Source organism: Salvelinus namaycush, chromosome 40 (assembly GCF_016432855.1).
Source record: "Salvelinus namaycush isolate Seneca chromosome 40, SaNama_1.0, whole genome shotgun sequence".
Classification (NCBI taxonomy): domain Eukaryota; kingdom Metazoa; phylum Chordata; class Actinopteri; order Salmoniformes; family Salmonidae; genus Salvelinus; species Salvelinus namaycush.
The window spans coordinates 16,923,284-17,066,370 of record NC_052346.1 but is presented as its reverse complement, the minus strand read 5'-3'; the positions used below and the strand labels follow the sequence as shown (position 1 = coordinate 17,066,370).

General features: G+C 43.1%; 8 protein-coding genes across 15 annotated transcripts in view; 4 read left to right on the top strand and 4 right to left on the bottom strand.

Annotated features, from left to right (window-relative positions):
* LOC120033611 (importin subunit alpha-4-like) overlaps positions 1-2,902 on the bottom strand; it is a 15,721-nt gene extending 12,819 nt beyond the window's left edge. For both annotated transcript variants that reach the window (XM_038980038.1, XM_038980040.1), the window contains exons 1-2: positions 2,683-2,902; positions 255-299 (exon numbers count right to left, since the gene is read on the bottom strand). In XM_038980038.1, the coding sequence (XP_038835966.1) occupies positions 255-299; positions 2,683-2,751 (114 nt within the window). In that variant the 5' untranslated portion in view covers positions 2,752-2,902. The remainder of the gene's footprint in view (positions 1-254; positions 300-2,682) is intronic.
* Positions 2,903-11,121: 8,219 nt separating this feature from the next.
* LOC120033273 (putative potassium channel regulatory protein) lies at positions 11,122-12,900 on the top strand. Its single transcript, XM_038979547.1, has 2 exons — positions 11,122-12,121; positions 12,645-12,900. Exons 1-2 carry the CDS (start codon positions 11,544-11,546, stop codon positions 12,898-12,900), a joined length of 834 nt encoding a protein of 277 aa, XP_038835475.1. The 5' UTR covers positions 11,122-11,543.
* A 26,106-nt stretch (positions 12,901-39,006) lies between these two features.
* LOC120033272 (guanylate cyclase soluble subunit beta-2-like) lies at positions 39,007-51,911 on the bottom strand. The gene is made up of 16 exons (XM_038979546.1): positions 51,750-51,911; positions 43,124-43,197; positions 42,948-43,042; positions 42,367-42,527; positions 42,158-42,257; positions 41,883-42,088; positions 41,557-41,659; positions 41,333-41,436; positions 41,013-41,229; positions 40,719-40,915; positions 40,513-40,636; positions 40,194-40,342; positions 39,903-40,049; positions 39,642-39,797; positions 39,359-39,545; positions 39,007-39,179 (listed from the first exon to the last, which is right to left on the bottom strand). The coding sequence occupies exons 1-16, from the start codon at positions 51,909-51,911 to the stop codon at positions 39,007-39,009; spliced, it is 2,355 nt and encodes a 784-aa protein (XP_038835474.1).
* An 882-nt stretch (positions 51,912-52,793) lies between these two features.
* LOC120033755 (probable ubiquitin carboxyl-terminal hydrolase FAF-X) lies at positions 52,794-75,871 on the top strand. Of its 2 annotated transcripts, none has more exons than XM_038980210.1 (42): positions 52,794-52,963; positions 56,343-56,606; positions 57,122-57,359; positions 57,475-57,587; positions 57,682-57,900; positions 58,038-58,153; positions 58,235-58,486; positions 58,873-59,011; positions 59,205-59,357; positions 59,574-59,885; positions 60,074-60,210; positions 60,340-60,564; positions 60,721-60,834; positions 61,029-61,257; positions 61,550-61,857; positions 61,985-62,225; positions 62,407-62,556; positions 62,636-62,756; positions 62,923-63,053; positions 63,163-63,441; positions 63,671-63,796; positions 63,907-64,065; positions 64,196-64,362; positions 64,642-64,750; positions 64,971-65,117; positions 65,257-65,403; positions 65,525-65,732; positions 66,132-66,352; positions 66,604-66,800; positions 66,949-67,122; positions 68,035-68,176; positions 68,282-68,485; positions 68,687-69,133; positions 69,280-69,548; positions 69,692-69,917; positions 71,629-71,758; positions 71,842-72,027; positions 72,258-72,478; positions 72,560-72,805; positions 72,986-73,198; positions 73,307-73,408; positions 73,507-75,871. In XM_038980210.1, the coding sequence occupies exons 2-42, from the start codon at positions 56,508-56,510 to the stop codon at positions 73,666-73,668; spliced, it is 7,779 nt and encodes a 2,592-aa protein (XP_038836138.1). In that variant the 5' UTR covers positions 52,794-52,963; positions 56,343-56,507; the 3' UTR covers positions 73,669-75,871. The 2 variants fall into 2 exon arrangements, with proteins under 2 accessions (XP_038836138.1, XP_038836137.1); XM_038980209.1 differs by having other exon boundaries at positions 72,986-73,207.
* Positions 75,872-78,961: 3,090 nt separating this feature from the next.
* On the top strand, positions 78,962-100,599 carry LOC120033356 (ATP-dependent RNA helicase DDX3X-like). Of its 3 annotated transcripts, XM_038979659.1 has the most exons (17): positions 78,962-79,254; positions 86,992-87,043; positions 87,748-87,798; positions 89,432-89,756; positions 89,893-90,000; positions 90,183-90,282; positions 90,517-90,652; positions 90,793-90,989; positions 91,390-91,550; positions 92,533-92,677; positions 94,335-94,479; positions 95,478-95,528; positions 96,337-96,518; positions 96,748-96,865; positions 96,981-97,134; positions 97,230-97,360; positions 97,537-100,599. In XM_038979659.1, exons 1-17 carry the CDS (start codon positions 79,210-79,212, stop codon positions 97,620-97,622), a joined length of 2,187 nt encoding a protein of 728 aa, XP_038835587.1. In that variant the 5' UTR covers positions 78,962-79,209; the 3' UTR covers positions 97,623-100,599. The 3 variants fall into 3 exon arrangements, with proteins under 3 accessions (XP_038835587.1, XP_038835589.1, XP_038835588.1); XM_038979661.1 differs by lacking the exon at positions 87,748-87,798; XM_038979660.1 differs by lacking the exon at positions 95,478-95,528.
* A 61-nt stretch (positions 100,600-100,660) lies between these two features.
* On the bottom strand, positions 100,661-109,462 carry LOC120033358 (dTDP-D-glucose 4,6-dehydratase-like). 4 transcript variants are annotated; one of them, XM_038979662.1, is made up of 12 exons: positions 109,071-109,462; positions 108,840-108,906; positions 108,115-108,183; positions 104,290-104,380; positions 104,018-104,160; positions 103,722-103,820; positions 103,555-103,614; positions 101,825-101,868; positions 101,541-101,706; positions 101,359-101,426; positions 101,110-101,207; positions 100,661-101,003 (listed from the first exon to the last, which is right to left on the bottom strand). In XM_038979662.1, exons 1-12 carry the CDS (start codon positions 109,115-109,117, stop codon positions 100,924-100,926), a joined length of 1,032 nt encoding a protein of 343 aa, XP_038835590.1. In that variant the 5' UTR covers positions 109,118-109,462; the 3' UTR covers positions 100,661-100,923. The 4 variants fall into 4 exon arrangements, with proteins under 4 accessions (XP_038835590.1, XP_038835591.1, XP_038835592.1 ...); XM_038979663.1 differs by having other exon boundaries at positions 101,359-101,414; XM_038979664.1 differs by lacking the exon at positions 108,115-108,183.
* Positions 109,463-109,636: 174 nt separating this feature from the next.
* LOC120033579 (integral membrane protein GPR180-like) lies at positions 109,637-115,369 on the top strand. Its single transcript, XM_038979988.1, has 9 exons — positions 109,637-109,865; positions 110,406-110,555; positions 110,836-111,036; positions 111,643-111,823; positions 111,991-112,040; positions 112,154-112,311; positions 113,227-113,418; positions 113,532-113,609; positions 113,705-115,369. The coding sequence occupies exons 1-9, from the start codon at positions 109,727-109,729 to the stop codon at positions 113,855-113,857; spliced, it is 1,302 nt and encodes a 433-aa protein (XP_038835916.1). The 5' UTR covers positions 109,637-109,726; the 3' UTR covers positions 113,858-115,369.
* Positions 115,370-127,324: 11,955 nt separating this feature from the next.
* On the bottom strand, positions 127,325-137,745 carry LOC120033688 (sodium/myo-inositol cotransporter-like). Its single transcript, XM_038980123.1, has 2 exons — positions 137,548-137,745; positions 127,325-130,315 (listed from the first exon to the last, which is right to left on the bottom strand). Exon 2 carries the CDS (start codon positions 130,062-130,064, stop codon positions 127,941-127,943), a length of 2,124 nt encoding a protein of 707 aa, XP_038836051.1. The 5' UTR covers positions 130,065-130,315; positions 137,548-137,745; the 3' UTR covers positions 127,325-127,940.
* Positions 137,746-143,087: the final 5,342 nt, after the last annotated feature.

Genomic DNA, 143,087 nt, shown 5'->3' with positions numbered 1-143,087 from the left:
CAGGGGGTGGACCAGGCTGCTCTGTCTCGGCCAATTGGATTAACAGAGACTGCAACATTTCCTGTCAAAATAAAGATGAATTAATTCTATAACCCTGCTTCCACCTAACATCCAAGTCCCAGAGAGACTTAACAGGCTGGAAAAAGGGCCTGCATGTATCAATTTCAGTGTGGGGAGGAGCAGAAATAGGCTAATGGGTTAGTCCATTGGATGCGACTGAACTATAAACAGTCAATTGAGATGCTGAGGCTCACCTTTCTCAGCTCCACTGTCACTTCATTGCGATGTCTTCGCATAGTCTGTAAGAGAGAGAGGAGAACAGTCAGAGAAGAGCCTAACTACTGGACCATTAAAAAGACAGCCCATACACTAAAACAAACCCCATGCAATGTTAGTCAATTGGAACTGGCTCCATTTTGTTTACAGACTGGGCTTTAGATTACAAGTGTACTGCTGCATGTTGGCAACAGGCGGCAGAGGATCATGTTAACTTGATTGCCAGTCGGGGCATCCTGGTTCATATTACTAACGCTGTGTAACCTCCCTCATGCAAGAAATGATTCTGTTTACGTTTATCCACCAACTCAAAGGTGTGACCCGCTGATGCTGGCAAAACCCTGCCCCTGATCTGACACCCGAACTCAAGGTCGCAGTAAAAACTGATGTGGTTCCGTATGCGTTTCAAATGCTCCATCTATTGAAGACAGAACACAATGTTTTGTCAACACTGCCTTTTGTGGGAACTGTGTTTAGGGAGGATAGTGAATCAGCCATGAGAGAACGCCTGAGAGTGGCTCAGCTGGCCAGCTGGGAGGAGGAAGTCAGAGACCTCTGAAACTCAACAACGATCGATCAAATCTTTGGAATTCCAGGCATTTCTCTGGGACACTCATTCCATGCTGGGACAAGAGGGCGACTTCCTGTGAGAGGGAAGAATGCCTCAGCTCCTGGACAACACACCAGAGGTCTTCAACCTTTCTATACATTTGAATACTACTTATTCTGCATAGCCAATGTTGATTGTGGAGTATCCTGTTATATGTTGGGATTATTATTGTATTGTAACAACGTCATACACGGTAGTCACTGTGGCCCTCTGTGGTGGCATAGGTCAGAACTTGTGAAAGGGATACATTTTCTGTAACCTACAGCTTTTAACATTCCTTGAAGTCTAAACACAGCCTAAATCTCACTGAAGATGCTGTGTGTATGTGTGTCCTCTCTGATGCAGTAGAATTCAGGGTGAGTGTGTGTTGCCCTGGCCTGGGGCACTTCTATAGATCTGATAGGTTACTGTGCCTAAAGGATAGGGGCTGTATCTGGACAAGGCCTTTCATTTCTGACAACAAGTGATCCATTTCGTATTCTAGGCTTAGCTGCTGCAAGCTTATCAGCGGGGCTGGTGGGTCGTCAGACATGTGCAAGTCACACTGGCACTTGGCCCCAAAACAACCATGCCGCACTTCTGTTTCCTCTCCGCTCAATATAGCACATACCAGATGGACAGTAATCCATCATGCCTTCCGTCCGAGATTACTGTTTCTAATACATAAGAATATGGGATAGTCAACATGTTATGTAGTCCCAAAAGTGGAATATTTATGTTAAGGATGTGTGGTCAATACAGATACAAGGGAAATGGCATGTCCCTTTGAATTAAATGTGTGGCCCTAATCATCGAGTATGAGGTTTTAATTTTACCTTTATTTAAGTAGGCAGTTAAATCAGTTAATAACAAATTCTTATTTACAAAGCCTGCCTACCCCGGCCAAACCCGGACGACGCTGGACCAATTGTGCACCGCCCTATGGGACTCCAAACACGGCAGGTTGTGATACAGCCTGGATTCGAAGCAGGGTATGTCGTGACGCCTCTAGCACTGAGATGCAATGCCTTAGACCGCTGCGCCACTCGGGAGGTGTATTGAATCAGCATGGTGGCAGTAGCAGCATTAGCTTTAGTTCCAGATGTGCTATGGTGTTTATGGTGCAACTGCTCTAACTCACTGTTTGTTAAACACCCACCCTGCGGTCACTGGGATATTGAATTGCAAGCTGTTCATTCACGTATGAGTTAGTTAGCTGGGTATATTATTATAAACTGATTAATAACGCCGTATCTCAACTGTTGCAGCCGTGGAAGTTGAGTTGTGCTAGTTGTTTTGTAACAGTTAATGTGCATCATCCGCCCATTTTGACATATACAACTAGCTATAGTTAGCTGGTAAGCGTATCTAGCTCAGTTAAGTTACAGTGACTGACTTGACAACTCGAAATATGAAATGTCATGCCCATGACCAACATCAAGATAGTTAGTTGTCTGGTGCCTTTTACCAATTAGAACTATTACTTTCATTTAGTTGATGCCAGAATAGTTAATTTCCAAAAATATGTTTCTCACTAGCTAGCTGCTAGCAAGCAGAGTTAGCAACTTTCCTGGCTAGTTAGCAGGCCTTGCGAAAGCCGCGCCCGCTCCGCATGATAAACTTTAGCTAGTTAGTGTACGTGGATGATATATCATAATCGGCGACACATTATAGAAAAAGACAACTTTAACAAGGACGGACAATGAATACTGCAGCAACCAAACCGAATTGAGAGCTAGGTAACCGAGTGTTCGCTAGCACTAGTTGCTAACGGCTAGTTAGCCAGCCAGCTAACGTTAGCCTAGCTAGATTCTCACCTCGACATCGCGCCCCTTGTTTTTGAAGCTCTTAATTCGGTGGTTATCCAAGTCGGCGTTTTCTGCCATGGCTGTCTGTGTTCGGGATGTTTAGCTAGTCCTACACTTGAAGCTCTGGTGGGAAAAGAGAAAACGTACTGCTGTTTTGCCGAGGGTGGCTGGCCAGACGTGATACACCGCGATGGGATAATCTCGTCAAGGAGGAGCCACGGAATCCTGTCAAATTGGGGGAGGAGGACCTATGGCTAGCTAGTATGTGTGCATCCCCTGGTGTAACCGACTTCCTTGTAACATTGTTGCGCAATGTAACTAGTTGATACCCTTAAATTGCTGCAATATATCAGTTGTTTTTTAGTCTCCAATGAAGATACTGTACATTATTACCAAACGACTTGGTAATCATCTATGCTATGACTGGCTACTTTACACTGATTGCTTGCTGTTGTCGACAGAGAGGTTTGATTTGAGCCCAAAAGGAGGACTTCATTATGAAGAATCACTAAAGATCAATGCTTCACAAATTAAACAAGAAATGAATTGACTTTACTGTTAATCCACACAAATGTAGCTACACTAATATTTGAACAGAAAAACAATCAAATCACTACTACAGTTTGTTGTTTAGCATTGCTTTAATGTATTACCTACAACTAAATAAACATTATCATATTGAATTTGGGGAAACTACAGAAACATATTCTCACATATTACCCATCCTGTTTTTTTCAGATTAGTGCAGATTAAGTGCCACTCACTGTCATTTACATACCTTAAGGGAAGTCTGAGACGGGAGCCGTATGGTTAGTGAAGAAAGTCCCATTGCAAATGTACGGTCCCTTACCTGACGTCTTACGACGTCGCAGAAAATCGCGGACGGCGTCGGGCCGTGGGCGGCGGAGAGCTCTTTCAGGAAGTCACTCAAAAAAACGTCTCGGACTTTCGGTTTCCGTTTTATAAAAATGACAAATTTTTGACTTTTTTCTGCATTCTCGAAAATTCCCACAAGAGGGAAAATAAATCATATTGCAGGCGCACGAACACGTGGCAAACGAGCGCGGCCTTTTCTCCTAAACTGAAAATATTTCGAAGACGAAACTCGGCGAGCGTAGGTTAGGAGTAATGGGCAGTTGGCCCCGAACGAGATGGCGTCGAGACCTCGGCGCTTTTTGAGTTATGGCCATTTTTCTGGGATTAAAGGGTTAAAACGCAAGTAGGGTGCTAATTTGACCGCTTCATGTCAAAGTACATAAGCATACGGTGTCAGGAAAAAAAGAACCAGCCATTTATCTATCGTAATTTAAGAGAAATCGTACATTGACCGTTTGGTGATGTTCACAAAGAGGATTTTTTTTTTCAAAAAAATCACAGATCCAGTTGCAGTGTGTTCAGACGTACATTTTTAAAGTGGGTCTCGAAGCTCTGCGAGAATCCTGTGATTTTATATGATTTTATGAAATAACACACACTCATTTAACCCTCTTTAAATAAGTCAGTTCTTAACATAAAGACTTAAAACTCAATATTATATAAGAGCCTACACCAAGGAGGGTATGTGTTCAATTTCAGCTTCCTATGTCAACTGGAAGTACCTTAAAATGGTGCCACAGGGTCAGGTTTGAAGGGTAATAAAGGTCAGATCTTTTCAAAACTTCACTTGTGTGATTAGACAACCCTCATGAACTGTAATCAGTCATTTTTCCCAACAGATGTCAAAGAAAATCTCTCTCACACAATCACACACACACAAAAAGGAAAGATGGAGTAAAAAAGTACGGTGCTTAACGACACACAAAGCCCACAATGGCATTACTATTATCTCTAGGCCGTGCCGAGTTCAACGAGATGCCCCGCTTGACCGTAGCTCGCTCGGTTTGAGCACAGCGACCGTTACAAGAGAACGGACACAAATGACCTTTTGACCTCAATGTCAATTTCATTTGCTTTTGGGACACAGAGAGAGAACCGTTAAGGTTAGAAACACAATTTCACCTCAGGAGTGTTCTTAAGGTCCTCCCGATCTGTGCAAGCCTAACCCTGACCTTGTGGCATTAACCCTTCACAGTTAAAAGAAGGTGTTTACATCAAATAGTTTACAATGAAATGTCTCCCCATTGGAATACATTGACTGCACCTCTAAATTCAACCTAAAGCCTATGTGGGTTATGATTGTCTTATGAACCTGTCTTTGATGTCAGTCCATCAAGCCACCATGAGGTCTACCTGTGTCGATTCTAAGCTTCCTGGAGCAACCGGAAGTGGTTAAATCACCCTAAAAGTGTTTGCCATAGCCAACCTGCAGTTTGAGAGAAATAGTGCATTCAGCCCTATGTAAATCAGTCAATTTTTAACATACAGACTTAAAACTCAGGATTCTGTAACAGCCTACTCCAGTGATGATATGTGTTTATTTATAGCTTCCTGTGACAACCGGAAGTGCCATAACTGGTGTCAAATGGGCTGTTTCGAAGTGTTAAAAATGTCAAATCTTTCCAAAACTTCATATATGTGAATAGACAACCCTCATGAACTGTAAATCAGTCCTTCATCCCATCAGATTAAAAAAAATAAAAATACACACCGACACAGAAATGATGGAGGGACACACTGAGGGGCTAAGAGGCAAACAGTGCCTGCAGTAGTTACTTTTGTTCCAACTTTTAAAGAACCGTCAGACCTAGAGTTCTGAAAATTTACAAACCTGTTCTAGACCTCAGGTCGATTGTGCACGGTGAATTATATGGCTCTAGAAGGTTCTCCGATCGATAAAAAGCATCGTGTATTTGCCATGTTTTCAATTCATTTTGACCTCAACGAAACGGACGACATTTAGAAAAGTCCCAGAGTCTCAAGTCTAGGTGCGTTGAAACCGGCTCGGCCCATAGAGACAGACCCCAACGAGCCTGTTTGATTGCTCATTCAAGGACCCCGTAGCAAGGCAATGAAAAAAGTGGAATTTCAGCACCAATTAGGGTTTTGCTCGGGCACCGAATGACCTATCGAGCCGAAACTTGGGATTCGAGGTCGCTTCACATAGGGCTAAACATAATGTGTGAACTGGACCCGCAGCTAGAACATAACTACGTATTATTTGTTTTATTATGGTTTAAATGGAAGGCGCTGTGAATTTTGGGCCTGCTCTGAAATATGTTATAGTTGGCATCTAAAGGAGTTGGAAAAAGTGAGTTTGGAGTCAGATGGTATCAGTTTGGTGTCTGAAAATATCTATTTGACTGATGGACACTGACTTGCTCGTTGACTTTTGTACATTTGCAATATGTTTCAACGGGGAGGTACCATGAGGAAAAAGCGACATGATGAAATTTCACGAAACGAGCGATGGAGAGGAACCACTATCACTGCCCGGCCATCCTGAGGTCATCAGACCGTTGACTTTTGCATTTCTAAAGTATTTAAGAGAATGTACGTTACATTTGCAATATGATTCAACATCACATCATATTGCAAATGCACGTTACATTTGCAATATGATGTGATGTTGAATCATATTGCAAATGTAACGTGCATTCTTTAAATACTTTAGAAATACAAAAGTCAACGTCCTGATGACCTCAGGATGGCCGGGCAGTGATAGTGGTTCCTCTCCAACGCTCGTTGCGTGAAATTTCATCATGTCGCTTTTTCCTCATGGTACCTCCCCGTTGAAACATATTGCAAATGTACAAAAGTCGACTAGCAAGTCAACTAGCAAGTGTCAACAAAAGTCAACTAGCAAGTGTCCATCAGTCAATTGGATATTTTCAGACACCAAACTGATACCATCTGACTCCAAACTCACTTTTTCCAACTCCTTTAGAAGCCAACTATCACATATTTCAGAGCAGGCCCAAAATTCACAGCGCCTTCCATGAATGCACCAAAATAGCATTCTGAAATCACCACTAAAATGACATTGCCATATTCTCCAGGCCGTGCCGAGTTCAACGGGATGCCCCGCTTGACCGTAGCTCGCTCGGTCTGAGCGCAGCGACCGTTACAAGAGAACGGACACGAATGACCTTTTGACCTCAATGTCAATTTCATTTGCTTTTGGGAGACAGAGAGAGAACCGTTAAGGTTAGAAGCACAATTTCACCTCAGGAACAATCCTAAGGTCCTCCCGATCTGTGCAAGCCTAACCTTGACCTTGTGGCATTAACCCTTCACAGTTAAAAGAAGGCGTTTACATCAAACATTTTACAATGACATTTCGCCCCATAGGAATACATTGACTGCTCCTCTAAATTCAACCTGAAGCCTATGTGGGTTATGAATGTCTTATGAACCTGTCTTTGATAACAATCCATCAGGCTACTATGAGGTCTACCTGTGTTGATTTTAAGCTACCTGGAGCAACCGGAAGTGGTTAAAATCACCCTAAAAAGTGTCCAGATATACATGACTTGCAATTTTGAAAATCACTGCATTCAACCCTATGTAGATCAGTCAATTCTTAACGTATAGACTTAAAACTCAGGATTCTGTAACAGCATACCCCAGTCAAGATATGTGTTTACCTATAGCTTCCTGTGCCAACCGGAAGTGCCTTAAAATGGTTTCATGGTGCTGTTTCGAAGGGTTAAAAAGGTCAGAACTTTTCAAAACTTCATTTGTGTGATTAGACAAGCCTCATGAACTGTAAATCAGTCATTTCTCTAAGCAGATGTCAAAGGAAAGCTCTCTCTCACACAAAAACACACACACAAAGCAATGATGGAGTGAAAAAGTACGGTGCTTAAAGACACACAAAGCCGGCAATGGCATTCCCATTATCCCTAGGCCGTGCCGAGTTCAACGAGATGCCCCGCTTGACCGTAGCTCACTCGGTCTGAGAGCAGCGACCGTTACAAGAGAACGGACACGAATGACCTTTTGACCTCAATGTCAATTTTATTTGCTTTTGGGAGACAGAGAGAGAACCGTTAAGGTTAGAAACACAATTTCACCTCAGGAATGTTCTTAAGGTCCTCCCGATCTGTGCAAGCCTAACTTTGACCTTGTGGCATTAACCCTTCACAGTTAAAAGAAGGTTTTTACATCAAACAGTTTACAATGACATTTCGCCCCATAGGAATACATTGACTGCTCCCCTAAATTCAACCTGAAGCCTATGTGGGTTATGAATGTCTTATGAACCTGTCTTTGATGACAGTCCATTAGGCCACCATGAGGTCTACCTGTGTCGATTCTAAGCTTCCTGGAGCAACCGGAAGTGGTTAAAATCACCCTAAAAGTGTTTGCAATAAGCACCCTGCAATTTGAGAGAAATAGTGCATTCAGCCCTATGTAAATCAGTCAATTTTTAACATATAGACTTAAAACTCAGGATTCTGTAACAGCATACTCCAGTGAGTATATGTCTTTACTTTCAGCTTCCTGTGCCAACCGGAAGTGCCATAATTGGTGTCAAATGGGCTGTTTTGAAGGGTTAAAAATGTCAAATCTTTCCAAAACTTCATAATTGTGATTAGGCTACCCTCCTGAACTGTAAATCAGTCATTAGTCCCATCAGATTTCAAAGAAAAATTTACACACCCAAACAGAAATGATGGAGGGACACACTGAGGGGCTAAGAGGCAGACAGTGCCTGTGGTAGTTACTTTTGTTCCAACTTTTAAAGAACCGTCAGACCTAGAGTTCTGAAAATTTACAAACCTGTTCTAGACCTCAGGTTGATTGTGCACGGTGAGTTATGTGGCTCTAGAAGGTTCTCAGACCGATAAACAGCCTCGTGTATTTGCTATGTTTTCAATTCATTTTCAGCTCAACGAAACGGACGACATTTAGAAAAGTCCCAGAGTCTCAAGACTAGGTGCATTGAAACCGGCTCGGTCCATAGAGACAGACCCCAACGAGCCTGTTTGATTGCTCATTCAAGCACCCCGTAGCAAGGCAATGAAAAAAGTGGATTTTCAGCACCAATTAAGGTATTGCTCGGGCACCGAATGACCTATCGAGCCGAAACTTGGGATTCGAGGTCGCCTCACATAGGGCTAAACATAATGTGAGAACTGGACCCGCAGCTAGAACATAACTACGTATTATTTGTTTTATTATGGTTTAAATGGAAGGCGCTGTGAATTTTGGGCCTGCTCTGAAATATGTTATAGTTGGCTTCTAAAGGAGTTGGAAAAAGTGAGTTTGGTGTCAGATGGTATCAGTTTGGTGTCTGACAATATCCAATTGACTGATGGACACTGACTTGCTAGTTGACTTTTGTGCATTTGCAATATGTTTCAACGGGGGGGTACCATCACCAAAATCGACATGATGAAATTTCCACGCAACGAGCGATGGAGAGGAACCACTAACACTGCCCGGCCATCCTGAGGTCATCAGGACGTTCAATTTTGTATTTCTAAAGTATTTAAAGAATGCACGTTACATTTGCAATATGATTCAACACATCATATTGCAAATGTAACACTGTGTGTTATGTTTGCAATATGATTCAACACATCATATTACAAATGTAACACTGTGTGTTATGTTTGCAATATGATTCAACACATCATATTACAAATGTAACACTGTGTGTTATGTTTGCAATATGATTCAACACATCATATTGCAAATGTAACACTGTGTGTTATGTTTGCAATATGATTCAACACATCATATTGCAAATATAACAGTGTGTGTTTGCAATATGATTCAACAGTGTGTTATGTTTGCAATATGATGTGATGTTTTTCACTGTTGAATCATATGCAAATGTAACGTGCATTCTTTAAATAAACCCTATGTGGGTTATGAATGTCTTATGAACCTGTCTTCAATGACAATCCATCAAGCCACTATGAGGTCTACCTGTGTTGATTCTAAGCTTCCTGGAGCAACCGGAAGTGATAAAATCACCCTAAAAGTGTTTTACCCAACCAGCAGTTTGTGATATATAGTGCATTCAACCCTGTGTAAATCAGTCAGTTCTTAACGTATAGACTTAAAACTCAGGATTCTGTAAAAGCATACCCCGATCAGGATAGGTGTTTACTTATAGCTTCCTGTGCCAACCGGAAGTGCCTTAAAATGGGGTCATAGGTGCTGTTTCAAAGGGTTAAAAAAGTCAGATCTTTCCAAAACTTTAAGTGTGTGATTAGGCAACCCTCATGAAGTGTAAATCAGTCATTTCTCTAATCAGATGTCAAAGAAAAGCTCACACACACACACACAGACACACACAGCAAGGATGGAATGAAAAAGTATGGTGCTTAAAGACACACAGAGCCTTAAATGCTTTTAGGGGGGATCCAGACTTCCATACCCGCTCTGGGAGCACTATACTACGGGCAAAAATCAATGGGTGCTGGCCTGAGTGATTTATGGAGGTTTTCAAAAAAAGTCAAAAAATATTCTGTTTCATGTTTTGGGTTACCACACACGATTTTCAATACAGTTTTAAATGCTTCATTTTGGCCTTTAAAAAAAAAAAGTTATTTTCGACTATGAAGGGGGTGATACGTTTTTTCCAAATTTTTGACATTTTTTACTTCCTATGAAATCACATTCCAAATGCACAAAACATATTCCTTAAGTACAAGTAAACATTTATAAAAAATTATGATAATAAAATGTGACTAAAGTACTTTCATACAGTTCTTACACATGTGTAATTGACATAAAACTCGAAAGAATTTCAAAAAACGGTCCAGAAAGCACTTTTTTAAAGGGGGTGATATGTTTTTTCCAAATTTTTGACATTTTTGACTTATGACTTTTGACTTCCTATGAAATCACATTCCAAATGCACAAAACAAATTCCTTAAGTCCAAATAAAAATGTCCTAAAAATTATGTTAATAAAATTTGACAAAAGTATTTTCATACAGTTCTTACACATGTGTAATTGACATAAAAATTGAAAGAATTTCGAAAAACGGTCCAGAAAGCACTTTTTTAAAGGGGGTGATACGTTTTTTCCAAAATTTTGACATTTTTGACTTTTGACTTTTGACTTCCTATGAAATCACATTCCAAATGCACAAAACAAATTCCTTAAGTCCAAATAAAAATGTCCAAAAAATTATGTTAATAAAATTTGACAAAAGTATTTTCATACAGTTCTTACACATGTGTAATTGACATAAAACTCGAAAGAATTTCGAAAAAAGGTCCAGAAAGCACTTTTTTAAGGGGGTTATAAATTTTTGCCAAAACTTTCAAAATCTCAAAATTTTACTCTTGGGTCTTGACTTGCGTTACAAAAGGCCTATGAAAAATTTAGATAGAAAACACTCGCCCACTATAGGATTTTTGGGGTGTTACACAGCTCATTTACAATATGGCATTTGCCATCAACTTTGGACGAAACAGCGCCGGATGTAATATGAAATCCCACACAATCCCATCGTGTATATGGTCCGCTCGGTGCCAATAAGTTGCCATGTTATTTTGTACAATTGGGGGGGGACTTCCCTTACTGAAATAAACGGACAGGAGGGTAGTCTGAATAAAAGAGACACAAAGCTAAAACATAAAAAACAATGCAACAAAACAAAAGGATAATGCTAATCTCATGTTGAATGAATGTAGATGTAACTTTAGACCAATGTCTACTGTCAGGAGCCAAACCAACCATCCGGGGGGCCAACCTCACTTAAGGTGCCTCCAATCTCCTGTGTTTTATTACTCGATTTACTCCATTGGGGCTCAATGATCAATCTCAATTTGTGGCTCATATTAGCCCCTAGTGGTAACATTCTGTACTGTCACCAGCCTCTCCAACTGAAGTTATGTGACTGCACTAACCTAGCATGAGATTTGTTTTGTTTACGGTTGGTGTTGCCAGGATATGTTCACTGAATACCACTCCTCTCCTTAGACCCATTCTTGTCTGCAATGATTTAAACTGTCAGTCATCTAAACATGAGTGCCCAGGACTTAATAACATTCAATATTGGAGGTAAAAAATTCACCACTACTCTGTCAACTCTCAGAAGACACCAAGACTCAAGAATAGCTAGGATCCTGGATGGCAAAGACACAGATTTTAAAGTTATCAGTGGACAAGTTTTTGTAGATAGAGATTGGACTTTCTTTAAATACATCCTGGATTATATGAGGACAGGTCAAATCACCTTGCCAGCAGAATTCTCTGACTACAATGGCTTGGCTCAAGAAGCACAGTTCTACGGTTTGCATCCATTGGCACTTTGGGTTGAGAGGAACATCCATCGATCCAGAGTTGAGGTTCTAGAGTTGCGCTTCTCTGTCCAGGATACTCACGGATTCTTCCAAATATTCTGCTCCAACAACAAAACTCTGGAGGCTTTGGCGACAAGGATATCCATTTTCGTGGAACATCCAAATCTGAATGGAAATTTCCCACACCTGCCTCAGAACTCCAGCACACCTCATCCTGTACCGGTCCAGAGACCCTCTCACCACGACATGGTGTTCCAATGTGGGACTGACCAACTAGCCACGGACGACTTCTCTGCCAGGTGAGGGGAAGTTACACTCACCTGTAGGCTATTATACCCATATCAGTGTCTCCCATTGGCCAATTCCTCAAGGGCTCCATACTGTATGATGAGTTTATTAGTCACATGCACAGAGTTGCAGATGTAATTGCAGGGTACAGTGAAATTCTTAAGCTCCGAGCTCCAACAGTGCAGGTCAAAAAGAGAAGTGAATGAAACAATACAAATAATAATTAAAATATATACATATTTACAACTGTAACACTAATACATTTCCATTGGGGGGTGGGGGCAGGGTAAATGTCCATTGGGGCAGGTAGAATGTCCCTGAGGGATTGTCCATTGGGGGAGCAGCAGAGGGGAAGTGAGAAGTCCGGGGGGCAGGAGGGGGATAGGGGGAGCAGGTAGCTGCCTAGTGTATAGGCACTCGACTGTGTAATGTTAGGGGAAACACTGGATCTGTAATAACTCTTGTATGTTTATTCAAAGCACTATATTATGCACAGTTTTTAAAGACCAAACTTGCATTGTTTTACTCTTACAGGTTTGTAACTATTGAGCCAGATGACAGAAAGCTTCTCAACAGCACCAACGTCCTGGGCCTGCTGGTAGACACCCTTCTGAAGGATGGGTTTCGCCTGATCGACACAAGGACAGTTTCCCAAGAGGAGAAGATTGAATGCTACATGTTTGAAAGGAGCAGGAATACCCAGATCGTTGTACTGAGTGAAACCCCCAGGGCAGAACATCTCAGAAGAGAGGACACACAGAGCCAGCTTGGTGAAGGAAAGAAAAAGTGAACTCAGTGTCAGGGTGCATCTCAAAAGTCTGAAGTGGTTCCCTTTCCATGTCCAGTTCTGTAATATCAGTGGACTTCAGACTATTGAGATGGATCCATTCTCTGCGAGTCAGACTGGATTGACCAGCAGATGGCGACAAAGGATAATAATGTTGAGGGCCATAATGTCAATATGCTTCACCTCACCATTAGTCTCAATTTATACAGTATATTTTATTTGACATCAATTTCCTGTGTCCTAAAGTATATTTCCAAGAGTACAATTCTCTAAATTGAAATAGAATTGAGAATATATTTGATCAAGAACACAAATAAAACATTTAAAAATATATATATTTTTTTTGTTTAATTCAACCAGGTAGCCCATAGACTGATGTCGAACGGCAATGCTTTGCTTCAACAGCACCGTTAATACTGGAGGCTTCAGCAGTGGTGAACTCCAATATTTACGTGCTGCTACAGCAAGGCAGCCAGTCACAGAATGGCCGTCACAAGCCTCGGATGTCCAGGCTTCGCTCACGTTGTCACAGACATGCACATAACACCACAGCCATCCTCTCTTGTACCCAGTCTGAACTCTCAAGCCCTTGCCTTAGACACTTATCATAGGTCTGAGAGGATAGGATGGGTGTAAGCACAGGTTGGGCAACTCTGGTCCTGGAGGGCCACGGTGTATGCAGGCTTTTGCTCCGGCACACCTGATTTAATTGATTGTGGTCTTAAACCACAATTAGTTGAATCAGATGTGTTAGAGCTGGGTTGTAACAAAGGCCTGCATACACCGTGGCCCTCCAGGACTTAGCCTAGCAGGTGGAACTATTTGTGTATTGCTTTCACTCTTCCAAACCTTTTTTCCATGTTTCTCCAGGCGTTACTGCAACAGCACAGTACAGCCTGTATCCCTGTATTACCCACAAACCATTCTGTGCTGCTTCAGCACTGCAAGGCCTGACACATCTGCACTAACACATTCACACATACCCATCAGCTGGGTATGAAAGATGGCTAGAGTTCTCCTCTATCTGAAACAAGACAAGAAAAGCCAATGAGGTTGGGATAGTATGGTCATGGAACAATAACAGCATGCTGCGTCCTCTGCCATGAGGTATGGGCCTTTATGGCACAAGTGGTAGTATGCACAGGGTCAGTTGTAACAGCTACAAATTAGAAACCACTTAGAAAGCTGTTATTCAATGTGCTAATACTTGGTTAATGTCTCTACATACCTGAGACGTTTTAGGAGTACCAGTCAATCATTTTTTATTTTATTGACCAAAAAGTGTTTTGAGGCCTAACGTGAATAGTCTTGATGCCTCCATTTTTTTTATGACCAGTGGAACATTCCCCATGTATCTAATCATATATAATTTATCCGTAAGAATAGATCTTTTGATTAGTTGATGACAATAATTATTCAAGTATTTTTTTCAAAAGACTCAGATTAGATTAAAATTAGTAATTGGGGGTCAAATGAAACACATTTTATAATTTGGTATTTTAAATAGTATTTAGACACATTCACATAATGATATAACATTTCACTTCTTTACATCAAGTTTCCCAGTACAACTAAGATAATACCTTTTTGAATGCTCATATTAATTTTGGATAATTTGTTTTTGGCCAATATGACCAACATGCCCAAAACATTTACCGGTAATCAAAATATTTTTTGTCAGCTTAGTGTATTTAGTGTAAATGATATAACATTTCACTTCTTTACATCAAGTTTCCCAGTACAACTAAGATAATACCTTTTTGAATGCTCATATTAATTTTGGATAATTTGTTTTTGGCCAATATGGCCAACATGCCCAAAACATTTACCGGTAATCAAAATATTTTTTGTCAGCTTAGTGTATTTCCATCTAAATATCAGTTTCAAATCATAAAATTTTTCAATTATCACTTATTTTTACAATTGAAGAGTGTTACATTGAACCCTGCATGCAGCCTGTTACATTTAACCCTGCTGACGGGGTCAATTGTAACATTTCACTTCCGCCACTCTCGTTGAACTGTAAACGTCTGTATGTCATAGAAACTGAGTTACAGTGTGTAATGGTAGCTGAGACATGTGTGTTGTTTGTATAAAAATATTATTCATCTAGCTCAAACAATCTTTTCAGAAATAAGTAAAAGGCAAAAAGTGTTAATTTAGCCTCGGTCTACCCTAAGCACCACTATTGATAATACAGAAATGAACAGTTGAGATTGACAAGCCCATGCATTGTTGCATTATATAATGTATATTTTTTTTAATCATTTATATTTATTTCTATCACTTATTACATATTTTCTTAGGCTCTGGCAGTGATAAAACAGCAGTTGATGTGGAGAACTCCACCGCAACTGAAACGGAAGTCCCGCCTCATATTGGTTACAGTTGATGATGTAACCCGTTTTTAAATTGATCTAGTTGTTGATGCCTCAAAAGTTGTTTTTCTCCAGTGGCTGAGTCTACTGTCTGTTACACGAGGTCATTGTTATTGTAAACAGTCGACCCTCCACATCAAGCATTAGTATGTATCTGTTAATCAAATACAAATAAGGAAGTGTACAGGCTATAGTATAATTGTAATTTATGAAATGTAATAATATTTTAAGGTAGGCTATTTCAAGCAATGTATTTATTGAGGAACACACACGGCGATCATAACAACAACTGCACACACCGACTTGATGAAAAAAATGTTACAGACCGACTGAATGAGAATAACGGTCACAACAACTGTCACACACCGACTTGATTAAAAAAATGTTACAGACCGACTGAGTGAGAATAACGGTCACAACAACTGTCACACAACGACTTGACGAAAAAAATGTTACAGACCGACTGAGTGACAATAAATGAGTAGACATCGTTCTACTTACCTGCGCGTATGACACCTGGAGACGGTAGCCTATAGCCAATGATCCCGTTTAGACTCTTCCCAATGTGCACAGGAAGCTGCGGAATGAAACAACATAATATTCCAGTGAGTTTAACCAGCCGGTCATCACGCTTCAAGGAAGTTCTATTCTTTTGTTACTACTGTAGTAGCCTATTTATAAGCTACCCCATAGCGCTAGTTTTGCGAGGGAGGCGGGGCGAAGGCATTTGAAGAAAAAAGGGAGATCACTTGACCTCAGCCGACACAAGAGATAATACACACGAACCAATACATCAACGCATCCTCCATCGACTTTATATATAGACAAAGCGCGACCACCACCCTCCATCTCTATAAAACCATAATCGGCGAGCCCTCTTCCAAAGACGTGCGCTTCGGGGAGAGAAGAAGTCGCCTTTCGAAGTTCGGTTAAGTGATGACTATAGTCTTCAGCAGTGGTTTAAAGTACTTAAGTAAAAATACTTGAAAGTACTACTTAAGCCGTTTTTTTCGGTATCTGTACTTTACTATTTATATTTATGGAAACGTTTACTTTTACTTCACTACATTCCTTAAGATAATAATGTACTTTTAACTCCATACATTTTCCCTGACACCCAAAAGTATTCGTTACATTTTGACAAGAATGGTCAAATTCACATAATTACCAAGAGAACATCCCTGGTCATCCCTACAAATGCGTTGCTTGTAAATTATGTCTGAGTGTTGGAGTGTGCCCCTGGCTATCCAATAAAAAAGGAAGATTGTGCCGTCTGGTTTGCTTAATATAAGGAAGTCGAAATTATTTATACTGGTACTTTTACTTTTGATACTTAAGTACATTTGAGCAATTCCATTTACTTTTGATACCTAAGTATATTTAACACCAAATACTTTTAGACTTTTACTCAAGTAGTATTTTACTGGGTGACATTCACTTTTACTTGAGTCATTTTCTATTAAGGCATCTAATTGAGTACTTTTTCCACCGCTGGTCGTCAGGAGCTGTCAGGCCTTTTCTTTAACTCTGTATTATGCACTATTTGGGGCGTAATTTTGCGTGGTTGGATAGGCCGAGGCCCTACAGTGGGGAATTGTATCTCGCGCGTCAACGCCAACGAACGCTGGCTGCACTGCATTGCAATGATGATGAAAATATTCCATTCGTTGATAATGTCGTTTTAAAGTTGCTTCATACAATGAAATAGCAGTTGAAAGTGTTGTTGGTGAAATTGTCTTAATCTTTTCAATTTTTCCATTGTTGTCCACATCCTTCTCGTTCCATGTAGCACACATTTTCAATATCATCACTTTGTTTCTCGTTTTCTGTGATCAAAATTGTAAGAGCAAAATTTTGTATTTTGAAGGTGCATGTGTTTAGTCGTAAATTATATACATTTTTCCGCTTAGTTTCACGCTTAGTTTATTAATTTATTTGAAATAATCTATTTTAATGTTACATTTTGATGTCACACTACTTAGGCTACATGAAATGTAGTACATTTCTAGCTAGTTGTTAAATTAAAACATAATTTGTTTCATTACAGTTCAATTAATGTACACGCTATAGCTGTTTACGCTATAGCTGTAGGCTGAAAGTCTATCTGAAAGGAATATACACGAAATAGAGAAACAATTCGTTTTCGAAATTATTTGCAGTCAGACATAGTAAGGCTACTCAACAAACGATCATCAACTCTGCTTGGAAGAGTATTTTTTTGCGTGCTCACTGAAATAAGTTAGCCCAGTCTGATTATCGAAAAGAAAAATGTGTTGGAAAACAAAACTCTGAATTTGTCGTCTTCATTTAAATAGCAATAAGCTAATATTTGGAATGCATTATATAGGTTATAGTCTATGAACCCTTTTAATCCTTGAAATAATGTATGTAATGTATCGGAGGCCTATGTAATGGAACATTGGTCTTACAAAGGTGTTTTTCATTTATCCAAATCTTCATTATAGGCCTATGGATAAAATACTGTAAAATATCATGCCTATTACCAAATCCCCCATTAATCTGTGACACCTGCCGTCCGCGTGCGACCCGAAGATTGTATTCATGTTTAAATACTTGGTAGAGTGGGGATCTCCTGTATGAATAAAGTATATACTAAACAAAAAATATAAACGCAACATGCAACAATTTCAAAGATTTTACTGAGTTACAGTTCATAGAAGGAAATCAGTCAATTGATGTAAATTCATTAGGCCCTAATCTATGGATTTCACATGACTGGGCAGGGGTGCAGCCATGGGTGGGCCTGGGAGGGCATAGGCCCACCGACTTGGGAGCCAGGTCCACCCACTGGAGAGCCAGGCCCAGCCAATCAGAATTCGTTTTTCCCCACAAAGGCTGGCGTGGTTACACGTGGTCAACGGTTGTGAGGCCGGTTGATTGTACTGCCAAATTCTCTAAAACAACGTTGGTAGAGAAATGAACATTAAATTCTCTGGCTACAGCTCTGGTGGACATTCCTGCAGTCAGCATGCCAATTGCACGCTCCCTCAAATCTTGAGACATCTGTGGCATTGTGTTGTGTGACAAAACCGCTCATTTTAGAGTTGCCTTTTATTGTCCCCAGCACAAGGTGCACCTGTGTAATAAACATGCTGTTTAATCATCTTATTGATATGCCACACCTGTCAGGTTAATGGATTATCTTTAGTAAAGGAGAAATGCTCACTAACAGGGATGTTAAAAAAACGTAGATATTTTATTTATTTTTCTCTCTCTTTTTCTCCCCAATTTCGAGGTATCCAGGGATCTTTTATTTCAGCTCATGAAAAATGGGACCAACACTTTACATGTTTTGTTTATATTTTTGTTCAGTATAGATTAGTTCATGAAAACTAAAGAAGATAATGAAGCTCATTTCTGTATAAGCAATATCTACATGGCAACTGATGAGGTAAAAATGGCGGACTAAAGTCCATGGAGACAAGACAACACAGGAGCAAAAGGTGTCCTATATCCCCTGTGCACCTCTCAACCCCTCTCTCTGTCTATCTTTATCTCTCTCTGTCTATCTTTATCTTTCTTCATGTCCCATCAGGTTAAATGTTTGTCTGCATTTCTGAGCAATCATTCCACGTGTGCTTGCTTCCTGACTATTTATAAAGGACTAGTTGCTACCCTCTTCGATTACACTAGTACCCATCCCTTTCCATACTGAGACCTATCCTCTAGCCATAGGCCCCTTCCCATTTAGTGATTTCAAATATGAAGGGGCTGGATAGGTTTAAGCAATAAAGTAAGGATTTTATTACAGTCTTCCAAATGGACTTGGGTAACTTCCACCATGTTGCTTACAATTATCCACTTCCCTCAGATCTACAAACACCAGAGTGGAACTACAGATGTAGGATCTTAATTTGAGCCAGAAAATAATCCTGCAGCATCAGGGCATTTGAATTATTATGTGGATTATAATTCAAATACATTTTTGTAGGGGTTGATACATTTTTTGAAAGGGAAAATCAAGACTGAAATTTAACAGTGGAAATTACAAACTTCAGAAGACTTTTTAAACCTCAAATACACCACAAATGTTAAATTCCCCCCTGCATTGCAGGAAAGTTATCTTGCAAAGTTCTCTTGCAAAGTTCTCTGGCTGATCAATTTAAGATCCTACATCTGTAGGGAGAGAAGGTTCTAGAGATTATTTTAGGACTGGGCCTAACAGTATCCATGCAGTAGCAGTAGCCCAACCCGTCAATGCAACACAAAACAGGACACAGAATCCAGATCCAGGGTTGTGATCACCAGACACCACAGCATAAACAAATATGGCCGACAAACGCGATGTACAGAAATAAAGCCAGAACAAGTTGTCACCAGGTCTTAACTCTTTAAGTTTGGGGAATGTCCAGCAAGTGCAGTGTGGGGCTGTGAGAGGCGATATGGGGAATAACGTGTGTCTGTGTGTTGATACTGAGAACATCGTCAGGTTTTAAAAGTAGTCTCATATCTATGTAGTCCAAACCAAACCTTAGTTTTAATTATGGTTATTAACCTGTAGTTAGTCTCTCGGGTATTCTGTTATGAGTACATTTTTATGGACCAATTAGGTTCGTTTTTTTAGTACTAGTTTTCTGTTACTTCATGTGGAAATGTACGTAAATAAAAACTCTATATAAAACACAAAGATCAGTGGCTTGGGGTCAACATCATCCTATTCCCATTCCTCCCAGTGTGGGAGTGGCTGGGTGATGCAGAAAGAGTGTTTCTCCCAAGCCGTTGGTAGGGAAAGACACACACACACACACACACACACACACACACACACACACACACACACACACACACACACACACACACACACACACACACACACACACACACACACACACACACACACACACACACACACACACACACACACACACAGTACAGTGTCTGTAATGACAGCAGCTGCTCCCTGCCTGCATAACCAAGGTGCCGGAGCAAATGACAGCAAATGCCTGAAATTCTGACTTCTGGAATATTCCCTCGCTCAGCCAACGCTCCACCCTGTCGAAGTAATCTGAAGCATGGCGCAAGTTTGGGCACGCGTTAGTGGCATTAGTCGTGTGTGTGTGTATGTGTGTGTGTTAGTACATCAAAACCTATGCAACCATACTGTATGTCGGCAGACATCCAAGAAGGATAACATGCCAGAGAGAGAGAGAGAGAGAAAGAAAGACAGGGAGAGAGTGTGGTTGAGAATAATATGAGCGAGAAAAAGCTTTATTGAGAGTGTAAGAGACAGAAAGAGACAGAGAGTCAGTCTAACATTCTGTTAGCGTGTTCCATTTGCGCCCAGTCCACAGTGCCCCTCTGTCCCCCTATAACCCATGCTCCCTATTAGCATGGTGGTCCTACAGAGGAGAAAGCTGGTTATTCACAGAGCCAGGCCACAGACAACAGCAGCCGTCACACCAGAACAGGGCTCTGTATAAAGAGAGGGGGGCCACTGGCCTCTGGAGGGGACCATTGCCACCATCGCGTGACTCTGAACACAGTCCAGAGAGGCCCAACAGTCACAATCTGCCCTCAGGGTTGAACCCCAATTTGTATGAATTGAGGAGAAGTATGAATAGTGGCTTGCCTGGTTTCCTGAGAGTCTTTTCCGTTTCTGTTTGGGCTAACTCGTTGTTGAATGTAGAAGCAGTCAGGCAGCCTGGCTAGGTAAATGGCTACACCGAATATAGACACTTAAAAAGAAAAGAGAGAGAAAACAAAGAGATAAAAAGAGAGACAGAAAAGAGAGACTGATTGACAGAGGTAGTCTGTGTTGTCTTAAGAGAAATGGGCGCAGAGAGAGGAGAAAGAGAGAATGAGAGAGATGATAGCCTACCATCTCTCCTGGCTGCTGTCCAGACAATGATGTCATGTTTAATGACCTCACCATGCAGTGTCATCATCGCCCCCCTTGTGCACCACTTTAGGTGCACCACAGCCCAAAGTGTCTGTCTCTTAACCACCGACATTACTGTGCTACCATATGTCTCCATTGCCCAACACCGTGTGTAATGCCCACTAATCTTAATGGCTTCAATGGCATGGCCTATTAACTTGGTGTTAGCTAATTAGCTTGTTTACCCCAAGGCTAGGGAAAGGCAACCATGTGATCAGGGCAGCTTTGAAGTCATTCTATTACAATATCTCTGAAGAAGCTACTAACACCATGGATGAGTGAATCATTCACTGTACATGGAGGCGTAGGTGGACGCTCTCTCTCCACCTCTCTCTCTCTCTCTCTGACGCTGGCCCGATGTCTTCATCTTCAGGGAAAGCTAGTAACGCGCCGTGACAGTAGCTGTCTGAGAGGAACTACGGGAGGCCTTCCTTTTTATATTCTCTTAAAAAAAAATCGTATTTTTTCTCGTTCTCTCTTTATGTCTGCGAGAGAACAAAGGAAGTCTTTATCATGAGAGTCGGTTAGAGAGGCTGGGAACTCCAAATATAGAAATAGAACCAATAGAAGTGTACACAGTTCTAAAATCCACATGATTGTTAATTTAAGTGTTTAAAGTACTTTTTTAAAATAGCAAATAAACCAAATTCATAGCAATATTATTATAGCCATATAGCCTACAGCTCAACTAGAAAACGAACCATTTCCACATTACAACAGTCTGTTGATCTGTGTACCCAGCCAGCCTGCTGCTGCTTTCTAGTGGATGATGGAGTAGTAGTAGAAGTTAATTAAAGGACAGGCGTCATTCCCTCCCTCCTTCCCTCACACCGCTCAGTCCTGTGGGCGCCAGGGAAATAACAGGCCTCTCTCTCTCTCTCTTCACTGCTTTCAGAGCCCAGGGCCTCGTCTCAATCCCGAAAGTCGCTCCTGTGCCCTCTATCCTCCGTCACTTCCCTTCAAGTAAGTTAGCGATAGGTCCACCTAGCTGAGGCTATACTGCAATTCACCTATTTGTTTTAGCCAGATCTGTGACAAGAAGTGAGCAAGGGCAGAGAGCAGAGTGGAGGGGGAAACTCTTTGGCATTGAAAGGCAGGCAGCCCTTGGTCGGCTCCATTGGCCGGTGCCCAAAAAAGTGGCACAGGCCACAAACTTCCCTAGACAGCCCCGCTTTCCAACCCTCCCCACCTCCCACCCCGCAACAAAAGAGCCAGCATCACCATATTCCTCTAGGATTGGGCGTGTCCGGAGAATGGAAAAACAACAGTTGAATCTGAGTGCTGTTAAACTCCACATTCACCCTGATTATAATCTCTGTCTTTGCTGTTTGTTTGTTTTCAAACCCACCAAGGTTTACATTAGGAGCTCTGAAGTGTGGAAAATGCCTGCCAAGACCAAGCTAAAAGAATAACCCACCAAAACATCCCTGCACGGTTGATGACCTGTCTTCTTGAGATGCATGGTGAATCTATAATACTGCAGTATACACTGTTTCATGCTTCATTCTGACTAACAGATCAACATGGTTTATTTAAGTGGAAAAGCAACTTTGAATTGATAACCATTCAAATGAATGTCAGGTGGAAAAACACACAGATGTAGTTTACTTTACAAAGTCCTCCTCCGGATTGTAAGCTCCCCTTTGGCAGGAGAAAGTCATGATGTCATCACAGGGTATTCCCTTCTTCACTCTACCAAATATAGGCAGGAAGAATGGCCTACTGTAGTTTTAGGAAAGAATGCAGGGTGATCCAGTGTGTGTGTGTGTGTGTATATGTGTGTGCATTCATAACGATGGGCCCGTGTCTAATGTCACCTCAACATTCTGCCAAGGAATGAATGGAAAGCGTGAATGGAATGTCTGGTATTCTCTAAGTCATCACAGAGGTATTTTCTCTCTCATACCTAAAGACTGGCCTGTTTTTCTGACCCCCAACCTTTACAGTAAATGTTTTGTAGAACTGGCTGTCGTTTGTGGAACTATTTCCATTATTTTTTATTTTGTTTCATGATGGATCAAAGGTATGTGACCTGTGACTTGTAGTACTGAACAACATCCTTATTTTGAAAGAACAGAACACATTTCCTTTGATATTTCCTTTGGAAAAACAGGCCAGCGTCAATTTGTGACTTACAACCAAAAAACTAAATGAATGCTGACATAAGCCCTCAGCACATTTCCAAAAGGCTTGGTGAGTTACAGTACATGGAGGTTTACATGTTTCCTTAGCATTTAAAGTAACTGTGGAGTGAAAATCAAAAAGTTAATATTCTGTTAACTCATACCCAAATAATGTTGTTGACTTTTCCTATACTTGTATTTGTGGCCAAAGCATAAATTGGAGAAAAAGCACTTCAAAAACACCTCAAACTTGTATCTCAAACAGAACATTTAAAAAATGCTTGCTATTTCCTCATAGAACATGATGTCATATTGGCTCATTGGCTGAGCTGGCGTATACGCCCACACCATTCTGTTGTTGGGCTACCCCCTCACCATTCAAACACATAAAATCTTTTAACATACTTCATTACAATTGTTTGAAAGGAAAACGATTTCACTCATATTGTAGTTCATTTTAGGTCATATTGCATAGAAATCTGGAAACACTTTACAGTTACTTTAAGGAGAGAAGATCATCAAAGATGGGCTTTGTTAGATTAACTATCTCACGCTACATTTTACAAACTGCCTCGGTAATTATTGTTTTCAACAAACTCTTCCATGTCTCTTCTTACATAAACTGTTCTCAACCGCAATTACGACTTGCAGCAAACATATCCAAAAAGCCTCTGAGGAGAGCGGCAGGGAGGAAATTAGAAACCTAGAATACGACACTGTTAGAAAACAGCCACATATAAAATAAAATCAGTTAGTCTTCTGGGCCTCTTTGAAGACATGTTACCGGTTAAGTCTCACGTCACCTAAGAGCAACAGGTCACAATACCCTGTCTGTATATCAGTGGTATGTGTGTTGTGTGTGTGTGCGCATGTGTGTATGAGTGGTTATTGGGGTCTCAGTGAGTCACACTAACCTGCAATGTCTAATGAGACATGACCCACACATCCTGCCGTTCATTCCGACTGTCTCCGTTTCGGTCGCAGTCTGGGGTCTTTAAGCCTGTATTTCTCCATTCATTCCTCAACCTCGGAATTCATTACTGACTGTCTTACGTTCCTGACCGCAAGAACGTAAGACAGTCAAACAGGAATACAATCACCTCAGCATTCTGATGAGGTCATTCCCAACAATTAACTGCTCCTGGTGTGATGACACAGAGCCACAAAGCATCCCAGGAATGTCCTCGCCCAAATATACTGAACAAAAATGTAAACGCAACATGTAACAATTTCAAAGATTTTACTGAGTTACAGTTCATATGAGGAAATCAGTCAATTGAGAAATTTTTTGGGGGGCCCTAATCTATGGATTTCACTTGACTGGGAATACAGATAGGCATCTGTTGGTCACAGATACCTTAAAAAATGGTCCTCAGGATCTGGTCACAAGAGGCACCTGTGTAATGATCATGCTGTTTGATCAGCTTCTTGATATGCCACACCTGTCAGGTGGATAGATTCTCTTGGCAAAGTTTGAGAGAAATAAGCTTTTTGTGCACATGGAACATTTCTGGGATCTTTTATTTCAGCTCATGAAACATGAGACCAACACTTTACATGCTGCGTTTATATTTTTGTTCAGTATATATATGGCACAATTAAGCGTGGTTAGTTAGCACTGTTGTCTAAATTAGTTTAACTGACCCCTGGTGTATATACTGTGAATGTCTGAATGAGCATCCTTTGTGACAAATGCACTGGGAGAGAAATTACATTCAGTCTGTGGCAGACAAAGAGAAGGGAGAATGTTTATCTGCTAATATAGGGTAGTAGTGTTGGTATGATGTCCCAAGCTGGGCTTCATACACTGACTCAGTTTGACCTAAAAACCATGTGTTTGTTTGTGTGTGAGTGTGTGTGTGTATGCATTTGAAGGTTCTTTTGAGGTCTGAGGTTTTAATGGGAATGCCCCTGTAATTCACCCTGATCCCCAGAGTCTGAAATGATTAATGAGTCTAAAAACAGCTAATGAGATGAATACCGTCTATCAGTCTGCCTCAGTTTATCTTTCCCACTGCACTCTACAGAACAGGGTGACATCATCCCGTCTCAGACTGAGAACTGACATTGATTATCTCCCTGGATGGCTGCTCTTTTATTCCCCAGTCATACATTTCATTGGTTCCTTTTACAACAGTTCAACATGGTTTTCAAATCAATATGGGTGTTTTGAAGAAATTCAATGCTTATCAAAACAGAAGATGAGCCATGAGTGTATATTATAGAACTAATGGGATGAATACTGGACCTATATTGTCATAGCATTTATTACACTCATTCTATAGGATGATATCATCGCTTTGCAGACTGACTGAGTGAAAAGAAAATGTGTCATCTCACTGACTTTTGTTAATCTGCTGAATGAGACAATGAGTCCCTCAGGGTGATTGGTATAGACAAGGTTATCAATCACTCTGATTGGAAAATTGGATCGTGTGACAGGCATTGTAGTGCAGAGAGTGAGTTTTCCGACTGGTGGACCGGGGTCTACTGGTGGACAGGGTCTGGTCTCCTGTGTCACAGATGTCTTTGGGGTCAGCATAGAAACCATTATTTGTTGTAAGGTCACAAAAAAAAATCATGATTGCAACAAAGGTTTATGATTGCAGCGAACTTAAGCGACCGTTGCTGGATTCTTAAACACAGAGATACACATTGAGGCTTCTTGTCACGTAATTCCTCCGTTGACATGGAAATCTCTTGTAAGCGTATAACGTTGTCATGACAACACAGATACTAGGCTCAGTATCGGTTGGTAAAGACAGTGTTGAGAGAGCTGAGAGGTCAGAAGTGAAGTGACGAGTGATCGTCTCATCATCTCGTCCCCAGTGGTGTGTTTTGTCTGTTGTGCAGTAGTAGACTAAACAAAGACTGAGACCAGTGAGTCCCTAGAGACCTGGGCTGGGAGTTCGTTCAAGGCAGGGATCTGATCTTGCAGTTGCTTTGGAAAAACAAAGTGCTATAAAAGTTCTAAAGTTTTGCTTGGCTAGCAATGGTAGTGTACTCGACTAAAAATAAGGAACTACTACTGTTAATACACGACAACAAATGGAAAACCCCCTCAGTGAAACTTGACTCACTGATTCCCTTGTAGTCTATTCTAAATCCTAATCTAAATGAACCGTCTCTAGCTGTTTCATGTCCATTAGATAATTCCCCTCAACAGGGTCAAAGTCCTAAGCGATATAAACATAAGCGACATAAGCGGTTGCTTAGGGCCCCCGGGGTCTCCACTTACTATTGAATATACTAAGAATACTAGAATACAGCAGGTGCAATTTGGAAATGTAGTTGTGCATCAGCAGTTTTTCTCTTGCTACTGTATGTCAGTCACTCCCCATTAGCCATGTCAGCTAACAATGATTTGAATGGTATCTAAACTTGTAGTAAGTCATGGCCGAATACCGACCGGGGACACAGAGCACGTGCCCATGGGCCCTGACCTCCAGGAGGCCCCATTAATTTTGTTAGTCATTCTCACTCAGATATCATGTTAGCATGGCATAAGTCATAAAAAAATTGTGGAATTGCAGGAAATTTGCTTTAAAACTGCAACCATTTCTTTCCACTCCATGGCAAATGGGTAGAATTGCATGAAATGTGTTATAAAAATGCTAAGTTTTCTCTACATCCCATGGGAAATGGGTAGAATTGCATGACATTTGTCATAAAAATGCAATGTTTTCTATCCGCCCCATGGCAAATGGGGGTAGAATTGCATGTAATCTGTTATAAAACTGCAACATTTTCTCTACACCCATGGCAAAATGTGTAGAATTGCAAGAAATTAAATCTAAAACTTACCAAATCTCGCTTAGGGCCCGCAAAAGGCTAGAGCCGGCCCTGCCCCTCAATAAGTGAAGGTGAGGCTGACAGACTGATGGCGTCAGGGTGTTCTGTATCTGTATGAGGTCATCATGAAGCCTGGAGGTGGTTTGGGTTTTATGGATTTCTGCCCTGTCATGCTCCCTCCACTTCTATCTGACATGATCAAGATCTAATGAGAATGAATGTGATTCCTTCCATATGACATGATCAAGATCTAATGAGAATGAATGTGATTCCTTCCATATGACATGATCAAGATCTAATGAGAATGAATGTGATTCCTTCCATTTGACATAATCCAGATCTAATGAGAATGAATGTGATTCCTTCCTAAAAGCGTACACTGACTCTGTACTAGCCTTACTACCCTCCAGCTAGAGATAGGGAAAGAGATGAGAGAGAGAGATGGAAAGAGAGAGCTAGATGAGAGAGAGAGGTGGAAAGAGAGAGATGGTGAGAGAGAGATGGAAGAAGAGAGAGAGATGGAGAGAGAGCGAGTGAGAAAGATGAGAAGAGAGAGTGATGGAAAGAGAGAGAGATGAGGAGATGGAGCCCTTTGAATTGAATTGAGAGAGACAGCCCAATTCTGATATTTTTTGCACCAATTGGTCTTTTGACCAATCAAACTCTTTTTCAGAGCTGATCTGATTATTCAAAAGACCAATTAGTGAGAGAAAAAAAATCTGAATTGGGTACCTTTGTGAACGGTGCCTTGGAGGAGTGATGGAGGAAGGGGAGAGAGGCATGAGGGCATGAGGGGTTGAGGTGTGCGGCTGATCAAATGACCATCTCTGGGTTATAAATCAAATCATTATTAAGTCTCTCTGGAGGGTACACAAGAAGCAGGCACGTCATTTCTTGGACTGCTTCTGTGGGGTAAAAAGCAGATCCCAATCAGTCACATATTCACACATGCCAAAGTCACCCTGCAAGAATGACATCATGGACGAAAACCCACTAGTCAATTCAGTCCCCCACCCACGCATACATTTACACACACACACACACAGCTATACGCTCTGTGTGCAGCAACCATGGCAACCAACATCTAAGCCATGACATCACCCTTCCCACCCCAGGAGAGGAGAAGGTGACTCGTGACTTGTCCGTCAGTCGGTGACTCTCTTCCCGGGGATTTCACTCAGCTAGACGTAGAAACTCGATAACGATACCGAAACTGCCAGGACGTTTCAACAACCCTCTATGTGGTTTACAGTGCTAACACTAAACTACCAAAACAGACCATGTTACAGGTCCAATCAGCTGTCAGGGACTACCTAGACCCATATCAGACCAAGGGGGGAAATTCCCTCTGACCACCACCTACCGCCCACTGTCTAGCACCTCCACAGTCCTATGCTGCTGTGGGACAGATTCTTGAGCCTTACAGTTTTCCCACAATGGTGAGTCACTGCATGTCTCTCCTGCTATCACAAAGGTTCTGTCTGGAGCCATTCAAATGGACATAGACACAGTATACACACATCACATCACTCCATACAGGTGCAGGGTTTAGAGAATATCATTTGAAAAGAAAGGATACTTTTTGTAATACTTTCAGAGTTGCAGTAAAGATTGGATCAGAGTTCAGAAGGCTGTCATTACCTATTAGTCAAATACATAGTGTACATAAAGACAACACATGTAGACAGAACATTAACGTCATTTAGCAGACACTCTTAATAACCAGAGCGATTAGGGTTAAGTGCCTTGCTCAAGGGCACATTGTTCGCCCTGTTGATGGCTCGGGAATTCGAACCAGCAATCTTTCGGTTACTGGCCCAACACTCTTAACCACTAGGCTACCTGCCAGGCTACATTGTCTTCAATTAGCCACAACTGGTAATAACTGAAATTCAGATTACAGACGATGACTCAATGGATGAATTAATTATTGAATTAATCATCTTGCACTTTATCTAGAACTCCTAGGAAACAATGGAGACATGCTAGAGTGTAACGAGTGGGTAGGGGGTCCATACATCCTGGGACAACCTCTAAAGTCAGACTGCAGACTGCTCCAGACACCCACGCACCACATGGTGGGCCCTGACCCAAGCCCTGACTCCTGACTCAGCCGTCTAGGACCGTCTGAGACCCTGAGAACAGGATGTGTCACAAGCTTAGAGTTCTGTATGTGCCCGTGTAATGGAGTCCACCCATGAACGGTCGACCCAGTATTAGAACTCGCGTTCACAACTATATTTGATAGGGCTGTCGACTAACTTACTTTAATGCAGTATCTAGCTAAAGTAGGAGTATGTAGTACTATAAAAAAACATGCCTAACTATAAAACATTTTTACAACTTGTAGCTTTTTAAGAACCACTATTTCTTAAGAGCAGTGATCTTCTATCCTGGTCCTGGGATCCACAAAGTCTAAACAAGGGCTATAGGGCTTGATGTATAACACCATGGAACACAATGAAAATTCATTTTAACCATTGTAATAAAATAATCTGTTACCTTCTAACAGGATGGCAGCACACTCCCCGCCTGGTATAACGAAATTGTGCCACTATGAAATAAAACATATCAAGAAACAAATAATGTCCTTCTTTCTATTTTTATCTTTTGTCTCTAGGATGCTTCAGAAAGAAGAACAACAATCTGAGATTGGTCTCAGAAACACCTTTTTTAGTTCTACTTTTAGTTCTACACCAGACAATTTTTAGTTCTACTTTCCTAACCTTTTTGTCAGTACTGGGAAAGGTTTTGACCACAAGCCCGACTGGCCAGACATTTCTTCAATAAGACATCTCCTACTTTTACATTTGGCTTTTCTGCTGTCCATTTTCTGCGTCTCTGCAGCTGGTGTTGTCCGCACCGTCATGGAAGGATCTGGCAACATGAATGAGTCGTACTGGTGCTCGATTGAGAGCTTTCCAGCTTGAGAACCTCTCAAAGCGATGAGAGCCGAGTTGAGCTCCAGAAACCTTAGAGGCGAAGACAGTGACGTCTGGTCGAATCTCTGCGTCTGCGTGTGGCTCTACAAGGTCCAAACTTATGTTCTCAGTCTCACTTGAGTTTGTTTGGGTCAGGAAAGGTGAACCTGAGAACCAACTGGTGTACTTTAAGAGCACAGCAAGTATAGGCCTGGTTGCATGGTCTGCTGGATTGCTGTCAGTGTTTACATAACACCACTGATCTGGATGGGTAGACTTCCTGATGCGAGTTACCCTATTGGCAACATACACATAGAATATTTTGGTGACATTGTGGATGTAACCGAGAACTATCTTACTGTCTGTGTAGAACTTTGCCGCATTTACATCAATGTCCATTTCGTCTCTGATCAGTTCATACATCTCAACAGCTAGCACAGCCGCACACAGTTCTAGGCGTGGGATAGTGTGGGCCGGACGAGGGGCCAATTTTGATTTCCCCATGACAAATCCAACATGGCATTGACCTTCCGAGTCAATAACTCTCAGGTAGGCTACCACTCCTATGGCTACTGTATGTCAGAGTCGTGTGTATAGGTGGCAGGGAAGTCAGGCGCAGGAGAGTCAAACAGAGTGTAAATGGAGTCTTTTAATATATGTCCACTTAACATGCTCCAAACACTAATATGTACATACATAAAATAAACATGGGTACGAGGACCCGTCGCGCACCTATACAACCAGAAACAACACTGACATAAAACAATCTCTGACAAAGACATGAGGGGAAACAGAGGGTTAAATACACAACAGGTAATGAATGGGATTGAAACCAGGTGTGTGGGAAGACAAGACAAAACCAATGGAAAATGAAAAATGGATCAATGATGGCTAGAAGACCGGTGACGTCGACCGCCGAGCACCGCCCAAACAAGGAGAGGCAACGACTTCGGCACAAGTCATGACACTGTAGAGGCATCCGAGAAGATGTGTAGCTCTCTTCTTTGAGTGGTAGACAAAGAGACTGGGATTTAAGTCCGCTGAATATACATCCATCAAAGATTCCTTCCACATTTTCCACTCCTCTTCTTTATCTGTGGGAAGATCAGAAGAGAGTTCTCTGATTAAGGCTTCACCTTGCATTGTTATTGGAGCCACGAACCCAAGGGGGTCATAAAGACTATTCACTGTGGACAGGATGCCTCTCCGCGTAAAAGGCTTCTCATTGTGGGACACCTGGAATGAGAAGCTGTCTGTTTCCAGGTTCCAGGAAAGTCCCAGACTCCGTTGAAAGGGGAGAGGATCCACTCCTAGGTCCAGATCTTTTAAGTCTTTTGCACGGCCCTCCATAGGGAAGGCTTCCATAACTGTTTTGCTATTGGATGCAATCTTGTGTAGTTTCATGTTGGACTCCGCCAACATTGCTTGTGTTTTTCTTAGAATGTTGATAGCTTCTTCTGTAGTAGCTACTGATGTCAGCCCATCATCGACGTAGAAGTTCCTCACTACATATTGCTTGGGTTCTGACCCGTGTTCCTTCTCACCCTGCAGAGCTGCTCGTCTCATGCAGTAGATGGCTACGGCTGGTGAGGGGCTGTTCCCAAATACATGGACTTTCATCCTGTACTCAGTTATGTTTCTATCTGGGTTGTTGTCTTCATACCAGAGAAACCTTAAGTAATCTGTGATCCTCACGTACACCAAAACAGTAAAACATTTGTTGCACATCTGCTGTTAGTGCAATGCAATCCTTGCGGAAGTGCATTAGGACACCCAAGAGTGTGTTGTTTAAGTCTGGACCACTGAGCAAAACATCGTTAAGTGACACGCCTTGACACCTAGCACTGGAGTCAAATACTACTCTTATTTGTTCAGTTTTTTTGTGGATGGTAAACACCAAATATGGGCAGATACCAGCGTTTTTTGTCTCCCTCTAGTGGCAGAGAAGGTTCGGCTTGGTCGTTATCCAGCATCTTTTGCATGAAGTCAATAAAATGACGCTTCATGTCAGGCTTTTTGTCTAAAGTCCTGCGAAGTGATGTGAGACGGTTCATAGCCTGCTCCCTGTTATTAGGAAGGCGACGTCTAGTGGGGCGAAAGGGTAGTGGAGCCACCCAGTTGTTTCCATCATCCTGGAAACCCTGTTTGTCCATAATGTCCAAGAAGGCTTTGTCCTCCACTGATGGTGCTGGTTTATCATCGTCTGGTGTTTTGTCGAACACGGAACATTCCAGGCTGTCTGTGTTCACAGTTGTGCTCGGATCTCTCGGGTGCACTGTAGAGGGAGAGATGTGTTTCTGAGCTAGGCTGTTGTAGTTTTCTTTTACCTGGATGATGTCAGGGCAAGGGCTCAGATAGGATGTGCGACCATTTTGAAGTATGTTTGTCCTGAACACGTTAACATTGGCTGGTCGGTGAGCCGTTCCCAGACAGACCTCACCCACGATGACCCACCCTAGGTCGAGTCGCTGTGCATAAGGAGTGTTGTGGGGCCCATTGATTTCCTCTCGTACCTTGTGTACCCTTAAGATGTCTCGTCCTAAGAGCAGGAGGATGGGAGCGTCTGGGTCCACAGCTGGAATTTTGTCCATAACTGGTTGCAGATGGGGATGATGATACGCAATGTCGGGGGAGGGAATCTCCATCCTATCGTCTAGCATCATATCACACTCTATCAGAGTAGGGAGAGTGAGCTGCATGTGTCCATCTATAGACTCCACCATGAAGTTGACGGCTCTCCTGCCTGAAGTCTCTGTTACCCCAGAACAGGTCTTCATGGTGTATGGAGCAGAGTTGTCATTGATGTTGAAGAGATTGAAAAACTCTGTCTTGGCCAGAGATTTGTTGCTCTGTTCATCAAGCACTACAAACATTTTGACAGCTTTCTCTCTTTTCCCAGCTGGATAAACTTTGACTAGGCATATTTTTGAACATGATCTTGGATTGACTGCCTCACCACAGATCTCCGTACACTTTGAGGTGACAGATAGAAGAGCATCGTCACCTTGCTCCCCGCCATGCTCTTTCTCTGCTGTAGCGGTGTCTGTATTTGAAGGGGCTGGGCCTGGATGCAGAGCAGCAAGATGTCTGTCGCTGTCGCACTCAGAGCACTTGATTGACACATTACAGTCTTTAGCTCTGTGCTGAGTTGACCCACAACATCGGAAACAAATGCCATTCTCTTTGAGATATGATTTGCGCTCATCTAGAGTTTTGTATCTAAACCCACGACACTTTTTAAGAAGATGAGGCTTGTTATGTATTGGGCAGTGATGGTCAGGGCTTTCAACCTTTGTCTTACTGGGTTTGGTTTGGTGGTCTGAGGGCTCAGATGACACATCTGTTTTGTATACAGTCACAGGTCTCTTGCTGCTGTGCCTGGCAGGTTTCTCACTTTTCATAGAAACCTGGTTAGTTGAGGTGTAGAGGGTGAAACTGGGGTCGTTTCTAGTTTTCGCCTGGTTCCTGTTGAATCTCGAGAAGAACGAGAATGGTGGGAATGCTACCCGATAGTCGTCCTTGTATTTGGATCCCTGTGCAATCCATTTTTCTTGTAAACTGAATGGAAGTTTCTCTACTATAGGGTTTACCCCCTGAGATGTGTCCAGATAAGCGAGGCCTGGAAGGTACCCTTCTACTTTAGCACACTCCAGTTCGAGAAGAATGTCACCTAGTTCTCTTAGTTTGTTATTGTCTTTGTTAGCTAGTTTTGGAAAATCATCCATTTTCTTCAACAGTGCATTCTCGATCACTTCGGGTGTACCATAGCACTCTTCTAGTCGTTGCCAGACCATGTTAAGCCCTGCTGTTGCGTTGAAAATATGGACAGATCTAATTATCTTTGCTTGCTCAGACGACTCTGCCCCTAGCCACTTGGTAATTAGATCTAACTCTTCCCTGGCTGATAAATTCAAGTCTCTGGTCGCATTGAGAAAGGATGCTTTCCATGCCCAATCATTTTCAGGGCGATCATCAAACTTCAGGAGTCCGGAACTCACCATCTCACGGCGTAGGAGGTACTTGATGAGGTCTGGTGCCACTTGTGACTCAGAGAAGCTTTGTGTGTGTGACTGGAAGTGGGCTTGTTTTCCATTTCCACCATGCTGCTGTTCATTTCTTTTGAACGGAGAGTCTCTGCTCATGCTCTGTTTGCTACTTTCTGGATTATGGCATGTAGCTGGGTCAACACTAAGCTCTTGTTTCTCCACTTCAAATGGAAGTTCAGCAAAGTAGGGCCTAGCATGTTGTTGCACATACTCACAGGTACGCTGGACTGGACTTAAGGGCTGTGTCCTTGTGTCTAGTTCTTTGCGAAGCTCTCTGTGTTCTGATTCTACAGCTTCTTCAAGGGCTGCAGCTTCAGCCAATGCAGCAGCAGCTGTTCTCTCAAATTGGAGAACATATAAACTTGCATCGAGGTCAGCTTTTTGCTTCATCACAGAAGCTTCCTTCTCAGCATAGGAGACTTGAGCACGTGCTGCGTCCGCCTTGGCGTGTGCTTTGATGGCTGCAGAACTCACCGTTGAGGATCTGCTTGACTGTTTTGATGACCTTGATCTTGTAGACTGAGACTTGGTCCCAATGTGCTGAAGAGGCTCATCCATCTCTCTCTGTGAACACCTGGCTCTGGTTGTTGCATCATAGACTGTTGGTCTTCCCTAGGAACAGGGCTGATGTGCAGTTATTCTTGTGCTTGAGTCCGCCATGATGATGTTTTTTCACTAGTCTGCCCTTGAATTGCGTTCCCAAAACTAGACAGATAGCTAACAACTAAGTATTCAATAAAACTCCCACGGCGTGACTTTTCTTGAATGAATATATTAAAAACGTTTATGTTGTGAAACTGCAAAATACAGAAAAGAATATACTTTAGTATTCAATTCACACCGACATACTGTAGCTGTACATTATACATTTGAAGTAGCATGAATACAAAGCACGTGCTAAGGTACCATGCATCTGGCATGATGCCAAACCATATAGCTAATTGTTACTCATATGGTAATTGACTAACTCCTTTCATTACTCTAATAATGTACAACCATCTCTGTAGAATAACAAAGCATATTACACTAGAAACAGTAACAAAACTACAGTATTGTATATTTTACAATTCGTTTGCATGACACACGAGCAAAGTAATACAGCTGACGGCATACATGAAAGGCATTGCAATTTGTGTGAGTAAATGCAACCAACCAACATTGATATGTAAGCAACTCTATCAATAACAAGATTATCATCACTAGCTAAATGCTTGAATCGAACTTACAAACAAATATTTTCCGAGGCTGAAGCGTGACAAGAAATAACTACACTGAAAGACCTTGCGTTGTTTTTAGCTGCTTCTATGCGTGCAGAACGAATTATCTACTTCCTGTTTGCGTACAGTCTTTCTAAGTACCAGAAAGCTCCACTAGGGGGCGAATAATACCATGGAACACAATGAAAATCCATTTTAACCATTGTAATAAAATAATCTGTTACCTTCTAACAGGATAGCAGCACACCCACTATGATTTATTTGCTCCCATTGGAAACGACAGGCTCTGGTCTATCTTGGGTTAGTTATAAAAAATATTTGGTAGAGGCGTCCGCATACATAGGTTTGGTTTGCGCCTAGCAGAACTCAGGTAGGCGAACATCTCTGCTCCCATACTCCCTAAGACCTTTGTTTGGAAAAAAAAGAAAAAGCGGCAATATTACTTTTGTTTGTCGCTCGTGTCCTCATAGCAACAACATAGCCAGTACAGTTCCTCAAAATAGCTTAAATTAATTAAGATAAATCAAGAAATCTGTAATAAATTGACATTTTTTTATGTCTATTTACATCTAGATGTTTGGTGCAGTTTTTCTCAAGTGAAATAATGTGCATGAAAACTAGTCAGACTAGACTGATGGGCTCTTGCCACAGATGATTTGTTTACATCGCAGTTTAGGATAACTAATGTGGACTAATCCACATAAATAGAAGCATTGTTTCCTCAAAATGTTTTTGCCACTGAGCAAATTTCAACTTCCAGCTCGAGTTTACTGTCAACACTGAGGCTGTACCCGCTTTAAGTTACAGTTTCAGACAGTGTTCAAGTAAGCTACTGTGGCTATTTGATCATAATATAGGCCTACCAGTGTGTCTTACCATCAAAAACAACTGAGAAAATGCATTCCATAACAGTTAACTTGGAAATGGCTGTTCTATCATTCAGCCTACGGTAGCAGCCAATGTGTTGTGTTCAATGTAGGCCTACATTCCACGAGACCTTTGGGGGGGGGAAATCAGGGTTTGACATTAACCTGTTTATCCACTTGTCCTTCAGACAAGGAGGTGACTGAAAGGGTTCGTGTTGTTTGATGCAAGAAACCACTTTACAAAATAAAATGCATTATTATTGACATACCATTATTACAGAATCGGCTACACTGCGCCTTTAAGACAAAAAAAGCTCTAGATTTTCTTTCAAATATGTCTAGAAATGTACACGTTTTGTGCTCGTGTAGGAAGCAATCACTCCATTGCTGACTACAAATGATCTATAACTGGTCTTAATTTATGATTAGGCATAAGGTTAGCAATGTGGTTATGGTTAGGTTCAAAATCCCATTTTAAGAAGAGAAATTGTAGAAATAGGGAGCCTTAGGACTTTGTGGCTGTGGTAACTAGTGACGACCGTTTAGAAACTCTGGTAAGAGCAGACAAGGAATGTTAATTGTATAATCTTTGTTTGTTCTTTCTATATTTGACATTTTGAATTGCTTTACAATTTAAAAAATAAAGGTTAGGATAATTAACGGTTAAAGTTAGGAAAAGGGTTAGGCTTAGCTACAATGCTACAGTTGTCAACAACTGTTGTCCCGACATAAAAGAAACGGCCACATACCAATGGCTTGCATCAATTGGTGTAACTTGATATCAAGAAACACCTATATCAGAAAACGCCCCTAATTGCGGTCTGCAATTATACCCTTCACGAAAAAAAAGACCAAAACGTCACAAAAACGTCTTCATAATATATCCGTGAACTGTTTCGACTGGGAAGCGCATGGTAAGCTTTTACGTCTAGCCAACATGAGTCAGTCATAACAAATGCAGTGTTTTTTTAACATATACTAAATATTTTGATATCCATACCATACAATATTGTTTTCTCATTCATAAATCATTTTTATTCGAATCTCTAGCCTATCAACCAAATAGAAAGATATCTTTTTTTTTTGTCAAATTATGAAAACCAGCAGATGCACACCATCACTCACCAAGAAATTAGAATTTCATATAAGGGATAAAACACTCATTTTAGGACGCAGAAATGTCCTCAGATCCTGAAACGAACTATGACTGATTTCTATGTCGACTGAGTATTTGGGTTAGAATATCGATTAGCTGCGTAATGACACTTTCACGCGCCTTTTCTGCTATTGTGCGGGCCGCTGCTGACGAATCTTGGTTGGTTGTCACTTGTTTTTCTAGTCCAAATTTACTGGGCCTACTAATCGCTGTTTGGTGAGAGCGCACATTCTGTAGCAACTTCAGTGCTTCTGTTTGGTGCTCCATGGGACTGTACTGCAACGTTGCTGTCTCCATTTGGGCCCCTCTCTGTGTCGCTGCCTGTAGCGCTGTAGCACTCGGGAGCACCTAGGTGCGCTTAAGTCACAAGAGTCTCCACCTCTCCCACTCACGAGTCAATTGTTGTGCTATCGCTGGTATTTGTGGTAATTAAATGTTAATGACAGCCACTTTCCCAACATACACACACATACATAGACACACACACCACATGACCATTTTTCTCAACTGTTAACTGTTTACTTTAGTCAGCGAAAAGGGCCACAGGGAGTTGGAAAATGAGGAACCAGACCTAAAGTAAACACGTCTAAGAACATCCCAACTGTACAAGGTTTAGACTATATAAGATCACACATCAACACCTCCTTATGCAGATTACAGTTACTGTGTACTCATGATTAGCATCTGGAAAGGCTGAGAGGAGAGAAAGGAGACTTTCCTTGCTGTTGTCTAGCAGATCCCAAACTATAACATAAAAAAAAAAAATGTAACCTTTATTTAACTAGGCAAGCCAGTTAAGAACAAATTCTTATTTACAATGACGGCCCACCCCGGCCAAACCCGGACGACGCTGGGCCAAATGTGCGCCGCCCTATGGGACTCCCAATCACGGCCGGATGTGATACAGCTTGGAATTGAACCAGGGACTGTAGTGACACCTTTTACACTGAGATGCAGTGCCTTAGACCACTGCGCCACTCGGGAGCCCAAAACTACAGCATCTCTATTCAATAGATCCGTCTCTGCTATCTTTCTGCTATCGAATACAAGCCTGGGGGGCTTGTATTAGCTATGGCAGAGTTCTGGTGTTGACAGCAGCTGCACATGGAGCTTGTCTTTTCTATAATGGCTGCTACCTTTCCTCGTCTCTTATTTCATTTACACTCATTTGAAGGCCCAGGAAAGTGCTAATGAGGGAAAATCAATGATGCACCGACAGGGTGTCCCCACCCCATGGCAACCCCAGGTGTCCCCCAGCAGGCGGCAGTCAAGACAACAACACAGAGCTCACCCAGGAGTCTCCCACAGATTGAATCAACCTGTTTATAATATCTAAACATAATTTTGTCAATGTGGTTACAATGTTGAATCAACGTGGAGACCATTGGATCATCAACAAAAATTTGAGATACCGATTTATCACTTTTTGTCAAAAAAGTACTGTCTACAGTATTTATAAAACTTCCCACTGGGCACACAGTAGTTTAATCAATGTTGTTTCCACGTCATTTCAATGAAATTACATTGAACCAGCATTGAATAGACATTGAATTGACATCTGTGCCAAGTGGGTTAGTAAGCATGTGTAGAAACATTGTTGATTCTTTGAAAACTGTCAGAACTAGCATGCCTTTGTGGAGTTCAACATTTCATTTTCTAAATGGTCTCAGATTTTCAAATGATGTGCTTCCAAATGGGGTCCAACACATACTTAGAGCAGTCGGCAGAATCGTGAGTTCACGTCGTTGAGGTAGCCCTTTTGAAAAGGTGTAGTGTCTCCCAGAAAAGGTGTGTCTTCGTTGGTGAGGTCACTGCAAGAAGAAGCAGATGCCGTGGTTTGGCCATTCGTTTCCTCCTTTCTCACACTGTCTGGTTCTTCTGTGTCTAAATGGGACAAGAAAGACTCCTTTATCTGGCTGTATCATATGAAACTGAATCGTTCATATCTTCTGATATGTAATGAAGGCTGTATAACTTGTCCAATAATAAACACATTTTGTTGTTTAATAACCTTTTTTTTCTCTCTACTAGCTAGCAATTCGAACAAACCCAAATTGCCTCACCTCTCTCGCTCTCTCCCGCCCCCTGCTGGTTGTCTCTGTACACGCAGGGCTCTCCTGTCCCTCTGGCCATGATGGTGTCCTCAGACACACACAGGTTCTGCAGCAGGAAGTAGGTAGTCATCAGGCCTTTCCCCTTCACCTGGATCTCTCCTCTTTCCAGGATGTCAAAGCCCTTATCTTCCAGCGCACCGCAGATAGGTATAGTTAGAGAGAATCAGAACCAAGAACTAAGTTCTTCGGCCAACTTTATTGGCAAATCTGAATGGGAGCCATGTTGGCACTACCTGTATGTGAAGGGGCTGAGGTGTATGTGGTCAGGCAGTCCGTGACTCTCCATGCGGGAGGCAGTGTTGACCGTATCTCCAAACAGGCAGTATCGAGGCATCTTGTCCCCTACCACACCAGCCAGCACTGGACCTGTGTGCAGACCCACCCGAATCTGGTACACGCACGCCACACACACGCAGACACACACACACCGCCACTTCAAATCACAATTCCATAGCTTCATTAAAGAACAGCTCATTTTGGACTATAAAGTCACCTGGATGGGTTGCCCAGTGATAGGGTTGGTCACCTCCCGGGCAGCGATACGCATACCCAGGGCAAAGTTGGCCACCCGCTCTGCATGGCTGTCAGCTGGAATGGGAACCCCACCCACCACCATGTAGGCGTCTCCAATAGTCTCCACCTGGAAGAGCTGAGGCGTTCATAGCACTCATTGAAAGGTTGGCTACATCTCAATAATCTAAAGTATTTTCCTTCCCTTATCTCCTCTCCTTCATTCAACCTTTCATTGACCCCTTCATGTACCTCTCTCTTTCTCTCTGTATACCTTGTACACGTCATGGACGCTGGTAAGGCGGTCGAACTTGGAGTACATGGAGTTGAGCATGTTGACGATCTGGATGGGCTCGCAGGCAGCACAGATATTGGTGAAGGTGACCACATCACTGAACAGGATGGTGCACACCTGGAACTCACCTGAAATAGAGGGAGAAAGGTGAAGCAGAGATGTTTGTAACGGCCATACTTTTCATTACACAGGTCTTCTAGCTCATTTGAAGAGTAGAACAAAATAAAAGGCAGCAGATATGCTGGCCCTGTCTGAAGGACCAGGTAGATATGGAATTAGCCAGACATTGCCATCGTACCTGCTTCCACCCTCTTGCCCTCCTTCAGCTGGTTGGCTACGTGGCGAGGCAACATGGCGTAGAGCAGAGTCTCCGTCTTCTTCTTCTCCGCCTCGAGGTGGCGTGAGAGGATCCTCAGCTCCTCCTATGAAATTACCACATGATAGACAAAGAGGATGAGAAAACAGTGAGATGAGAAACGGACAAAGAAGGAGAGATGTATGTGCCTTTTTGCGCTCCAGCTGATTGGACAGCTCCATCTCGGCCAGACGCTGTTGGTTAAGCAGGATGAGGTCCCGGGTGGTGTCGTGCTGGGCGATGTCGGAGATGTGCAGACCCCTCTCCTCCAACTCCTGCAGGCTGCGCAGCTTCGGAGAGCACAGGTACACCATACAGCCCAGAGACTCCATCCACACCATCTGACCTGGGTACAGGGAAGTTATTCAGTCATACCATGGACACAATGCAGAGCCAACCTGCACAATCTGACATCGGATCAGAGAAGGGGAGTTTGACTGAACCTCTGAGTTTGAGCATGGACTGATGCTGAGAAGCCAGTGGCACCATCTCCCGTCTGGTCTTCAGGACAAACTGGCTGTTGATGAACTTCCTGATGCTCTCGATGTTGAAGGTCACCTGCGGATGGACAATGCTGAAGTACTCATCCAGACGGATGTCCATCGTCTGCAGCCCAGGGACAAACTTCTGGATGTTAATCCCAGTCTGCTTCACCTTGAGCTGGGCACACACAGAGAAGAGTACTGGTAACAATGTACCAATAGGACTAATAGCTGCTTAATTATCGTTTTGCATAAACTTAGAAAGATACAAGTTGCCTTACCTGTTTATCAAAGACAATGTGGAAAGGGAAGGCATTGCAGAATGCTTGTTCCTCCATCCACAGCTTATCTGGGTAGCAGGGTGTGAACGACTTCAGAAGGTTGTCTGTGGGGGGGACACAGAAGCTTCTCAATCGTTCTCATTAGATGTACTCATATCAACATGATAGCATTCAACAAACGTTGATTTTGGAGTGAACACTTAAAGGAAAAAAAAGTGCCCAACCTTTTCCAAACATGACAACGCTCCTAACCATGTCCCAGCGTGATCTTTTCCCAGCAGGGCAGTGGGGCAGACTGGCACACCTGGCTCTCATCCTCTCCAATTCCTCTGCCTGATGCTGTTACCAGACCAGAGGAATACACCAGAGATCTCACACTCAACCCCTAGAGGCCACAGTGTCTGTTGGGTGTAGACTACTTTGCTCTTATTTTTTAACCCTCTGGACCTCATTCTACTTTCATTCCATTATAAACATGTAATACTTAAACACTGCTACTTGACTCTTGTTTTGAATCATGACAAATTTAAATAAAAAATAAACTTCTCACACTCCTATCAATCTCCTCATCCTCCTTGGTTACCTCCTTCTTCTCTCTTTGGGGACGGAAATCCCTCTTTGACCCTCTGCTCCTCTGAGAGACCAGGAAGACCACATGCTCTTTCTTCCCTGTGCGCTCATCCTCCTCTGATTGGTTAAGGATGGTCATGCACACTTCGCTGTCAAAGAAGTCTTTGGCCACCGCCTCAATGATGCCTGCACAGAGAGAAAAGAGATAACCTCCTTGGATTAAAGGTACATTTTAGGTATGGATGATTACCGTACCTGGAACAATGTGATATAGGCCTTTCCTGTCCGAGTAGTAATGAAGCAACATCCTCCCATCATCGTTCTTCTCCACACGGAACGAGGGAGCGTTCATCTCCTGGAAGAAGGATATTTATTGCATACATCATCTTTTTTTAATTCTGGGCTCTAATGGATTGAAATACATAGTAGATAATCCATTGTAGAGGCCGTAAAGAGAAGGTCACCTGGTAGGAGAGAGCCAGGTAACTGTGAAGGGCATCCAGGTTCTCAATGAATTCCACCAGGTTCCCCCCTAGCGTACGCAGCATGGTGTCGTACCCCGCCATCTTACAGAAGCTGAAGAAGTACTCCCCGAAAAGCTTCAGCACCACCTCAGAAGGCATGTCTGTGGCCACAACACCACCACATCATCATTGTCATCACTATATCATCACCAACTATCAAACTAAATGGTGCCTATCTCTCCCCTTAGTTTGGGACTGTGGACTGTCACGTAATTCTAACCCTGACACCATGTCATGTCCACAGGCTCTGCGGTGACTCCTCAGGTACAGGACACCTGGGACACACTTGGGTCACCTGTGCCACACCTCGAGGGCCTCAGCAGGGACGTTGTTAACACCTGACCTCACCTGGAGGGCCTCAGCAGGGACGTTGTTAACACCTGGCCTTACACACCCCCTCCCCCGAGGAGGTAGACACTCCTAACCACTGATATAAGGGTATCAAAAACACTGACCTGTGTTTCTGGTTCAAGATGAAACATCGTTTTAGAATTGTAAAGAATGTAGAGACTGGTACTTACCCAGCATTGTACATGCCTCCTGCACCAGACGCAGAGTTATGACATCATCATATATCTCATAAGTCATGAACGTGTCCTGGACCTCTGCCAGGGTCCTGAAGAGATAGAGAGAATTGGCATACTCATGTCCTGAATCGTTTCAAATTTACATCAACTTAGTACACAAAACACCAGACCTCAGTTTCTCCCATGTTTCTTCACCAAATTTCTCAATGACCAGAGATTTCAGACAGGTGTTTATGAATCCGTACTGTGAACGCAAACAGCGAAGAAGAGAGCGATATGAGATATCATAGTTGTCAAAAGCAAAACTAGAATGACTTGATGTTAAAATCAACAAACAGACATCTTGGTACTCACCATCTCTCTGGTATCTCTCTGTCCTCGTCCTCCTGGTTTGTACTCTCTATGTACAGAACCCCTAACTCCTCTCTCTCTCTCTCACTCACACACACACACACACACACACGATGGAATTATTCTGCCATCATATGGTGAGAATTAGACATTGCATGGCATCCAGTCCCATCTTCTTTTTGCATGAATCCTGTCTTCAATTCTTCCAACTATTTTATTTTTCTCAATGTGTATTCTTTCTCTTGGTAGTTGATCAAATCAGTGGAGGCTGCTGAGGGGAGGACGGCTCATAATAATGTCTGGAACGGAGTGAATGGAATGACATCAAACACATGGAAACCACACGTTTGATATATTTGATACCATTCTGCCTATTCCGCTCCAGCAATTACCACGAGCCTGTCCTCCCCAATTAAGGTGCCACCAATCTCCTGTGGATAAAATACACACTGAGTGTACAAAACATTACATAAAATGATCAAGTGAATCCAGGTGAAAGCTATGTTCTTTTATTGATGTCATCTGTTAAATCCACTTCAATCAGTGTAGATGAAGGGGAGGAGACAAGTTAAAGAAGGGGTTTTCAGCCTGGAGATAATTGAGACATGGATTGTGCATGTGTGCCATTCAGAGGCTGAATGGGCAAGACAAAATATTTAAGTGCCTTTGAACGGGAGATGGTAGTAGGTGCCAGGCACACCGGTTTGTGTCAAGAATTACAACGCTGCTGGGTTTTTCACGCTCAACAGTTTACCATCTGTATCAAGAATGGTCCACTCCCAGAAGGACATCCAGCATTAACACAACTGTGGGAAGTATGGAGTCAACATGGGCCAGCATCCCTGTAGAACGCTTTCCACACCTTGTAGAGTCCATACCCCGACCAAATTGAGGCTGTTCTAAAGGCAAAAGGGGGTGCAACTCAATAGTAGGAAGGTGTTCCTAATGTTTTGTAGGTCTGTATATCAGTAGTATAGAACACACACAGCTGCCTGAACTTTTATTGGTTGGAAGTCCTTGTCCATGGTCCTGAAATAGAGTCCAGGTCAATGTTACAGGCTGCATGTGTCACGATCGTCATATTGTGGAAGAGAGGAGGACCAAGGCGCAGCGTGATAACAATACATCATCTTTTATTAACGAAGACGAACACGACACGAACACTGACAAACTATACAAAAACAACAAACGACCGTGAAGCTATAAAACGAAAGTGCAGACACAAGCAACTAACGTAAAGACATAGACAATCACCCACAACCTACCTAATGACTATGGTTGCCTAAATATGGCTCCCAATCAGAGACAACGATAGACAGCTGTCTCTAATTGAGAACCAATCTAGGCAACCATAGACATACATACACCTAGACTAAACACTGCCCCATAAACATACAAAAACCCCTAGACAATACAAAACACATACATCCCCCATGTCACACCCTGACCTAACTAAAATAATAAAGAAAAACAAAGATAACTAAGGCCAGGGAGTGACAGCATGTGAGATTAAGGGTTAACAGCCTCAGGAATTTGGTCTATTTTAAGTAAATAACGCATTTCAGTCTTTGGATGCAAAAGGAAGCGATTATATTTTTCTAATATATGATTACTAGACATAGTCTGCAAAAACCATAAACAGTTGTAAAGTTTCGACGTCTGCCTTTCCGAGCTTCTCATGACTGATGTCACGATCGTCGTTACGTGAAGGAGTGGACCAAGGCGCAGCGTGATATAAATACATCTTCTTTAATAAAATGAAGACGAAACAAATACTAATACAAACTAACAAAACAACAAACCGACGAACGTGAAGCTATACAAACTAAGTGCTAACATGCAACATAGACATAGACAATTACCCACCAAATACCCAATGAATATGGCTGCCTAAATATGGCTCTCAATCAGAGACAATGAACAACAGCTGCCTCTAATTGAGAACCAATCTAGGCAGCCATAGACATACAAACACCTATACTAGACACTGCCCCCATAAACATACAAAGAAACAATTATGATTGCGCTGCCTATGCTTTCCCACGAGCTATAAATGCTGTTGTTCCCCCAATAAAATTTTACCAGTGACACAACATATCACATGTAACACAAGACAAGACAAAACAAGACACTAAATTGTAAAAACTGATACTTCCTGGTATGCTTTCCAAAAAACAAATGGCTCCTTAAAATAAAGTGTGAACTGACGCAAAGTTACTTTGATCATTGTTGTAAAAGGTGGATTTGCTCAGGATCAAAGTAACGTTCATGTTCAGTTTGTCGGAAAGTTCCAGACCCCTTAAGGAGGGTCAAATGTCAAGATGATTTGTAATCAAACAAACATTGATTTGGAGTGAACCAACAAGCGAACTACTTTTTTTTAACGGACTTAAAATTGCTCTGACATTACATCACAGCAATTTTTATTTTACAATGATCATAACAGTTGGCAGTATTTTCTGTTAATCTTTAATTCAATGTACTTTTCCAAAAGAAATCCCCTCCATCAGTAAAGTGCTTATGCGCGGTGTGTATCCAGAGACAGTAGAGAAATCATTCCCAGACCATCTCTGGTGTAACTTCAGGAAGAGAAGAATCAATAGCCTACAGCTGAATCAAGTGCAGCATTGCCAAAGGAGAAGCAGGTAAGACCTTGAACGTTTATTTCTTTAAATACTGAGTTTTTACAATCGACAACAGATCACAACCATTCAACGCTTTTTGTGTTATATGGGTTTTGTAATCAGCGTGAGTCATTTGACATGGAGGGACAATGGTGTAACTGATAAGGTAGAGATACTAAAACACAGCGAAAAAACAGTTTAGAGCATGGAGGCTTTTCAGTTGCAATCCGAGTAACTCTACATCTACAGCGGAACATACAGTATAAACTCATACTATATATATTTACTGTCTTGTTCTACACAGGGATGTTGTGTGAAAGTGCACTCTGGGGCATGGATCACCATAAAGACTTGGCGAGAGAACTCACTCCTCCTCACGCGTCCCTATCAGAGCCAACATCAGAAAACAACAGAGACCGGGGTAGTTTCTATCCTCATCTCTCCAAATGCGCCAACATCGAGGTTGATGGCAGGGAAAATATGGAAAACCATACAAGGAAAGAGGCGGTGAAACAGAGATCCGCTCATCAAGAAAAGGGACTGGTCCCAGGAGACCAATTAGTGAGGAATATGGCATCACCCCATTCTACAAAAACCTGTGCTTTTTCGCTGACTAGGTCGCCAGTTGTACGGTTTCCTCCCACACAATGGTGGGGCTGGCTTTCGGCGAGCAGTGTGTCAAGTAGAAGTGTGGCTTGTCAGGGTCGTGTTTCGGAGGACGCATGACTTTCGACCTTCGCCTCTCTGGAGTCGGCACGGGAGTTGTAGCGATGCGACAAGACTGTAACTACCAATTGGATATCACGAAAATGTGGAGAAAAAGGGGTAAAAAGTACAAACAAAAATTACAATAACCTGTGCTTGATATCCTGTTCAACCCTTCCTGTGAACCCTTCCTTCTTTCAACTATTTATTATTGATGGAGAGGAAGCCAGCCTTGACATTCACTGGAATACTGTAACAGGATGGCATGGATGTCACGTTCATCGTAACGAGGAGACCAAGGCGCAGCGTGATTTGAATACATTCTTTAATAAATGAACACTTAAACACTATACAAACTAACAAAAATAACGTGACGCTACTCAAACGAGTGCTGACATGCAACTACACATATACAATAACCCACAATACCTAAATGGAAAATGGCAACCTAAATAGGATCCCCAATCAAAGACAACGATAAACAGCTGCCTCTGATTGGGAAGAAATTCAGGCCACCATAGACCTACAAACACCTAGACTTACAAAAACCCCATAGATCTACAAAAACCCTAGACAACACAAAACACGCATACCCACCCTCGTCACACCCTGACCTGACCAAAATAATACAGAAAACATATATAACTAAGGTCAGGGCGTGACAATGGAATGTATCCTGTACTCTATTATGTGTTGATGTTATTAACAAATAGGGATAGAATAGGCCTGCACTTGTTTCTTATCATTATTCCTTTCCATTCAATCTAGGTACATTCCAGATAGTGAAGATATCTATCTAGGTCTATGAAATATCTATCTAGGTCTATGAAGATATCTATCTAGGTCTATGGAAATACTGTAGATGTTAGTTACCATAACTGCCCTCAGATCCAGGTTCATAAGGAAGCACTTACGAGAGTAAAATTTAGTTGTACATTTATGTTCAGGAATTTTTCTTAGAAACAGAACACCATATTTTGCTAAAATTTTCTCTGTTTTATTTCATTTGAAAGTAGCTGTTGTCACTCCACCAGAAAACAAGTCTGGACTATTCAATGATTACTACCATTCATATGGGCACAACATACAGAAATTATTCATAGCCCTTGACTTATTTCACGTTTTGTTGTATTTGTATTTATTAGGGATCCCCATTAGCTGCTGTACTTTAAAGGGCCAGCCCTGCGGCCCTGTTCTGAGCCAACTGTCATTTTCCCAAGTCCCTCTTTGTGGCACCTGGCCACACTACTGAACAGTAGTCTAGGGCCTGTGGGTCCTGCCTTGTTGATAGTGTTGTTAAGAAGGCAGAGCAGTGCTTTATTATGGACAGACTTCTCCCCATCTTAGCTACTGTTGTAAACTGTTTTGACCATGACAGTTTACAATCCAGGGTTACTCCAAGCAGTTTAGTCACCTCAACTTGCTCAATTTCCACATTATTCATTACAAGACGTAGTTGAGGTTTAGGGTTTAGTGAATGATTTGTCCCAAAATACAATGCTTTAGTTTTAGAAATATTTAGGACTTGCTTATTCCTTGCTACCCATTCCGAAACTAAATGCAGCTCTTTGTTAAGTGTTGCAGTCATTTCAGTTGCTGTAGTAGCTGACGTGTATATTGTTGAGTCATCCACATACATAGACACACTGGCCTTACTCAAAGCCAGTGGCATGTCATTAGTAAAGATTGAAAAAAGCAAGGGGCCTAAACAGCTACCACGGGGAATTCATGATTCTACCTGGATTATGCTTGAGAGGCTTCCATTAAAAAACACCCTCTGTGTTCTGTTAGACAACTAACACTTAATCCACATTATAGCAGGGGGTGTAAAGCCATAACACATACGCTTTTCCAGCAGCAGACTCAAAAGCTGCACTGAAGTCTAACAAGACAGCCCCCACAATCATGTTATCATCAATTTGCAATACAAATTGCAAAAATCACTGAAGTTGGAGACTTTTATTTCCCTCACCAACTTTAAACATCTGCTATCTGAGCAGCTAACCGATCGCTGCAGCTGTACATAGTCCAACTGTAAACAACCCACCCAACTTACCTACCTCATCCCCTTACTGTTTTTATTTATTTATTTTTCTGCTCTTTTGCACACCAGTATCTCTACTTGCTCATGATCATCTGATGATTTATCACTCCAGTGTCAATCTGCTAAATTGTAATTATTTGCTCCTATGGCCTATTTATTGCCTACCTCATGCCTTTTGCACGCAATGTATATAGACTCATTTTGTTTTTTTTCCTACTGTGTTATTGACTTGTTTATTGTTTACTCCATGTGTAACTCTGTGTTGTTGTCTGTTCACACTGCTTTGCTTTATCTTGGCCAGGTCGCAGTTGTAAATGAGAACTTGTTCTCAACTAGCCTACCTGGTTAAATAAAGGTGAAATAAAAATAAAAATAAAATACATTTATCTCAGCCAATCATCAGTCATTTGTGTAAGCGCTGTGCTTGTTGAGTGTCCTTCCCTATAAGCGTGCTGAAAGTCTGTTGTCAAAGTCTGTTGCCTGAATTCAAAATGTATTAAATATTTTTTTAAATCCTCACCCATCTGCACACAATACCCCATAATGACAAAGTGAAAAAATGTTTTTGAAATTCTTGCAAATGTGTTGAAAATTAAGTACAGAAATATCTAATTCACGTAAGTATTCACACCCGAGTCACCTTTGGCAGTGATTACAGCTGTGAGTCTTTCTGGGTAAGTGTCTAATAGACAGGAAAAAAATGATGACACCCAACTGAACAACTAAAAAGAACCCTAAGGAAAAGCAAAGCTAAAAATATATTTTTAAAATATGTCCACAGCTGCCAAGGGGTAACATATATAAACTGAACAGTACCGGACCCAAAATCGAGCCATGTGGAACGCACATGTGATATGTATTTTCTCCAAGTTATGTTACAAAAAACACTTGACTGGTTAAATAGGTCCTAATACAATTTAGAACTGGACCGGAGAAGCCAACCCACCTCTCTAGTCTTTCCAGAAGGACATCATGGTCAACAGTGTCAAATGCAGCACCTTAATCTAAGAGTACAAGGACAGAAAGTATTTTGGCATCTGTGTTCGCTCTAAGATCATTTACCACTTTAACTAAGACTGTCTCTGTGCTGTGGTGGGCATAAAAAACAGATTAGATTTTTTTTTTTTAAACAGTTGGCACTTAAAAAATCATGTAGCTGTTCGAACACTAATTTCACCAGAATTTTGTTTAAGAATGGAAAGTTGGAGATTTGCCCCAAAATTGCTAAGAGCTGAATAATAGATTACTTTTCTTCAGAAGGGGTTTCACCCTAGCAGTTTTTAGTGCAGTGGGGAAAGTGCCAGTGAACAGGGAGTAATTAACTATAGCTTGCACTTCTTCAGATATGCAATTGAAAACGGTTGTGAAGAAGGTGGTGGAGATAGGATCGAGAAGGCAGGTAGAAGGCTTAAGTTGTGATATCACTTTCCTGAGCATGTCTGTGTCATCCATAGTGCCTTTGCTTGGTAGGCTAGGGCACATATCATCAAACTTCTAATCAGGTCTTGCTTGACTGATACCAAGCCTAATGTTATCTAATCTTATCTCTGAAATACGTTGCAAACTCATTACATTTAGATATGGAGGAAAGTTCAAATAGGTTTGCGGGGGTAGGATTCATCAGGCCATTATTGGTCGAGACTCAAATTATTCTGATTAATAGTGATGAAGTTCAACAAATTACCCTGGTTGGCATTTCTAATTGCCTTATTATATATGCCAAGTTGCTCTCTCAGAATATCATAATTGACCTGCAACTTTGAGTTTCTCCACTTCCGCTCTGGCTTTCTGCAATTTCTCTTTAAATGATTACTTTCATTGATGCCACTGGAGCTATGGCGTCAATGGTTGCCCTTTATTTGCTATTAAAGTTATAAACTAAATAATCACAAGAGGTGGTGGAGTATTGTTCATACACTCAAAAAAATCTGCAGCAAGGTAAGATAACATTTCTTAATAATGCGTTCAGTGCTATGGGCAACAAGGTAGCAAGAAATAGAAAGTGGTGATCAGATAAAGCAACACCAACAATGGAGGATATGTCAATAGAAAGTCCCTTGGTAATAACCAGGTCAAGAGATTGGCCGCGGTTATGGGTGGGCCCAGTAACATGTTGGATAAAGTCCATAGAGCTTAAAAGATTAATACATTGAATGGCCTTGGAGTCAGTCTCTTTGTCAACATGAATATTAAAATCGCCCAACACAATGATTTTATCATAGTTCTCAAGACCAATAGACAATAGTTCAGATAAATCAGTAAAGAAAGTGGGGCAGTGCTTTGGTGGCCTATTGAGTCTTATGGCCAGCACTGGTGGCTGACATTTAAACAGTATAGCATGATGCTCAAAAAAACCAAAGTCGCCAAACAAAAAGTCCTTACAGCTGAGAGCATTACTGAAAATAGAGACTGTCCCCCTCCACTTTTCAATTTTCTGATAGAGCATGAAAAGCTGTAGTCCGGGGGGAGACTTCAATAAGAGCAGCACTACAGTCTGATGACGGCCATGTTTCAGTGAGTAACATGCAATAAACTTTGCGCTCAGTAATTAGGTCATTCACAATAAAGGTTTTACTTGTGATTGCTCTAACATTTAAAAGTGCCATATTCAATGCCATTTGCCTTGAGGTGACCAATGGAATAAAAACCAAATGATTAACATTACAACCACGTTTTATCAGAATGGTATGAGATAACAGTTTGTATCAACTCACTAGAAGGCGGAGTTAAAGGAACATCAATTAGGTTACTCACAATAACCATAGTGCTTTTTCTGCAGGAGTTGATATGATTTCCAAGTCCTCTGTTGCTTATTCTGACAGGGAGAACTGGAGCACTACCAAACAGTTTGCGATGTTACTGGAAAAAAAGAGACATTCCTGCCATTGCAAAGTTTCTTCATGTACTCATTCAGGGAAAAGAGTAAACTGAAACTTTCCGAAACCCTTCAGTAGCACGGGAGGGGGCCAGAGCTAATGAATCTCTTTCCTGTGCTAGCGAGGGTGTTTAAAAATGTTTGTAGTCCTCACTCAGTTCCTCAGATCGCTTAAAACAAAGGTCGTTAAAACCTACGTGAGTGACGATGGTGTCAATATTGGAGTAGTTGGCCAGAACCATGGGCAGGAGGGAGTTGATGTCATGGACACAGGCTCCTAGGTGACAGTGGACCTTGGTCTGTCCACAGATCTTCTCTGATAGATGAAGGGTGGCCAGGTGCCCTTCTTTGCAAGGCATTGGAAAACTTCCCTGGTCTTTGTGGTTGAATCTGTGTTAAAAATGCAATGCTTGACTGAGGGACCTTACAGATAATTGTATGTTTTATTTAACTAGGCAAGTCAGCTAAGAACACATTCTTATTTACAATGATGGCCTACACCGGCCAAACCCGGACGACGCGGGCTATGGGACTCCCAATCACGGCTGGTTGTGATACAGCCTGGATTCGAACCAGGGTGTCTGTAATGACGCCTCTAGCACTGAGATGCAGTGTCTTAAAAATCATGTTAAACAATATTATTACACACAGAGTAAGTCCATCCAAGTTATTATGTGACTTGTTAAGCACATTTTTACTCCTGAAATTATTTAGGCTTGCCATAACAAAGATGTTGAATACTTATTGACTCAAGACATTTCAGCTTTTAAATTGTATTAATTTGTAAACATTTCTAAAAACATAATTCCACGTGGACATTATTGGGTATTGTGTGTATGCCAGTGACACAAAAATCTCAATTTAATACATTTTAAATTCAGGCTGTAACACAACAAAATTTGGGAGAAGTCAAGGGGTGTGAATACTTTCTGAATGCACCTTTTTGACAAACTAAATGTGAAGTGAACTATCACTTTAATTGTAAAACGTTACCCTAATGGGCTTGTTCGACATTGGCGCTGACAGTGCAGGCGACTACCGACTGACTGATCTACAAGGAACTTTAATTCGGAAATAATTGCTCATTATTATTTGTAGATCAGTCAGCAAGTCACAATTTACCCATGATACATGACGGTTTTGATCCTCTCGAACACGGCCTCCGTCAGCTGCGCTTACCACGGACTGGCTTGGAAAACTGCTAGACTACAGTAGAGGGGGGGTTGATGGTGACGCAGGAAAAACACCCAAGTGCAGACAAAAAAATAAGCAAGGAAGAGAGATCATATTATCAGATCTGGATGCATGCATGAAAATATTACGTAACACACGTTGACACTTAGCAAAACCCAGAATAGAAAGATTCATAGACAGGACAAGTCAACTCAAGGAAGTTGCATCAAATTTTGGGGTAAGTAACATTGGGTAGCTAGCAACAATGGTGCTAACTGGCTAGTATAGCTAGATAACATTTCTGAGTAATCATTAACAATGAAACGTTATAGCTGTCTAGCTACAAGGTGTAACGTTACACATATGCTTTTCATTGGATAAAGAGGGGAGAGTAATAGCAAGCAAGGTGCCTGACATCGACAGAATGAATGCTGAAATGCCGGTTTGTTTCTGTATGTAACGTTGGCTAGTTAAGTTAGCTATTATTTTTGTCTGGCAAAATGGCTGACGTTTCCCATACCAACCTGTAAATTGTTTGGATTTTGAAATATAACGGTTTCCACATAGCTAGTTCAAGGTCAGTCTCAACCAGACAAGATGTTGGCTAACTTCTTGGACGAGTGGTGTTGACATATGGGCTGGTGTTTGATCAACAACCTACCAATAGACACAGACTGTTGATTGTTGTGGCCCCGGCGACAGTGGAGGCAGCGCCATTAGCTAACGTTTTTAACTAGCTAGCTAGCACGTTAGCGCTACTACCGATGTTGAGTAAGGAGAAGGCCCTTGCAATGCTTGTCAGTAGCTAGATAGCTAACGTTACGGGCCTTGTCTAACGTTATGCATTAGTTATCGTCCAGACTCCTGTTGTAATAAGTAAGTTATTTTTCACATCAATTAACCGTGTTCCAGGCGGTGTTTGCAGGCTGGTTATTTTCGCATTGTTTGAAATATTTGGCTAATACTACGCAATCTAGCAAGTGTAGTTAGCTACGTTAGATAGTTGTTGGCTGATGCTGGCTAGTTAGCGGTCTCTCATATCTAGAATACATCATACAATGTGACAGTGACACTTATTTTGAGATTGAGTTGTTTGCTGTAACTAAATCAAGTTTTCCTTATACTCCATTACCCAAATAACTTGGTTTAATTAGTTAACTGCACAATGTTACTCAGTGACGTGTCCTCACAGAGATAGGTTCTGGTGAAGATAGAGGATCGTGACAAGAATGATTAACAAGCCTAGGACCAAGTACATTTTTATTCACACACATCATGCAAGCAACCTTGTCATTTGTCGTTACATAATGTTTTCCTTTGTGCCAAGCTCCTTGTAAACCAACGGCTGTCACAAGAAATGGCTTGACATGTCTGTCTGCATCAAACTGTCTCCAGAACGGAAACTGAAGGTGTAGCCAAGGGTAGTCTTGACAACCCGACCCTAGTTGCCTCTGCCTAGTGTCGGTTTTTGAGACTAGCCAAGGTGGGGGCTGGCATTGGATCTATTGACAAAGATTAGATTTGAGTTATTTGCAAGCAAGGCATTGTCAATATAAGTCATTGTTTCTGATTTTTAAGCCTGGTAATATGCGTACTTTGTGCATTTCCAGATACAAATGACTTCATTCCACCTGAAAGGTCTGTGTTTACTCAGTCTTGACCTAGCTATGCTCACTTCAAGTTTTACTCAAGTCAGCAAAACTAAGCCATGACCATGATGACCTGAATACTTGTCGCATACTAGCTGTGTATACACACTGCCATGGCAGCTGTGCCAGCTGGAATTAATATATTTTCAGCAAGCTGAAAACCAGTGTTTCTCAACCGCCCCAGAAGTTTTCACATGTTAGTTTTAACCCTAAACTTGGACCACTGATTCAGTTATTCAGCTAATCATAAAGCCTTTGACTAATTAAATCAGATGTGCCAGTTTATGGTTAGAACACAAATGTGGAACATCTGGGGGTGCTGAGGAGAGGGTTGGGGAAACCCTGGTTTATGGCCCGGTCAGGTGCTTTCTCAAGACTCAAGGTTTCTTTTCATCTGATTGGTTCCTCAACCGTTCTTGTTCCTTGGGTCATTGATTCCGATTGGCTTGTCAACTTCCATTCACACTGTAGCTGTCAGCTGTAGCCTACTACTGCCGGCTTGCCTGATGATGCTTGAGGTAGAAGTCGGCCCAAACCACAGATCTAGGATCAGATTCCCCTTCCCTAATATTAACCTCTTCCAATAGATGGAAGGAGATACATCTGAAGACAGGAAACTGAAGACAGCCAATAATAAACCTGTAAACTGAGCCCAGAGGACCGTAACTCAGCTGGAGACTGTCTTAATGTGTCTCAAGACTTCCAGTGTCTCACAACTAGACACACAGACCTTTCCTACCCAGAAACCCTAGCCCCTAATCTTAATGTTACCTCATAGGCACTTGAGTGGATTGAAGGAGCCTGAGGCCCTAAACCTGTTGTTAGGCTATCTCTTCCATCCTGACTCATACTGATTTAAGATGTTTTGCTTTGTCACTCTGCTGTTGTGTAAGGTCAATATTCTACACAGACTCACTTATGTTATAGTGTAGTGTTTCCCAACTCCAGTCCTCCAGTACCCCCCAACATCACACCTTTTTCTTATAGGCCTGGACAAAAACCCCTGATTCAACTCATTGAGGGTTTGATGATTAGTTGACAAGTTGAATCAGGTGTGCTTGTCTGGGGCTCCAACAAAAATGTGTGCTGTTGGGGCTACTGGAGGACTGGAGTTGGGAAACACTGTTACAGTACTGGGACACGTTGTTGGACTACTGCAACTGTATGTCAGTGGCACTGACAGCCAAGCATAGAAGGCCTGAATTCAATCCAATATGCTATTATTAATCATTTTGGGCAATTATTAAGAATACATTGTTTGTCAGTAAGCGCACAATGGCTTGTTCTCCTTGTTCAATTGTTCTTGTTTAGTTATTGTATTAGGCTTGGCTAATATAGCCAGGTGATATCTTGAAACCTCAATATCCCATGCATGTTTTGCTGTAGTGAGACGTGAGTAACCTAGGAGCTGCAGTTAGTTGGGGTAGGGTTAGGGTAGGGTCATGCTCTGTGTGACCAATCAACAGTTTGTCAGTAGCTGTATACTGTCTTTCACAGTCTAGATATCTTTGAACCAGTTCGACAGAGACTATTAATAGGCCAGTATGGTTGATAGTCCTGTGCTGTCTGCAACTGGAAATAGGAGAGGTGATGGTAGTGGGGGGGTTCTGTCTGTCGGTATTGGAGCTAGAGTGTGTGTCTATGTAATAATTCCACCCTGTTGTCAAGCATGCGTATTAACATTTTAATGTCTAGACCCAGATAGTGGCAGAGTGAGAGTCATTTGAATTGGTCTTGCTTAGTTGAAGACTCCTGTCTTGCAAACATACTGTGGAATCATGGCCTTTGGATGCACCTGTGTTATTTCTCAGCTATTTTTACACCTCAAGAATGGTCTCAAGTTGACCATGTGATGTTCACTACATTGTACACAGATTAGCTGAAATGCACATGCCTCAGTCCCAAATGCATGGGAAAAATGGGGCATCAACCATTCTACATCTCTCTCCCCCTGTCTCTGTCCCACAGGTTCTGCGATGGTCTCTGCAACCCTCCCTGAGCCTCAGCAGCCGGAGCATTCCCTCTCAGCCGGCCTCTGGTTCTCCTTCCCTACCCAGGCGCAGGCAGTGATTCCCCCCCAGGCCAGGGCCTCCTAAAGCGGACAAAACTGCCAAGATCTGCCCCGTGTCGATCATGACGGTCACCACCCGTGGCTCCCCCGTGGGGGGCAATGATAGCCAGGGCCAGGCACCCGCTGATTCTCAGAGCCAGCCCCCACCCACACAGGCCCAGGTGAGTGAGGGGTTGACGTGTGTCTGTCTGTGGATAGTTCCCCAATTATCAGTGAACAAGGTTACCCGCATATCAACTGTATGTCTGCGTGAAGTTGACTGACGAATATGGAGCGATCGGCCATATGCTTTAGTACTTACTGACTTAGGCCCATCGCCCCATGAGGAGCATAGGACAGTAGTAGGAGTTCATCTTTAGAATGAAACGGCATGAGTCATGTTGAGGCCACAGCTGGCTGCTCTCCAATGAGAGAAGCTCTTTGTAATTTAGGGATCACTGATGTAAGTCTAATTACTGTCACATAATTGAATAAGCTTTATTTATAATCTAATGTTTTTTTAAATGAATTTAATCCCTCACGCTCTATGAATTGTGTTTGTTTGACTTTGGGCTTCCTGTGAAGTTCCAAGGCTAATTACCTACCTTCCTCACTGTGTGTGTGTTCCCGACTAGCGTTCATCTCTTTTAATCAGCGTCTGTAGTATGCTTGGTATTAATGTGTGTGCGCGTTGCAGACGGTGTCCCCCAACCCGTCGTCCACGGAGCCGTCTCCTGTGAGCCCACCGGCGGAGGATGAGGAGCAGGGCCAAGGAGATTCTGCCCCTGCTCTGGAGGAGGAGGAGCCTGCCTTCCCTCACACTGACCTGGCCAAGCTGGACGACATGATCAACAGGCCCCGATGGGTAGTCCCAGTCCTGCCAAAGGGGGAATTAGAAGTTCTACTTGAAGCTGCTATAGACTTATGTAAAAAAGGTGTGTCCATCATCGTATACAATATACATCCATTTAGGACAATTTTTTTTTTTTTTTTTTGTCTTCTATTGATCTTTCTTTGTTTTCTGCCTTTAATCGTTGCCTCTTTCTGCAGGGCTTGATGTGAAGTGTGAGGCGTGCCAGAGGTTTTTCAGGGATGGCCTGACCATCTCCTTCACTAAGATCCTCACAGACGAGGCTGTCAGCGGGTGGAAGTTTGAGATCCATGTAAGGGCCTTGTGTGTGTGTGTGTGTGTGTGTGCACGCACACTAGCACTTCCTGCTTGAACTACAGCTGATTGTCCTTCCCTCCCCTCCACAGAGGTGTATCATCACCAACACACACCGGCTGGTGGAGCTGTGTGTGACCAAGCTTCCTCAGGACTGGTTCCCCTTACTGGAGCTACTGGCCACAGCCACCAACCCCCACTGCAAGTTCCACATCTACAACGGCACGCGGCCCTCTGAGACCATCCCCGCCGGGGCCACGCTGGCTGACGACGAGCTCTTCGCCCGCCCACCTGACCCTCGCTCACCCAAGGTAGGCCCCAACTCACCCTCGCTCACTCAGGATTTCTCGCTTGATACAGTATGTCCAAGTTTTCAAAATGAATAAAGCTGTTGCCAGTGATTGGCCATTCATTGTTCTCTCTCTATCTCTCCCTCTCTCTCTCTCAGGGCTGGTTGGTGGACCTGATTAATAAGTTTGGCACACTGAACGGGTTTCAGACTCTACACGACCGCTTCATGAGCGGACAGGCACTCAACGTACAGATCATCGCTGCCCTCATCAAGTATGTTAACCCAGATGGACTAATGTAAGGGACTTGTAAGGGACATGTGCGTGTCTTAACCCGTGTATGTCTTCCCTCCAGGCCGTTTGGCCAATGCTATGAGTTCCTGACCTTGCACACAGTGAAGAAGTACTTCCTGCCAGTGATCGAGATGGTTCCTCAGTTCCTGGAGAACCTGACGGACGAGGAGCTGAAGAAGGAGGCCAAGAACGAGGCCAAGAACGATGCCCTGTCCATGATCATCAAGTCCCTGAAGAACCTGGCCTCCAGGGTGCCCGGTCAGGAGGAGACCGTCAAGAACTTGGAGATATTTAGGTTGAAAATGATCCTTAGGTGAGATTCCTTCAGCTGTTGTCTTTTTAGGTTGTTATTGTATAGAATAAAAATTCACATTGGGGTTTGAGCACCTCGTATGATGAGTGTTTTGGACAGTCAACTGCTGTTTTATTATTAAGGGAAAACTCCGCCCCAAAAATATGTTTTGGTATTTTTTTCATTAGTCCATTATTGACATAGTCCCAAACTTGTTTGCTGACATGCACATTTTTTCCCCAAGATGTATAACTTTCAAAATACAGATGGTATTTTTCTGACATGCAAAACGTTTTGGGACTATGTCAACAATGGACTAATGAAACAAATACCAAAAGATAGCTTTTGGGTGGAATTTTCCTTTTGGATAAGATGTTTATGCTTTTCATTTGTTGATTGGTCCCCAGGTTATTGCAGATTTCCTCGTTCAACGGCAAGATGAATGCCCTGAACGAGGTCAACAAGGTCATCTCCAGTGTGTCCTACTACACGCATCGGCATGGCAACCCCGAGGAGGAGGAGTGGCTGACGGCAGAACGCATGGCGGTGAGTCACCTAGCCCCTAACAGTTACTCCTTATGAATGATAATGGACTGGATTTGTATAGCGCTTTTAAATTGCTCATCAGAGTTTTATAGTCAATTCCAGTTCAATTTCCGTCAGTCAAATTGGACATGGAATTTCTCCACAGGAATGCAAATCTATGCCTGACGTTTGTCTTTCTCTCCCTTTCTCTCAGGAGTGGATCCAGCAGAACCACATCCTGTCCATCGTGCTGAGGGACAGCCTCCACCAGCCTCAGTACGTAGAGAAACTAGAGAAGATACTCCGCTTCGTCATCAAGGAGAAAGCCCTCACCATGCAGGACCTGGACAACATCTGGGCAGCGCAGGTACTGAGTTAAACGTGTCATGGGAAAATGGGTCTCAGCAATATGGGGGTGGCTCCATTTTGAATTGTAATGTACTTCCTATTCATTGAACATATACAGGTTATTCTCATTTGTGAAAAATATATATTTTGCAAGAGAGACCTTTTCCTTTATAAGAAGGAAGGGGTTGTTTTTAGAACCATGCCTAAGTGTCTTCCGTGTCTGTTTCTATGTCAGGCTGGTAAGCACGAAGCCATAGTGAAGAACGTCCATGACCTTCTGGCCAAACTGGCCTGGGACTTCTCTCCAGAGCAGCTCGACCATCTCTTTGATTGCTTCAAGGAGAGTTGGACGAATGCGAGTAAGAAGCAGCGTGAGAAGCTGCTGGAGCTGATCCGTCGTCTGGCGGAGGACGATAAGGATGGAGTGATGGCCCACAAGGTGCTCAACCTGCTGTGGAACCTGGCTCACAGTGACGACGTCCCCGTGGACATCATGGACCAGGCCCTCAGTGCACACATCAAGATACTGGACTACAGCTGCTCTCAGGTAAAACTACTGTTACTGGGTTGTATTCATTAGGCACCAAACGGAAGAAAACAGACTGAAACTGGGACGTTCTACCTAACCTTGTCAAATGAGAATCTCTTGTTTTTTTGTTTTCTGTTGCAAAATGTTTTGCTACGATAGTCCCTAATGACTAGGACCCTGCTCTGTGCTTCTGTGTGTTCCAACAGGACAGAGACACCCAGAAGATCCAGTGGATAGACCGCTTCATAGAGGAGCTGCGCACCAACGACAAGTGGGTCATACCAGCCCTGAAGCAGATCAGAGAGATCTGCAGCCTGTTTGGGGAAGCTCCTCAGAACCTCAGGTAACGAAAGACTCTCCACCTCCCTGTCTCTCTCCCTTTCTCTCTTGCTCTCATCTCCTTTTCCCATTGAGTCATAGCTTGTGATGAAATATTACACTTCTCTCCTTCCCTTTCCTCTTCCTCATACAGTCAGACCCAGAGGAGTCCTCATGTGTTCTATCGTCATGACCTGATCAACCAGCTGCAGCACAACCATGCCCTGGTCACTCTGGTGGCTGAGAACCTGTCTGCCTACATGGAGACCATGAGACCGTTCTCCAAAGCTGAACACGCAGACTTTGACCCTCAGACGGTCAGAGTGGGCAGTCGCTACAGTCATGTTCAGGAGGTCCAGGAGAGGCTCAACTTCCTGAGGTAAGGCAGGCAGCTGTCTACAGGTATCTCAGGATGAAACAATGACCCTTGACTGCTTTTCTGGGCGGCGAGGCATTTCTCCGTCTGTGGGAATGAAAGTGGCCATTCTGAGTCCTCTGTTAGTGTCTAACTGCTTTGAATCATCTTGTTCTCCAGGTTCCTGTTGAAGGACGGACAGTTGTGGCTATGTGCTCCTCAGGCCAAGCAGATCTGGAGGTGTCTGGCTGAGAGCGCCGTCTTCCTGTGTGACCGGGAGGCGTGCTTCAAATGGTACATACACATTTGTTTAGACCAGTTTTGTATATTATATGAAATATGATTTCCCTTTCGAATTATTCCAGGTTAGTTCAACTCAAATGTTATTGGTAGCACTTCACTTAAAGCCTGCTGGATCATACTTTATAATTTGTAATAAGCAAGTATGAGACTTTATAATGTCTTTATACTGTCTTTTCCGACTCTAGGTACTCTAAGCTAATGGGAGATGAGCCAGACCTGGACCCGGACATCAACAAGGACTTCTTTGAGAACAATGTTCTGCAGCTGGACCCATCCCTGCTCACGGAGAACGGCATGAAGTGCTTTGAGAGGTTCTTCAAGGCCGTCAACTGCCGCGAGGGCAAACTAGTGGCCAAACGCAGGGCCTACATGATGGATGACCTGGAGCTCATAGGACTGGACTACCTGTGGAGGGTGAGTGTTAAAAAGCTTATCAATGTTATAAAGCTTTCTGAACATACTGTAAAACCTGGAGCTCATAGGACTGGACTACCTTGGGAGGGTGAGTGTTAAAAAGCTTATCAATGTTATAAAGCTTTCTGAACATACTGTAAAACCTGGATTTCAAAGGACTGGTCTACCTTGGGAGGCATTCGAGTTAAAACTCCTTTTATCGCTGTTATAAGCTTTTATAGACAACAATCTGGTTCCTGGATTAACCCTGGAGGGGGAGAGTGCACAAAACAGCTTTGCATTGTTCTACCAGGTGGTGATCCAGGGTACTGATGACATCGCCAGCCGAGCCATCGACCTGCTGAAGGAGATCTACACCAACCTGGGGCCCAAGCTGCAGGTCAACCAGGTGGAGATCCACGAGGACTTCATTCAGTTGTGTTTTGACCGTCTGAAGGCGTCGTATGACACGCTGTGTGTCCTGGACGGGGACAAGGACAGCATCAACTGTGCCCGGCAGGAGGCCATCCGCATGGTTCGCGTGCTCACTGTGCTCAAGGAGTACATCAACGAGTGTGACAGCGACTACCACGAGGAGAGGTCCATACTGCCCATGTCCAGGTAGAGGAGAGGCTCACACACACACGGACTCACACCAACACACACTTGTGAAAGCGAGGTCCAACTTAGTTTGTCAGTCTCAGTGCCAACATTTTGACTGACCAATCCCTCTCTTTCTCTCTCTCAGGGCGTTCCGGGGGAAGCACATCACGTTGATCGTGCGTTTCCCTAACCAGGGTCGTCAGGTGGATGACCTGGACATCTGGTCTCACACCAATGACACCATCGGCTCGGTGCGCCGCGGCATCCTCACACGCATCAAGGCCAACGCCACGCACACCAAGATAGAGCTCTTCATTGGCGGGGAGGTCGTCGACCCGGCGGATGACAAGAAGCTGATTGGACAGCTCAGCCTCAAGGACAAAGCAGTGAGCTAGTCATTTCGTAATCAATGGCCCATGCTCTGGTTTTCAATTGGGGCTTAGTTCCGATGTGTTTAAATACAATTTGACTCCGTCCTGGAATCACTAATCTACTAGGATTAGATGATGAAAGCACAGTGTATCTGTTAGCGTTTGGTTCAAATTGGTATATTGTTTGTGTGTGTAGTTGATCACAGCCAAGCTGACCCAGGTGAGTGCCACCGTGCCCTCCAGTCCTGACAGCTCTTCGGACTCCTCCACCGGCTCGCCCAGTAACCACGGCAACCACTTCAGCGAAGGACCCAACCCAGAGGTGGAGGGCTGCCTGCCTGGAGTGGTAAGACACACACACCTTTCCTCACGTGAGAAATGTAAAATGTGTCGTCTTCTCCTGAGTAACGTCTTCCTCTCTGTAGATCATGTCTCTCCACCTGCGCTACATCTCGTTCCTGTGGCAGGTCGCAGACCTGGGCTGTACCCTCAACATGCCTCTGCTGCGAGACGGAGCCAGGCTCCTCATGAAGCTTATGCCTCCAGGTACACTGTCTTTCTCTCTCACGCTCTCATTCTTTCTCATTATGGCTTGCTGTCCTTCTGTGGCTCCGAAACAGCATCTCTCATCCTTCCTCTGCGTCTTTCTCTCTTACTGTGGTTTGAAATGATTTGTCCTGACTGACTAATGTTCTGGTTGAGCTGTGTGTAGACAACGGTACCGTGGAGAACCTGCGCGCTATCTGTCTGGATCATGCCAAGCTGGGAGAGAACAGCCTGAGCCCCACACTGGACTCCCGCTTCTTTGGCCCCTCGCCCTCACAAGTCCTCTACCTCACTGAGGTTGGTAACACACACCACTGTGTGTGTGGTGGTTTACGTGATCGATTCATTACCCCTTACACTCTTCACATCCTCCTGCCACGTTTCATTGATTGGATTGATTCCCCAGGTGGTGTATGCGTTGCTGATGCCGGCCAGCGGCACCCTCGGCGAGGACGCCAGCGACTTCCAGTACAACTTCCTGAAAAGCGGCGGCCTCCCGCTCGTACTGAGCATGCTGACCAGGAACAACTTCCTGCCGTCGGCCGACATGGAGACGCGGCGGGGGGCGTACCTCAATGCCCTGAAGATCGCCAAGCTGCTGCTGACCGCCGTGGGGTTCGGACACGTCAAAGCTGTGGCCGAGGCCTGCCAGCCCGTAGTGGAGGGGACCAGCCCCGCATCACCAGTAAATAACGTTATTGTATTGCCGTTATATTACCTCTGTAAATACGGGGAAAACCTTGTATTACTACAGCTTAGATGAGTGCAGAACAATGAGAGTAGCAGGACCCTTGTTACCAGACCCGAATGGACAGACCATGATCACCCCAAACATACCTTCACTGTGTATTTGAATGAGCTTGAATATGACTGGGGTTCTTAATCCACTGTCTTCTGTTTTTGTTCCTCTCCAGATCAACCAGGCGACCCACGACCAGGCCCTGGTCCTCCAGAGTGCTCTACAGAATATCCCCAACCCCGCCTCTGAGTGCATGCTCCGCAACGTGGCCATACGACTGGCCCAACAGATCTCTGACGAGGTGAGACGGCGTTATCTATTGAGACGAGTGCTTACACATGCGTTCAACCGGGTAACAACGGCTAGTCAAAAAGAGTAAGACCGTAAACGTCTGCTCACTTGTTTTGGCAGTCGCTGCCCCCGAACTCCCAGAACTTCTTCCAAGCATCCAAGTACATCCCAGACCTCTGTGTGATCCGGGCGGTGCAGAAGATCGTGTGGGCTTCAGGCTGTGGCACGGTACAGCTGGTCTTCAGCTCTAATGAAGAGATCAGTCAGATCTATGAGAAGGTAAAACCCTTTCTAAACTGAGATGGTGTGTGCTTGGTTTTTGAGTTGGGTATTGCATACTTCTAGGGGTTTGTATGGAGAGTTTCTGCGTCTTCTATAAACTCACAGCGGTGTGTGTTCACCTCTACAGACGAACGCGGGTAAGGAGCCGGACGGGGAGGATGAGATGGTGTGCTGTGAGGCACTGGAGATCATGACCCTGTGTTTTGCCCTGCTGCCCACCGCTCTGGACACTCTCAGTAAGGAGAAGGCCTGGCAGACTTACATCATAGACCTGCTACTGCACTGCCACAGCAAGTATGTCTGCATCTGGCTGTTAATCTATGTCTGTGTTGTGGATCCGTTCATTCAGGGCATTTCCTGGACACAGACTAATCCTGGACTGAAAAGCATTTTCAATGGATTCTCCATTGAGTTTAGTATAGGACTAGGCATAATCTGTGTCGGGGAAACCGCCCCTTGGTGTTCGAACTTAATCTCACAAAAACAAGCCAATATAAAACTGTCATCAGACAATGTCAAAAGCACCTTTTGACAGTGAAATTAACCTGTTGTCATCTTCCTGTCTGTCCCCAGGTCAGTTCGTCAGATGGCTCAGGAGCAGTTCTTCCTCATGGCCACTAGGTGCTGTATGGGACACAGACCCCTCCTCTTCTTCATCACCCTCCTCTTCACCGTCTTAGGGGTGAGTATCCTTCCATCTCCTCACTCTCCCCTACTGACACAATAGTCATTCTTCGGCCTCTGGGTAGAAGTTGGCCTTAAGGACAGACCTCGGATCAGTTTACCATCTCTCAATCCCAGCCTTCATCATTAGAGGAGGAAATGTAACACACTGAAACTCTTCACCCCACTCCATTGGGACCCATTGTTGTTGTAACCCATATCCTTCCTCTCTCCTCCAGAGCACGGCGAAGGAGAGGGCGAAGCACGCAGGGGACTACTTTACGCTGCTGAGGCACCTGCTGAACTACGCCTACAACAGCAACATCAACCTGCCCAACGCTGAGGCGCTGCTCAACAACGAGATCGACTGGCTCAAGAAGATCAGGGTATTGGACAAGAGAAGTCTTTTCATTGTTAGAAAATGAAATGCAGTTTAATATGATGTAGTTTAGAGAAGACCTAAGATGGGCTTTCATATCTCATAAATATTACCGCTAAATGGCAGTTTGGTGTTTTTACCATTAGGATGAGGTGAAGCTGACAGGAGAGACAGGGGTGGAGGAGACCATTCTAGAAGGTCACCTGGGGGTCACCAAGGAGCTGCTGGCCTTCCAGACACCAGAGAAGAAGTACTACATTGGCTGTGAGAAGGGCGGGGCCAACCTCATAAAGGTGGGTCATTATGTTGAAATCCAGTATGGTTGCCAAATAGTCCACTCAATATAGTCACAGGACAAGCCACCATAGGATGATGCTTTGTCCATTCTGCTAATTCACCCCACTCTTTCTCCAGGAGTTGATAGATGACTTCATCTTCCCGGCGTCTAACGTGTACCTGCAGTACGTGAAGAGTGGGGAGTTCCCTACGGAGCAGGCCATCCCTGTCTGTAGCAGCCCCGCCTCCATCAACGCTGGCTTCGAGTTGCTGGTGGCTCTGCCGGTCGGCTGTGTCCGGAACCTCAATCAGATCGTTGATACACTCACAGATATGTACTACCTAGGTACACCAACTATACACTCATAGATATGTACTACCTAGGTACACCAACTATACACTCATAGATATGTACTACCTAGGTACACCAACTATACACTCATAGATATGTACTACCTAGGTACACCAACTATACACTCACAGATATGTACTACCTAGGTACACCAACTATACACTCACAGATATGTACTACCTAGGTACACCAACTATACACTCACAGACATGTACTACAGTCACTTAATCTGTGATCTTAATTCCTAATTATTATTTATCTCACATATTCCTCTATCTATACTGGTAAATTGTACCTCAATGAATTATAAATGTTTTTCTGATATTCATTGTTGTGTTGATCATATATGTGGAATGGATAAACGTTGAACAACTCTCTCTCCCTGTCTCTCAGGTTGTGAGGCTCTGACAGAGTGGGAATACCTTCCCCCAGTGGGCCCGCGGCCCACCAAAGGCTTTGTGGGGCTGAAGAACGCGGGGGCCACCTGCTACATGAACTCTGTCATCCAGCAGCTCTACATGATCCCGCCCATCCGTAGCGGCGTCCTGGCCGTGGAGGGCACCGGCACCGACGTGGACGATGAACTGTCCGGGGACGAGAAGCAAGAGAACGAGGTGATTGGACTGACTGGGAATCAATCGAAACTGTATGCACTCTTCAGATTGAATAATTGCAAAATTACTTGCTTAAAGCTACTATCTGAGATGCTTTTTATGGCAGCCCCAACCCTTGGTATAGAGCTAAGGGACTAGGGAAATGAAATCCCTCATATTACTGAGTGTTTATGGATGTTGTGTAGAGGAACCAAGATGTACATTTTGAACTTAAATAATCCATCCGGTGTATTGTTACTTTCCCTCCTCAGACTAATGCCGACGGAACGGCGCGGGACGAGGTGTTCGCCTACCAACACCAGTTTGACGACAAGCCCTCGCTGAGTAAGTCGGAGGACAGGAAGGAGTACAACATCGGGGTGCTACGCCACCTACAGGTCATCTTTGGTCACCTGGCCTCCTCCCGACTGCAGTACTACGTACCCCGAGGCTTCTGGAAACAGTTCAGGTGAGCTAACGATAGCAGGCTGAGGTAAAACAATGAAATGTCAAGGAATGTAGTGGTATACAGATTACAAGCTGTTTATTTTGAAACCAATTTCACACAAACGGTCTTGGAAGACTAAGAGCTATCTCTATCGTTCTCTCTCCTGTAGGTTATGGGGTGAGCCGGTGAATCTGCGAGAGCAGCACGATGCCCTGGAGTTCTTCAACTCTTTAGTGGACAGTCTGGATGAGGCTCTGAAGGCCATGGGCCACCCCTCCATGCTCAGCAAGGTGCTGGGAGGCTCCTTTGCCGACCAGAAAATCTGCCGTGACTGTCCACACAGGTGAGTGATTTTTATCCACTTACTAACACTGGTGGAACCAAATGAACGACCACTCATCCTCCAGATTTTTATTATGCGAATATTCTAAAACCTGCATAAACAAAAAATATGTGCATTTTCCCACCATTGTGGTATTTCCACCAAATGGACTTGTTTTGGAAAAAATCGGTGCGTGATTACATAGTGCACACAAAATTTACTTTTTCGCACAACTTCTCATGTATCGAATAAAAATCTGAAGTGCAATGTGTTTCCATTGGATTTTCCACTCGACCAATAGTTTTGTCACAAAAACTGTTGTGTCAAGTAGACAATGTGCCTACTCTGGTCTTGATATGTGTGCTCTAGCTAACAGCTCGGAGTCAATGTGGGTCGGCTAGTCTACATGATGACATTATTCTGGAGAAGACAGATTCTTTATTTATTTGTCAAACAGCAGTCATGTATTGATCAACATGTCACCAGAATAAGACCCATGATATTTATTGGAAAGGAGCGTCAAGCTCATCACCTTTAATCTGTAGCCTAAATAACTGCATGGTTTCCTGAACCGTAGTGGGAGGACCCACACCGTGTCATCGCATGACTCCAAGTTTACTTCCATATGATGATTATTATGCAACTGTTTGCGCATAAAAGAGTTTCCACCGCCATTTCTCGCATAATACATTTTTAACAAAGATCCCACCATGTTGAACGAACAAATTAGCTGTGTCGCCTTTTATAAAATTGTACTGAAACTAGCTGTCGTGGTCAATAATAAAAATAAAAAAAAGTGTATATATACAGTATGACTACTCTCAGAAATGTGGATGGAAACGTGGTTAGTGACACAAAATGGCACCACATAGTTCTCAGTTATCACAGGCATGAAATATAATAAGTGAAACTGTTCCACCATCTTGTTCCCAGGTATGAGTGTGAGGAGTCATTCACCACGTTGAACGTGGACATCAGGAACCACCAGAACCTGCTGGACTCTATGGAGCAGTACGTCAAAGGAGACCTGCTGGAGGGAGCCAACGCATACCACTGTGAGAAGTGTAACAAGAAGGTACCTCACTCTTCTCCTGTCCTTCATCATTCCTGTTGAGTACTCAGTCCTTTGTTTTCATACTTTAGGATGATATTTCTTACTATTCTGTTTCATCCACTACAGGTGGACACAGTGAAGCGTCTGCTGATAAAGAAGCTTCCTCCAGTGCTGGCCATCCAGCTAAAGAGGTTTGACTACGACTGGGAGAGGGAGTGTGCCATCAAGTTCAACGACTACTTTGAGTTCCCCAGGGAGCTGGACATGGAGCCCTACACTGTGGCCGGGGTGGCCAAACTGGAGGGAGACGACGGCAACCCGGAGAGCCAGGTAGATTACTTTAATATCAAATTTGATTTGTGTATTAGAGCTCTATAAATGTTTCACAAAGTTCTAAACAGAAACCATGCCCTGAACCCCGAAAGAGTAAACAGAAGCAGCATTGGCAAGGAAACTCATCATTAGTCGATTCATCATTAGTCCAAACATTGTCTCTACTCAGTCACTCCTCCTTCCTCCTTTCCCTCTCAGATGATCATGCAGAACAAACCATCGGAACCCGACCCACCAGGCTGCAGTTCTAAGTACCGCCTGGTGGGGGTGCTGGTGCATTCGGGCCAGGCCAGTGGCGGCCACTACTACTCCTATATCAGCCAGCGAGACGGCGGCGCCGGCGGTAGCGCCGACAGCGGGCAGAAGGAGCGCTGGTACAAGTTTGACGACGGCGACGTGACGGAGTGCAAGATGGACGACGACGAGGAGATGAAGAGCCAGTGCTTCGGGGGGGAGTACATGGGAGAGGTGTTTGACCACATGATGAAGAAGATGTCCTACAGGAGGCAGAAGAGATGGTGGAACGCCTACATCCTGTTCTATGAGAGGATGGACACGGCAGGGGGAGGGGCCGCAGTGGAGGCAGACGGAGAGCTGGCCAGGTGCATCTCAGAGCTGACTGTGTCTCCCACTACACCACGACAGGTGGGGATCAGGACTGTCTGTGTGTGATAGTGTGTATTTGTTTGTGATAAAGTGCAGAAGCGAGAACCTGTGGGTGTGAATCAGTCTGTTTGTGTGTATAATGATGTAATGCTCATAACCATACTAATGAATTCCCCCTCTCCCAGGTGACGATGCCGGGGGCCATTGAATGCAGTGTGAGGAAGCAGAATGTCCAGTTCATGCACAGCCGCATGCAGTACAGCTTGGAGTACTTCCAGTTCGTCAAGAAGCTGCTGACCTGCAACAGTGTCTACCTCAACCCTCCCCCGGGTCAGGACCACCTGCTGCCAGAGGCAGAGGAGATAGCCATGATCAGCATCCAGCTAGCAGCTAGGTTCCTCTTCAGCACCGGGTTCCACACCAAAAAAGTAGTCCGGGGGCCTGCCGGTGACTGGTGAGTGGGTTGTCTGTGAGAGGGAGAAAGTGTGCTTTCTTTATATTGCAAGACAGCCTTGTAACTCTCTTTCCCTCGTCTCTCCTTCTTTTCCCTCTTTCTGTCTACTCTCCTCCCTCCCCCACCTTCTCTCCCGCTTTCAGGTATGACGCCCTGTGCATCCTGCTACGCCACAGTAAGAACGTCCGCTGCTGGTTTGCCCACAACGTTCTGTTTGCGTACCCCACGCGCTTCTCTGAGTACCTGCTGGAGTGTCCCAGTGCCGAGGTCCGGGGGGCCTTCGCCAAACTCATCGTCTTCATCGCACACTTCTCCCTGGCAGACGGACCATGCCCCGCCCCCGCCAGCTCCCCTGAGGGGTCCACACAGGTACGGAGAGAGAAAAGGGGGGAGTGAGAGATGGAGGGAAAGAGTAGAGAAGGTGTGTGTGGTGTGATGTAATACTAATGACCATACTTGGTATTCGCATCTCAAAAAAGATTAATTAATTTACCACAATCAATTTCAACAGAAAGTTAGCAAAAATAGATAAGATACTGCAACCATGGAGAGGTAAATACTTGTCTATTTATGGAAAAATCACATTGATGAACTTTTTGATCCTATCACAGTTTACTTACTTACTAATGGCACTGCCTACTCCAGACGACTTGTTTAAAAAAAATCATATGAGCAAAAAATATTTCATTTTATTTGGAATGCTAAGCCAGACAAAATTAAACGTACCTATTTATATAATGAATATCACTTTGGGGGGCTAAAATGATTAAATATTAACGCTTTAAACCGCTCACTAAAAGCTTCACTTATGTATAAGTTCTACTTAAACCCAAAATGGTTCTCCAGTAGATAAAGGCTCATCCTTTGTTAAAAAAGTAACTTTTTGCCTTTATACAAATTACAAATTCTCATTTTTGATGACTTGAAAATGAAATTTTGTTTAAAGTATTGCCCTTTGTTAAACAAGCCATACAAAGCTGGTTACAATTTCAGTTTTATCCTCCAGAAAAGATGGAACAAATGTTATGGTTAAACTCGAATGTACTGATGAATAAAATAAAAAAACACTCTTTATGAAAAAAAAAATGAAGGTATTTATTAATGATATTATGATTTAGAAACGGAAGAGTTATGTCACATATGCAGCTATCGAAAATATATGGTAATATCTGCTCAATCCAAGTTTACAATCACCTGATTGCAGCACTACCACACAAATGGAGGAGGCGAGTGGAAAAGGGAGAAGGTAGGGAACTTGTTTGCCTGCCATATATTAAAGATACAAATTGACTGAAAGGAACTGGCATAAATAGAAAAATATACCAGTTTCATTTGAGGACAAAAATGTTGACAGCTGCGCCATACAGGATGTAAATAAATGGAAAGAGATTTTCGATGTACCGATTCCATGGTACAAAAAATGACACTTGATTCAACACTTATTGTTTTTCAATTTAAATTATATAAAATTCTTGCCACCAACAGAATGCTATATATATATATTTATATATGGGGCATATAACAATCTCAGCTCTGTAGATTTTGCTGCGAAGAGACAGAATCAATAGATCATTTATTCTGGTATTGCCACAATGTAGCTTGTTTCTGGTCACAGGTTCAAGGAATGGTTAAAAAATCATAACGTGCAATTAAAATGAACCTTACAAATAGCAGTGTTGGGCAATTTGGAGAGCCGTAGTCACTAAATAATATAATACTCGAAGGAAAGGTTTTCATCTTTAGCTCACAACCTGTGGATACTATACGTTTTAGAAAGGTTAAACAATTATGTAAAACATCACAGCACAACTGAAAAATATATGACACATGGAAACCAAACGAGGGTGGTCTATGATGACAGGTGGGATGGGCTGAGAGTGGTTGAGGGGCGGGATTAAAGAGTTTATGGTTGGTAATGTATTATTGTTAGGTGACTGCTTTATATAAAAGTCCCATGGATGCTAAATGTATGTACATATATGTAGCAGAAAAGCTGTAAAAAAATATATATATTTGGCCGACGGGGGGTGCATGGGTAAATTTAAAAAAATGACCTGTAACCTTTGACCTCCTGCATCAGGGCTGTGATAACCTGAGTCTGAGTGATCACCTGTTGAGGGCTGTGTTGAACCTGCTCAGGAGAGAGGTGTCAGAGCACGGCCGACACCTGCAGCAGTTCTTCAACCTCTTCGTCATGTACGCCAACCTGGGTAAGATGACGTTCGTGTGCAGGAGAAACGCTGTTGCTTTGTTTCTTGCTGGAATAAAACATGGTTTCTCTTCCTCTCCCCAGGTCTGGCAGAGAAGACCCAGTTGTTGAAGCTGAGTGTCCCTGCTACCTTCATGCTGGTGGCTCTAGACGAGGGGCCTGGCCCTCCCATAAAGTACCAGTATGCAGAACTGACCAAGCTCTACGCTGTGGTCTCCCAGCTACTGCGCTGCTGTGATGTCTCCACACGCATGCAGTCCTCCATCAATGGTATGTTTCACTCTCTCTGTCACCGCCTTGTGGTTGCTGTCTCTTCTGCTCTCCTTTCTTTCTCTCTCGTTCTCTCTCTCTCTGTGTTTCATTCATTCTCTAATGGTTCCATTCTCTCTCTCGGGTTCACTGTCTGTCATTCTCTCTCTCCTGTTTCTTTACTCTTATTTGCGTTCTTAGAATAAAGCGAAGTGTCCAAATAGATATAAATGTATCTCACTGTCCTCTAGGTAACCCGGCCCTGGCCAACCCGTACGGAGACGCCAACCTGACCACCCCCATCATGCCCCTGCAACAGCTGGTGTCAGAGATCCTCTTTGTTAGGACCAGCTACGTGAAGAAGATCATCGAGGACTGCAGCAACTCTGAGGAGACGGTCAAGCTGCTGCGCTTCAGCTGCTGGGAAAACCCCCAGTTCTCCTCTACTGTGCTGTCTGAGCTGCTCTGGCAGGTAAAGGGGTTGACACTGACGACTCTCACTCACGCATGGCGTTTTTGTTTCCCTCACCCGTCTACCTGTCTCGACCCCTAGGTGGCGTACTCCTACACGTACGAGCTGAGGCCTTACCTGGACCTGCTGCTGCAGATACTGCTGATAGAGGACTCCTGGCAGACCCACAGGATCCACAACGTGCTGAAGGGTATACCAGACGACAGGGACGGCCTGTTTGACACCATTCAGCGCTCTAAGAACCACTACCAGAAACGGGCCTACCAGTGTATCAAGTGCATGGTGGCCCTGTTCAGCAACTGTACGGTGGCCTACCAGATACTACAGGTAAACCATGACAGTAGTAGACTAAATATGATATAGTAGTCACCTCTCTCTCCTCTCTGCCTACCAGATCAGTCATTTTAGAATGGTGTTTCAGATATGTACAGTATGTTTGTGTCTGGATATCTTGAATAGTTCTAATGTTAACACAGTTCTATTCGTCTCTCTCTGTTGTGCTCCCAGAGTAACGGGGACCTGAAGCGTAAGTGGACGTGGGCGGTGGAGTGGCTGGGGGACGAGCTGGAGAGGAGGCCCTACACAGGGAATCCCCAGTACACCTACAACAACTGGTCTCCCCCCGTCCAGAGCAACGAGACCTCCAACGGGTACTTCCTGGAGCGCTCGCATTCCGCACGCATGACCCTGGCCAAGGCCTGCGAACTTTGCCCCGAGGAGGTACGGAAGGTGTGTGCGCGTGGGATGGGTGTTTGCATGTTTTGTCGGTGTGTGTGGTAATGTAACAGAGCTCTCCTTGGCTGATTCCATTGTCTGTATTTCTTTCAGGAGCCAGATGATCAGGAGGCAACAGAAGATCACGACTCCTCCCCTCCCGAGGACACAGCGCTGTACCCTCATAACCCTGCTCCTGCCACGCAGTTTCAGCAGGTAACACACACACATTTTATGGCACTGCTCCAGAATTGACAGAATGCTCATATTGAATGCTGACACCTCTTTCTCCCTGTTTCCATGTTTCTCTGCAGCAGAACAACCACCCCCACGCCCAGCCCTATACGGGCCCGGCTGCCCAGCACATGAACACGCCCCAGCGGCCCCCACAGAGAGCACAGGAGAGCTGGGAGAGCACCACAGAGGAGGTGGGGCCCGTGGCGCCCCCGCCCGCTGTCCAGACGACAAAAGAGTAACAACACGACACGAGGGCAACCAAACCCCCTTAACCTGCAACTCACCTCACCAAATCTCTTTGCACACTAATATCACTCAATACCTTCAAGACACCCAGTTTATTGATTGGTTGATCAAACAGTCGATTTAAGACTAGACCCAGGCCGGAGCGCTCTCTTCTCTCCAGGAGGAACAGCGTCTTCTTTGTCACCTCTGACCCTTGACTCTTGCCCTCTGGATCGGGCCAATTAAGCTCTTCAAGTTGTTTCTGTTTCTATCGTAGAATTTGAATTCTATGATTTCTAGAACTTTGAGTTGGAAGAGTCTCGACCTTCTCTTTCTCTCTGCCCCATGGAGACACGTCACTGCTGACAGAGAAAAAAAACATACCTCTGCAGGGTTGTGTGTACAGTGTTTTTGAGAAACTTTGAGATGGAAGACAATGATGTGTGCAATGTGTGTACAGGAAGTGAAACAAAATGGTGAAGGGAAGGGGTACATAGTATGTTAATGTTTTGGAATCGTTAAAACCTTCCTTCCCTCGACCTCCCTCCCAACCTACAGCAATGATGCAGCAAGGCTGTCCTGGATTGGCCCCTAATATGTGACTTCAAAACTGAAAAGGAAGACCAACGTCAAATCAAATGGGGAAAAGAATAAGCGTTTCTCTCATTTTCTCTGCTTTGTAGTCAATGCATGGAGGTGAGGTTTGGCCTTTCACTGGCTGACCGGGTCTTGGTTGATGCAGTCATCTATTCCACCACTATACTATAGTAGGTTTCAAACGCCTCTCTCGCAGTGAGGACATGTTGAATAAAGAATTAAAACCAATATCACCCTGTGTGCACCAGTTGACAATGGCAGGGTGAGTGAAGGCTTGTTTAATCTCTGCTCACTTGAAGTGAAAATAACTGCTTGGTTTTCTTACTTTTTTCCCTTCCACGTTTTGTCCTACTTGAACACAGCTACAGTCTTACAAATGTCTGCCCGTTGAGAATAACAGATGAAGCATTCTAAAGCAGGGTCATGATCTACAGTAACTGCTGGTAAACAAGCTAACTGACTCGCCCAGCGTTTCTGATTGTTCTTTTAGGATTCTATCTGCAACGAAAGTAGATGGCTGTGTTTCAGTTGGTAACATGAATGTGTGGTTTGTTGTAAATTATTTTTTGTTTTACTAGGAGAATTGTCTGAAATGAGCAAAATCCCTGCAAAAAAAGAAGCCCTTGATATGAAGAATCGTAGACTATTTTATTTGAATTTCCTAGATGTTGTTTTTGCTGATTTGAAAGGAAGTAGAAAGTAATTGAAGAGGAACTTTTTGGTCCAATTCTTTTTTTTCTTTTTCTTTTTAACACTTTGATAATAACTGTTTTGAGTTCCATCTGCCCTGAACTGTTTTTGCTAACAATAGTTTTGGCCATGGTGTGATTTTGAATTCTGGAGCTACAGTTCACACTTCAAAGTTGTTGTTTTTGTCTGTACAGCAGTGTGCCCACTACCAAGAATACATGGAAAATGCAATCTTTACATTGTAGCGGTTTCATGTTTCATCTATGGTACATTGTAAATACCTAATGCACGCAAAAAAAAAATCATCAGGACATACAACGTGACAGTGACAAAACAATATCTCGTTGAGTGGATTTGCCAACAGTAAATGGCATTGCCCCAAGGGACTGGGTTGAAACGGCAATGGATTAGACACAAAATGTCTGCTAAAACTGTGGCCTATACAGACAAGCTGTGGAAGAGCAAAGTGAGGAGGGAAACAGTCTCTCCGTCCCCCAAACAAAAAGCAACCCGGAAACCTCCTGAGAGGACAAGACTGTGGATGGTTCTAGATTAGAACCTAATGAGGGGGTGTGGTTAGAATGCTGTATGGACTGATGTCATCCTTCCAGGCCCTGCCCTAAAGCACTACAGGTCATCTCTCCTCTCACTTCTTCCATCATTTTTTTTAGACTGCAAGGTCTTACAGATAGTTATTATTTTTTTCATTTTGGCATTTTCTTTGTGTAAAGTGTTATTTCAGGATCAGATCTGCCTTCTTATTTTGTTTGAATAATTCTAAAGTTTTTTTTGTTTTTTTTTGTTTAACATGCATGGATGGTTATCCCCCCCCCCCATCTGCCTTGGAGCACTCTACAAACACACCACACTGTAAAATTATACTTTAAGAAAAGGACAAATAAATGTTTTTTTGAATTATTATGCCCTGTATGCAAGGAGGAACCTACATAAAAAAATCTTTCACCTGTCATTTGTTTTTAGATTGGCATGGATAAATGGGAGGAGTCAAGGGAGAGGAAATTACTTTATATTATTGAGTAACCTTTCTTTTGCCCCTATTTAACCTTGTACTTGTCAATCTAACGAACCAACCAGACAAGCTTTACAACACAGCTTATAAACCCCACTTTGAGCAGACGCTGTGAAGGGATGAGCCGGTCTGCCACAGCAGGCTTCCAGCCACTGATCCACAGTCGGCCAACTTTACCCCAGCCCTATCCTCTTTCAGTAGGTGAAAACTGACACTGTTGCTTCAAAAGCAGATCTAATGTCTGGCATCTATTCTCTCAGCAGGCACAGTTTATTCTAGCTCATTCTCACCAGCAGGAGGAATGTCAAGGGGAGAGTCTCAATTGCGTACACCTCGCTGCCTTTCTCCTCACCGCCTCCTCAAAAGTCATTGGATGAGAAAGCCAGAGGTCCCTCCCCTCTGACCTTCTCCTCCAATGGCTTTTGAGGAGGCGAGGAGTTGCAATTGAGATTCTCCTAAGGACTGTTAGAAAGGCAAAGGGGGTGTGATGTTGACATGAGACTTTACAGCTGTCAGCCATTCCTCGATCTCTACCTAATATGACAAAGTCAAAGTTCCTTGCCCAGTCAAAGTCATGACTGTAGAATTATCAGCACCAGTGTTCAGGCCTATCTGACTAAAACCAATGCAGCCAGGGAAACCTTGAGCCAGTGACCTTAATGTTTTCGATGCATCCACCATGCACACTACCTCCTGTGCCATAGAAGTCCAGAACTCCTGGCAGAGACTTCAGGACACCTACATTTTGGGACCCTGCATTCACATAACAAGGTGTGTCAGTACAGTATCCTCCAGGCAGCTACCTGTTATGTCGCAATTTGAAACACGTAGATTAACAGCAGGGGAATACTACAAAAAGAGTAGGTTGGTGATTGATTAAAAGGCTTCCTTCAAAAAAAATGTATTAACAAATATAACACACCTACTCATTTCAGGGTTTTTATTTTGGCTATTTTCTACATTTTAGAATAATAGTGAAGACATCAAAACTATGAAATAACACAGAATTATGTAGTAAAAGTGTTAAACAAATCAAAATACATTTTATATTTGAGATTCTTTAAATAGCCAACCTTTGCCTTGATGACAGCTTTGCACACTATTTCTCTCAACCAGCTTCATGAGGTAGTCACCTGGAATGCATTTCAATTAACTGGTGTGCCTTGTTTAAATATATATATATATATATTTAACCTTTATTTAACTAGGCAAGTTAGTTATGAACAAATTCTTAGTTACAATGACGGCCTACCCCGGCCAAACCCAGATGACGCTGGACCAATTGTGTGCCGCCCTATGGGACACCCAATCACGGCCGGATGTGATACAGCCTGGAGATAAACTTTTGTTAAAAGTTTATTTGTGGAATTTCTTTCCTTAATGCGTTTGAGCTAATCAGTTGTGTTGTGACAAGGTAGGGGGAGTATACAGAAGATAGCCCTATTTGGTAAATGACCAAGTCCATATTATGGCAAGTACAGCTCAAATTAGCAATGAGAAATGACAGTCCATCATTACTTTAAGACATGAAAGTCAGTCAATATGGAACATTTCAAGAACTTTGTACTTGAAGAAACTTTAAGTCTCAAAACACATAAAGCACTATGATGAAACTGCCTCTCATGAGGACCGCCACAGGAAAGGAAGACCCTGAGTTACCTCTGCTGCAGATGATAAGCTCATTAGAGTTACCAGCCTCAGACATTACAGCCCAAATAAATGCTTCACAGAGTTCAAGTAACAGACACATCTCAACATCAACTGTTCAGAGGAGACTGCGTGGATCAGGCCTTCATGGTCTAATTGCTGCCAAGAAACTACTACTAAAGGACACCAATAAGAAGAAGAGACTTGCTTGGGCCAAGAAACATGAGCAATGGACATTAGACCGGTGGAAATCTGTCCGTTGGTCCACATGTGTAGTTCCCACCGTGAAGCATGGAGGAGGAGGTGTGGGGGTGCTTTGCTGGTGACACTGTCAGTCATTTAGAATTCAAGGCACACTTAACCAGCATGGCTACCACAGCATTCTGCAGCGATACGCCATCCCATCTGGTTTGCTCTTCGTGGGACTATGATTTGTTTTTCAACAGGACAATGACCCAACACACCTCCAGGCTGTGTAAGAGCTATTTGACCAATAGCATCAGATGACCTGGCCTCAACCCAATTGAGATGGTTTAGCATGAGTTGGACCGCAGAGTGAAGGAAAAGCGGCCAACAAGTGCTCAGCATATTTGGGAACTTCTTCAAGACTGTTGGAAAAGCATTCCAGGTGAAGCTGGTTGAGAGAATGCCAAGCGTGTGCAAAGCTGTCATCAAGGCAAAGGGTGGCTACTTTGAAAAATCTCACTACTGTCATTGGTTACACTAATTGCAGTGTGTCCACATAACCTGGTTCAATAATTCATGACATTACCCTGAGGAAGGCACAGTGATGCCGAAACGTTGGTAAATACCCATTAAATTGCTGGGAGATTATACATGGAGTGTGCGACTTGATTTATTTTGATAGTTTATTCGCCGTTAGTCAGCACCTCCACACAAACTATTATTCTGGGTGTGCGCCAGTTTTTATCTACTTTGAAAAATCTAAAATATATTTTGAGTTGTTTAACACTTTTCTACACGATTCCATTATTTCATAGTTTTGATGTTTTCAGTATTTTTCGCAATGGACAAAATAGGAAAAAATAAAGGACTTGAATGAATGAATGAGTATGTTAGGTATGTCCAAACTTTTGACTGATACTGTATGAGGTATTGACTGTCATATACTGCTGAATATCTTTAACTCAACTATGACGATATTCTACATCACAATTGAATATGAAATAGTACAGCAAATTATACAAATGTAGCCAGACTTTTAAAAACTTTTTGGAAAGGGTGATAAAATGTGATATGCGCAATGTCCTCCTCTGCTCTTTGTGGTTGTCTCAACCAATAAAATCTCGCTCTGGGTTCCTGCTTCTAGCTTCCATTACACCACGACACGCACCACCACCAGTTAGTAAGCGTTGTCGGTTTAAAGGCTTTAGACCACCTAACTATAGTGTCATGAAAATAAGCAAAAATAATTTACAGTAATATAATATATCAACTGTATCTTTAAGGTTCATTCATTCGGAAATTGACATAAGAAGAAAAGACGAGCGAAACCTAAGGGACGTCGACAAACCGGCAAACAAAGAGATCCCTTCTCGACGACAACATTTTTCCTCAATATTCTTTAGTTATGAGTCATGTGGCCGTCGAAAATTTACACGGTCTAGAACAGCAGGTGAGTTTTCTGTATTTATTGTTATTTGTTTTCATATCTATAACACGTAGAAATGAGTAGAACGAGTCTGAAATGCAGTCGTTGATACCAAGATAGCTGGTTAGCTGTAACTGCGTGTGTTGTCTAATCTCTGGGTAAAATGGAGGCCGGTGGGTGATAATGGTTGGTGACGATGGCGGTGCTTCACGTTCAAATTGGGTTTATCCTTAACTATACCTCTAAGACATGCAATCTAAACCCTATGTTCAATGTTGGTGACATTAACAACAACAAAATATCTTGCATTTATTCACTTGAGCTGATGATTGTTAGCCTGCTTGCTAGTTTGGCCTCTAGTTAGCGTTAGGTACGTCCGCTAACATGAAAGCTAGCTGGCTACATTTTCTTCTGCGTCACTGTCACATTGTTTTAATCCCGAATGAACAAAGCGTGTTTATGCTTTGCACAGTTGCTGGCTAGCAACGACTGCATTGTTTGGCGTTGTGTTGTGCTATAGATCTTGTTGCCATGTTAAAGAACCTGTCATTGTTAAATCATCCAGTTGTTTTTGTCACCTGTAACGTTAGTCCAGCTGACAGTATCCAGGAAAACACCCATTAATTTGGTATGGAAACATTATAAAAATGAGTCTTGCTGTAACTGCATTTGCAAATGCAACATTTGTCTATGTTAAATATGGTCAAACGTGGAAGATGAAACCTAACATAATTAGTAAGCTGTCATGACATTTTCTGATAGTCAGCAGATGCATATTTGACATGTGCTTGGCAGTGTGAAATGATGTTGGGTTGGTGGGGGCCAACTTATTTTGACACAGGAAATAAGACCTCTGAGCCATGTTGGTCACGCTCCTTGATAACCTGTATTTGTCTGTTAAAGTAAAGGACTCGAGGGGAAGAGTGTAGGTAGCAGTATATACATTTGAGCAGAGAAGAATCTAGTCCAACTCTGTAATTGGAGTGTTTTGGTAGGGTTAGGGAACGAAATCAAGCTATGGTTCTGGTGTTACACTTTGTATTCCATGTTATAGAGAAGCTTCTCATGAACACACAATACTTTATTTCCTGATGATAGAATTTACCATTGCTGATATCAAATGTTCAAGTGATCTAAAAAGGTCGCGACAGGTCATTGTCAATCCCTAGTCAATAATGGCACCAAATCACTTTTCTGAATTCTTAAATTAAACACATATTGTCCAATATTTCAAGATAGTGTGGTCATACTGTTAGGACATTTTCAGGGCTGATGTAGTATAGAGATTATTCAAATAAAAGCAAATTATTAACTTAAAATGCTGTGTAATGCAAATTAGGCACTTCATACGCAAACCAGGCAGTACAGAATACATCATTACTGTAATTTAAGCCCAATTGAAAGTAGGGTGGTCATATTAACAGATCTAAATATTTTATACCAAACTGAGTTTGCAAAAATTTGAAACAATTTATGAAATTAGCTTTACACTTTTTACACTACTTTATGCAAATTACATACTTAATACACTCACTCACACACAGCCTAATTGTCTGCATGCTTCCCATCCACAATCATTTAGAACAGTTCGTGCTTTTATTATAACAGTGTTACATTTTTGTTCATTTTGGTTTTCGACAAGTCTTTTTACCCCGGCTGTTCACGCCCCTTCGTCTGGGAATGGTTAGCAGTATGGATTCTTCAATGAAGTGTGTTGACATTCCAATGAGAGTAATATTTTTCACTTTAGAAATAATGCACCAAAAATCTTTGTAAAATGAAAGAAAAAGGGGGGGGGGGGACGCGTCTTTGGCAACAACCTCAATGATTTACAGATTTCTTGAGTTGTCTATTTTGACCAAGTGTATACTGGCTACGGCGTCTCAAGATGGACAAAAAGTACTATTGCTTATTTTTTCTAGTTTTTCAAGTGATGGTCTTTTAAGGGAGTATACGAGCACACTCGTTCGGCTTGCTGACACATGCGGAAGGCTTAAGACACACACTTCTCAGCATCCCCACACACTTACCCAACACGCACACATCACATCACACACTTCTCACTAAGTCTGAACTGTAACACGGAAAGCTACTAGTCTAATAACGTAGACTAGCTACTAGACTAGCTACGTAGAATAGCTATAGCTACAAGTCTAAAAGTATGTGGACACCTGCTCGTCAAACATCTCATTTCAAAATCATAGGTATTAATATGGAGTTGGTCCCCCCTTTGCTGCTACAACAGCCTCCACTCTTCTGGGAAGGCTTTCTACTACATGTTAGAACTAGAGGTCGACCGATTATGATTTTTCAACGCCGATACCTATTATTGGATGACCAAAAAAAGACGATACCGATTAATTGGCCAATTTTTATTTTATTATTATTATTATTATTATTTAAATAAATTTATTTGTAATAATGACAATTACAACAATACTGAATGAACACTTATTTTAACTTAATATAATACATCAATAAAATCAATTTAGCCTCAAAAAGATAATGAAACATGTTCAATTTGGTTTAAATAATGCAAAAACAAAGTGTTGGAGAAGAAAGTAAAAGTGCAATATGTGCCATGTAAGAAAGCTAACGTTTAAGTTCCTTGCTCAGAACATATGAAAGCTGGTGGTTCCTTTTAACATGAGTCTTCAATATTCCCACGTAAGAAGTTTTAGGTTGTAGTTATTATAGGAATTCTAGGACTATTTCTTTCGATACCGTTTGTATTTCATTAACCTTTGATGATTGGATGTTCTTATAGGCACTTTAGTATTGCCAGTGTAACAGTATAGCTTCCGTCCCTCTCCTCGCTCCTACCTGGGCTCGAACCAGGAACACATCGACAACAGCCACCCTCAAAGCAGCGTTACCCATGCAGAGCAATTGGAAGAACCACTCCAAGTCTCAGAGCGAGTGACGTTTGAAACGCTATTAGCGCGCACCCCGCTAACTAGCTAGCCATTTCACATCGGTTACACCAGCCTAATCTCGGGCGTTGATAGGCTTGAAGTCATAAACAGCGCAATGCTTGAAGCACAACGAAGAGCTGCTGGCAAAACGCACGATAGTGCTGTTTGAATGAATGCTTACGAGCCTGCTGCTGCCTACCACCGCTGTCAGACTGCTCTATCAAATCATAGACTTAGTTATAACATAACACACAGAAATACGAGCCTTAGGTCATTAATATGGTCAAATCCGGAAACTATCATCTCGAAAACAAAACGTTTATTCTTTCAGTGAAATACGGAACCGTTTCTTATTTTATCTAACGGGTGGCATCCATAAGTCTAAATATTCCTGTTACATTGCACAACCTTCAATGTTATGTCATAATTACGTAAAATTCTGGCAAATTAGGCGGCCCAAACTGTTGCATATACACTGACTCTGCGTGCAATGAACGCAAGAGAAGTGACTCGATTTCACCTGGTTAATATTGCCTGCTAACCTGGATTTCTTTTAGCTAAATATGCAGGTTTAAAAATATATACTTCTGTGTATTGATTGTAAGAAAGGCATTGATGTTTATGGTTAGGTACACATTGGCGCAACGATACGCACCGCATCTATTATATGCCACGCATCTATTATATGCCACGCAGGACACGCTAGGTAAACTAGTAATATCATCAACCATGTGTAGTTAACTAGTGATTATGATTGATTGATTGTTTTTTATAAGATAAGTTTAATGCTAGCTAGAAACTTACCTTGGCTTCTACTGCATTCGCGTAACAGGCAGGCTCCTCGTGGAGTGCAATGTAATCAGGTGGTTAGAGTGTTGGACTAGTTAACTGTAAGGTTGCGAGATTGAATCCCCCGAGCTGACAAGGTAAAAATCTGTTGTTCTGCCCCTGTACGAGGCAGTTAACCCACCGTTCCTAGGCCGTCATTGAAAATAAGATTTTGTTCTTAACTGACTTGCCTAGTTAAATAAAGGTGTAATAAAAAACAACAGTGTCAAATTACCGGTTTCCTATTGTTATGAAAACTTGAAATCGGCCCTAATTAATCGGCCATTCCGATTAATCGGTCGACCCCTAGTTAGAACATAGCTGCAGGGACTTGCTTCCATTCAGCCACAAGCATTAGTGAGGTCGGGCACTGATGTTGGGTGATTAGGCCTGGATCGCATTTGGCGTTCCAATTCATCCCAAAGGTGTTCGATGGGGTTGAGGTCAGGGCTCTGTGCAGGCCAGTCAAGTTCTTCCACACCAATCTCCACAAACCATTTATGTATGGCCCTTGCTTTGTGCACGGGGGCATTGTCATGCTTAAACAGGAAAGGGCCTTCCCCAAACTGTTGCCACAAAGGTGGAAACACAGAATCATCTAGAATGTAATTGTATGCTGTAGCGTTAAGATCTCTCTTCACTGGAAATAAGGGGCCTAGCCCAAACAGTGAGAAACAGCCCCAGACCATTATTCCTTCTCCACCAAATCTTTACTGTTGGCACTATGCTTTCGGGCAGATAGTGTTCTCCTGGTATCTACCAAACTCAGATTTGTCCATCGGACAGTCAGATGGTGAAACAGGATTCATCAAACCAAAGCACGCGTTTCCACTGCGCCAGAGTCCAAAGGAGGCAAGCTCTACACCACTCCAGCCGATGTTTTGCGCGTGGAGATCTTAGGCTTGTGTGCGGCTGCTCGGCCATGGAAACCCTTTTCATGAAGCGCCCGACTAACAGTTCTTGTGCTGATGCTTCCAGTTGTGAGTGTTGCAACCAAGGACAGATTTGTACGTGCTTCAGCAGTCCCGTTCTGTGAGCTTGTGGCTTACCACTTGCTCCTAGACGTTTCCACTTCACAATAACAGCACTTAAAGTTGACCGGGGCAACTCTTGCAGGCCAGAAATTTAATGACTTGATGGTGCCACGTTGAATGTCATTGATCTCTTCAATGAGACCATTCTACTGCCAATGTTTGTCTATGGAGATTGCATGGCTGCGTGCTCGATTTTATACACCTGTCAGCAACTTGTGTGGCTGAAATCCACAAATTTTAAGGGGTGTCCACATACTTTTCTATTATAGTGTTTCATAAAGTACAGTATTTGGATTTTTTGGACATTGGGTAACAGCTGATACTTTGTTTAAAAAATGCTATACGTTTTTCTTTTAGTGTAAACTGATTTGTTTACTGCTATTTTTTTATTTTTTATTATTATTATTATAATTTTTTTTACATTGGTCCATTATTTCTCCCTCACCGTACACCCTAGTTTTGGGTCTGTATTCTTGTAGCCCAGGGCTGCCCAACTTTCTTCCTGGAGATCTACTGTCCTGTAGGTTTTCAGTCCAACCCAAATTTAGCATATCTGATTCAGCTAGTTAACTTCTAGTTCCTCCCAAACCCGGATCCGGGAGCACCCCCATCAGTAAAAAAGCTGACTAGCATAGCCTAGCATAGCGTCACAAGTAAATACTAGCATCTAAATATCATTAAATCACAAGTCCAAGACACCAGATGAAAGATACACATCTTGTGAATCCAGCCATCATTTCTGATTTTTAAAATGTTTTACAGGGAAGACACTATGTAAATCTATTAGCTAACCACGTTAGCAAAAGACACCACTTTTTTTACTCCACCAGTTTTTTACTCCATCAGTAGCTATCACAAATTCGACCAAATAAAGATATAAATAGCCACTAACCAAGAAACAACTTCATCAGATGACAGTCTGATAACATATTTATTGTATAGCATATGTTTTGTTAGAAAAATGTGCATATTTCAGGTATAAATCATAGTTTACCATTGCAGCCACCATCACAACTCTCACCAAAGCGACTAGAATAACTACAGAGAGCAACGTGTATTACCTAATTACTCATCATAAAACATTTCTTAAAAATACACAGCGTACAGCAAATGAAAGACACAGATCTTGTGAATCCAGACAATATTTTAGATTTTCTAAGTGTTTTACAGCGAAAACACAATATAGCGTTATATTAGCTTACCACAATAGCAAACATCACAACAGCATTGATTCAAGCCAAACATAGCGATAACGTATAAACCACCAAAATATATTAATTTTTTCACTAACCTTCTCAGAATTCTTCAGATGACAGTCCTATAACATCATATTACACAATGCATATAGAGTTTGTTCGAAAATGTGCATATTTAGCGGCACAAATCGTGGTTATACAATGTGATTAGTGGCCAAAACTTCAAGCAATCTGTCCGGCGCCATCTTGGAGAGGCACCTAATCTAATCGAAAACTATTCATAAACTTGACTAAAAAATACAGATTGGACAGCAAATGAAAGATAAATTAGTTCTTAATGCAATCGCTGTGTTAGATTTTTAAAATTAACGTTACTGCGCAATACAGCGTGCGCTAAAGCGAGACCGCACCATAATTCATGGCGGAATTATTATTTGACATTTGTCAACATAAGTACGAATTAACAGCATAAAGACTGCTTACTATTTGCTGAGCTTCCATCAGAATCTTGGGCAAGGTGTCCTTTCTCCAGAACAATCGTCTTTTGGTTGAAAGATGTCCTCTTGTCCTGTCGAAATAGCCGCTAACGTTAGCCACCCACTGGAGAGGTGTCCAACTCGTGAAAGCGCATGACAAAGAAATCCAGGAAAATCGCAATAAACTGATATAAACTGCTATAAGTCGGTTTAAATTAACTACCTTATGATGTCTTTAACAACTATAACGAATAAAAACATGACCGGAGATACAGAACTGCTAAAACGAAAGCTTTGCAGGAGGCCATAGTGATGTCCCTGATGCGCCAGGCGCACCGTTGAAAAGGACGGTACTTCCGTTCCACGGTCTTATATAGGGCCCCAGATTGCGCAATCGACTCCATTCAAATTCTCACCGCTTACTGACATCTAGAGGAAGGCGTATGCAGTGCATGTAGCCCGATGGCTTACATGGGGACTTATAAACTGACCTCAGAACAGGGACCTCGATTTCTGAAATCTCACTCCCTGACAGGAAATGTGCTGCAGAATGAGTTCTGTTTCACTCAGAGAAATAATTCAAACGGTTTTAGAAACTAGAGAGTGTTTTCTATCCAATAATAATATGCATATTGTACGAGCAAGAATTGAGTACGAGGCAGTTTAATTTGGGAACTCATTTTTACAAAGTCGAAATGGCGCCCCCATAGGCTCAAGAGGTTAAGGTCTTGTTGAGCAGCTAAATGGTAGAATCAGGTGTGTTAAATTAAGGTTGGACGGTAGATCTCCAGGAAGAGGGTTGGGCAGCCCTGTTCTAGCCTATTGGCAGTTTTGAGTGTCTGCCTTGTAAGAAAGTATCTTTGGTTGCTTGCAAAGGTACACCCACGGTAGACTGCTCTGCAAAGTGTACAATTGAAACTTACTGTAATTGGATTGTGGTGGTGGTGGTGGGGGGGGGCAACAAAACTAGACAGGGGAGTTCCCTGCTTCACATATGTATAATGGGGGAAGCACTGTAGTATAAGGGATATTCATGTCTTTCTGCTTTCTGGAGATCAACAGTTTATCACACTTTATTTGGATAGTGTGACCATCTGTTGATATGCAACTGCTGGTGTAGGTTAGGGAAAGGTTTAGGGTTAGTAGATTGTTAGTTGAAATGTTTCTGTGGAGCATCTATAGATGGAGTGTTACCCAGTTTGTGTCACCCTTTGTCTTGCGGCTTCCTGTCCTATATGCATGTTTAGAATTACATTTATCCATAACAGTGTTTACCATAGTACTTAACTGTACGTTTCATTTTCTATTTCAGCTTGCTGTCCTAGGCTTGAACAATGCTGACGGGCAGGGCGGAGGCACTGGCAGTAAGTGATCTCTACTCTTTGGGCCAAAGGACATCTAGGTTGTGTTATGATGAACCTTTTCTTTTAGGATCACTTGGTCTGAAGCAGCCCTCACTCTTATCCTTTCCTTCAGGGCCATTGGGTGGTTCAAGGACTGAATATAACCCCCCAGGTGGCCTTTTTAATGGACAGTTCATACCCCAAAGTCAAACTTGTGCTGTTTTTTTCAGACCTTAGTAGTGGTCTGAAGTCGAGCTGAGTTAGTGTTCTGCAGATAAATTATTGGTACCGTCCAATCAAAGGCCCACGAAACATCCCAGTCCTGACATCACTGGCCTTTGTGGGAAAGAGACTAGAGTAGGGAGCTTTAAACTATTGGGACTGACTCACATTTCCATCAGTGTATTACTAGGTTAATTTAGGTATAAGATGCCATCAAGTGATTTTAATTTCACTTATTTATTTTTAGCCAATTCATGCTCTTATCATTTATGAAATAGCATAAACGCCATTTAAGTTTCCAGTTTCCTCATTTGGGGTACAAGACAGTTCAACTTTTTTTGTTTTTTTTGTTTAATCAAACAGGCCAGATAGGCTACTTAATCCCTATTAAATTAAAGGGATTGAGACATCCCTAGAATAAGACTAGGAACCCATTAGACCTGTGACGTGTTTGTCCGTTTGTGTACAGTACTGCCCTTGTGTTCACAAGTCTGTCTCTCTAGGGACCTGTTACATTCCACCTCATTTACGGAACCAAGAGGCTTCCAAAAATGGTAAGTGTCGTCCCCCCATCAACACTACCACCTCTATGAGGTATGCCAGTTGGACACCGTAAAAATGCCCTGGCCCCCTAGTGGTCAAGAATGCCATAATGCATTGTAGTGGCCCATAATAAACATTTCACTAAATTGATTGAGCTAGCAACAATGCTGTGAAATTCCCTTTAAAAAAAGCAGACAATTAGCTTTAGTTTTATCTTGACAATTTCTTCTCGCTGGACTGGGACAAGGTCAGCTAGAGGGAGACCCGGATGTATTGATTTTCTCCTCTAGTTGGAAACAGTGGCGTAAAGGTTGCGTTAGAATCCCCATCTTATATAGCCAGCCGCTTGTTTTTATCTCATCCCAAAAGAGACTACAGGAAGACAGACACAAAACCGTGGATATCCAATGTCCTGGAGTACATTTTGTGACCGCATCTGGGAACTGCTTTGACAAACCATCAACCACTCCATTTCCATGCTCTTACTGGCCTACATTCGCAGTACATCGGCAGCATGTCTTTTTCATGAAGCCCCCCCCCCCCATGACGTTGTTCTTTTTGCAGCAGATGCTTTCTCTAGACTGAGCGCTTTGTCAATGGCACCAGGAAGCTGTAAGTCCCTTTAGAGTCCGCTCTTAGGCTGAGGGAAGCTCTGGCGTTTTTTATTTTAAATGTTATCTTTATTTTATTCTGCATGTTTTAATTAAATTGGCTACCAGAACAGTGGTCTCACTCAATTCGATTAGAAAACAAGGCCACGTGCATTTCGACAAGGGGACTGGAGGCTCTCAAATTACATCTTTAAAACCACATTCCCATGGGTGAAATGAAGACATGACTGGCTTTTTCCTGCATTAAGGGTGTTGGCATCCGCTCACATGCTTACATTTTGTTCAAACAAACAGACTCCATTAGTTATGTCATTCCAACATACTGCTTAATTGCAACGTTTCCATTTATTTGTGTGTGGAATTTAAAGTGGTAGGTATTAGCAAATTAATGCTGCTTGCATAACAAATGTTCCTTAATCGGGACCCTAGTTAATGAGCCAAATTATTGACTTGTGTAGACTGTTTTATTGTATGGCTTGTGCATTGTTTACTGGGAAAATAAGCCAGGTCCTTTTTAATTTAATTATTTCCCTTTTCAGAGGCATCCATGCAGTAACAAGTGGTGCGTGTCTGGGATGTGAAAGTCAAAGGAACCAAGAAGGGCGTGGTTCCATTGTGCCCCTAACTACTACTAGCTCTAAAGGACCTCAACACATTTCTTACAGCCATTCAGGTCGTTCTAATCTGTTAACATAGAAAGGCTAAGGGGAAGTAGCTAGAGGCTGAAATGGAACTAGGCCTACTTGGTCCAAATCTCTCTTCCTATAGGGTACGTTACTGCCTACCGCCGTTGTGCCCTTGAGCAAGGCACTACCTCTAAGTGCTCTAGGGGTGCTGCTCTGCCGCTGTCCCTGTGTTGCTCCCAGCCTGTGGTGTCTGTCAGATTGTGTACTGTGACAGCAACAACTAAAGAATATCTGTGCAAATGGACCAATAAACAAAGTATTGTATTGACTACGTATGAGGAGGAAACCCTCTTGTACTATGGGAGTCACCATGTCTCCCCTCTATTTCCTTTCTGTTTTTACCCAAGATACGCCTGGTGGTTGGGACGGCGGACGCAACAACGGCTTCGTGCAGAATGGTTACCATGATAACCGCATGAATGGAGGAAACCGGTACAACAGTGGCCCGCCTCGCATGGAGAGGGGCAGGGGGGGTGGAGGTTTCCGCGGAGGAAGAGGCGTGTCCTACAACCCGGTACAGCCTATGCAGAATGCCGGCATGTTTGGCATCTACGACAACAAAGATGGCGGTGGCTGGAACACGACTAAAGATGCCTACACCAGCTTCGGCGCGCGTCCCGACAGGGGGAAGTCTGCTTTTTTCAACAACGGCGGGAGTGCGCCCCGAGGAAGGTGAGAAGACTAGAGAATTCACTCCCAAGCCCTTAGCCAACAGTTTTCAGGTTCCTCAGAGTTCAGTGCTGTACCATGAGGCAACTCGTTAGCAAGCTAGCTTTCCTGACCCCTGTGGTTATGTTATGCTTGACAGTTACCAGCGTGGAGGGTTTGTAGGCAGTGGAAACAGCCGCTGGGTGGAGGAGTCCAGGGATGACGAGGACTGGTCCAAACCCACTCAGGCCAATGAGCGCCTGGAACAGTGAGTAGTAACCTAACCTACCCCCCTTTCTGCATACTAATGGTATTTCAATAATGAGGAGTTACCAATGTCATTTTACAATACATCACTATCCGCTTTATCAATATCCCCTCTCGTTAAAATGGTCACGTAGACCTTTCTCTGTCACTTTCCTGACCTTCTGTGTTTCTGCTTCTCCCCAGGGAGCTGTTCGCTGGTGGCAACACAGGGATTAACTTTGACAATTACGACGACATTCCCGTTGAGGCCACTGGTCAAAACTGCCCCCATCACATTGACAGCGTGAGTCCCCAACTATTCTAGCCAAATAACCCTGTTTCAGATCCAGTAGCCCTCATGTCCTATTAGTTAGCATTTTGTTAGTATTCTTCAAAACCTGAAGCGTTTCCCATAGGATCTACTGAGCTGCTTGTGGTGCTGTTGATCACCCTGCACATATCCCCCCTTCCCCCTGAAACAGTTGTGTGAATTCTGTTTGGTGTTCATTTGAGTGACTGGTTTGTCTTTGTATTTCAGTTCCAAGACATAGAGATGGGAGAGATCATCATGAGTAACATCGCCCTGACCCGCTACACTCGGCCCACTCCGGTCCAGAAGTACGCCATTCCAATCATCAAGAACAAGAGGGACCTGATGGCCTGCGCCCAGACAGGTTAGAACCAGAGCCAACTAGAACCACTCCAAATTGGATTGGTCTAGAGAGCTATATGCAGATATGACTTACGACAACTGTATTGTACTGTAGTTGATTTAAGTATAGGTATATGACTAATATAAACTGTGGTCTCTCAGGTTCCGGTAAGACTGCCGCGTTCCTGTTGCCTGTACTGAGTCAGATCTACAATGAAGGCCCAGGAGAAGCCCTCGCTGCCCAGAAGTCTGGAGGACAGGACAACGGAAAGTATGGTCGCCGTAAGCAGTACCCCCTCGCTCTGGTCCTGGCCCCCACCAGAGAACTGGCCCTGCAGATCTACGAAGAGGCCAGAAAGGTAAGCAACTGCCCCCCTCTCACCTGGGATGTTATTGCGGGTGTAGCAAAATGCTTGACACACCCACGCAATGTGACCACACACACAGAGGGGACAGACATCCCATCAGCATCAATACCAGCTAGGTCGGTAGCGGTCTGCCAGTGGGCCTCTATCTCTTTGGCTCTGTTTTTGTGTTGACGGCCAACCAGCCAAGGTTGGTATTAGTGAACTGCAGTGTAACACACAATCATTGTTTGTGTTCTCCTTTCTCTCTCCTCTCTTGTCCCTTTCCCTGCCTTCTCTCTCTGTACCCCGTATTCCCCCTCTCCCTTCTCTCTCACTCTCTGTACCCCGTATTCACCCATCTCGCTCTCTGTACCCTGTATTCACCCTCTTCCACCGCGCTCTCCTGCTGTAGTTTGCATACCGGTCCCGTGTGCGTCCTTGTGTGGTGTACGGAGGGGCTGACATTGGCCAGCAGATCAGAGACCTGGAGCGAGGCTGTCACCTGCTGGTGGCTACACCTGGACGCCTGGTGGACATGATGGAGAGGGGCAAGATCGGCCTTGACTACTGCAAGTGAGTAGACTTCCAACAGTCTGGACTGCTGGCAGACTGAGCTGTCCCAGACATAGCATCTGGTTCTTGACTTCATTGTTTTTGAAAGGTGCAGACAAGTTACAAAGCCCCAGGGACCAGTCACTAGGCACTTTACCTCGATGAATAACCTAAGCCCTATTCGCATTGGATTTGTTTTACTGGGGGAGATGGGCGTTATGTGAACAAATCACCACATCTGTAATTTAAGTCCTGTCCAAATCTTCCATGTCAGTCATTTTTAAATGGCAGAAGAGTAATAAATCCAGCTGGAAAAACCCTATCATTTTTCGACTATCTCCAAAGTCCTCTGATAATACTAGTCATGTGCGACTCGATATCCCTGTCTTGTGAGAAATGTCTTGAGTTTGACAGGCATTGCTCATGGTTTGAGCAAGAAACAATAACTGATTAGATGGGTTTTAAACACACACATGAATATATATATATACAGTGGGGAGAACAAGTATTTGATACACTGCCGATTTTGCAGGTTTTCCTACTTACAAAGCATGTAGAGGTCTGTAATTTTTATCATAGGTACACTTCAACTGTGAGAGACGGAATCTAAAACAAAAATCCAGAAAATCACATTGTATGATTTTTAAGTAATTTTCAGTTTGGGGAAATAAATGTAACCCATCTGAATTGTCCTTTGGAATAAGACATTCTGGAGTAATAATTACATAACCAATGTTCTCTTGTAATACTAGCGCTGTGCAAATAGAGCTCTAGATGAATTGCGTACATGTGGGCAATATGATTCATTCCACCTAGTCCATCAGAGTGCAAGCAAGAGCTGAGACCATATTGCGTAGCCCAGCTCTAACTCTCCTGATGCAGCTTATCAGACTATTGATTAGTTGAATTGGCCTGCTGGACAGGAAAGGAATCCTACATACCCATGCGTCTCTGACTATGGGAAAACAGGTCTACAGCCCATCTCTGACCCTGTCTCTGTTAGTTACCTGGTGCTGGATGAGGCTGACCGGATGTTGGACATGGGTTTTGAGCCCCAGATCAGACGCATCGTGGAGCAGGACACCATGCCCCCTAAAGGCATCCGTCAGACCATGATGTTCAGTGCTACATTCCCCAAGGAGATCCAGGTACACACATCCACATGGTGTTCAACTCCCTTTCCTAAAGAGATCATGGACAATAATTGTTACTCTCCAGTCCCCACAATTGCTTATGTATTTGTCAAAAGTATTGTGCTTAATTCTTATGGCTGCAATCCCGGTAACGGGATCGATATGACAACAGCCAGTGAAAGTGCAGGGCGCCAAATAAAAAATAAAAAAGACATCTCATAATTACAATTCCTCAGACATACATGCGTCTTATACCATTTTAAAGGTAATCTTGTTGTTAATCCCACCAAAGTGTCCAATTTCAAATATGCTTTTCAGCGAAAGCACTACAAATGATTGTTAGGTCACACCAAACCACAATAAGCACAGCCATTTTTCCAGCGAAAGATAGCAGTCACAAAAAGCAGAAATATAGCTAAAATTAATCACTAACCTTTGATGATCTTCATCAGATGACACTCATAGGACTTCATGTTACACAATACATGTATGTTTTGTTTGATAAAGTTCATATTTATATAAAAAAAATCAGTTTACATTGGCGCGTTACATTCACTAGTTCCAAAAACATCCATTGATAGTGCATAGCCACATCGTTTCAACAGAAATACTCATCATAAATGTAGATGATAATACAAGTTATACACATGGAATTATAGATATACCTCTCCTTAATGCAACCGCTGTGTTGCAACCGCTCTCCTTAATGCAAACCATGCAATAATCTTCTGAGACGGAGCTCAGAACAAGAGTCAAATTAGCCGCCATGTTGGAGTCAACAGAAACCAGAAATTACATGATAAATATTCCCTTAACTTTGATGATCTTCATCACAATGCACTCCCAGGAATCCCAGGTCCACAATACATGCTTGATTTGTTCGATAATGTCTGTTATTTATGTCCAATTAGCTACTTTGGTTAGCGCGTTGGGTAAACAATTCCAAAGTCACAAAGCGCGTTCACTAAAACGTGACAATGTCCAAAAGTTCCGTAACAGTCAGTAGAAACATGTCAAACGATGTACTGAATCAATCTTTAGAATGTTGTTAACATACATCTTGAATAACGTTCCAACCGGAGAATTACATTGACTTCAGTTGAGCGATGGAACGGAGCTGCCTCTCACGTGAACGCGCGTGGTCACCTCATGGCAGTGGTTACTCATTCCTGTCTCCTTCGGCCCCCCTTCACAGTAGAGTCATCAGACAAAGTTCTATTGATTGTTGACATCTAGTGGAAGCCGTAGGAAGTGAAAACTCATCCATATCTCGCTGTAATTTCAATGGGAGCTTGGTTGAAACTTGACCAGCCTCAGAAAAAATCCAAACAGGAAGTGGAACTTCTCAGGTTTTTGCCTGCCATATGAGTTCTGTTATACTCACATAATTCAAACAGTTTTAGAAACTTCGGAGTGTTTTCTATCCAATACTAATAATAATATGCATATATTAGCAACTATGACTGAGGAGCAGGCTGTTTACTCTGGGCACCTCTGTGCACCTTTCATCCAAGCTACTCAATACTGCCCCTGTAGCCAAAAGAAGTTAATGAGGAAAGGTGTTATTTGCCATTTGTCTTCTCTCTATGGTGAATTAACCCACCTTTCCACACACATTTTAATAAACTAACCTCCATGTTGGCTCCACAACTAACACGAACACTTCGGTCAGATCCTGGCGCGTGACTTCCTGGAGGAGTACATCTTCCTGGCGGTGGGACGTGTGGGCTCCACCTCCGAGAACATCACCCAGAAGGTGGTGTGGGTGGAGGACGGTGACAAGAGGTCCTTCCTCCTGGACCTGCTCAATGCTACAGGTAACTACCTGGACTATACCTGTCACTGGCTCAACCCCCTCTCCTGTCCCTGTCTGTTAGTGTGTTACTTACTGGAACTTTTACTGGTAGTGCAGGGTTTCTCAAAGCTCATCCTGGGGACTCGCTCACTGTGTTCTGGATTTTATTCCAATTGAGCAACAATTGTATATACATTGATATGTGGTTGATAAGGGCATTCAGTTATCTGAAGGAAGCTTTGATTGGTTGAAATGAAAACCTGCATGGACAGTGGGTGTTTGAGGACTGGAGTTGAGAAACCCTGTTTTTGAATAGCCCCTCGGTGTCTTATGAATATGTTGACTTGATCAGTTGGGCTAGGTGGAATCTGCAACGGCAGGATTTCCCAACATCAGCCGTCTTTATTCAAATCTAACTAAATCCTGAAGCTAATCATTGATTGAATATTCAGACATGTCTTTGATGGGACAACTTCCCAGCAGATTCCACCTGCTCCTAACACTAGACTAGTTCCTGATTTTTAAAGCTTGTCAGATGTAAGCTATAGATCTTAGAAGATGGGTAACCATTCAGCTGTGATGGTCTAGTATTGATTGCATTAGGTATTCTGTTCTTTCAGATGGTCATAAGCCTGGGTTGTGTTCAATGGGCAGTTTTTGTGTGTGTTGAACGTGACCCAGTGTTGGTAGTGTCATAGGGTCAGATGTGAGGTGAAGACTTGTACTCTAGCTTAGGTATGTTGGCTATCATAAACTGACCCTGCCTAGTATCCCCAACCCCCAGTTACTCCTATGCAGAGCCATGTACACACAGAGTTCAGGAAACCGTCCTCCATGTTGGCACCAAATGTTCCTGAACAATAACATTCTAATAATGAGGTCGTATTGGCACTTGTTGGTACCATTAATGGCGGCCATTGGGTTTTCTGAACTCTGTTGGCTAGCCTCCCCCTTTTTAATGTCACTTATGAACTGTTGAAACTGCAATGAGTTTATCATCGGGTTTGGTTTTATCCAAAGTCATTCCGAGCGAAGTTCAGGACAATGCAGGTGAAAACATAGAGAAACCTGGTAAGTAGGAATTTATTATTACTAAAGTGGATGTAGAAGCTTGTATCTCATTTCATATTTCAGTTTATTTTTTTATTGCTTGGCCTGTGTTGGTTACCCATATTAGTCATCCATTTGTGTCCAGACGAAGGTCCCGTTGGTTCTGATCAGCCATCTAGTGTGGTTGTCATTGTGAGGTCATTCACTGTTTTGAAGGGTGTTGTCTCCTTTGTGTGGGGGGGTTGATTTGGGAATCCGTGACTGTTGATTTGTTTAGCCCACACCCTGCTTGCTACTGCAACCGTATGCCATTTCCTACACGTATGCTTTTGTTATGATGGCCATGGCAGCTTGCAAAAACGTTCACTGCAGGTAGAAAAATCAATAACATGATCCACTATTCTACCAGATAGAGAAACATGTTCAAACATATCTCTATCTGAATGTGCTGTAACATTTTAAACCTTTTGAAGAAGCCCTCTGGTCATCCTGCATCACGACTCACTGTAGAGTAGCCTGACACAGCTTTAGATATGCAGCTTTTCTTTGCCAGAGCCTCCATCTCTTAGCAACACTATGGATGTTTCTCCTCTCTCCTACTCCCACAGGGGGTAGTGGGTAGATGCTGTTTCCATACCTGTAATGTCTCCCCTGGGGCTCGTTTAGGAGGGTACTGAGCAAGCGCTGAACGTTGCAGATAGAAATGCCACGAATAGACCTGATGCTAAGCCTCCCATATCAGAAACCGAGGCCGTGTCTGTTATACAGAATCTATTTCTGTCTGAACATTTTTAAGCAGTGACTCACCGGTCTTCCTTCTCCTCCCCAGGTAAGAACTCTCTGACGCTGGTGTTTGTGGAAACCAAGAAGGGAGCGGATGCCCTGGAGGACTTCCTGTACCGCGAGGGTTACGCCTGCACCAGCATCCATGGCGACCGCTCCCAGAGGGACCGAGAGGAGGCTCTGCACCAGTTCCGCTCGGGACGCTGCCCCATCCTGGTCGCCACGGCGGTGAGTCTGCAAGCTGACATTTTGGTTTGAATTCTACAGCTCTGTTACAGGTAAAATATATTGGTTGACAAATGATAAAGCCAAACACACTAGGTCTTTGGCCTCATACTGTTCAAGGCCTGGTGTTTGTTATGCAATATGGTTGCATGTTGGGGTCATTTAAAAAGGGAGCTAACATGCTTCTGTTCAAACAAGAAGGCCAATAGTTGTATTCGGTCTCTTGTACCAGGTGGCTGCCCGTGGCCTGGACATCTCCAATGTCAAGCACGTCATCAACTTTGACCTGCCCAGCGATATAGAGGAGTACGTCCACCGTATTGGCCGTACTGGACGTGTGGGCAACCTGGGTAAGCCTCTACAACATTCAAGAACTCTCAACTCACCATTCAGCGACACGTAATGCACATTTTTTCATTTAGATAACTATTTTACTGTAACATGGTGAACCCTCTTGTCTCCCAGGTCTGGCCACGTCGTTCTTCAACGATAAGAACGGCAACATCACCAAGGACCTTCTGGACATCCTAGTGGAGGCCAAACAGGAAGTGCCCTCCTGGCTGGAGAGCCTGGCCTATGAACACCAGCACAAGAGCAACACCCGCGGACGCTCCAAGAGGTACACACACACTCTTACTTACACACACCTACATAAAGGAGCCGAAGTACAAGGTTTTAGAGACATTCACTCACTGACTCATCCTCTCTGTTTAGGTTCACCTCTGGTGGCTTCGGAGCCAGGGACTACCGTCAGACCAGTGGCGGCGGCAGCACTGGAGGGTTCGGGGGTCGCGGTGGACGCCAGCCCGGTGGACATGGAGGAAACCGTGGATTCGGTGGCGGCGGTAAATATCAGTTAAATCCTCACACTGGAGCAACATTTGGGTGTAAATATTACTGTTGGTCTATCCCACAATTCTTAGGACACATCCAAGAGTTAGTGTTTAATTCCAACCATGCTCCACAGTCCTTATACTCCTAACACTGTCCTGACCCCCCCCCCCCCCCCCCCACATCACAGGTGGCTTTGGAGGCAACTTCTACAGCAGTGACGGCTATGGAGGAAACTACTCTCATCAGGGGGGAGTGGACTGGTGGGGCAACTAAACATCCCTCCAACCCTATCCCCCTCTACCTACACCTCCCTCCTCCCCCCACCATCGCAGTGGGTCGCGCCACGCCAAACTCACTGATAAGGAAACCACATGTGTAACCTAAGCCAGACTATATAAACCCCCGTGTAGCTTCCAAACAGACTGCAGTACATTACCAGCTGTGATTCTCTGACCGCTTTTCCAAAAAATGGAGCTGAGAGACGGGGGACCGAGAGGACAGCTGACCAAGAGGAAAGCTGGAGCCACTGAGCGATTCCTAAAGAAACATGGCACCGCCAGGCTCTGGAATCATCGTGTGGTCGCCCGTAGTGACTATAGCGTATTTAGGATCTTGGGACTTGCAGTTCTTTTTTTTTTCTTTCACTACAACTGCTTTTTCTTTCTTTGTAACAAAACAAACTGAGGATCATTTGTTTGTAAATGTACTGTGCCTTTAACAATTAGATTGTTTTATCTGTATTTTCTTTTAAGTGTCATAACTGGCTAAAACCTGGCCAACAAGAACTAAATTATATATTTTTGTTTTGGGGTTTAAACGTTGTTTTGTTTTATTCGGAAGGAAAACAAAATAAGCTTGAACTAAATATCAAACCTTGGCAAACACTGAGATGACATGACTTTTGAGTGAGTCATTTGTCCATTTGAGCTTCAAATTTGTCACAGGGTAATCTGATGGCTCAAACTAGCTCCGACCGCATGTTGCAGCCATCCTATGAGAATTCCACTATAGGTTTTCAAACCCTTGTGTGACAAAAGTGCACTTCAAGGGAAAAAAAAGAGTTCAAAATATTTTTCGCTCACTCTATCCTGGAGAGGAATATGGTATTCTTCACTAAATGAGCCATTCCAGTTGTACGATTTTAAAATTGAATATTTAAATGGTATGTCCATACATACAAGCTATTTGAGTAAGTCGATGCTCAAAAGTTCAGTTCCCCACTTACAAATTGACTTGGCATTGTGGCACCTAGTGAAGCAACTTCTTCTAGCTGCCTGGTGGGTGAATTTAGTTTTTGATTGAGCTTTTTTACTTAAACATTTTGGAGGATGGCAATTGACAAATATCCATCCTTCTGAGAGAATGTTTCTTAAAATTGTCAATTATAAAACAGCACTTGCCATATAGAAAGTGAAGTTCGAATGGTTGCCATAGGACCACACAGTAACCTGGGTGGCTTTGCTTTTTGTCAAGGCCATCCTGGGATGAAATACGCATGCAAGTGTTGTTGTTTTTTGGTCAAGGAGTTAAAAAAAAAAATACAAAAGGAAATTCTGCAGCAGGCTTTTATTTCATTACAAAATGTCGTTCTCTTTCACCTTTTAATTTAGTTCTCTTTTTCAAGCTGCGTTCGAATCCGAAGGACATTCTCGGGTTAACTGTTTAAAGACACAAGCTCTTCCTCCTCGGAGAGCGTAGGAAGATCAGAAGTTAAGGGTTAAGGGTCAGCAATGTACAGGCGAGCAAACTGAATTGCACACGTAGCAAAGGGTGATGGGAAGTGCAGTTTATTTACCAGTTCACCATTTTAAGAGGCAATGAGGTTTTCCTGTGTATGCTGGCTGGTGAATCTAGCCCACGCGACCCGGCCAAAGACGGGGGTGCTTTATCTATCCTTCATTTCTGACAGAACCAATGCAGCTATTCTACCCTTTGTAGGGTTGGGCCGCCTTGGTGTATTATGTAAAACCACTGGCCAGTTTACTACTATAGCTGGCATCCAGGCTTCCTCCTTATATAGGAGGGAGGCCCAACGTTGGCAAGAAAAATGGCATTTTAAGTGCAATAGGTATATATTCTCAGTGTGTCTGTTGTGCCTTGACATTTTGAATCAATAACAGTGAGGTGGTGGTTATGAAGCAGATGCACTGACGGTATTGTGTTAACTTCAGATTGAATGGTGCTACCAAAGTTAGGTCTAGGCCCCTTTGTGATGTTACTTAACGGCCATCAAGTGGCCATTCAAAAAAAAACATTTTATTGCACATCTAGAGTTTTATATAAATGTCTTGAGTGTGTGTCCTTAAAGCTTCCGAATTTTGTGTGTGAGGAGATTGTGAAAAACGCAGCTTGTTTACGAAAGGGGAAGGGTTATCACTATTTAAACCAGGATTTATTTGGGACCAGGGGTTAGTTCAGTAGCAGTCTGAGAATTGAGCTATTTGCACACAGATTACTAGATTCTACTTTTGCTGCTAGTTTGTGTAATTTATTAAGCATTTTTGAGAAATATTTATTTTTATAAGCCTAAAGTGATAGTTTAAGAAACTTGACCAAAAGACAGTACAAAAACACTGGCACTTGAATGTTGAATGTCACCGGTATGCGTGGAAATTTATATTTTTCGGGGTAGTGTGAGCTTTTTAATGTCAGTCATATTGGACTCAATCAAAATCCACACCTGTTACTTCTAGCAGTACTGGCCACATGGCCACACCGTCTAATCAACCTTAACGTTTAATTGGCAAACAAAATTTGAAACAAACAACCAATGCCAAGGTTTGGATAAAAGTGATAACATTTTCTAAAAAATATTGTACCAGTGCAAGAAGTGTCCAGATTCTCTCCAATTCAATTAGCTTTTCCTTGTTTTTGAGGTTTTTTTTTCCTTCCCCCAGCGACTGTCTGGCACATGGCAATCTTAAGGAAAAAAAACATGTGGTTCTGCTCTGTTGTATTTGCATATTTGGGCCTCCGTGTGTGTTCTGTGGAGTGTGTGGTGAGTCTTACAGTAACATTGGCTGGCTGAGTCTGAAAAGTAAAGGTTTGGATGAAACGTATGAATGGAAATGTGAAGCTGCAGAGAGGAGGGGTTGGAGAGCTTTCGGCTGGCCAGACACTCCCCTGAAGTCGCCCACTTGTTTGTATTTGCTTTATGTACTAGTTTAGAGGCTGTGCCCTGCACGAGAAAACACCTGTGCATTTATTGTATGATTTTACCAAAATTAAAAGTTGACTTGCAAATACTTAACCAACTTTTGTATTTTGTCTTTGCATATCATGTGTACGGAGTTTAATATTCAACATTCAAGCCTGCTCTATAAAGTTATTTATTGACTATGATAAATATATTACACTCCACCTTCATTAGTAAAACATTTACAAAAATAAGTGTTCCCTTGCACACCCACAGTGATTGAGATGATGGTTTGACTAGTGGAGGTCAACAACCCTAATTAAGATTGATTAATTGAACCAGATGTGTTAATACAGGGCTGGAACAAAAGACAGCACACCCTGTAGCTCTCCAGGAACAGGGTTGGTGACCACGAATACAGGAAGAGGATCTATGTGCTTATTGGTCTCTGGTATCGAGCTCAAAGGTAATTGGTTTGACATCTGGCCAGAAGTCTGGATTCTCTTGGTACCATTTGACTGTAAAACAAATGGAGAGGACACTTTAGAGATTCACCCCTTGTGCTAAAATATATATGAAAGTCAATCTAAGGAATCCATAGAGTAATGTGTTCATGTACTGTACCTGTCCTTCTGATGCCCTCTGACCATGACACTGCAGGCTTCCAGCCCAGCCTCCACAGCTTCTCACAGTTCACAGGGTACCTCAGGTCAACCACTGGCCTTGGGTGGGTGAGAGGTTCAACAATGTCAGTGTCTTTGGAGCCAATCACACAGCCTGCCTTTCTCACGCTGGTTTCCATGGCAAAGACATGCTCAATGGAAGTAAAGGCTCTGAAAAGTGTTTAGTGTGATCCCCTTATACTTCACTCACCGGTCAGGCACAAACTCCAGCCAGTCGTCCAGTTCTGCATCAGGGACATGCTTGACCTGTAACACACACTATTAGCAGATGTCTTTCAGTGGCTCAGTAAAGAGGACTACAGAGTGACCAGACACACACTTCACCCACCATCTTGATAAGTTCTCTGGCTAGCTGAATGATGGATATCCTACCATCTTGATAAGTTCTCTGGCTAGTTGAATGATGGATATCTCGAAGTCGGTCCCGATGTTGTAGGTTTCTCCCACCACCCCCCTCTCCAGGATGGTGTGGAATGCTTCAATGGCATCATCCACGTACAGGAAGTGGCGAGATTGGGGGCTGGTCCCTTGGATGGTACTGTGGCAGAGAGGAGCATGGGATATGTAGGCTTTATTTGAAACAATAACATATGAAGTAAAACATGCACACATAGTCTGGGATGATGTCAGTGCTCTCTTAAAGTTTAAGTATTTACCATTTTTTGTTCAGCTGAAGGAAGGACACGAATTTTGGAATTACCTGGGGGTAAAAAAAAAAAAAGTTTGTTGAGCTGCAATCCCGTTAACGGGATGATATGACAACAGCCAGTGAAAGTGCAGGGCGCCAAATTCAAACAGAAATCTCATAATTAAAATTCCTCAAACATACATGTATCTTATACCATTTTAAAGGTAATTTTGTTGTTAATCCCACCAAAGTGTCCGATTTCAAATAGGCTTTACAGCGAAAGCACCACAAACGATTATGTTAGGTCACCGCAAAATCACAGACAGTCATTTTTCCAGCCAAAGACAGGAGTCACAAAAAGCAGAAAGAGATAAAATGAATCACTAACCTTTGATGATCTTCATCAGATGACACTAATAGGACTTCATGTTACACAATACATATATGTTTTGTTTGAAAAAGTTCATATTTATATCCAAAAACCTCAGTTTACATTGGCGCCATGTTCAGAAATGCCTCCAAAATATCCGGAGAAATTGCAGAGCCATGTCAAATAACATAAATACTCATCATAAACTTTGATGAAAGATACATGTTTTACATAGAATTAAAGATACAATTGTTCTTAATGCAACCGCTGTGTCAGATTTCAAAAGCTTTAGGGCAAAAGCACAATATTCAATAATCTGAGAACAGCGTTCAGCCACAAAAGGAAGCCATACAGTTACCCGTCAAATTGTGCAGTCAACAAAACTCATAAAAAGCATTATAAATCTTCACTTACCTTTGCTGATCTTCGTCGGAATGCACTCCCAGGACTCCCACTTCCACAAGAAATGTTTGTTTTGTTCGGTAATGTCCATCATTTATGTCCAAATAGCTATTTTTGTTAGCGTGTTTGGTAAACAAATCCAAAGTCAGGAAGCGCATTCACTAAAAGCAGACGAAATGTCAAAAAGTTCCGTAACAGTCAGTAGAAACATGTCAAACGATGTATTGAATCAATCTTTAGAATGTTTTTAACATAAATCTTCAGTAACGTTCCGACCGGAGAATTACATTGACTTCAGATGTGCATGGAACAGAGATCCCTCTCATGTGAACGCATATGGTCAGAGCATGGTCAGGTCATGATAGACCTTACTAATTCCTGTCTCCTTCGGCCCCACTTCACAGTAGAGGCATCAGACAAGGTTCTACAGACTGTTGACATCTAGTGGAAGCCGTAGGAAGTGCAAACTCATCCATATCCCACTGTGTATTCAATAGGGTCTTGGTTGAAAATCGACCAACCTCAGAATTCCCACTTCCTGATTGGATTATTTCTCAGGTTTTTGCCTGCCATATGAGTTCTGTTATACTCACAGACATCATTCAAACAGTTTTAGAAACTTCAGAGTGTTTTCTATCCAATACGAATAATACTATGCATATATTAGCAACTGGGACTGAGGAACAGGCAGTTTACTATGGGCACCTCTGTGCACCTTTCATCCAAGCTACTCAATACTGCCCCTGCAGCTATAAGAAGTTAAAAGACCAGACACACAACAGAAATATATAGAACTGTGGTTCACAACCAGGGGTACTAGGACCCCTAGGGGCACTTGAGAAGACTCATGAAACCATAGGGTTACTGGTAAAATGCACATTAGGGGGTACTTCACAGGTACTCCGGGCAGAGCAAAATTCAGTTGGTGGTACAGTAACCGAAAAAGGTTGGGAACCACTGATATAGAATATAGAAACTATATTGACCTTCTCCAAGTACTGTCTGGGTCCATATACATTATTGCTCCTTGTTATTATAACAGGAAACTGAAAGAAAAAGCAAAATATTAATACAAAATAATACAAAAATGTGTACATGCCTCACAGAAAAACTTGGTTATAACTGTGGTATGTCTGTTGACAGTATTTACTACCTTGTGTCTCTCCCTGTAGGACAATACAAGACACTCAGCAGCTGCTTTAGACACAGAGTATGGGTTGTTGGGTCTTCTTGGGCTGGTTTCATCTAATTCCTACATGGGGGTAAAAGAGACCGCTTTTAACACCGGGGACTGACAGTACTGCAGACAAAGAACCTTAAAAAGTGGCAAAAGAAGTTGAGAAGTGGCACTCAAAAACTTGGAGCTCAAATGTAAATGTGGCATACACCTTACAAAAAGTTATGATAATTATGTCAGGATATCAGTGAAAATGATAAGAGTGGACTGACCTTATACAGACTCTCTCCGTACACCTCATCTGTACTAATGTAAATAAACTTCTCCACCTTGGCCTCAAAAGCTGCTTTCAGTAGCACCCTTGTCCCCCCCACGTTCACCATGTGGTATCTGGACGGCCATATGAAGGACGTCTCTGAAAAAGGGGCACAGAAACATATGGATGAATGTCTTGCTCTATGGGTCACTGAGTGTTGTCAACAATGCCTTTGATTGTTTTGGCATGGTAACAACACAATCTAAACAGTAAAACGTAATTTCTTACCAACATGTGTTTGAGCCGCAAAGTGAAAGACGATGTCGATGTTTTCTGTGGCAAAGATGTGGTTTACCAAGCGTGGATTGCATATATCCCCCTGTTAAAGAAAAGGGACAAACCATGACACATATTCAAGCTAACAGTCTTTATGATTTTTTGTATTTTAATTTTTTACAATAAACAAAAACATACATAGACAAAAACAATAAACAACTTAACATTCATACATTTCCAAACATTAATCACATCCTAATCCTAGACCCAAATGTTCCCACCGTAACCACACCATATGTTGTTTGTAATGCTTTTAAGGCAATGCCCCATATGACTTCAAATTGTGTTCTTTTGTTTCTGTCCTAGACAGATTTTTTTCAATTTTTAAATAATAAAGCATTTGATTCTTCCATTCTCTTAAAGTTGGAGTATCATTTGACTGCCAGTGTTAAAGTAATAGTTTATTCAATATAATTGTCCAACCCATTCGGTATCTCACCGCACCCCTCTATGCCATGTCTTGAAATATGCAGAAAGACGGATTAAAAGTAAACTTACATTGTACAACTTCTGACAACTAGCTTTATAACTTCACCCATAACTTTTGGACCACAGCACTCCCAGAAGGCATGAATTATTGAGTCATTATTAGTTTTACACTTAAGACATTACTCTGCCGTTGTGCTGTAGAATTTGTGAATTTTGTCTCTTGTATTATACATTGTATACATTAGTTTATACTGGATTAAGTGTATATTGTCATTAATTGTAATTTTGTTCGTTATGTTCCAACACTCCCTCCATCTTGTGCCAATATCAGTTATTTTTAAGTCTTGGTTCCAATAGTTTATATATTTTTTTCCTAAGACATTGTTAGTTCATTAGGCTTTTTTTTGTGCAAGGTTTTGTATATATTACCTTTCATATGAGTATATTTTCCTGACTCAAATAGGATTCCCTCAACATTGCTCTGATGTCCAAAAGCTTTCAGGTCAAAATTTCGAGATATAAAACCTTTAAGTTGCATTTATTTGAAATTGTCTACATTGGTCTGTCCAAAGTGTATTTTTAATTCTGTCATGGAAATAATTGTATTTCCTATTACCATGTAATTTATGGTTTCTATGCCTTCAGTTTTCCATGTGGGCCAATTTATCAGTGAATTCTGAAACGCTGTCCAAGGATTGTTCCAGAGGGAGTGAAATTGGTTCCTGTAGAATCCGTTTCATGTTCTTCCATGTTGTCACAGTGTTGTTAACTATGAAGTTGTTCATGTTCTTAGCTCCAGCCTTTGAAAACAGACACATAAAAAAATTCTGGGGATGAGCATGCGCATCTTCAATATGTACCCATTGTTCCTCTTTAGTGTATTTAACAACATGTTGCAAGTAAAAGCCTTGGGTGGCGAGTTGATACAATTCCAAATCTGGAAAGTTAAAAAACACCCTCAGACTTAGGAAGATGTTAAACTATCCTTTTTATTCAGTGGTATTTCCCCACATGAAGTCTGTTATGGCCGAGTATACATTTGTAAATAATGTCTTCGGTGGGGTAATTGGTATATAACTGAAAATACACAGAACAAAAATATATGTATGTAAAATGTTGGTCCCATGTTTCATGAGCTGAAATAAAAGATCAGAGAAATTTTCCATACCCACAAAAAGCATTTTTCTCTCAAATGTTGTGCACACATTTGTTTACATCCCTGTTAGTGAGCATTTCTCCTTTGCCAAGATAATCCACCTGACATGTGTGACATATAAAGAAGCTGATTAAACAGCATGGTCATTACACAGTTGCACCTTGTGTTGGAGACAATTAAAGGCCACTCTAAATTGTGCAGTTTTGTCACACAACACAATTCCACAGATGTTGAGGGAGCGTGCAATTGGCAGGCTAACTGCAGGACTGTCCACCAGAGCTGTTGCCAGATAATTGAATGTTCATTTCTCTACCGTAAGTCGCCTCCAATGTTGTTTTAGAGAATTTGTCAGTACGTCCAACTGGCCTCAACTGCTGACCACATGTATGGAGTCGTGTGGGTGAGTGGTTTGCTGATGTCAACGTTGTGAACAGAGTGTCCCATGGGTGGCGGTGGGGTTATGGTATGGGCAGGCATAAACTACGAACAACGAACACAATAGCATTTTATTAATGGAAATTTTAATGCACAGAGATACCATGACAAGATCTTGAGGCCCATTGTCGTGCCATTCATCCGCCGCCATCACCTCATATTTCAGTATGTTCATTTTGATTTTATTTGTACCTTTATTTAACTAGGCAAGTCAGTTAGGAACAAATTCTTATTTACAATAACGGCCTACCCCGGCCAAACCCAGACGACGCTGGGCCAATTGTGTGCCGTCCTATGGGACTCCCAAATCACGGCCAGATGTGATACAGCCTGGATTCGAACCAGGGACTGTAGTAACGCCTCTTGCACTGAGATGCAGTGCCTTAGACCACTGCGCCACTCTGGAGTCCAATGCACGGCCCCATGTCGCAAGGATCTGTACAAAATTCCAGGAAGCAAAACATTTCCAAGTTCTTCCATGGCATGCATACTCACCAGACGTGTCACCCATTGAGCATGTTTGGGTACTCTGGATCGACGTGTACGACGGGGCGGCAGGGTAGCCTAGTGGTTAGAGCGTTGGGCTAGTAACCGAAAGGTTGCAAGTTCAAATCCCCGAGCTGACAAGGTACAAATCTGTCGTTATGCCCCTGAACAAGGCAGTTAACCCACTGTTCCTAGGCAGTTATTGAAAATAAGAATTTGTTCCTAACTGACTTGCCTAGTTAAATAAAGGTAAAAAAAAAAAAAAGTACAGGTAATTTTCATAAAGAGATGTTGAAATGTTCCAATCTGTAAGTCGCTCTGGATAAGAGCGTCTGCTAAATGACTTAAATGTAAATGTTAAATGTAAATGTACGACAGCGTGTTCCAGTTGTCGCCAATATCCAGCAACTTCGCACAGCCATTGAAGAGGAGTGGGACAACATTCCACAGGCCAAAATCAACAGCCTGATCAAATCTTTGTCAAGACGATGTGTCATGCTGCATGAGGCAAATGGTGGTCACACCAAATACTGACTGGTTTTCTGATCCACACCCCTACCTTTTTTAAGGCATCTGTGACCAACAGATGCATATCTGTACTCCCAGTCATGTGAAATCCATAGATTCGGGTCTAATGAATTCATTTCAATTGACTGATTTCCTTATATGAACTCTAACTCAGCCAAACCTTTGAAATTGTTGCATGTTGCATTCATATTTTTGTTCAGTTAAATATAAAACTTTGGGAGTCATGCCATTCTAAACAGGTTAATCTATCTGTAAGATTTATGGGGAGATTGTTCCATTTAATTAGATCTGCTTTCATGTTGTTGAGTAATGGGATAAAATTAACTTCATATATTTGTTGTTTGTTGTCACTTATTAAGTATCCTAAGTATTTCATATTTTTTGTGGTCCACAAAGGACTGCTGTAGTTCATGAGTTATTATTTTTCAATTTGCCATTATTTCAGTTTTTTTCAATGTTAATTACATATCCTGAGATTTTTGAGTATTCCAAAAATATTTTGAACAAGGGGGACAATGAGTTTCAAATATTAGTCAGGTATATCAGAAGATTATCGGCAAATTAGATTATATTCGTGTTTATCAATACGGATACCTGTTGCATTTGAGTCCTGTCTAATTATTTCAGCAAGCAGTTCAATTGCCAGTGCAAACAGGGGGGGAGAGAGGACATCCCTGTCTCGTAACACTGGCACTCCATATACAGTGATGTTACATAACAGCAGGACTTGGCAGTTCTCTCACCCTGATAAAGGTGTAGTTTTCATTCTCCTCTACAGACTCCAGGTTCCTGAGATTGGAACAGTAGTCCAGCTGTATGGGACCAGGAAAAGTTACACAGTCACTCCCAGGAAATGATGACAACTTGGAATTCTGCAGTGACATTGTGTAGTAGTTAGGGTTTATGGGAAATAAGCTTCACCTCGGTTTTTTAGTTAATTGTTTTTTGTGTGTCACATACACCGGATATGTGCAGTGAAATGTGTTGTCAAATCAAATGAAATGTTATTGGTCACATACACATATTTCGCAGATGTTATTGCGGGTGTAGCAAAATGCTTGTGTTCCTAGCTCCAACAGTGCAGTAATATCTAACAATACACACAAGTCTGAAAAAGTAAAAGAATGGTATTAAGAAATATTAGGACGAGCAATGTCGGAGTCCGGAGTATAAATATATATGGACAGCTGGACTACTGTGATTATGGACAGTATATGGATAGAATATGTAGTATATCTGAAGAATACATTGGATAGAATAGTTTATGTACAGCAATAGTTAAATAGGATAGACCTTGACTAGAATACAGTATATACATATGAAGTGGGTAAAACAGTATGCAAACATTATTAAAGTGACCAGTGTTCCATGTCTATGTTGCACCTTGGCAGCAAAGGGAACGAGAGGCCCCAGCTTGAACAGGGCTTGAATCTGTCGTTACAGGAAAGCACATTTAGCTCCTACTCACATTGTCAAAGTTGATGATACGCCAATCTGGATGCCTGTTGACTAGGGAGCAGACAAAATGGGACCCACTGTATTGGGAAAGAGTTACAGATGAAACATGTATTGTATGCAATGAAATCTCATATTTGACATACATTGTAGATTCAACTTGCTTGTTTTCTGTAGTTTAAGTCTTTGTCAGAACACTACTGATCGTCATTATGATGATGATGATTTGCTAACTGTTACTTACATGAAACCTGCCCCTCCAGTCACCAGGACCGTTTTGACAAAGTCCATCCTCGCACAGCCTGTTGATGTCTCCTCACAACTCTTCTCCTGGATCTTCAGTTTTCATTGAAGCCCAAAGGCACTCGCCTAGTGACATAAGTTATGCCTACCTTAGCTAGCTAACTAGCTTACCTGTGCTGGAGTGTCTTATTGTTGAGTAAACAAGAGATAATCTCAAACTATATGCGGGAACTGATTTTAAGTGATTGAGGCCATTCTAAAGTGAAGCACATCGACAACACGTTAACGAACAGCTAGATAACATTACTCAGATGTTTGTGTTGTCACCAGTTCATGTCAGAAGCAGTTGATACAGTAGAAACCATATCAGCAAAATGTAATGTGCAACTTTTGCGACAGTCTTTGTCGCTTTATGGCAATGTTGACACGTATCAGAGGCCTGCGTTGAGTTGGTCCGTTTTGGTGCCCACCCTTTTATCGCTCTCTGATTGGCTTGCAGCTTTGACGTAGGTAGAGGTCCTTTTATGATTAGGTAAAACCTAAATCAATCAAACGTTTCAGTGCAGATGGAACTCACTCCTTTTTGACTAGACCACTCATTGTTGTCGTACAATCATCTTCTTTATATCTAATTTGATACGTCGCTTTTAGGAGACAATGTATCCGTTAATGTTCACACTTACAGCCTTCTTACTATGCATTCCAGCTACATTTGGAAAAACTGTGTCGGGAGTTTTCAAGAGCGATGCAGCCAGAGAGCAGAATGGACAGTACATCACAAAATTCATGTACAACGGTAGGTGTAGCAGTCTGACGCTAGCGACAAATTCTGGAGGGAGGCTTGTGTGGATGGATACACATGCACCAAGATGACGTGATGCGTTTTATTATTGGATGTTTTATATAGGCTATAGTTGCAATGCTAATGTACATAAGGAAGCTACAGAACATGTGTTCTTAGTCTGGAAAGTGCTAATCTCTTGCATGGTGTTATTGGGTTCAAAGATCAAATCACATAGGTCTATGCAGTGTCTTAATAATAGGTTGGTTCAGTCTTAAATTAGTCCAGACCCATGAGCATCGGCAATGTCATTCTGTTCCCGGGTACAACATGTTGCCAAATGAGATAGCCAGGCAGTACATTAGAATCAATAGAGCTCCTTCCTTTATCACAGACGGTCTGCATATTCTGTAGGTTCGAATGAAACCAAATCCTCGGAAAGGTGGATTTAGTGTCCTGTCAGATCTCTTTCTCTCTCTCCCCTCTACTTCCACTACCTCTTCTTCTCTCACACCCTCTCTTGTCTCTCCCTCCCTCTGTCTCTTTCTTCCCCAGTGGGTAGTGGTCTGGTGGTGTGCAGGCTGGAGAATGCAACCCTGGCCATGGAGAAGGAGTCCAGACTGCTGCTCTTCCCGGAGACGGAGGACGGCTTTGACATCGACAACCTCAGCTGCCACGACCGCCTCTCCAAGGCACAGCTCTCCAGTGAGTGTGTCTCTGTGACTGTCACGTGTATTGTTTGCATTCATGTCCTGCTGGCTCGTAGTAAACATGCATTCATAAACAAGAGGCATTTGGGAAAGTGGCATAAATACCATCATTTACAGGACATATTCTGAATGTACTTGCAGTATGTTGCATCAGCATATGTAACCGACTGGTTATCAAACCTTGGCCGTCTGCATGACTTAAGGCCACATTAGCCCTCTTAGCGAAAGCCTAGGGCTTGTCTCCCTCCTAACGTTGTTTCCCTCTCTCTGCTCAGTCCGTCTGAGTGAGGAGGAGCACAACCAGAGCATCCCCCACCTTCACTCCCCCACGGCCTGGATGGCGCTGTATGCAGACCGCTACACCTGCGGGGAGGGGGGCATCATCCCTGCCCACGGGGACCTGACCTTCACCATCCTGCTGTTCAACCCTGACTCGGCAGGCAACCCCTTGGAACACTTCAGCGCTGAGGAGGCAGGTCAGTACATGCACATACTTTAATATATGCATTTGGTGCACTGTAAATCGCTTTGGATGAAAGCGTCTGCTAAGCGTCTGCTAAGTGTCTGCTAGTCATAACACACCATTTTATACTTCTGAATTTAAGATCTGACTAGGGCTCCAAACAGGACAGCACTGAATGCTTGACTGATTGTGTCCTCCCCACCCCTGGCACTATGACCCACCCTCCTTCCTACCCCTGCCTAACCCCCTTTCCCTCCTTCCTACCCCTGTCCCCTTGACCCACCCTCCTTCCTACCCCTGCCCCCCTGCCTAACCCCCTTTCCCTCCTTCCTACCCCTGTCCCCTTGACCCACCCTCCTTCCTACCCCTGCCCCCCTGCCTAACCCCCTTTCCCTCCTTCCTACCCCTGTCCCCTTGACCCACCCTCCTTTCCCCCCTGCCCCACCCTCCTCCCTACCACTGCCCCCCTCTACCCCTGCCCCACCCTCCTCCCTGCCCCCCTGACCCCCCCTCCTCCCTACCCCCCCTGACCCACCCTCCCTATACCTGCCCCACCCTCCTCCCTATACCTGACCCACCCTCCTCCCTATACCTGCCCCCCTGACCCACCCCCTACCAGGCCTGCATAGTTTCTACTGTCTGCTGATCCTGGCCTACTTTGTGGCATCCTGTATCTACATTCAGCCTCTGTGGATGGCCCTGAGAAAGGGTGGGCCCATGCACACGGTGCTGAAGGTGCTCTCCACAGCCTTGGCCCTACAGGGGATCTCTGCCCTCTTCAACTACATCCACCTGGCCAGGTGAGTGATACTCAGTCCCAGTCATTATTACAGTCACCTTTCAGCAGCCCTGTTCAGGTTTACATCAGTTACTGTATTACAGGATTATCCTGTATTTCAGGATATTTGGATGAGTGAACATCAGTCTTGTTGTGTAAAAACACACACCTGTTGCTCTCGTTCCACAGGTATGCCAGGGATGGAGTGGGCATTCCTATCATGGGCAGCTTGGCAGAGTGTGAGTGTTGTATTCTCACTCTCTGTCGCTCTTGCTTCTTTCTTCGTATTGTCTTTCGTTCTTCCTTTGTGACTGTGCTGACTGTTGCCTGTTGTTGTTCTCCCATGCTGCAGTCTGTGACATGGTATCCCAGGTGTCCATGCTGTACATGCTGCTGAGTCTGTGTGTGGGCTGGACCCTGAGCAAGAACAGGAAGCCCCAGAGCAGACCTCTCCAGTGGGACTCCTCCCCCGCCTCCAAAGCCCTCGCTATGGGAGGGGTCGCCACACAGGTCAGAGCCTCATCAGCCTATCCATGACCTTTAATCCCTTACCCCAAAATACTAAGCCCTGACCCTCACACTAACTTCCATCTCACTGGATACAGTAGTCCCTACTACTTGCACTAACCTCTACCTTGCTCGCACCATCCCCTATCCTGACCAATACTGTAAGCCCCTATCCTGACCAATACTGTAAGCCCCTATCCTGACCAATACTGTAAGCCCCTATCCTGACCAATACTGTAAGCCCCTATCCTGACCAATACTGTAAGCCCCTATCCTGACCAATACTGTAAGCCCCTATCCTGACCAATACTGTAAGCCCCTATCCTGACCAATACTGTAAGCCCCTATCCTGACCAATACTGTAACCCCCTATCCTGACCAATACTGTAAGCCCCTATCCTGACCAATACTGTAAGCCCCTATCCTGACCAATACTGTAAGCCCCTATCCTGACCAATACTGTAAGCCCCTATCCTGACCAATACTGTAAGCCCCTATCCTGACCAATACTGTAAGCCCCTATCCTGACCAATACTGTAAGCCCCTATCCTGACCAATACTGTAAGCCCCTATCCTGACCAATACTGTAAGCCCCTATCCTGACCAATACTGTAAGCCCCTATCCTGACCAATACTATAAGCCCCTATCCTGACCAATACTGTAACCCCCTATCCTGACCAATACTGTAAGCCCCTATCCTGACCAATACTGTAAGCCCCTATCCTGACCAATACTGTAAGCCCCTATCCTGACCAATACTGTAAGCCCCTATCCTGACCAATACTGTAAGCCCCTATCCTGACCAATACTGTAAGCCCCTATTAACTCTCAATTTCCCCTTTGGGATCAGTCAATAAAAACACATTCAATACCAATGACCTAAATACTCCCTGTCTGTGTCGCTGCCGGGCCACTAGGGGGCGCTACTGCTGTGGGAGCAGTATGAGGAGACGGAGCACCACAGCTACCACGCCCAGCGCAGCATAGCGGGTCTGTTACTCATATCTCTACGTATCATCCTGGCCTTGCTGCTGGCCTCCGTGCTCTACACCATCATCAGCACAGAGAGGAGCGCCCTCAAGAGAGACTTCTACCTCAGCTTCTCCAAGGTAGGCGTAGAAATACAACACAGAATAGCTGGTAACCCTTTCCATGCGTTTATAGTGCCATCTACAGTGCATTATAAGATTGGTTATTCCAGTCTCACTAGTTTGTTTCTCAGGGTTGTTTTATCTGGTTCCTGTGCCACCCTGTGCTGGTCCTACTCTCTGTGGTCTTCAACGAGTATCAGAGAGAAAAGGTGAGAGGACGACACTCTATAGATGTATATATATATTGTACTGACTCATTCGGAAGGTTTTTGGTGTTGATGTTTGTGTGTGTCTGTGTTTCTAGGTTGTGACAATCGGTGTGATTCTGTGCCAGGCTATCTCGGTGGTGATCCTCTACCAGCTTTTCCTGTCCCGTAGCTTATACTGGGAAGTATCTTCTCTCTCCTCTGTCTCACTACCCCTCACCATGTCCAGAGGGGGCCGGGGACGCTACTGACCCCGTGTGCAGGGGGAACACTTTCACTGTGACACACGCCGAGGGCGAAGGGATACACCGTGACACCTGCAGTTAAAGGGACAACTTCCACTCCTCTCCGCTCACTCACGGAGAAGGTGCCCCCACAGACAGGTGAGGAAAGAGGAGGGTGGGATGAAGAGTAGGAAGTTCACCCACAAATATAGAAGAGAAGAGGAATGATGGCCTGCTCATGTAGCTGGATAGCACACCTATTTAATACCTGAGACCTGGGTTTAAGCGCACATAAAGTATGTATGTAAATGAGACTCATTTGTTAGTATACAACAGATGTGGACACAGGTAACTGCCAAAATAATGGAAACACTTGAGTAAAAGAGGGATCCAAAGTGTATTAAAAGCAGGTGCTTCCACACAGGTGTGGTTCCTGGGTTAAGCAATTCACATCCCATCATGCTTAGGGTCATGTATAAAAATTCTGTCTGCCATGGCTGTGGCCTTACAGGCTGACAATGCCCCCATTCACAGGGCAAGGGTAGTCACTGAATGGTTTGATGAGCATGAAAATGATGTAAACCATATGGCCGTCTCAGTCATCAGATCTCAACCGGGGACGGTGTTTTCCACTACCATCAACAAAACATCAAATTATGGAGTTTCTCGTGGAAGAATGATGTCGCATCCCTCCAATAGAGTTCCAGAATCTATGCCAAGGTGTATTGAAGCTGTTCTGGCTTGTGGCACAACGCCCTATTAAGACACTTTATGTTGGTGTTTTCCTTATTTTGGCAGTTACCTGTATGTTAGTCTTATTTACAATTGTATGTATGTGTGAAATGTGGTTTACTGTTTTATTTTGAATGTCAAACTTGGGCTGGATTTGATGTCTCTTTCTTTTTCAGACAGAGTATAAGACTCCCAAAATGTTTAAAAGGTTTATAATAGATTACAACGAAAGGTTACTGATTGTCAAATTCCCTGTTAAGTCTTATTCATTGCCGATTAAAGATATCCATGCGCGGACTGAAATACATTTGTTTACCGTTGATCCATAGAGATATGGATTCATGTTCAGTGTGGTAAATCTCAAACCAATAATATAGTCTGATCTTAACTCTGTCAGAAATAGAAAGTTGGGACATTTTTCTTAACAGAGTTGCTTCACACTGTTTTACTGCTGTTTCATTCTATTGTCGTCAATTGATTGTTCCTTCTGCGAGGTTCAGGTTTAGGGTGTGCTGAAGCTATTACAGAAATCACATGGACTCATGGAATCTTTGTATCATCCCCAGCACTCCAACACTGCAGCTAGTTGCATGTGTGAGAATCGTATTGCTATTATTATTTGTGTAATTATTGAATTATACTTGAATGTGAACGCTTGGTATTGTTTCGTCTGACATTGGAGCTAGACGTGCAATGTTTAAATGCAGCTTTATTTTCTTTCAATCGTTGCAAGTGCCTGAGAAGACAATCACTTTGCTAGTAGAGAAGGTACCTGTGTTTGTCTATTAAAAGATGGGTTTCACATTGGCATACATAACCAGTCTGATAGTTAAGTTATGCGGAGATATTGGGGGGGAAATGGTGAACAGAGCAGTGACTGTGTAATGTTCCTATTAAGCATGTTTATAAGGCTGTTTAAATTCATTACTGTATACTTTTGTAAAATAAGTCTTTATCAGATGCTGATGCAATACAAGAAAATGTCTGCAGGGGGCAGCAGTTCTCTTGATCTGTTACAGTAGCTACTGTAGACCAGCGTTTCTCAACCCTGGTCCTCCAGTACCCCCAACAGTAAACACTTGTATTGTAACCCTGGACAAGCACACCTGATTCAACTTGTCAACTAATCATCAAGCCCTCAATGAGTTGAACGAGGTGCGTTTGTCCAGCGCTGCAACGAAACGGTCTATTGTTGAGCAAAGACACTGCAGTAGACTACTCTCAACCAATGCACACTCAAACCACAGAAGTTACCAGTGTCTTTGCTCAAACTGCCTGCATTTTCATTCAACAATTAAAGACATGATAATTCTGGATAATTCAAACATGGAAGGACAAACCGTGAAATGTCACCACGACGCTCCACCTTGAGTACACAAACAGTTTTCCGCTCTCCACTTCCTCAAACGGCTCTGAGAGGCTAATATCAAACACTAACATCAGAGCTTAGCCGAGTCAGTCTCACTTTATTTGGGTAGTTAATCATCTTTGGTTGGTCATTGGTTTCGGTCCGTCTGCTATGGATTCCAGTATGTGACACTAAATAGGCCAATATAACTAGTAGCCTACACAACACAGTCAAAGTTGTGGAAACGTCGTGGAATGTGGTTAAACTAACCCCAGACTTCTAAACAGTAAACAGTCAAAAGGGGAAGAGTCGTGTTACTGATATTCTCCACTGCCTGTTGGTCTGTTTTCCTGTTTGGTGGTTTCGGAGTCACTGTCAGTTAGCTGGTTATAATCATTGTTTTCTGGATGCTATTTCACTCATTTTACCTTCATGTTGCAAAAGATCAAGAACATACTATGATGGCAGTGTTTACACAGGCAGCCCAATTCTGTTATTGTTTTCACTGTCGTGTCTTTGACTATGCCAGATTAATTGCTATGACATGCTATTCTATAAAATAATTTCTCTGTAATTAATATTACCTGATTGAACTAATCATGTAAATATGAATTAACTAGAGAGGGACACCACGAAAGAATATTTATAGAGCTGTTATCTTTCGAATAAACTCTTAAAGATTTAGTAAGATTTTACATCCATAACAGTGACATTAATCGTCATTTTATTCAGTCTCATCTGAAAGTTGTAAGTCCTTGGTTATCTGCAAGAATCCTGGCTAACAAGTTGAATCAGCAATACAAAATTGGGTTTAATTATTTATTTACTAAATACCTAACTAATCACACAGAATCACACATATACAATTAAATCATAACTTGATCACAAATTACGTCACACAGAAAAACGTCCCTAGCGGGCGGAATAGATATGACAGCTTGTTACACAAAGGGACGGGCTGAGTCCTAGTGAAAGAGTGGGAGACTTGAACATAGGCGAGCTGTACTATCGTAAATACAGTATCTTATGCATTCTAAATTACCGCCCATTTGAAGAGGAAAATGCAATACATATTTACTCTGAGCTGCGCTTCAGTAGGTTGGTGGTAGATGGCCCGTGTCGCCAACCCGAGTCCTCTGTCCTTTGAAGAATGTCTCTGGTAGTCACGGGATACGTTGTGTGTATTAGACGGGATACTTGGACTGTCCTTCCGAACCTGCGTTTAGCTGTTGCTAACTCAAAGGCTAGGAGATATCACTTCTGTAGTGAATACGAGTTCAAAGTTCATACCATTCACAATCAAAGTCCATGCTGATGTTGGCTTCATCTATAGTGATTATCTGAACCATTCTGACACTGGATCGTCATCCTAGCGTACCCGGAACAGGAAGTTATATTCTTGTTCATGTGGCTTTTATAGTGGAGGGAGAGGGGTGTGTCTGAAAAGTTTATAACCCATGCCTCTTCACAGGGGCGGACCACTGTGAGCAGAGGAAAACTTATGAAAGCACAGATCTCTCATTTGGAAGCTAAAATTACATTTCACCTCTTCACAAATAATGTCATATTCAAACATTTGAATTAAACAACAATTCCATGTGAATCTGATACCTCTGACGTTTAGACTTTCCACAGTAGAGTTTATGTCATTCTATCATTGATGAGAATGTGTCAGAGGGCAACCGAACTGACATAATATACCTTAAGTACCACCGCATATGTTCAGTTGGTCGGGTTACCAGAATATAGTTCATTTCCCCCAACTTCTGATGTTACCCAGAATCTCTATGTTAACCAAGGGGTTTTCTTATGTCACATCAGTTATAGTAGGGAGAGAGAAAAAGGGGGAAAGAGGTATTTATGACTGTCATAAACCTACCCCCAACCCAACGTCATGACAGTCCCCCCATGTTGGGTTCAAGCTTGCGATTAACCTGCATGTTGCAAACCAACATACAAATGACCGTGGGTTGTCCTGGTTGTGGACCATCGTTGTGGTTTCCATCTGGTGGTCGACCCGGGTAGGGTTTCTGCGAATGAAGAAGTCTACTCCATGGCTGGACAGCAGCTGTCCAGTTGGTGATCGCTGTGGCAGTCCCCCCTCTGGTGTGGTCGACCCGGGTAGGGTGTCTGCAAATGAAGAAGTCTGCTTCATGGCTGGACAGCAGATGTCCAGTTGGTGATCGCTGTTGCAGTCCCCCCTCTGGTGTGGTCGACCCGGGTAGGGTGTCTGCAAATGAAGAAGTCTGCTCCATGGCTGGGCAGCGGGGGTCCGGATTGGGATCGCTGTTGCAGTCCCACCTCTGGTGTGGTCGACCCGGGTAGGGTGTCTGCAAATGAAGAAGTCTGCTCCATGGCTGGGCAGCGGAGGTCCGGATTGGGATCGCCGTTCCGGACCCGTCGTCTGGTCGTCCAGACTGGAAGATCTGGGCAGTAACTTAGGCAGATGTTAACAACGCACACACACTCATGAAATATATCATTACATTTCCTCCCAAATGAGCGGCGTTGTGGCACTAACTGATGGTTGTATGGGGAAGTTGTTTATGGCTATCACTTTCTACATGCCGAAGAAAATGAAACAATATGAATGAAAGCATAAACAAAACAAAATATAGTTATTGGCAAAATAACTTGGCAAAATGACCCTATCATGGCATTGTCTAATGTCATATCTAGGGCTCTTCTAATTTGCGGGGTGTTGGTTAAGGTACTATCCTAAGTTGATAACTATGTGATACGTCTACAGCTGTAAGGCACTAGTTTTGGGCAGTCTACAGGGATGACCTATGGACTTCTGAGAAGAAAACTGGTGAGTGCTGTAGCTGTAGAGTTAAAGGCCTCAAAATAAATGTTCAACTTTACTAAGGCTGGTATTTTGCTCGGACCCTTAAGTGATCCTAGCATAAATCCTAATTGGATGTTCCGTTGTACATGTGCGTTTATGCTTATGCAAGCACACATGCCAAGGGAAGGAAACCAAGTATTCTGGCAGATCACAACTTGTTCAGAATGAGTCTGACGTAGTCAGGTAATTTTCAGGTCAATGCCTGGAGGTCAGTCAGAATTGGTGTCGAGGGAGTCTGTAGTGGTTTTACTACCAGTCACTGTCTTCCACTATTGTAGTGGCAGTAGGTATGAAGAAATATACTTCATAGCTATGTTATCCACTGAGGAGCTAACCTCATGACGGAAGTACTGTAAGTATTAGACCAGTCGTACGTGGTGTGATCGTGGTTCCTGACTTCTAATAACTTTTTCTCCTGTACGGAGGATTCTATTTATTAGTGGCGTGTGTAACCATTGGAAGAGTGCAATGGAGATTCCCTTCCCCGTGCTGCACTCTGAGTGACTCCTATTTTGCTATTATCAATAGCAATTTAACTTGTGAGGTTACTAATCCTCCTACTGAGTGTTGCTGGACTGACTGTGGTATTGGTACTGGTACTCAAGGGGTCCAGTTGTCCTACCGATTTATTCTGAAATGTTATCCTACAGGAATACATGATTAGAGCATTTTACTAGTTGTCTTGTAGTGCCTACTACACAAGGCAAGGAATGATTATTGTTGCCATTTGTTTTGGAGGTGGACAAGTCCACTGGACTTCCTTTACGACCAGTGTGGTACACCTCAGTACTATCTTAGATGTGTTCTAAGAGGCCCCTAGACAGGGATTATGTCTGCTCCTCACTGTTCTCAAAGGGGAGTTTACAACTAGATTTGATTTATGCTCTGGCGGCCTCGTACGGTGTTGTCCGTAGTCTCGACCCCCCCACCGGCCTCGATAAGGCTCATCATGGGTCTGGGCTACTATTCCCCCCCTTTGCGTCTCGGGACCCCCCCCCCCCAGCATGTGGTGTTGGTATCCGAGGCGCAAACGAAAGGTTCGGACCCTATGTACGAGTTGTCAGTGGCCGTGTTATTATGAGAATGGCTGCAACCTTTCAACCAAATCTCCTGGTGTTTGTGCTTCAACACCCTCAGTGGCTGTCGAGGTCTGTCAGTCATCACCGCGTCCGCGCGTGGCAACCTCTTCAGTACCTGCGAACTGAGACGAGGATATCGGTCTGTGATATCGCAAAGTGTTTCACCAGTGGGAATCATCGGGTCAGTTGCTGGACTGACGCCATTAGTGTCGTTGTAAGGGTTGACAGTCCCCAACAAAGCGGAAGGTGTATCATCGGAAGAAGAGTATACTCTGCGCATCAATGTTTTTCTTGCTGAGACGGCCGCAGTGCTTGCGGAAATGTCTGAAGGGCAAGAGGAGTTCATCTCAACTACCGTATTGCACGACTGCACGGAGGAGGGAAGTTGCTTATTAACAGAGACAGCTGGCTCGAAATCCTGAAAAGAATGGTCAATCAGGTTGGCTGATGGAATGTGTTGAGATATCGTAATATCTCCTTGGATCTGATTCTGCCCCAACAGGTTTTTAAACGTCTTTTTCCCAAGGGGTGCTTTCGACAGATACCCCTCGTGAATGACTGCGTTGCAGCTAGCGTTAGGGAAAGACAGTGTGATCGGTGGAGAAGGCACTGTGGCCTGTGACCATACCTGGTTGGTTTTCCAATCCATCAATGGGAGTAACCGATCCATCAAGTCTGCTCCAAGTAGCAGGGGTACAGTTTCGAGGCTAGTAACATACACAGGGTGGACGAGCGATAAGTCCTTGAAGTGTAGTTTCAGCATGACTCTCAATGTGAGAGGCGAGGTAGTCTGAGTGACCCCTCGAAGTGTAGTGTCGCATCGTTCCACTTTTAACCAACGTTTAGTTGGCTTCAAAGCCCTTTTTAGATCATCAAACAATGTTTGAGAGATGAGTGATATTGTCGCACCCGAATCAATTAGCGCATGACAAGTTAAGCAGTCCTCCAGGACTGTTTCCAGGTATGGTCGTTTCGATTCGTGTTTAGTGGACATGTTCCCCACAAAGTGGAGTGGTCTTTCGCAACAACGTGATGTGTCAATTCTGTTCAAGGTGGAAGCAGATTGACTTTTACGATTTTGAGTGGGCTTGGCTTTAACGAAGCGTTTGACCTTTTTCTTCGCAACCTTTGTATCAGAGTTTATAGACGAAGCCCGTGGGCTTGTTTCTTGGTCAATCGGGCCCTGGATAGGGTCTCGAGTGAAAGCAGGAGGGATTTGAATTTTAACGTCCTTGCTATGGGTGTTAATTCCTGCGGACCTGGAGTCCGGTAATTCCCTGTCTAGTCCTTGTGACTTATCTTTTACCCTTTTCTCAAATGTTTCTCGCTTTAGTTCTTCACCTAGTGGAACTTCTGGAGAACATTGGTCTACGTTTTGATCATCCTTCAACCCTTTGTTACCCTTGTGCTCTGACACTTTGTGTGGGTTGGGTGCAGGAACGTAGTGAACAGGTCGATTGTAGCGGTAGTCGTTTTGATGGCGACGTGCTTTACGGTTATTTCGACCGCGGAGGTTATTGGAATCATGGTTTCGTGGTAGAAACTGTTGTTGTGCGTCATCTCTTAACGCTCCAATACCTGATAATGCACCCTCTGACTGGAGTGAGTGCTCCTGGTCAAACTTCAAAACCGAGTGGTCAGGGCTCTTGGCGTTGCGAGCTTTTGATGCCTCAAAAGCTGTGCTTGCAAGCTCTCTGAGTTGTAAGATAGGCAACCCAATGTGGGCTGCAGGGCCCAAGTAGGTAATGAAGGTGGGATACATGTTCGACAGGAACATTTGTTTAAATGGTAACAGGTCTTCCATGCCTGTTTCAGTGAGTAGGCCAAAGTAAGCTGAACGAAGCCTATGATAGTAAGCTTGTGGGTGTTCATTCCGAGCTTGTTTGACCGTGTTAGCCAGTGAGCTATCGTGTTTGCGAGTTGCAGAACCACTGAATTCTAATTTCAAAGCTGTGGCAAGTTTAGCGTCGTCATTTAGCACGTGTTGCTGTTGTAGGCGAATTAACCTTGTCACGTGTCTATTCGACGTTCGCTTCAACAGGTAAACCCTGTCAGAACCCGTAGCGTTCGGGTAGCCATCCAACGTGTCCTCTATGTCAGCTAGGAACGTCTCAGTATCGTTTGGCTGACCTGGAACGGGGTCAAAGGTGGGGAAATACTTGACGAGTTTGTCAAGGTATTCCGCGTCAAGCGGGCGGAGAGGGTGGGCTTTATCCTGTGGGGAAAGTGGGGCCAAAAGGCCAAGAGGAGAAGCCAAGCTTTGGCTTTGTTGGCCAAGAGGCGCCATATTACTCAGTGCCGAATGGCCAAACGGAGAAGACTGGGGGACACCTGACGGAGGCAATGTCTGAAACCTATCGTCTTCACTCCTTTGAGTACCGGGCTCCGGTTGCTTGGATGGATAGTCACGCTGTAGAGCATGACCCTTCTGGACTTCCTCCAGATGGTACCTAAGGGTGGTATTCTGCTGCATTGCAGAGTCCACTTGAGCGCTTAGAGTACTGATTTTGGACACGTGAGTGTCGCACTTGCTCCTTTCGGTCTCAAACTTATCTGTCATGGTTTGCAAATAGAGGTCTTGAGTACGGAGCGAGAGATTCAGTGATGAGATTTCTTCCGCTTGCTTAGAAATCAAGATTTCCATCTTCATCACCCGAGTTCTCTCATCATTCATTTGTTCAGCGACTTCAATGAGTTCTGCTGATTTGTCATCCAACTTTGTCATTGTGTTCATCAACTGATCGTCTTTGGTCTGTAGAATTTTGAGTAGAACCGTGTTACTCTGAGTAACGTTCAACAAAACTGCCTGCATGTTATCAAATTGCGCGCTCCTATTTGTAGATAACTCAACAGATTTATCTAGTTTGGAGTGGACTACCTCGTATTTAGTTCTGGCTAATTCGAGTTGTTCCTGGAGACAACGATTTTGTTGAAGAGTTTGTGCTCGTTCATCGTCATAAGTATTTGCAATTACTTTCAATTGTTCAGATTTCAAACGCAGTTCCTCGACTAGCAGAATGTTTTCATTTCCTGCTTTTGTCAATAGTGGCTCAGTTCTCTCCGCCTGTACCCCAATGCTAGCCATGACTGGCATGTGCTTCAGCTGTGCACGGTGGTATTGAACCGATGCCACATTCTTATGGCGATACATTAGTGCAAAAGTGGGGAGAACCGTCACAAAGCCTGTGTTTGATGGTTGATTTTGGAGAGCGTTCGCAATTTCGGCTGTTTTTTCACTAATGGCATAATTAGGGTTGGTATCGCTGCTGAGGTCAGAGATCAATCCTTTTATGGGTGGATGTTCACTACTTAGCGGAGGAGTGGTGATCACCTCCTTTGATAGCTTGCACATTATTAGAAAAAGTTAGAGGAAAAATGTTCCCTAAATTTATTCAAAGTTTGGGTTTGGACTTCATTGGAAGCTGCAAAGACAAGTTTAATCTATTTATAGATGTTGACGAACTACCAGTACTGTACCAGTAATGTGAAAGTTGGACGTGAATGAATTTGCAAAAGCAAATTAATTAATCAATGCCAATGATTAATCCTACCTGTGTAGGCTATCTGGGTATTAAACTTTAATTAACATGAGATGTGGCTTCATCTAGGTTAATATGATAAGTTTAAAAGTGTCTCATTTGATTGGAAGAACATTAAATTATGTTCAACAATTTAACTTATTAAATTGAATGAGACGATAATCCATAAAATCTCTGTTGATTGGATATCATAAGTGTAAAACAGTAGACCAAATGTTGGGCACATTCAACACTGTGGCACTTCTCCCTAAGGCCGAAACCACATGGGATTCCCGCTGGGCGGGGCTTCTGTCAATACTGGATTACTGAATGGGTTTTGAAAAACCCAAATTTTACTGATTGATCAATTTAATGATAAATCAAACCTGTATAGGCAATTTGTGAATTAAACTTTAATTAACCTGAGAAGTGCTTAATCTAGGTTAGTTTGGAAAAAGTTTGCAATGTCTTATTTAGAGAACTCAACAATTTGGATATTATTTAAAATATCTATTTCAGAATGTAAATAGCCAGATTTACACTTATTAGTTCAATTGGATAAGACATTGATATTCGTCTGGATATCATAAGTAATGACTTGAGTGTGACCTGGATAATTCTTCATGAACGAATATACTGGGCACACTTCAGCGGTCACTGACTTCACACACTGAAATAAAGCGGAACTACCCGGTGCGGGACTTCCGTTCCGCGAGGCGGAGGAATTTCAGCGTGGCACCAGAAAAACAATAAATTGCTGTTTTCCCTTGTTAGCTTTAGCACCTCGTGCCAGCTAACCCTCCTTTGTGCCTGAAAATGTAGCACGTAGGATTCCCTTGGCAGGGAAAAGGTTTTACTTATAACGTATTATGTTCAAACCCTTTTCGGCGTTTTTTGACGATGTTTTAACCGGAACACGCGGTAAACACGAAATGCACCGTGGTCTCCTCGCGTTGAATCGCGAGAGAGAGAGAGATAATTATCGCTGGTCGCGCTATATCTCCTGAATTTCAATCGGCTGGCTCTTTGTCCTCGCTCGAGAAATTAATAATGACCTCGCCTACCCGCGTTGAAACGTGCCAGGCAGAAATAGCCCTGCGTTTGGCCAAACGCACTATTTCTCAGATTTCTATAATTAGCTTTCTCAGCCTCATACAAGAAATGTATTCGCTTACGTTATCCACTGACTACGTCAGAGAACAGCGCGGGGCGGGGGAATCTTCAGCACACACAACCAAAAATGCTTGTCTATCACTCCAAAAATGTGTATAATAAACGTGGTATATTATGTAATCTGCTTTTCAATTTTATACAGGCTGAATCAAAATGAAAACCTCATTCTATCTTAGACTCCTCACAGGGGGCACCAATATGTCGTGTCTTTGACTATGCCAGATTAATTGCTATGACATGCTATTCTATAAAATAATTTCTCCGTAATTAATATTACCTGATTGAACTAATCATGTAAATATGAATTAACTAGAGAGGGACACCACGAAAGAATATTTATAGAGCTGTTATCTTTCGAATAAACTCTTAAAGATTTAGTAAGATTTTACATCCATAACAGTGACATTAATCGTCATTTTATTCAGTCTCATCTGAAAGTTGTAAGTCCTTGGTTATCTGCAAGAATCCTGGCTAACAAGTTGAATCAGCAATACAAAATTGGGTTTAATTATTTATTTACTAAATACCTAACTAATCACACAGAATCACACATATACAATTAAATCATAACTTGATCACAAATTACGTCACACAGAAAAACATCCCTAGCGGGCGGAATAGATATGACAGCTTGTTACACAAAGGGACGGGCTGAGTCCTAGTGAAAGAGCGGGAGACTTGAACATAGGCGAGCTGTACTATCGTAAATACAGTATCTTATGCATTCTAAATTACCGCCCATTTGAAGAGGAAAATGCAATACATATTTACTCTGAGCTGCGCTTCAGTAGGTTGGTGGTAGATGGCCCGTGTCGCCAACCCGAGTCCTCTGTCCTTTGAAGAATGTCTCTGGTAGTCACGGGATACGTTGTGTGTATTAGACGGGATACTTGGACTGTCCTTCCGAACCTGCGTTTAGCTGTTGCTAACTCAAAGGCTAGGAGATATCACTTCTGTAGTGAATACGAGTTCAAAGTTCATACCATTTACAATCAAAGTCCATGCTGATGTTGGCTTCATCTATAGTGATTATCTGAACCATTCTGACACTGGATCGTCATCCTAGCGTACCCGGAACAGGAAGTTATATTCTTGTTCATGTGGCTTTTATAGTGGAGGGAGAGGGGTGTGTCTGAAAAGTTTATAACCCATGCCTCTTCACAGGGGCAGACCACTGTGAGCAGAGGAAAACTTATGAAAGCACAGATCTCTCATTTGGAAGCTAAAATTACATTTCACCTCTTCACAAATAATGTCATATTCAAACATTTGAATTAAACAACAATTCCATGTGAATCCGATACCTCTGACTTTAGACTTTCTACAGTAGAGTTTATGTCATTCTATCATTGATGAGAATGTGTCAGAGGGCAACCGAACTGACATAATATACCTTAAGTACCACCGCATATGTTCAGTTGGTCGGGTTACCAGAATATAGTTCATTTCCCCCAACTTCTGATGTTACCCAGAATCTCTATGTTAACCAAGGGGTTTTCTTATGTCACATCAGTTATAGTAGGGAGAGAAAAAAAGGGGGAAAGAGGTATTTATGACTGTCATAAACCTACCCCCAACCCAACGTCATGACATCACTAATCTGTCTTTTGACCAATCAGATCAGCTCTGAAAAAGATCTGATGTGAAAAGATCTGATGTGATTGGTCAAAAGACCAATTAGTGGGGTGGGGGGAAATTCAGAATTGGGCTGCCTGTGTAAACGCAGCCTATATGGCACTGAACCTTAGATGAATTAAAACTATTTGAGAGTGGTGGGCTATTAGTGACAATGAGGACTAGGCCAGCAGCAAAGTAGTGCTCACTCCCACACCAGTTCCATACTGCTGTTTAACCAGGTGCTCCTGTGCTGGTTTACACACATCAGTGGCTCCCTACAGACCAGACCATGGCGTCCATCTTGGGTCTTTTCAGGACACCGGTTACCCACTGGGCTATTTCTGACCTCAGGCACACCAGGACACTGTGGGCTGAGGGGGATGAATACACACAGGACTTATTTTCCTGCAATACCACCATTAACTCCCTTTCTTGTATTATGCAAATAGTCTGACAACAGGAACGTGCTTGGGCTAATACTGTAACATTCATTTGCACCTTTTTTGACACTACCACAGAAAGTAGTACCAATTCAGGCAGTACTATTCCATTACAGGGGGGACTTATTTTAATAGTGTTCCTTTAGATAAGTGGGTTTCTATGTATTCTATATCTAGGTCAGGTAGAGAGTAGCGTAGCTGGCAGCCTGAAACCACAGGCAAAGATGGACAGTTTCTGTTAGATGTATTTGAAATACTTATTTGAATTCAGAGTATTTTGTAATTTGACTTACACTGGGCTGAACTACAATCCAATGTGTTTTGTATTTTCAAAATACTGTAATTTGGATTGTCAAAATACAAAATACTTTTCTATACCATTTTTGATAGGAGTTCACATTTTGTGGCCCCTCTTTCACCCTGCATTGGTATCAGAAGTCTGATAGCACTATGGTGTGATACAATTGTCTGCTAAATGAATGAATGAATGAATGAATGTGTTTGTCATCGGCAAGGACTTGGGAGTTTTATTTGGGATTAAAAGAAAGGGAATAGAGCTAAACACAGGCATAGTCCTAGAGGAAAACCTGGTTCAGTCTGCTTTCCAACAGACACAGAGACAAATCCACCTTTCATCAGGACAATAGCCTAAAACGCAAGGCCAAATATACACTGGAGTTACTTACCAAGACGATATTGAATGTTTGAGTGGCCTAGTTACAGTTTTGACTTAACATCGACTTGAAATTGGCTGTTTAGCAATGATCAACAACCAACTTGACAGAGCTTGAATAATTTGTTAAAGACTAATGGGCAAATAATATACAATCCAGGTTTGCAAAGCTCTTCGAGACTTACCCAGAAAGCTGTAATTGCTTCCAAAGGTGATTCTAACATGTATTGACTCAGGGGGTTAAATACTTATCTAATGAATATATATTAGTGTTTTATTTTCCATTTAATTTGTGATTTTTTTGCCACTTTGACATGAGTATGTAGTGTAAATCGTGAGTATGTAGTGTAAAAATGACAATTACATTATTTTAATCCCACTTTGTAATAACATTTTGAAAAAGTCAAGCGGTGTGAATACTTTAAGGCACTGTACCATACGTAATGTAACATTACATACTAGGTTTACGTTTCCTATGTTACGTCTACCCCTGAGTCCATGTTGGAGTACCACCAAGGTTGGACATTTTTGTTCTAGCCCAGCTCAAGCACACCTGATTCACTGGGCTTGAACTTTTCGGGTGGCGTAGGAAACACAGAAAGAAGAAACACTTCTTTAGATGTCACATGTAGACATATTACATATAAACTATATTGTGTACATCACAGGTTGAGATCCCCTCCTACAGAGAGAAGTAGATGAAGAGGAACACCCCCACAGAGCAGACCAGCACCAGGCCCATGTTGAGGATTAGTCTGGTTCTGGGGGTCTCCTGGAGCATCTCCTGCAAAAGCCTCTCTTCCTCCTCGGCTGATCTGGGCCGGGTCTTAGCCGGCTCCTCCTTAAACCCACAGAACCACTCTAGAACCCTCACACACCTCCCCTTCTCCCCTTCTACTCCTCCACAGCAGACCACCCAAGGCTTTTCTTGGTCTACCGCCATTCCGGTGTTTGGAAAGGTTAGGTGGCCACCATTTTGGAGATTAGATGGAGCCTCCATATAGGATAAAGCCTCCACCCCATTGACACCATTATGGAGGTCTTTGGGCATCTCCTTGTCCATGCAGCCGTTCCCATTGACATGGGTCTTAGTTTGGGGGTTCAGCTTGCTCATCTCCTCGTCTCTCTCCATGTTTGGAGTTGTGTTTCTTTGGCGTAGCCCCCAGAAGGTAGTGGTGCGGACCTGCTCTATGCTCGGTGGAGGGGTGCAGAGGCTAACCACCACAGCCACCAGTCCTGAGATCCAGAACAGCCCGGCTGCCACGTACATGAAATGAACGTCCTTGACAAAAGATGGCCGCTCGTCCGGTTCGTCGCAGTGGGGCTCTCTGTAGACGAACGCAAGCACCAGTCTTATGGCGCCCAACGCGAACCCCACTATGCCACCCCAGAATACACCAGTCTCGTTGCAGCGCCGCCATAGGACGCCCAGCAGGAATAGGGCAGCGATGGGCGGGGTCAGGTAGTCAGACACTTCCTGGATGTAGTAGAACATCTGGCCTCCCTGCATCTCGATGATTACAGGAACCCAGGCGATGCTGATAACCACCATGAACACCACGAACACACGCCCCACCACCATCAGCTCCCTCGACGACGCCCGCTCCCGCGCCATTTTGTAAATGTCCAAGGTAAAGATGGTGCTGGCGGAGTTGAAGATGGAGTCCAGGTCGCTCATGAGCGCTGCGATCATCACCGCCATCATCAGGCCACGCAGACCCACCGGCATGACGGACATCACCAGGCGGGGGTAGGCTACGTTAGAACACCCAGCCCTGGATCCACACACCTCCATGCAGTGTTCTGGGCTGATACACGCCAGCTCATCTGCAAACAGGATGCGGGAGATCATCCCGGGAATGACGATGATGAACATGGGCAGGATCTTGAGGAAGCCGGCCATCAGTGTGGAGCCTTTAGCGTGGGAGATGCTCCGTGCGGCTAGCACCCGCTGGACAATGACCTGGTCGGCACACCAGTACCAGATGGAGGCCGGGGTCTGGCCCAGGAGGAAGCCCGGCCAGGGGAGGTCCTTGTCCAGCGGGCCCCTTAAGATGCGCAGGGAGTCGGGCTTGGGCTCCACGTGGCAGGAGGGGATGTAGGTGAAGTTGGAGGATGCTAATATCGCTGTGATGTTCGGTCTGGCTTCCATGTACTTGGTCCGCACCCCTTCCAGGCCACCCACTTTTACCAGGCTAATGGCGGTTAGGCATAGCGCGCCGCCAATCATCAGGAATGCCTGGAGGGTGTCGGTGTAGATGACCGCAACCAGGCCCCCTGTGACGGTCAGCAGCGCGGTCACGGTGATGAGGAGGATGATGGACAGATAGAGGTTCCAGCCCAGTGACTCCTGGATGAAGAGCGCTCCGGAGTACAGGTCCACAGAGAGCTTGGTGAAGATGTAGAGCAGCAGAGACAGAGCAGCGAAGTAGACCTTAAGCCGTCGGCCGCCGAAGCGCTTGGCCAGGTACTCAGGCATTGTGTAGACCCCAGAGTGGATGTAAACAGGGATGAACACCCAGCCCAGGAGCTGGAGGAGCAGGAGGGCATTGAACTCCCATGCGGCGACTCCGAACCCGCTGGCCGCCCCGGACCCTGCAAGGCCAATGAAATGCTCGCTGCCAATGTTGCTGACGAACAGAGAGGCACCAATCATAGCCCAGTTCATTGATCGGCCGGCCAGGAAGTAACCGCTCACAGTGCTCCGATTGGCTTTCATCATGGCGAAGAAGCCAATGGCAAGGACCAGGATGAAGTACAGCACCACAACAACGATGTCCGCCGCCTCCATGGTGGTGGGAGCCATCTTGGATAATACTTCTAAAGACAGTTATTGAGGAGTTACGTGATATGGTTGCTTTAGTGATCAGTACCCTTTCAATTTAAGTACCAGTCTTTCAGTTGATTATGAGAGATTCTAAGACACTGAATGCTTGGATGCTGCAGGCGAGTCAGGTCCAGTTCAGGTCTTGGTGAGGTATTCCCACAGAAAGGCACCCTAAGGGTTGACGGGGAATACTGTAAGTTGGAGGTAGCAGCTCATCTGTATCGACGCTCCTACAATAGAGCATAAAAACACAACAGATCAGGGTTGGTAAAACCTTTTTTAAATAAATGGAGGTTGAATAAATAAGAAGATCTACAATACATCTGAACTGTGTTTCCCCAAAGAAATAGCGGGTCAAGATAAACTGGATTTGAGTTGTGGCAAAAGTCTTTTAATTAAGTCGTGTCTGGGTCCTGGCCAGGAACATTGGTTTCGCTGACTTGGTTGGCCACTAAAAAACCTCAAAAGCTATAAAAGGGTCACAGTGAAAAAGGCATTTGGGAACCACTGATCTATAACACATAGCTAACAGTATAGTAGTACTAGTCTTGTATGAGTTTTGCACAGTTCAATGGGTGCATGCATACATACCCCTACCAGTCCCACCCTCACTCTTTATTTCTCAGTTTAACTGACGACTACTCCCCTTATAGCTGTGTAAACATTCATCCAATTTTAACATGCTGTAGCTGGATCTTCTTGTGTCAGATGGGTGTACATATTTGTAGTATTCAGGTTTGACTCAGATTTATGTCAAATAGTTCCATTGGGTATTGTTTGTTTATCTGGGTTATTTTGAAGAGATACATGTCACAAAGGGATGGATGTGTCTGAGTTACTGTACGCCCAAATGTGTGCTCCTTCTAGAATCAATAGCTCGTGTGTTTGTGGGACAGTCAAAGCCTTACAGTGGAATGGACATAGGGATGTGTCTGTTACTTACATTCATTCAAATGTGTCCAGGAAAAGCCTCACAGGGCTACCAAACCACATTAAATTAGAAGATAACCCTAAGCGAAAGACTTGACAGACAGTAAAGATGAATAAGTTAAGGACATTTTTGAACGATCACTAATTCTGATCCAAACTTTACAAAAGTGTCATTAAGGTTCATCTTTCTCTTTGGCTTCATCTGGTGATTCCAGAATTATGATAGACAGAATATATGATTGATTAGCAGTGTTGAGGAGTAGCGAACTACACGTAGTTCTACTAGTAATTTAACTACATTTACTAGTAATTGAACTACATTTACTATATAGCAATTTAAATTACTACATAGTAAATGTAGTTAACTACATTTTGCAGAAGGGTAGTGGTAGTTGAATTTAATTCAAATGTTGGTAGGGTTTTCAGTAGTTAATTACTTTTGTGCCATGTAACGGTGTAGCTAACTACTGAAACTACACTACTTTTTAATGGGTGAAGTAGGCAAGAATATTCTTTTTCTGCATCAGACCTGCCTAATTCTCACTTGAAACAGTTTATGTGTTTAATAGTGATGGGTTCTGGGTTCTGACTCCTAAACTTGGAATAGTGTTAATTATCAGGTATCCTATTGGAATATTGAGTGCTATAGTCTAGGGTCTACACCAGAAGTTAATGGTTATCTGTAGGAGGAATGTATATGGTGGAGGCAATTAAGCTTGTAATGTACTGAGTGCAGGGAAGGGCAATCACATGTGGCAGGCACTGATAAGGGTGGTGCGATGTGGTTTAGTGAGGAAGGGGGCCAACGTTAGGTCAGGTCACATTAAGGGAGAAGGAACAGTTTATGGGCCGCATCACTTAATTTCCTGCCTAGCAATAAAGATGTCCTCCTTCTCTCTAAACATTACGTCACCCAAATTGGGGTATATATATATTACCACTGGTGGAACCATGTCTTTGTCTTATGCAGCTGTATGACCCAATGGGTGAATAAACTTGGTTTAAGCTTTACTAATCATCCGTGAGTTTTACTAGGCTAAATTACAATAGGCTAAATTACACATTCTGTAAACATCGGACTCCAGAATGATCTGTTCTTGCAATTTGTAGTCTATGACGTTTCAGATTTAGATATGAGAATTTTTCTAAGTAGTTTGGATGTATTGAACTACTTTTTCAAAGCAACTTTAGTTAAGAAAACTATCTTTTTCTTAAGGGTCTCTTTAGTATAGCTTAACTTCTTTGAGTGTGAAGTAATTGTTAGCTTGGTAAACTATATTGTCAGAGAAGCTTCCCCAACACTTTTGATTAGAAGCGCCCCAAGTCCCCTAGACACTGGAACTCAGTGGCTACCTCAGGACACCATGTGGGAGAGATGCTAGCAGGTATCGGAGGCCTTTATTTTCAAGGGGACTTTGTTGTATATTTAGAGTTTCTGGGAGTTTATCTTTTTGAGTGCAATTTTGTGTGAAATATTAGCTTTTTCTAACCAGTGTGTGAAACCTATTATTGCACGTGTGCTTTTGCGGTGTTTTTCACTATCAAGTGTGAGGAAGCACTCATTAAGTGGGTGAGAATGACACAGGTGTGTTTAACCTAAGTAGCATTTCTATTGGTTAATTGCCTGATCACGTGATATAAATTATATACACTGAACAAAAATATAAACTCAACATGTAAAGTGTTTCATGAGCTGAAATAAAAGAACCCAGAAATGTTCCATACGCACGAAAGCTTATTTCTCTCAAATGTGCACAAATTTGTTTACATCCATGTTAGAGAGCATTTCTCCTTTGCCAAAATAATCTATCCATCTGACAGGTGTGGCATATCAAGAATCTGATTAAAACAGCATGATCATTACACAGGTGCACCTTGTGCCGGGGGACAAAAGACCACCAAAATGTGCAGTTGTCACAGTGTCACAGTGTCTCAGATATCTCAAGTTGAGGGAGCATTCAATTGGCATGCTGACTGTAGGAATGTCCACCAGAGCTGTTGCCAGATAATTTAATGTACATTTTTCTACCATAAGCCGCCTCCAACATTGTATTAGAGAATTTGGTAGTACTTCCAACCGGCCGCACAATCGCAGACCATGTATAACCACGCCAGCCAGGACCTCCACATCCGGCTTCTTCACCTGTGGTATTGTCTGAGACCAGCCACCCGGACAGCTGATGAAACTGTAGGTTCTGCAAAAACTGTCAGAAATAGTCTTAGGGAAGCTCATCTGCATGCTTGTCATCCTCACCAGGGTCTTGACCTGACCGCAGTTCAGCGTTGTACCGGACTTCAGGGGGCAAATGTTCACCGTTGATCGCTGCTGGAAAAGTCTGCTCTTCATGGATGAATCCCAGTTTCAACTGTACCAGGCAGATAGCGTGTATGGCGTCGTGATGGGCGAGTGGTTCGCTGATGTCAACGTTGTGAACAGAGTGGGGTTATGGTATTGGCAGGCATAAGCTATGGACAACGAACACAATTGCATGTTATCGGTGGCAATTGGAATCCACAGAGATACCGTGACGAGATCCTGAGGCCCATTGTTGTGGCATTCATCAGCCGCCATCACCTCATGTTTCAGCATGATAATGCACAGCCTCATGCCGCAAGGATCTGTATACAATTCCTGGAACCTGAAAATGTCCCTGTTCTTCCATGACCTGCATACTCACCAGACATGTCACCCATTGAGCATGTTTGGGATGCTCTGGATTGACATGTACATCAGAGTGTTCCAGTTCCCGCCAATATCCTGCAACTTCGAACAGCCATTGATTAGGGCCCAATTAATTTTGATTTCCTTATATGAACTGTAACTCAGTAAAATCATTGAAATTGGTGCATGCTAAATTTATATATTTTTGCTCAGTGTATATTTAAACACCCTTGTTTATGGACGCGTTCCTCTGCCCAGATGTTGTTGACACCTGCCAGATAAGTATTTTACGTATCAGCTAACCACATATGTTTTGGCAATCTGTCAGTTGGACAGTGGATGATGTGGCACGCAACCATTGGCTAATGCATGCAACGTCTGAGCAGGGGAATGCCACCTTTGGCTGTGTTCGAGAGGATCAAAACCATAATGTACAGTGCCTTGCAAAAGTATTCATTCCCCTTGGCGTTTTTCCTATTTTGTTGCATTACAACCTGTAATTTAAATAGATTTTTATTTGGATTTCATGTAATGGACATACACAAAATAGTCCAAATTGGTGAAGTGAAATGAAAAAAATAACATGTTTCAAAGAATTCTAAAAAATACAAAACGGAAAAGTGGTGCGTGCATATGTATTCACCCCCTTTGCTATGAAGCCCCTACATAAGATCTGGTGCAACCAATTACCTTCAGAAGTCACATAATTAGTTAAATAAAGTCCCCCATCATGCTGTGGGGATGTTTTTCATTGGCAGGGACTGGGAAACTGGTCAGAATTGAAGGAATGATGGAAGGCGCTAAATACAAGGAAATTCTTGAGGGGAAACCTGTTTCAGTCTTCCAGAGATTTGAGACTGGGACGGAGGATCACCTTCCAGCAGGACAATGACCCTAAGCATACTGCTAAAGCAACACTCGAGTGGTTTAAGGGGAAACATTTAAATGTCTTGGAATGGCCTAGTCAAAGCCCAGACCTCAATCCAATTGAGAATTTGTGGTATGACTTAAAGATTGCTGACCACCAGCAGAACCCATCCAACTTGATGGAGCTGGAGCAGTTTTGCCTTGAAGAATGGGCAAAAATCCCAGTGGCTAGATGTGCCAAGCTTATAGAGACATACCCCAAGAGACTTGCAGCTGTAATTGCTGCAAAAAGTGGCTCTACAAAGTATTGACTCTGGGGGGGTGAATAGCTATGCACACTCAAGTTCTCAATTTCTTTGTCTTATTTCATGTTTGTTTCACCACAAAAAATATTTTGCATCTTCAAAGTGGTATGCATGTTATGTAAATCAAATGATACAAACCCTAAAAAATTATAAATTTTAATTCCAGGTTGTAAGACAACAAAATAGGAAAAATGCCAAGGGGGTGAATATTTTCGCAAGCCACTGTATCATGGATAAATTGGGACTGACTGATCTACAAATAATATGAAGTAGTTATTTATGAGTAGTTATTTTTATCGATCAGTCAGCCGGCAGTCGCCTGCAATGTTTAACAAGCCCTGTGTGCAGCCGCCCACAGGAAGTGATCCAGTCCAGAGGCATGTTGGATCACTGTTTGCTGAAAGCTTTTTATGGCAGGCTGATACGATTGGAGGTGGTAAACAAAGTTTGTGCTGTATTTGACTAAGGGCGCGTTCCTCTGCCAAGGCGTTGCTGACACATGCCAGATCTTATTGGATAGATTTTTTAAAGTATCAGCTAACCACATGGTTGTGTTCCCCTGCTCGGACGTTGCATCCACCAACCAATGGTTGCGTGCCACATGATCGACTGAAAGATTGCTATAACATATGATGTGGTTAGCTGATACATAAAATACCTGTCCAGTCGTTGTAAGATCTGGTATGCGTCAGCAACGCCTGGACAGAGGAACGCGCCCTTAGTCAATTACAGCACAAACTTGACCTATGTCTTAGCGCTGAAGATGGACACCTGTCTGCTGGGCTGCGTCGCTTCCTGTGCCCCTTTTTGTTTGGCTTGGATGTGTCTGATTTTAAGTAGCATGGTTTTTAAAGAAAAGTTAACGAGAAAGAATGTTCATTTCCAAATACAATTTAACTGAATAGAGTACCACAGTATGAGTCATAATATCCATATAACCTAGCGGTCAAACAAGGAAATGGTTCCAATCGTTTTTCCACCATGAATTTTTCCAAAGAAACACAGCCCTTATTTTAAGTGTTCCTAAAAATGTCCTAATGAGAAAAATGAATGGTGGAAAAACAATTGGAACCCATTTCCTGTTTGACCGCTAGGTTTTATGGGTATTATGACACCTCCACTGTGGGATTCTATAGTGAAACCAAATTGAGAATGTGCCGGAACTGAGAATTTGCTGAAACTGATTGAAAACCTTGCCTTACCATGTTTAATTGCAGGATAACCATAAGTGACAGACAGTAAAGATTAATAAGTTAAGGAAATGTTTGAACAATCAATTCTGATCCAAACTTTGCACAAGTGTCAATAAGGCTCATCTTTCTCTCTTGCTTTATCTGGTGACTCCAACATTATGATACAGTATTCATAATGTTTCTCTAAAAACTGGAGAGTAACCTAATGTATGATTGAAGCGCACCAAGGTCCCTAGACACTGGAACACTCCATTGGAACGGTGGAAATGTTGTGCGTAAAGTGAGGTGCACTAGCGCGCAATCCAGAAGTGGTCACTAGACTAACAGGTTTAAGGTGAACTAACAGGTTTCAACTCATTTTTCAGGTGAATGTGTCACTTTCCACCTTGTGGCATTTAGTGTAGCATCAGCTGGGTCTGGGCCACTGAGTGGGCAGTTGTGGAGCAGGGACCATTTTAGTTTCATGGTCTGGTGTTTGTGCCCTCCTAGGTTTTGCAGTCTCTCCCATGGGTGGTTCTGGGCGCAGGTGAGGAAGCCAGTCTCTCCCTGCTGGTCCATGAGACACTAACTGGCCTGGGGCATGTTAAGGTGCCTTGTGGGTGAAGGATAAATGGCTCTAAGGAACTGGTTGGAGGTGTGTGGCCTGGTGAGCTGAGGGCAATGTGCCAGCAATAGGGCAGGTCAACACCGCTATGGGAGCCCTGGCTGCCTCAGGACACCATGTGGTAGAGTTGCTAGCAGGTATTGGAGGTCTATTTTTCCATGGGGACTTTGTTGTATAGTTAGAGTTTCAGGGAGTTTATCTTTGAGTGCAATTTGTGTGTGAAATATTTGCCTTTTCTAACCAGTGTGTTAAACCTATTATTGCACATGTACTTTTGCATAGTTTCACTATCAAGTGCAAGGTAACGCTCATTGTGGGTGAGAATGTCACCTGTGACTTATTGGCATGTTTAACCTGAGTAGCATTTTCTATTGGTTAATTGCCTGGTCATGAGCTAAATTATAGTATTTTAAAAACTATTTTTTCCAGGCAGCTACCCACAGGAAGTGACGCTGTCCGGAGGCATGGTGGATCATTGTTCGCGGAAAGCTTATTATGACAGGCTGATATGTTTGGTGAGAGTACAAATGGAGACTGTGCTGCGAGGTTTGCTACACTGACTAAATCTAGATGATGGACACCTGCCTGATGGGCTTGCTGTGCCCCTTTTTGTTTGCGTCTGATTTTAAAGTAACGGTAACGACATCGAAATGAACGTAACTGAATTGTGAAACCAAATTGAGAATGCGCCGGCACCGAGAATGTGCTGAAACTGATAGAAAAGCATGCCTTACAAAATAATTGTTAGTCACTTTTGTCTGCCTCTTGCTTCACGCTGCCTGCTTAACTAAGACCTAGAACCTGTCACTTTCCACGTGACAAACGCACCACTGTTTAGGATTTTTCTACAGCCTGACTCCATACATTTAATTATGACATTGTTTGTAACGCTTGTACTTACCATTTCCAGCAGCCCTTCTCTGACTAATCTCTCCAACACCGGACTCACGGCTTCAATCACGCTCCTTCCTAGGCAGGTAGATTACCTGCAATTTATTTCACAGGGTGCATTCCTATTTTGGTTTGACAGCATAGTGCCATTTCTATGAACACGCCCCCCATCTTTGCCTATGGCGTAGATGCACGCTCTTGCCTCAAGTTTTTTTTACTTGTTTCTGTAAAGTCTGTGACGTGCACGCAAATAACTTTCGCAGTTAAATTCCCATTTCCGGAATTAAACAAAACTAGTTAAGTAGGTTTCCATTGCATTTTCAACTCTACTGATGGTTTTGAAACTAAAAACGTTGCATTATGCAGCGAATGTGCCCACTGGTATTGGGACGTGCGCGCTAGCCAACAGCGCATAACGACTTTTCTTCCTTTTCAGGTATATATCTGTGTACTCGTTAGGAGTTAACATAAGCATTTCGCTGCACCCGCTATAACATATTCTAAACCGGCTACTTGACTTAACGTTGTTTTGATGAAAAGTTCTGCAAGCACTTCCTTATACGTCTATATGACTTGGAAGTGTGTTTGTGCTCTGGAGGTCATGTGCACACTCCAGGGGTGCAACACCTTTGGCAGTCGATAGTTCCAAAGATGCATGAAATTAAAACACTTTCAGGGGTAGGCTACATCATTCTTCAGTTAGTCCTGCACATTACATCCTACTTGATGTTTCATAATAGCCCTACCTGCAGCCAGCGATGACAAACCAGCCCATGTAGTTGCTCTATTAGTTAAAAGTTCCCGTGGAACACCCTCATTCCCTCAAAGAAGGGCTTAATCACTAAACCAAACATAATTTTAGCCGACACTCTTATCCAGAACGACTTATAGGAGCAATTAGGGTTAAGTGCCATGCTCAAGGGCACATCAACAGATTCTTCACCTAGTTGGCTCAGGATTTTGAACCGTGACCTTTCAGTTGCTGGCCCAACGCTCTTATCCGCTAGGCTACCTGCAGCCCAAATTGTCTGAATAACACAGTGAGGACTGGACACTATCATAATGGCGTGGACACATAACACACCTGTGGACTGTCACCTATGAAACCCCCAGAAGCACTCACTCCCTGAGTGAAAGGCATGTAAATATCTTATTAGGCTGCCCATTACCCTGATGTGGACCAGGGATATGGCAGTTGTTTTCTGCAAAGACACCATGAATGTGCATTTTTCATCCCTTAAGTCACTGCTAGTGGTATAAAGAAGGCTACTTAATTAAAACATACTTTGAAGTATAGCATTTGCTTTCACTCAAGTTTGACAATCAACTACTTTTTCCACCACTGCACTTAAGTAGGCTACATTTATTTTACGTTATAGCAGAAGCTCTTATTCAGAGCAATTACAGTTAAGTGCCTTGCTCAAGGGTACATCAACAAATTTGTCACCTAGTCATCTCAGGGATTCGAACCAGTAACCTTTCAGTTACTGGTCCAACACTCTTAACCACTAGGCTACCCCTACCTGCCAGATATGATTAACCAGATACTGGGTGACTTTCACTCGAGTCATTTTCAATTAAGGTATCTTTACTTTTACTCAAGTATGACAATTTGGTACTTTTCCTCTCTGCTATCTGGGATCCTTGAGACGCTAAACCCTAACCTTAACCCCTACCCTTAACCCTTAACCATTTAAAATCTAAACTTCAATGGGGTAGGGCCGTGCCATGGATCCGGATAGCACAGACCCCATTGCTGGCTTTGACCAAGACAGCCATTTTTCCATGGAGCTGTGTGTGTACATGGCAGAGATCCATGCAATAAACTGAATTTGATCAAACTCATTCACGGAATTGATGTGTGTGAGTTTACCTCGTCAAAATAATGCACTTTTGCTTCGATATTAATAGCAGCTACAAAGTACGAGCTCATTTAGTTGTGTATCCTCTGTCAAGTGGTCTGGACCTTTATTGCACTGGAGGCAGAGTCCTGTTGGCTACCTGCAGGGTCGCTGGTTCAATCAAATCCCACTATGGCTCTTCGCTCTCAATTGCTACAGTTCTACTGTGTAAAGACAGGCTGTACATTGCACCCAAGGGCATTATAATCTGCAAATGCATTGACAAATAAAACCCTGATGATCTCTTTGGAAATCTTCTTTCTTTGAGCTTTCTGTCCGTCAAGCATTGTATTTGCTTTAGCCTACAGTTTTCTCATCAGTCTTGATGGTGATTTTTGTCAGTTGTGATCTGTCAAATGGTGATTTTGCAACATTCTATTCTAAATTGCAGATAGCAACCCTAACCCTGGTTATGAGTTAATCTATGTAATGAAGGTCTGATGTAGTGTCTAGATAGACACTAGGTGGCAATGTTGCATTCTAACAGTATAAAATACTGATGTCAAACCTTGAATGTCACTGTATGCATATACTGGTAAATCACTATGAAATGAGAACACTTTGAATGGGACAGACAGGAAGCACAAACCACAAACAGGAAGATACTATTTTTAACTTAACACGGTTATTCGGTTAAGGAAGCTAAATGTCTGTGGAATCGATAGAGATCTGTCTCTAAGGTGAAGAATAGGAGCCAGGTGTTAAAGGTGCTCCAGTCCATAGAATTAGAATACTAGAATGTCCATCAACCTTCTTATGATGGTCCAAAGGTCAGCCATGTTGGTCAGGGAGTTGGTCAACCATGGTTTGCCAGTGCTGTGATAAGATATTGTGTAAAATAATGAATTTGAATAATTTATCTGCACTGTATGTTTATTAGCTAGCTTGCCAGCCAGCCAATTTTAGAGGAATGATTCCATAAATTCCTAAAATTAACTGCCAATATACCAACATTCCATTCAAACAATGCAGTCAATCCACAGCCAAACACTGTCTATAATCAGTTGATGATTGGACTTAGAAAAGGTGTTAATGCAATAAGTACTGATATTGCATCATATAATAGAACTCACAGCTTTCCAAAAAAACACACCTGTTTAGATATATTTTAGAGGCTATTTATACAGAAAATGTGTATAAAACCCCTATAAAACGTATTTCTAATTATATAACAATATTTTAGGTTGACAATTCTTTTACACAATTTCTGATATCACATGCCTTATTTTTATTCAAATCAGGATTATGCCTCTACTGCCATTCATTCCAATTAGACTGGTTTATTTTTCTCCCTTACCAATATGGCTGCAATTTTAATCCTATTCTGAAACTTTTATGACATAGCCCCTCTAGTAATTTAATAGGATCTCTATGCTCCAGTCACTCTCCAGCCCTAACGACTGATTCCAGGTCAGAGCTGTTCATTTCAAGGCTATTGTCAAGGTAACAGGTCACGTCTCCACTGCAGACAATAGAAATAGAATACCTATGATCTTCTAGAATGGTAAACAATTATAGCTAGAATAGAGTGATTCTAATTGCTACATATGTTTTCCAAACTCTGACAGGCAAAGAAAAAGATCAACCAAAAGGTCACAGAGCTCTAAAGTGCCCAATTGTAACCACGGAGATAAGAATATTTACATTCTACCCCGACCTTTGCCCTCAATGACAGGAAGAGGAACGAGGAGGCCTATGGGAAAAGTGAAGGAAGAGAAGAAGGAAAGAAAGAACAGAGAAGTTGATTCAACATGGACTATATTGATTCTCAGTCTGGGAGAGGAAGAGACAAAGGCTTTTGACCTGAATGAAGCCAGTCCAGAAGTAATTTCCTACACCGTTAGGAATCTTTAGCCTCATTTGTGTCACAGACTAGTTGATTCTGCTAACTGATTGATTTTTAAAAGACACATAGCCTACAGCGCATACAGTACAGTACTGTATTCTTAAGGACAACGTTCTAAAATGTACAATTAGCTGGGCATTTTAGCCATTCATTTGACTTGTGTTATCCAGAGGGACTTAACATACGTTTATTTAAATAAGGAGCCTGAAACCCCTACTCAATACTAACATCCTAAATCCCTCTTCACGATGGCAGCGCTAGACTATAAGATTCTCCAGGATAAGCATTGCTAATGCATGCATGTGGTGAAACAGGAGACTGATGAGGTTGGAAAGAACTTTGTCCTCCCTCATTCTGTCCCTTAAGCCAGGCAGAGTAGTTCTAAAAATGGTGGGGGGATTGAGTCAGGCAGAGTAGCTGTGTGTGTGTGTGTGTGTAACAGAGGCAGGACTAAGGGCGTCTTATTGTCTGGAGACATCTGATCTGTTCACTGATCTAAGGAACATAAAGCTTAGACTCAGCTGTTTTAACAGAGAGAAAGAGACTGCTGTAACCAGAGAGAGATCGAGGGATAGAAAGAGAATGGGACAAAGAGGGAGAAAGAGATTACATGAGTTATATATATATCCCGATGGAAGTTCTTTACCCTTTAGGTCAACAAACAAAAACAGCCATTAGATTGCAGCACTGAATTATTGAAAGCAAATTCCTGGTAGGCATCCATCCACCATATTGCTTTCAATCACCCTGTGTTTTCAGACCAGAACACGAGGGAGAGCAGAGGAGACGAGAGGAAGCCACTTTAGGCTATTGAGATGCAGCCTTTAGGCTCTCGTCTGTCACACCGTCAGATCAGTGGTTGTTGAGGAAATTAGAAAAGCCAAGGTATCTATGACAGTGGAATGGAATACGACCACAGAGGCCCTGCTGTGTGTGTAGGATGTATGGGTATGGGGTTAATTCAATATTCGGCCTTTCTTCACTGAGCCATCCTGAGCATCTAGGAGATGCAACACCACAATGCCAGCAGCTGTATGGCAATGCGAGGGGACCTGAACTAAATAGCCCCATGGGGCTAGCATGCATAACAATGGACTAGATCAGGGTTACCCAAACTCGGTTCTGGGGCCCCCCCTGGGTGCACGTTTAGTTTTTTGACGTAGCACTACACAGCTGATTCAAATAACCAACTCATCAAGCTGGGAGGCCCCAGGACCGAGTTTTGGAATCCCTAGATTAGATGATCGCAGGCAGGGCCTTTGATTGAAGGTTAATAAAGTCTGCTCCACGTTGGCAGAAGTCTCTGCGGCTCCGTCCTGTGTTTATTATAGTGTCTGTATGGCCGTGCTAAATCAACATGAGCAAAGCTAATAGGCATTACAATGTTAGTCACTCAGAAAGATGGCCGTGCCAGCATGGATGGACAAACATGGTGATGCAGTCAGAGCTGATGGGATGTGCTCTTTATTAAGGGTTAGAGGTCAGGGGTCAAGGCTACTTAGTGATTAGAAGCATATTGGTGGTTAGAAAGGGTCAGGTTTCAGTCCCCTCTAGAATGATACAACAGACAGAATAACTAAAGGGCTTTAATGTAGCTTCCCGCAGGCTGTGAGCATCCATAGAGCATACATAACAGGTTATGACAGCCGTATGAACGGATCTATAAACAGCCTTAGAAGCACACCAGCAGCCGTAGTGGCAGAGGCTAAATAACTGCAAGATAACATTAATCAGTGAAGATGTATATGGATTATGGGAGGGATATATTGAACCAAATGGCCATGTGACTGAAATTCAATCAAA

Excerpts from the sequence above, each read along its gene's own strand:
- LOC120033755 (XM_038980209.1), top strand. The coding sequence starts at position 56,508 with ATGACGGTCACCACCCGTGGCTCCCCCGTGGGGGGCAATGATAGCCAG. Across the intron at positions 57,901-58,037 it reads CTGACCCTCGCTCACCCAAG|GGCTGGTTGGTGGACCTGAT; the intron begins GTAGGCCCCAAC and ends TCTCTCTCTCAG. Across the intron at positions 69,134-69,279 it reads CTCCCACTACACCACGACAG|GTGACGATGCCGGGGGCCAT; the intron begins GTGGGGATCAGG and ends CCCCTCTCCCAG.
- LOC120033273 (XM_038979547.1), top strand. The coding sequence starts at position 11,544 with ATGAGTGCCCAGGACTTAATAACATTCAATATTGGAGGTAAAAAATTC. Across the intron at positions 12,122-12,644 it reads ACGGACGACTTCTCTGCCAG|GTTTGTAACTATTGAGCCAG; the intron begins GTGAGGGGAAGT and ends TTACTCTTACAG.
- LOC120033688 (XM_038980123.1), bottom strand. The coding sequence starts at position 130,064 with ATGGCTCCCACCACCATGGAGGCGGCGGACATCGTTGTTGTGGTGCTG.
- LOC120033356 (XM_038979659.1), top strand. The coding sequence starts at position 79,210 with ATGAGTCATGTGGCCGTCGAAAATTTACACGGTCTAGAACAGCAG. Across the intron at positions 90,653-90,792 it reads GATGGCCTGCGCCCAGACAG|GTTCCGGTAAGACTGCCGCG; the intron begins GTTAGAACCAGA and ends GTGGTCTCTCAG. Across the intron at positions 97,361-97,536 it reads CCGTGGATTCGGTGGCGGCG|GTGGCTTTGGAGGCAACTTC; the intron begins GTAAATATCAGT and ends CCCACATCACAG.
- LOC120033358 (XM_038979662.1), bottom strand. The coding sequence starts at position 109,117 with ATGGACTTTGTCAAAACGGTCCTGGTGACTGGAGGGGCAGGTTTCAT. Across the intron at positions 108,907-109,070 it reads ACTGGAGGGGCAGGTTTCAT|TGGGTCCCATTTTGTCTGCT; the intron begins GTAAGTAACAGT and ends TTCCCAATACAG. Across the intron at positions 104,381-108,114 it reads AAAACTACACCTTTATCAGG|GGGGATATATGCAATCCACG; the intron begins GTGAGAGAACTG and ends TTTCTTTAACAG.
- LOC120033272 (XM_038979546.1), bottom strand. The coding sequence starts at position 51,911 with ATGCCTTGCAAAGAAGGGCACCTGGCCACCCTTCATCTATCAGAGAAG. Across the intron at positions 40,343-40,512 it reads GGGCAAGAGGGTGGAAGCAG|GTGAGTTCCAGGTGTGCACC; the intron begins GTACGATGGCAA and ends CCTCTATTTCAG. Across the intron at positions 40,050-40,193 it reads GCGTCCATGACGTGTACAAG|GTGGAGACTATTGGAGACGC; the intron begins GTATACAGAGAG and ends CAGCTCTTCCAG.
- LOC120033579 (XM_038979988.1), top strand. The coding sequence starts at position 109,727 with ATGTATCCGTTAATGTTCACACTTACAGCCTTCTTACTATGCATTCCA. Across the intron at positions 110,556-110,835 it reads CTCCAAGGCACAGCTCTCCA|TCCGTCTGAGTGAGGAGGAG; the intron begins GTGAGTGTGTCT and ends CTCTCTGCTCAG. Across the intron at positions 113,610-113,704 it reads ACGAGTATCAGAGAGAAAAG|GTTGTGACAATCGGTGTGAT; the intron begins GTGAGAGGACGA and ends CTGTGTTTCTAG.